The sequence below is a fragment of the Prinia subflava genome (genome assembly GCF_021018805.1).
Source record: "Prinia subflava isolate CZ2003 ecotype Zambia chromosome W unlocalized genomic scaffold, Cam_Psub_1.2 scaffold_22_NEW, whole genome shotgun sequence".
In the NCBI taxonomy this organism is placed as follows: domain Eukaryota; kingdom Metazoa; phylum Chordata; class Aves; order Passeriformes; family Cisticolidae; genus Prinia; species Prinia subflava.
The window spans coordinates 1598687-1742865 of record NW_026960606.1 but is presented as its reverse complement, the minus strand read 5'-3'; the positions used below and the strand labels follow the sequence as shown (position 1 = coordinate 1742865).

The window sequence follows — 144179 nt, the reverse complement described above, 5'->3', positions numbered from 1 at the left end:
CCTGTCTGGTAGGAATTCCTTTGCAGGCTGGAGAATTTCAAGCAAGTTTGGACAAATACAAGTCCAACGAAATTCCAGAGGCACACACCCCACAACCACACAAGGATCATCAAAAGCAAGATGTGTTTGCCATGAACCCCTTAGCGGAATGGGTGCGGGGTTTGCCCAAGGTAGCTCATGAGCCCCAGGAGTTAGAACTATTGGGTTCCTCCCCTGCAACATACTGCATCCATTTCTCTGTCATCCCAAAACCCTCTAGCACTGACGAGTACCACCTTATAAGACAGTTCTGGGGAAAGTTTACTGCAAAGAGGTGGTGTCATAATATAAGCCACATTGCAGCAGACAACCCATCTCACTCTAGCCCCAGAAGCCTCCCTAGAGGATTGTTCTTGGTTTGTGGGGATCGGGCATGGGCAGGAATTCCATCCTGGCTTTTAGGAGGGCCATGTACCGTAGGGCGATTGTCTGTATTGACACCCAACCAAACTTTAATTCGTGAATGGACTCATAAAAACAAATCGGCTGACAAAATTCAAAAAAGGAGTGCTGACAATTTGGACCCAAATTGTAATTCAGACATTTTTCATTGGGCAAAGTCAAAAAGAGTTGCTCTATCCCTGTTTCTTCCGTGGGTAGCAGCAGCCAAAGCTCTAGGTGAATTGGGCCACCTAGAGTGCTGGGTGGTCAAGCAAGCTAATTTAACATCCATCGCCATCAGCTCTCTCCTAGAAGATGAGGAGATTACCAGACAGGCCACCATCCAGAACCGTGCCGCTATCGATTATCTTTTGCTATTGCATGGACATGAATGCCAGGAATTTGAAGGACTCTGTTGCATGAATCTGTCCTCAAAGGCTCCAAACATCCATGCTGCCCTCCGAAGCATGAACAACATGATCGGACAAGTGAAGCAAGAATCTGAAGATTGGATCAAGTAACTGTTCAAGGGCTGGGGATTCACTGGGTGGTGGACTTCTGTAGTTAAAACAATTTTGTTACTTTTTGTTATCCTTTTCCTTGTAACCATAGCATTCGGGATCCTACGCTGTTTGATTTTCAAGGCTATTAACAGCCTCATATCTTCCACCTGAGAAGTCAACCATATAGAGTTGGCAAACCTAAAGAGATCTGGTTTCCCTACTATCACTGTGGAGGCCTAACCAGAAAACAGACTGGGGACACAGATCTGGGTGCCTCAGAGCATGCAGGGCAGAACCCGGTTTATTTACAAAAACCTACTTTTATACTTTTTCTATGAGGCCTGTGGATTGGAGGAAGGAATTCCCACCTCCACATCACATTGGTGAAGGGGACTGTCACACAGTCTTGTTTGTCCCGGCAGGGAATGTAAAAACAATGGCTATGTTTATAGAACATAGCTGATGTTTACATTAAAAGAGCGTGAGAAGGTACGAACTTCTCCTTTAATATGAACGCTCAGCAAAACCGGGAAAAACTCATAGCAACACCCTACCAACCATAAGTGGTGGGAAAACCCACACTCCATGTCAAACTGAATTTGAGAATTTTTCTCGGTATCTTTTTAAACAAAAAAAGGAGGAGATGTTACATTCCCCTGGGGAATGGTTTCTTCCCCCTCAGGGACCCCTGGAGCTCCTGTCATGTAGTCTGACCCTTCCTTCCCTTTCTGACCCCATTGACTGTGTTCCAGCTTGCCCCACCCTCAGATGTCCTGAGAAAAGACCCTGTCCCCCTGGGGACTCTCTCTCTCTCCTCAGACACCACCTGGAAATAAACATCACTGCAGCTAAGGGTGAGAGCCTCTTTTGAATCCTTATCCTGTCTCTTTGATATATTCCTCCAAGGCCTGAGAAGGACTGAGCTAGCTTAGACCCTTAAGGGAAATAAAGGTTTATTTATCAGGTAGTCATGAGTGTCTGGAATGTGGGAGAAAATGGACCAGTTTTGGGGGAAATTCTCTGTACCAATGATTTGAAAGTTCACCCCTGAACAACTACAGGACCCTGTAAAGTGATAAAATATGTGATGGAAAAACGCTGTGGCAGCTCCAGAGAGGCGCAAAATTATGCAACATGCTGGGCCCTAGCTACTATTTATAGGACATGGCTGTATACTAGACAGCACCCTCATGGGGATGAGGAGGAAAAAGACCAACAGGCACCGTGGTCACCTAAACTGCAGCTGAACCAGAGGAACAACCCATGCCAATAGCAGTCGCCCCTATATAGAAGAAAAAATCCAAGAGCAAATCAGTTTGCTTTAGTGTAGGACGAAGTAGGGCCCTCAGAACAGGAGGAAGAGGCAGGACCAGAGATAATCACTTGATCCCTATCACTGGGTGAGCTGCAAGACATGTGACAAGATTTCAACCACCAATCAAGTGAACCGGGATATCGCGACCCACAATATGAAACTAGATGGTTGTGAAGCCAAGCAACTGGGATCCCTGTCTCAGGATGTGGGCATTGACAAGGGGATTGGGAAGAGGACAGAAACTCTCAGCCTCTGGAGAGGACTCCTGTCAAGCAAAAGGTATTCTCTCAAGTATGTGTGCTCAAGCAGGTGGAACACCATAGGGAAAGGTATCCAGTACCTGAAAGAACTAGCTGTCTTGGAAGTAATCTCTAGGCATTCAAATAATGAGCAGTGCCCTGTAGACCCAGAGGAGGTCTAGCATATACAATCCACATGGCAGAAGTTTGTGTGGAGCGCGCCATTGTCGTACACCAAACCATTGGCATTGATGTCAATGAAAGAAGGAAAAAAGTGCTTTGGGTGACTCCCCAACTCCGGCAATATGAAGATCATCCTTTTTCCTCCCTACTGACCTGTTCCTTGGCTGTGGAACGACTGTCCAAGACTGTAGACAGACTCAAAAGATTTGAGCAAGTTAGAGAGGAAATGTCCCATGCCTCCACCAGTATGGACCAGAGTCTCTGCTATTGGGAGCAAGTGCTCCCTGCTTGAGAGAGAGGGTCCACACCACAAGGTAACCTGTGTTTTTACCTGCAATGGCCATGGAGAGGACATGAGGAAGCAGGATGGAAACCCCACCTCTGCCCTGGCAGCACAGGTACGTGAGTTGAGAGGAAGAGCAATCACTGCATGCAATTCTTCAAGGATAAATGCTGCTCCAGTTTCCAGTGGGCAAGTCCTCAGACAGAAGAGGAGGGCTGATGTTACTTTTGATCCTCTTGAAGGCACCTCCAGGCCATATTTACAAAAGTGAGTAATGAGTACTATGACCAGAGCTAGAGGAGACCTACCTCCAGCTAGGTGGAGGAAAGGGACAATCAGATCTATTGGACTGTGTGGTTCCAATGGCCTGGCACATCAGACCCACAAGAGTATAAGGCTTTAGTTGACACTGGTGCACAATGTACCCTGATGCCATTGAGCTATGTAGGGGCAGAATCCATCTCTGTTTCTTGGGTGACAGGGGGATCACAATGCCTGCCTTTACTGGAAGCTCAAGTGAGCTTGCCAGGGAACAAATGGCAAAGACACTCCATCGTGACTGGCCCAGAGGTGCCATGTATTCTGGCATAGATTACGTCAGGAGATGGTATTTCAAGGACCCAAAAGGGCATTGTTGGGCTTTTGGGACAGCTGCTGTGGAGATAGAGGACTTTAAACTACTAAATAACTTTGCCTCGTCTCTCAGAGGTTGCTTTTGCTGTGGGACTGCTGAGGATCAAAGAACAACAGGTACTGATTGCTACCACACCAGTGTTGTTGGCAATAATGCACCAACTCGGACTCCATGACCGCCATCCATAAAATGATTCATGAACTGGAGAGCCAGGGAGTGGTCAGCTATGGGTGCAGACAATTGGTCTGAATTTAGACTTCAGGCTCTGCCAGTGTCTGTGTGAAAAGCAGGCGAGCAACTTTCTCATTCTGGCCTGAGAAAATCTTAAGGAGGAATTCAAACAAACCTTGGGAAGTGAGAAACCATCCGCAGGTGGTGTTTTCCCAACATGTTTACTAGCAAAAGATGTTTACAAAAAGGTGTAGACTCTAATAATCAATCATGTTCTTTGTACCAAACTACTCTATAAAAAGAGAATTTAGAAGAATAAAGTTTGCTCTCATTTTACCATCATATAAAGAGTCATGTTATTTCCTGCTGTCCGAAAATCATAACAACAGTCAGCAAGACTCACCCTTTAACAGTCCTATATAGCCAGTGCATTAGGTCTAATGGAGAGCAGAGACTGACAGTAGACTATCATGGCCTGAACAAAGTCACACTGTCACCGAGTTCTGCTGTGCCAGACATGCTGCAACTTCAATACAAACTGGAGTCCAAGGCAGCAAAGTGGTGCCACCACTGACATTGCTAATGCATTTTTCTCCATTCCTCTGTGTTATGGTTTAGGGCAAATTTGGGAGGAAACTTCCAAATGGGGTCCCTCTGGGAAGCAAACCGAAACAGCCCCTCAACCAACTGGTCCAAAAAAAAAATCTCCTTAGAGAAAAGTGGAAAAGGCTATTTATTTAACAAACAAAGTGTCCACAAGCACAAAAAATAAACAATATGAAACAACAAAACCTCTCCCTGCTCTGAAGAGATGGCAAAATTGAGAAAGTCCTTGCCACAGGTGTAGCTCAGCTTGCTCAGTCTCTTATCAGTCCCTCTGGCACTGGAAAATGCCATCCTGGACCCCGGTGGGCCGCAGGTGTGAGCTCCTGGTGCTCTTCTGGGTTTTCAGTCCAGAGCAGGTTCAAACAGTCCCAAGAAAAAGAAAAACAAATCAGCCCAGGGAACTTCTCTGCCTCAGCTAGCTAAAAACTAACTAAAAGCAAAGGAGATCTCTGTCCTGCTGTCTGTCCGTGCTGCAGACAACACAGCCCAGGAGCAGAATGTGGAGGAGTGCCGTGGTGTGCGCTTCCCAGGACGCTCACGGCAGCATTGGATTGCGACACATTCCCCCCAGGTAGACTCTTCCTCCCCGCTCAGGAACTCCGATGCTCTCAGCAAGTACTTTTGGGGCGCAGAGATGAAGCAGAGGCGAGACGGGGCTTGGGGTAAACTGAGGAGATTTATTAAAGGTACAACTGAAGAATAAAACCTAAAAGCTGAACCCCAAGAACCGGGAACACACTTCCCGCTGTGGGTTTTATAGACAGGGCAATACAAAGCAAACAACCAATAAGAATGCACTCAGGGAGGAGTCTAAGGCGGGAATACAGAACTAAATCCAATGGGAATAGCAAAAGCAGTGTAATGATACAAAATAGCAAATGATATATCGAGCTAGGGAAGATTGGCAAGGAAGATTCTAGCAACAGAGGCAGGCATACAGAGAATTGACACATAACGGTATGTATAATTTAAATCATAACACACAAATTAAATAGAAAGCTAGCCTGAAAACTCAAAGCAAAAACCCACACCACAACAGAGGAGTGAGTGCAGTTTCTGAAAACAAACTTGGCGAGTCTCTTTCTCCCCACTTTGCTCTCAGAACCAGTCTTAAAGGTACAGGACATAGTATTCACCATAAACAGAACAGATGATTGGGGATACAAGCATCATAAAGTCACCCTAAGACACTCTGGCAGCAGAGTGCAGGCCACAAGTTTGCTTTCACCTGGAGAGTTGTGCAATACACATGGAACTGACTGCCTCAGGTGTGGAAACAGCCCCACTATTTGCCATGGACTGATCTAGGCTGCACTGGAAAAAGGCTGAGGCTCCAGAACACTTGCAATACATTGATGACATCATTGTATGGGGCAACACAGCAGAAGAAGTTTTTGAGAAAGAGGAGAAGATAATCCAGATCTTCCTGAAGGCTGGTTTTGCCATAAAGGAAAGTCAAGTCAAAGGACCTACCCAGGAAATTTAGTTTTTAAGAGTAAAGTGGATAGACATCGTCAGACTCCAAAGGAAGTGGTCAACAAGTGTAGTAGTTTCACGTTCGCCAATTTTAACTTCTTCCGGCCAATGGGCCAATGTACCAAATTTGTGATGGTTTTTGTGCCTACTCTTTTTCTGTGAGATAGACTTTTGGGATATGTCCCCACCAACCAGCAAGAAGGAAACATAGGATTTCCTAGGGGGCTGTGGGTTTTTGGATGATCCATATTCCAGATTACAGTCAGAGTCTAAACCCTCTCTATATGACATGGAAGAAGAATGATTTTAAGTGTGGTTCTGAACAACAGCAAGATTTTGAACAAATTAAACAGGAGATAGTTCATGCAGTAGCCCTTGGGCAAGTCACGACAGGATAAGATGTGAAAAATGTACTCTACACTGCATCTGGGGACAATGGTCCTTCCTGGAGTCTCTGGCAAAAATTACCCAGAGAGACTCGAGGATGACCACTGGGGTTCTGAAGTTGGGGATACAAAGGGAATGGGGAAACATGATGTGTACCTGAAGGGGATTTGATTTTTGGGTGAGATCAGTCTGTAATTTTGAGTTGTATAATATTGGTTGCTCAATGACACTGCCACTGTGTGCCATAACTACCATAGACAATGAGAATGGACTGCTCCAGATACACCAGTCATGAGCTCCCAATGCAGCTTGCAATGAGTCAACAGCCCACCAGCCCTCTTGCCCTGGGAGACATCTAGGACAGATAGAACCCATAGTCATAGACTAAATCAACTCAACAGACATCTTGGAGGGATGGCCATTGACAATGGAAATTATGTGTGTGCTTGTGCATATATATTGGCATATATACATATATATGTACGTATATGTATATAGTTGGAAGGTGTAGGATTTGGGCAAGATGTAGATGGCATAGAATAAGGGATGAGTAATGTTCTGGTTCCAGCCAGGACAGGGTTCATTTTTGCAGTAGCCAGGAGGGAGCATGGCTTGGATCCAGAGGGTATTCTATACCACTTCATGTCATTCCTAGGGGTGGGGGAAAGGGACTCTTGCAGGGAGAAGGGGTTCTTTCTGGTTGAGCGAGCATGGCGGATGGAGTGGTGGGGCAACACTGGGTCTGAGCTGGAGGAAGCGGTTTGGATAACACTGGTCATGAGCCAGAGGGAGCAGTGGAATGGCACTGGTCCCAAGATGGAGGGAGCAGTTAGGGCCATGTGGTTGTGGTTGGGTTGACCTTCGAGGTGAGCATTTTGCATGTGAATCATTCTCTCTTTTTACACTTTTGTTATTATTATTGTTGCTGTATTGGTTTGTTTTCTTATCACATTGCTCTTTTCAGTAAATTGTTCTTATCTCGACCCATGATCTTTACCTTTTGTGACTCCAGTTCTACTCTCCAGTCCATTGCGGGGGGGAGGAGGAATGAACAAGCAGCATATGGTTTGGAGAGTCTCAGAGGGAGCACTAAATTTGGGAGTACCATTCCTAAACCATGATAATATCAGGAAAAGTTTATTCACTGAGAGGGTGTTTGAGCATTGGAACATGCTCCCCAGAGAAGTGTTAACAGCACCTCTCGGATTCTTATCCCCGAGATTCGGTGATAAAGTTTCTTTTGCCCTCTGAAACATCTTGTGCCAGAAGTAGAAGAGTCAGGAGTCGCCAGTTCAGGTTTTCCAAGGTTGTTTATTCTTTCTTATCTCATAGTTCTTTCCGTGCTCCGCCAAGGTTCCTGCTGCAGCAGAGAACTTGTGGCGACTCCCCGCTGGTTGGGCGGTTTCAACCCTTTTGTACCATTCCTCTGACCCATTGTCCACAATGTATTCTCTATTTACAATTACTTACCAATACCCATCACCTACACTAAACATGTCACCTCTACTCTGAACCAATCCCTTGTGACCCAGCACTGCAGAAGATGGAGGGCAAGAACAAGAAGGATAAGAACAGGTCCACACCCTGATTTCTCCATCTTGGCTTTTCAGCCTCCATTCTAAGAAAGCCCAAATTCTACTTTTTCACCCTGTAATAAACTACTACTCATTTCACACTCTTGAGACTTGTAATTCCTCCTGGGCTCTGTGCCAAGGTTTCCAACCCCCCTGTACAGATTCCAACCCCCCTGCTCGGGTCCCAGACCCCTCTGTCGGGGCCCCAGACCCTCCAGGGCGATCAGAGAGATGCCCTGGACTCTGACAAGCACCAAGCCTGTCTGAGTTCAAAAAGCATTTGGACAACACTCAGACACATGTTCTGATTTCTGGGGTGTTCCTTTGCAGGGCCAGGAGCTGAACTTGACCTTGATGATCCTTGTAGGTCCCTTTCAACTCAAAATATCCAATGATTCCATGATTCTAAGTAAATAACAGAGTGGTTTAGGTTTTTGATAGTGTCATGCAAACTGCTATGGGCTTGATAATACTAACAGTGCATTCTGGTGGTAAAAATTATTTGCCTGGGTTTGAATAAGATTCGGTCTGATACTTTATTTATACTGCTGTTATTTTCCTCCAAATTTAGACCCATTCAAGTGTCTGCTGTTCACATATCTGACAGTTTGAGATATCAGTTTCTTTATTCATATGTCTTAGATTATATTTCATTTGCCTGCCTATGTCACCATCCTTACTCATACAAATTCCAAGCATTCTTCTAGGAATGCAAGAACCATATTTAAAGTGCACTAACCATGGGAATAAATAAATCAAGTTTATTATGGAAATATCATAAATAATTTGTAAAATATTTGTATATTCTTTTTTCATCTTCCCATTTCCTGACTAGTGTTTATCAATGATTTTTCATGGGGGAGAACAGAAAAACAAACTACAGGACACTAGAAGCATAAAGAGATGGTCCTTTTAGTTTGGGTCGGAGCCTATTTTAATTCTGCTGAAGGAAGAATACTCCCTGCACTATGAATCTATAAAGGTTGTGAACCTGAAATTTGATCCTGATAATTCAGGCAAATTCCAGAGACTTTTTGACCTGTAGCTCTGCTAGAAGCAATGTTCCTGGATAGTTTTTTGTGACTTCTGCGTTAAATCAGTGTGGTTACCCAAAGCTGTAATTAGAAATTAAATACTGTACTAGTAGGGAAAAGCAAGGGACACTACACTGTTCCTTCCCTGAAAGCAGATGTGCTTGCATGTATGCAGGTTGACTCTAGCAATTCAAACTACTGTTAGAGCTTCTCTGACATAGAATGCTGTGTTTGCTGTAGCCAAAGGCAGTAATTTTATTCTCATGGCATATTCACATTTCTCTAATGACACAGACTATATGTAGACAATGAGGTATGATAAACCAAGACTTCAGAAAATCTTTTTCAAACAACTGCCATAGAAACTGCAGTTTTCTCATGTCTCTATACAATATGTAGGGAATAAATTATCCCTGTATTAACCATAAACTGTTGAGCCTTTTAACTGTTTTACATGATCAGTAGTGTTCCAGAAATTATAACTATTGTTTTGTGGGTATACATATAAAATAAATTTACAGGTCCTGTTCTGTTCCTACTGCATATTCTATTCACTTGTTTTTTGTAATTCATAGAATCATAGAATATCCTGAGTTGGAAGGGACCCCATGAGGAGTCCAACTTCTGGTCTCACAGAACACCCCAAGAATCACACCCTGTGCCTGAGAGTGCTTGTACATAGATCATCCGCCCTGCGTGTTATCCTAACCATCAAAAGAAAAATCCCTATATTGTTCAAAACTGTACAGATCAAACATGCAGGAAAAGAATTTTTTTTTAATTCTATGACACTAGGTTAATTCAATAAATATACAAAGCTTCTGAACTACTCAGATATGCAACAGAAGGACAGAAGTGCATTTGTAGAGAACTATGACATTCACCAGGATGGCAGAGCATTGTTAGTAATTTCCAAAATATACAAACATCCCCCAGATAAATAAAACCACCTCCTAAATTACAGATCAATGACTACAGATATTCCAGTGTTTAAACTTGATAGCATGAACTCAGTTTGCCACAATACTACAAAATGACAACTTAAGTGGGCACCATACTCTAATTAATAAGAGTGTAAAATCTAGTTTTAGTTAGGTACAAAATATTCTAACAAATATCAGCCTTCTGTTGTCAAAGGTAAACTCAAATGTCTCTCTCCCTTTAGGGCTGCAAAGCATCAGAGATTTCTGGTTTAAATAATTTTCATGTAACTGAACCTTGAATTTCACTTAGGAGGTTAAAATCTGTACATTCAACTCATGACATTACAAATCAACAATCCCTATATATATAACAATAAATATGTTTTCCCAATGAACAGTTAAACTGTGAGGGGGAGAGAGGAATTTACCTGTCAATTTCAGGTTTTATCCCTAATGTTTCTTTCATAATATATTCTGGTAATGTATGCTATTATGCAATCTTAGAACTTAAATAAAAATTGCAAGGATGATGTCCCTGGTATTCATATCCAAAGGATATCCAAGAGAATTTCTTAAATTCAACTCAAAAGTAATCCATAGTAGAGTTCCTAGATACAACCCTCAAGTTAAATAAAAACGATAATGAAAAAAACAACTTTGATATACAGATGCTAGAGGTGTGATGCCTGATCTCAACAGAAAATTGTGACTTCTGTCTTGAAAGTGTTTAATAACATTCTACCCAAATTTAAGTTTAGTGTTAGCATAGAATTTTAGAGCCCCTATTACACAGAATATTTAAATTTTAACTTCATGATGCAGAGAAAATTTAGAAACAAGTATATTCATTAATATAAACTTCAGCATATGTGAAACTACTACATTTATCCAAATTCAAGATGGATTATAAGAAACTGGTAAAAGAAAAGATACTAATAGGGACTTCATGCTAATAGTACAGTCCTGATCGGGAGATTAAGCAACAGGTTGTCTTTTTTGTAATACTCTTATGCTGTTATAAATACACTGCAGTGAAAAAGAATTAATCTATCAGTCTGTTCACATTTAGAACATGAAGGGGCCTCAGAATTTTGTACTCAGTCTTACTAAAGGTAATACACCTTAAGAGCTGAATTAATTTCATCTACAGTGTGTACTTATATAGGTTGTGAGATGAGGTCCCTTCCTGTTTTAATTTTCTAAAAGAGAGTTTTAGAAAAAGCCCAAGTACTGTGCATAAGACTCATGAGGCAATCCAAGAATATCAAATAGCCTTTAAAGGAGAGAAATATCACTTTATAGAAAGACCTGATTCAGTTTTAGAATATTTTGATAGCATGCACCATTATGGATTGTTCAGTTCCACAGCACCAGTTTAAGCTCTTAGGCCTCCAGTTTAATGAGCTAAAATTAGCTTTGTGAAAGATGAAGATTTCTCACTTTTCTAATTCAAAAGTTTAAAAGCTGTTTTTCCCCCATCTTAAATGAAATCACAGAAATAGCTGAGTAACATTAAAATGAAAGCATGTATCTGTTAAATGCCATTGCCTAAAAAGCTTGATTTTAGAAAATGAAATACTGTATATTTAGATTTTTGGACAACGAGTAAACATTGTGACTGATAAGACTAGAGATTTGCTAACACTGTTAAATACAAATCTATACATCCTAAACACAACAAAAATACCCCTGCATGTAAAAGGGAAGTGTGGCATGAAACTAGTGTTCTAGAGGTCAATGTTTCTTTTCCAACAAAATGACTACCCCAAGACATGAATATTGAAATTAAAAATAGCAAATATATAATATTTTAGATCTGTGATTGAAACCATCGGTTAACTTCCTTAAACTATACACTGCATTGCACATTCTATTACAGAGAATGTTTCTGCACCATAGTAATTTCTCACAGGTAGAGGATAGTCCATGAAAATAGATACAAACAAATGATATAACTTTGTGCAGGCAAATTCTGGACCAAAACACTATTTAAATAAATACAGATAACAGTATTCATGCAAACTTACATGTTTATAACAAAGGACTTATCCTAAAAAAAAACCCCAAGAAAATAATTTATATCTATCCTTGCCACGGTGCCTCTAAAGAACCACTGGGGGTCGCCCCGAGCCAGCCCAAGCACCGGGACAAGGCGCAGTCCAGAGCCAGCCCGCACCCCGCTGCGGCGAAGTGGGCTCCGACAGGTGCACGACCCCATAGGAGCTTATGAGGGGGTGTTGAGGCGGCGAGGCAGAGGAAGGAAAGGAGGATCCAGCAAACAGTGCGGCAGAGAGTTTATTAACTTAACTCTGAGCCGTTTCTGGACCCAGATTTCGAATTAACACAGGGTTTTAAGGGGAGCAGAGAAGGGGGGAGAAGGGGATGGGGTTGGCCGCCTCCAGCCAATGGTTTACAGTCTCTAGGGAGAACAGAGGGGGAAAAGGGTGCTTCGGACCAATTAAAGAGAACTGGGAGGGGAAAACTCAAGGCGGGAAAGATAACTGACAATTAACCGAAGGGAACAGGTGCAGACACCTCGTGATGGAAGAGAGGAACAAAGGAATATTAATTAGGGGGGGGAAGGTAGGGATACATAGAACTGGACTTTTACAGACAAACAATAAATTCAAAAACATGCACTGCCACATATCCTACTTGTATTTATCCTCCAGCAGCTGCTGAAATAGCAAAATCTCAGGGTTGCTGTTTTCTGAGATTCTCCTCGGGGTTGCTGTTCCCCGAGGTAATAAGGTTTTTCGTCTTCTCTTTGCCCTAAGTGTTTCACACCGAAGTTAGAGACGACAAGCTGAATCTGCCAGTGCATGTTTCCAAGGTTGTTTATTCTTCATTATCTCAGTTCTTTCTCAGCTCTGCCAGGCCTCCCTGGCAGAGTACCTTATCTTAGTTCTTTCTCAGCTCTGCGAGGCATCCCCAGCAGAGCAGGACACGCGGTGGACTGGGCGGATCAGAGGGTCCCGGACCTTTTGTACCATTTCCCTGGTCCAACCACGGTCCACAACGTACTTTTTATTTACAGAATCATACCAATACTTACTACCTATGTTAACATGTCATTTCTACTCTAAACCAATCCTTGAGATCCAACTGTGCAGAAAATGGGGGACGAGAGCAAGAACAAGGAGCACAGGGGCCACTCCCCAATTCCTCCATCTTGCCTCTTCAACCCCTTATGCTGAGAATCCTAGATTCTACGTTTACATTTTATGATAAACTAAATACTACTTATTTTGAATTTTCTCAGCTTGTGATTCTTCCTACAATGTGGGCATTCACTCCCATGGCCAGGGATCAGAGGCAGTGTCCTCCTGGGCTCTGTGTGAGGCTGGTTGACCCCCTTGTACAGATCCCAGACCCCCCTGTCCGGTCTCCAAACCCTCCAGAGTGGCCAGAGGGATGTTCTAGACTCCGACAGCAAAAGTGTAGCCAAACAACCTTTTACATCTCTCAGTCTACCCCACTTATAGCAGAAATGGGGAAAACAGTTCTTACAAAGAAAAAAATTGAGCCAAAGACTTTTCCTGAAGTTAAAAAAAAAAACCAACAAGATGAACCACAAAAAACCCTCCAAATTCTTAATATATTTATTTGATCATTATATACCACAATTCATTCTTAAGCCAATTGTTATATTTACTTATCCTCCCTAAAAAAGGAAAGCTTGTTATTCCAAAATGCAGCATTTTAAATAAGCACAGAGAATGGTTTTTAAAAATAAATAAATTTATTATAAAATAAACTAATATTTCCCATTTTACCTATGCACTGCTGCAGAAGAAACAAATATGCTGTGTGTATCCTGATATATGTTTTTAGGCATTATAATAAGTGACTGGAAAATAAAGTACAACGGAAGAGAACTGTCATGTTTTATATTTCTCTACATTCAGTTACCCTTGAAGACATTCTGAGCTGCACTGGTTGCTGCTGTTGATGTAGTGTTGGCTGCAGCAGTTTGTACAGTTTTGTTGGACATCATTCCTGTTGCAAACTCCTGCTGCGCTTTCTCAAAACTAGCGCCAGTAGTGCGGTAGAGACCATGCACCTAGGGAGGTGGAAAAGCAGTAAAAAATCATGCTGAACCTTTCATTTCTTGGTAGAGTAATAGCAGTCTCAAACATGAGGTAGAGCTGTGTGGTGGGAAAATCTGGTTTGTTCATGTTTGAGAGGATCCGAAATTGAATAAACTGATTTTTTTCCCCCCACAAATTCTACAACTTCTGATTGTCCTGCTGTGCATGCAGTTTGACTGTAGGATGTCTGTACCTTTTTCCAAGTTTACGTGTGTGCTGTCTACTGTCTGAAACAACATTTAAATACACAAATAGGCTGTATCCTTAGTATAACACATGCTAAGGGTGCATGTTAAAAGTAACAGCAGGAAAAAAAGAAAAAATCTTTTTTGTGATAAATGCAGTAGAATAATTTGTGTTATGGTGTATATAAAATGTAATGTAAAATATATTTATAAAATAAAATGTACAAGCAGGTTAGGTATGAAGCCGGTGAATTTTAGGATGGGCAACACCCAAGGCCAGGAATCCGGGAGAAACAATACCCCTACTGGGAACTCGGGAAGCATAACATTAACACCAGAAAAAAGGGTGGACCAAGATCAGAACCAGTCCTCAGGGTGGTGAAACTGTGAAGCACCCAACCATTAGGGTTGATATGGATCGGGGAGAACACCTCTCCATTCATGATTTCATCCCCCATTCATGCTCCTGAGGAACAGACTTAATATACATTTTCCCTCAGAAGCCCTATTCAGCAGACTGGACGGCAGAAATTAATATGAATAAGAAGGATCGCAGACAAAGAACTGTGGGGAAATACTCTGCCGCCAGCCAAATAAACTGTATAAAAGAGGACTCCGAAAAGGACAAAATTTGTGAACAGGGGGAGTTATGGTGCGATAGAGGCCGTAGATAAGGTTCACCCAGTGTCGATCCCGGGTCTCGACACTGAACTTCCGATTGCTGGTTTGCTCAAAATTTTTGTTCTGTAATTCTTTAATTAATAAAAAAAAATTAATTGGAATTGGCTGGACATTTATAACATTTTTGAACCTACTGTGCCAATAACATTCTAGTGAACATTTTTATATATTAAAGTTTTAGAAATCCTAATTTTACTGATTGACATGGTTGCAAGTACCTATTAAGTTAAGCTATGACTGAACATTGGTCCTGGTTTCTGCTGGGAGAGTTAATTTTCTTCTCAGTAGCTGCTACAGTGTTGTGTTTAGGATTCAGTATGAGAATAATGCTGATAACACATTGATGTTTTGGTTGTTGCTGAGCAGTGCTTGCCCTGAGTCAAGCACTTTTCAATGTCTCATGCTCTGCCAGGGAGGAGATGCACAAGAAGCTGGGCGGAGAACATAGCCAGGACAGGTGACCTGAACTGGTCAAAGGGATATTCCATACCATGGAACATATGCCCAGTATATAAACTGGGGGGATGTAAGGCCCCATAAAACCTCGCTCAATGAGACTTAAAAGGGCTTGCAGTTGTTCATGTACTCTGAGTTAGAGGAATGGGAGAAATACTAACAAGATGTTCTCAAGAGGTCAAAACAAAAAACAAACAAACAAACAAACAAAACTTTACTGGCAACTGTAGAAAATCAAAGAACTTCGGCAAAAGGTTTAGAGTAGCATTCAATCAATGTGAAACAATTCCCAAAGCACTCACTTTGCCCATTCAACTTAGCCAACTCCAATCCTGTTTGATTTTAAGTTACTCAAAAATTCTGAGAAGAGGGAATTAGAAGAAGAAGAGAGAGAGAGAGAGAGAGAAAAAATATAAAAAAGAACAAACATAGCTCCCAACTCCTGTGTTCCAGCAATGTTCAGACAGAAATTCCAAGAGGAGGTAGGGTCAAGACATGTTAGCCACATGTTCAGTGTTAAATACCCCTTGGCCTTCCTGGGCCTTTCCCCCAGGTGGGACTTCCAGTCATTTGGCCACTTAGGAGCTAGGTTAGGGGCTCTGGAGATGGGGTGTGGAGCATTGCCTCTGGTGTGCCAGCCATTGGCAGCCACTGTGGTGCTGGGATACAGGCTCTAGGGGTGCTGATACCTTTGGGCTGGGTTTTTCTGTTTTGTCTGATAGCACTGAGTGGTGCTAGGATCTTCACGGGGTGATGGGGGTAGGGCAATCTTGTTCAAGGACATTGTCTCCAAGCTCCAGGCCCGAGCACAAACAACCTGGAAGAGAAGGGCAAGTCGAGAGGATGGTGTTCGGTGATTCGGGGTTATTGATTGGACGGTGCATTGCTATATGCAAATGAATGGAAACTTGTAAAAGGGGTAAGATCTGGGGACAAGTCCCTTTTTCGTCTCCATCTTGGAAATATTCGGGCTGGGCCACTTCTGTGGGTCTGGAGACGCAAGGGCATGGGCTTGAATAAACACTCATTTTGTTCCTTTCACTCTGTCTAGCCTCTGTTTCAGCCTCAAGGCATCATCTTTGGCGAGCCAGGCAGGAGAGGGGAGACATCTGGGAAATCTTCTGTGGACCAAAAGAAGGCAACACCCACCCCCCCGCCTTCACCCTGCCAGCAGAGGTCCAGAAGTGCCGGAGCCAAGAACCTTTGAAACAGAGGCACGTGAGTGAATAAAGGGGGGTACTAGAAATATTTGTTTTGTTCTTTGTTGTGAATATCAGAATGGGCTGTGTGTTCTCTGGCGAAGGGGATAATGATATCATCCCGAGAGATAGCCCTCTGGGATTGATAATGAAAAACTGGGTGTATTTGGTCAGGGAGGAATCGGGCCTTTCCATGCCTACGCTTATTAGGCTGTCGGAGAGGATGTGGCCGACGTATCGATTAGATAATGGAAAGACATGGCCTAGATTTGGGAGTGCAGATCCAAAATTGATATCAGATTTGATGTCCTGCCTGCGCTGGGACAGGGCTTTTGAGGAGTTAAAATATGCTCGGCTCTTTATGGTGTTGGCTTGCGAACAGGACTTGGGTGATAAGAAAGAAAATATATTGGTCTTGGAGGGTAAAAAGAAAAAACTGACCATTAACAACATGTATAGGAACCCAGAGGAGGCAGAGACCGATCTGATTGCACCTGCCATGAGGGCAGGGCCGGTCCCAGCCGCGCTTGCAGCAGGCTCGGGCCAAGGGGCGGCCCCTTCCCAGCCGTCTCCTCAGTCACCGTCGCGAGGGGGGGCGGCAGGGGGGCGGGCGGCTCGGGTCAGGCCCCGGTCGGTGAAGAGGGAGGAAGGCGCGGACCGGCAGCGACGGGCACCGTCCCTGTCACCACCTCCTTCGCCGCCCCAAGGGGTGGGGAAGAGGGGAGAGACTGTGGGGCTGTGCAGCCGCCCAGGCAAGGCAGGCAGAGGGCTAGAGCCTTTCACGGAGAGAGCAGGGAGGGAACTTCTCGGAGGGGGAGGGGTGCCTCCCCTGTCCTCAGGCCTGTGAGTTACTATAGCAACCCCAAAGGCCAGGGAGCTGCCTCCGGGGAAGATACCTTCAAGGACAGCAGACACGCAGCACAGAGGGTTTGCCGCAGCAAGTCTTGTGTGACTCTTTCCAGAATTGGGACTAGCCGAGCTGGGCAACTGGCTACAACAGAGTCTGACAGCTCTGAGGGGGAAGAAACTGAGGACGAAACTGATGAGATCAGTGCTGCCCCAAATAGGCAAAGGAGGGGAAAGATAGCAAGAAGAGCGATTAGAGAGCGGAGCCCAATTGCCGGACGTACTAGGAAAAAGGAAAGACAGCCAGTTCTGCAAGCTCCGCTGAGACAAGCTGTCAGTAATCAAGGGCCAGTATATGTGAAGGTCCCATACTCCCTCATAGAGTTAGAACAGTGGAAAACCACTGTGGGGAAGTATAAGGAGAACCCAGATAAAGTAGCACAACTAGTAGAGCGAGCTGTTAACTCCCAAAATCCTGATTGGGTTGATTTGAATTCTATGTTAGACACATTACTTGATCCTACTGAGAGACGAATGGTTAATAAGGCAATTACTACTTTCGTGGAAGGGGGCATAGCTAGTGGACTGCTTCAAGGTACTGTCACTCAGATATTTCCGCTTGAAAACCCAGAGTGGGATCCGAATGTACCAGGACAGATGGAAAGGTTAAAACAATACCAAAACCTTGTGGTATATGGGTTGAAGCATGGTGTCCCTAAGGCTATAAATTGGTCAAAACTTTATGAAGTGAGGCAAAATTATGATGAATCACCTACTGATTTTTTAAACAGGTTAAGAGAAACTGACATCAAATATACTGATCTAGACCCTGAATCAAGTGATGGGAAAGCACATCTGGTTTTGCTGTTTATGGGTCAAGCTACAAATGATATAAGAAGAAAACTGCAAAAGATAGAGGGAGTTCGAGATCTAGATAAACTTCTAGAAGTGGCCTGGAAAGTGTTTCGAGATAGAGGTCCAAATGAGAGAGGCAAATTCCAACCTGGTAAGAAGGCAGCTCAGGAAAAGCCATTTAAGAAAGCTCCCCCTACAGAGAAAGACCAGTGTGCATATTGTAAGAATTTGGGGCACTGGAAAAAGGACTGCCCAGTGTTGAAAGGAAAATCCTCAGTCCCCCAACTCCCAGTAGTACAAACTTCAAGCGGCTCAGGATCTGAATGATGGGGACCGAGGGTTAACCCCCCCGCAGAGCCCTCGGTTATAGCTAAGCTGGGGAATGAGGATGTTGAATTTCTGGTAGATACTGGAGCAGCCTACTCCGCGTTAAATACTTTAAAAGGGAAACTGAGTCACGATACTGCACATGTTATCGGAGCAACCGGGGTAAGCGAAACACGGCCTTTCTTTGAACCTTTAGACTTTAAATTGGAAAAGCATTTGGTAAACCACCAATTCCTCTATATGCCTACCTCCCCTAGACCATTGATGCGGAGGGACTTACTAGAAACATTGGAAGTAGAAATTAAGTTTAAAAAGGGAAAGGGTGTACAAGTTATAATACCTGAATCTAAACTTGTTGAAGTTGCTGCACTTTTTGTGCAGGAAAGACATAATGAAATCCCTGCTGAAGTTGAGAAGGAGGTAAATCCAATAGTGTGGGCTGGCGATATCCCAGGAAGATCCAAACGCGCAGAACCAGTGATCGTTACACTCAAACCAGGAGCTACACCAGTAAGGCAAAAGCAATACCCTTTGAAATTAGAGAGCCGTAAAGGACTAATGCCTATAATTGAAAAATTCTTAGAACATGGTTTATTAGTGCAATGTGAGTCTAAATTTAACACTCCCATTTTAGCTATTAGGAAAGCTGATGGTAAGAGTTACCAATTAGTACAAGATCTAAGAGCGATTAATAAGATTACAGAAGACATACACCCAGTAGTAGCCAATCCCTATACCCTTTTGACTATGCTGACAGACGAGTTAGGGTGGTTTACTGTGGTGGACCTGAAGGATGCCTTTTTTTGCATTCCTGTGCATAAAAACAGCCAAGAGCTTTTTGCTTTTGAGTGGGAAAACCCTCAGACAGGGAGAAAAAGTCAACTTACCTGGTCAGTGCTACCACAGGGTTTTAAGTCCTCGCCGACTCTATTTGGAAATCAGCTAGCAAAGGAATTAGAGGACTGGAAAAGACAGGAGCCAAAAGCAGTTATTCTACAGTACGTAGACGACATCTTGATCGCAGCCGGAACCAGAGAGGACTGTATACGACTTACTGTAAGTTTATTAAATTTCTTGGGACTGAGTGGGTATAGAGTTTCAAAAGACAAAGCAGAGATTGCTAAAGAAACGGTAGTTTATTTGGGACTTGAGATTTTTTGTGGACATCGACAGCTCAGCAAAGAACGGAAAGAAGCTATCCGTCGATTCCCAGAGCCCCACACTACAAGGGAAATGCAAGCCTTCCTGGGAATGGTAGGTTGGTGTCGGTTGTGGATAGCAAACTATGGGCTGCTGGTAAAACCCTTATATGAAGCCTTAAAGGATGCTGAGAGAAGGATTATCATATGGACTGAAAAAAGCAGAGCAGCTTTTAAACAGCTGAAGCACTCTCTGATGTCAGCTCTGGCGCTGGGTCTGCCAGACTTAACTAAACCTTTTGAACTGTTCACATATGAAAGACTGAATATGGCCTTGGGGGTACTAGCACAGCGGCTCGGGAACCAACGGAGGGCTGTGGCCTACTTCTCTAAACAACTAGACCATGTTGCCCAAGGCTGGCCAGGGTGCCTGAAGGCTGTGGCAGCCACTGTCATCCTGATTCAAGAAGCCCAAAAGCTCACCCTTGGGCAACACATTGTGGTGTATGTACCCCATGCTGTAGAAGCTGTACTTGAGCAAAAGGGAGTACATTGGTTATCTGGTAGCCGGATGCTTAAGTATCAAGCACTGCTGCTAGAGCAGGATGACGTTACTTTGAAAACCACTTCTGTCGTTAACCCGGCTATGTTTTTGTCTCCCACTTTAATTGACGGTATGCCTGAACATGACTGCTTACAAACAATTGAAGAAGTCCATTCTAGTCAACCATATCTGAAGGACAGGCCCCTAGAAGATCCAGACTGGTAACTCTTCACAGATGGGAGTAGCTTTGTGAAAAATGGTAAAAGGATGACTGTCTATGCTGTGACCACACAGGACAAGGTGACTGAGGCCAAGGCCCTGCCAGCAGATGTATCATCGCAGAAGGCTGAATTGATTGCGCTGACGAGGACCTTAGACCTGAGTGAAGGAATGAAGGTAAATATCTGGTCTGATTCTAGGTACGCGTTCAGTGTTGTCCATGCTCACGGAGCCATCTGGAAGGAGAGAGGACTTCTGAACGCTCAAGGCAATCCAGTTAAACATGCTCAACAAATACTTGCTCTTTTAGAGAGCATTAAAAAACCCACAGGAGTAGCTATTATGCACTGTAAAGGTCACCAAAAAGGGAAAACTGCTCCAGAATTGGGAAATTGCTTTGCTGATAAAGTGGCAAGAGGAATTGCAGAGAAAGGTATCCTAGCAGTAATTCCACAAAAAGAAATTGATTTATCTGAGTTTACCCCAAAATATGATCAAGCTGATCATAAACTAATTAAGCTCCTTAAGGCTAAGATCACAGAGAGTGGATGGGCTGTTACACCAGCAAATCAGGTTGTAGTATCATCCTTGATCCTTCGGGAACTAGCCCAGAGAGAACATGAAAACACATTTTGGAGTTGAGAATCTTCTAAAACATTTAAAAAAGGTAGTGATAGGGAAGGGAATGGCTGACATTGCACAATCAGTAGTGAGTAAATGTGAAATTTGTTGTAAAAACAATCCTGACACAAGGAAAAGAGTGGTGTTAGGAGTAACAAAGGCAGGGGATCTTCCTGGGGATTACTGGCAAATAGATTTTGCGGAGTTACCACGTAAAGAGGGATACCGATACTTGCTGGTACTAGTGGACACTTTCAGTGGATGGCCGGAAGCTTACCCCTGTCGCACCAATATGGCTAGGGAAGTAACAAAAGTCTTGCTTAACCATATCATTCCGAGGTTCGGGGTTCCCTTGGGAATGTCATCAGATAGGGGACCACACTTTGTTGCAAAGGTGATTAAAGAGATCAGCCAAATCTTGGGAATTACCTGGGACTTGCACACATCATATAGACCCCAAGCGAGCGGTAAAGTTGAACGTATGAATGGGACTCTTAAGACACAAATTAGTAAAATTTGTCTAGAGACATCTATGACGTGGGTCCAAGCGCTGCCTATAGCCTTACTAAGAATTCGCATCCAACCCAGGCGAAGGGATAACATCAGTCCCTATGAAATATTGTATGGGAGACCCTATCAAATCCCACATATCCCAGGTGAGATTCATATGAAAGGGAAACTTGATTTACAAAGATATTTAATAGCTCTAAGTTCTACTTTGCAGAAGCTTCAAACCTATGTCGTGTTATCTAGACCCATAGGATTGGATACACCTGTACATCCTTTCCAACCTGGAGATTGGGTGTATGTTAAGTGGTGGGACAGTGATCCTTTACAAGCAAGATGGAAGGGACCATTTCAAGTCCTGTTGACCACCTTCACCGCAGTAAAAGTCGCTGGCCAAGGACCATGGATCCACTACTCCAGAATTAAGAAGGCTTCTGCCCCTGAGACAATTGCGACAACAAAGACTGATGCAAATGATAATACGTATAAATGAATTCTTTTCTATGTTTAATTACTGTTTCTTTACATTTCTGGCTGGGTAAGACATAATTTTTGTTAGATACTCTTACTGTTAGATATTTATTTTTTGCTAGATACTGGTTGCTATTTAGGTAGAGACTCGACAAGGTAGAGGCCTTGTCAAGCCTCTAAAGGGGGGGAAACTGATGCCTTAGGGCTGGGTTTTTCTGTTTTGTCTGATAGCACTGAGTGGTGCTAGGATCTTCATGGGGTGATGGGGGTAAGGCAGTCTTGTTCAAGGACATTTTCTCCAAGCTTCAGGCCGGAGCACAAACAACCTGGAAGAGAAGGGCAAGTCGAGAGGAGGGTGTTCGGTGATTCGGGGTTATTGATTGGATGGTGCATTGCTATATGCAAATGAATGGAAACTTGTAAAAGGGCCTCTGTTTCAGCCTCAAGCCATCACCACCACTTCAGTGTGGTGCTTTTGTTTTTCCAATTTGAGATTTCCCAGCCAACGCACCAAATAGTGTAGTGGGTTGAGCACTGGCTAAACGCCAATGGACCTACTAGAATTACTTACTCCTTTTCTGCTGCGAGATGGATTAGGAGAAGAGCAAAGCAGGCTCAAAACTTTAAAGGGTATAAAGAACACCTTATTAACAGAACTAAAAGAAAAAAAGTTAGGAATCAGAATAAAACCTTCAGAACACTTCTCCTCCCCCCACAATCTTTTCTTTCCCACTGACAATGTACAGAGACAAAACCTGAAACTTAGGCAAGCTTACCACCTCTAAAATAGTCTTTCATCAGTTCTTTTAGGGAGAGGAGTCTCTTTTGCTCTGTCATGGTGACTTCTCCACAAGAAAACAGTTCTCTTGTGGCTTCAATTCTCACGAATAGCAGCTGCCCATAAATCTGCATTCATGAAGTCCCTCCCATCTCATACAGCCTTTCCACAGCTGCGCTCATGGGCCATGTCCAACTTATGGGGTCCTATTTTAAGGATGAGCCATTCAAAAGCAAAGGTTCTCTTCATCTGTCTCTGAGATCATCTCTAGGAACAGAGGTCTTCTTTTATCCCTGGGGCCAAAGGGTCTTTATCACTCATCTCTCTCTCTGTTCAAGCTTCTCATAAGATCACAGCTACTTCAACATTTACTTGCTTCAACACAAATGCCTTTGCTCATGTCTGCAATTTGAACACTCCATCTCCCTATACTGTTTTCATGAATGAAAGGATATTCTGGTGTATCACAGCCCACTGTCATGGCCTTATGCAAGAGTCGGTCTGAAGATCCCTCATCTGCCTCACGACTGTTGGACAAGGACAGAGGCTGAGACCCCAAGGACCCTAAACCACAACACAGGACTTCTGGCCTGACTAAGGTGGGACCCAGGTTTCTCCCTGCAGGTGCATTTACTGCACCAAGACGTCCCCTCAGAGACCCGTGCAGAAACAATGGGACTGTCACGGTATCTGGGACATGTTTGCGGAGCTGTGTTTGCTCCGGACTGCTGTGCCCAACCACTGGGTCCAGCCTGGCCTGTTTATTCATTGTGAGAGAAAACCCGCAACACTCACGAGGTCTCCCCCCCTTCCTGGCCTGTTGCCTCTCGCCTCGAAAAAGGACTATAATAAGCACCCTGAAAAAGAGAGCCTCTGAGGCCTCCCCGACAGACAAGACAGATCTATTGGCACGCCATGAGGACTGCGAAGGTGGTCTATTGGCTCTGTGTCACGAGGCCTCACGTTGGCCATTGGTAGCTATACTCCCCCTTTTCCTCTCTCTCTTTCTCTCTTTCTTTCCCTTCTCTATCGCATATTGTGTGTATCAATAAAGATACAATTGATTTTACTTGAACTAAGTTCTCTTTGCCTCTTTTTGCACTTTGAAATCAAAACGAACCATCATGACCGTCCATTGGATTGTGACATCTTACAAAAGAGTTTCAGCCTAAGACTAAAGCATCTCCTCATTCTCCTCCCATCTTGGACTTGACTCCTTCTTTACTGACCTTGGTGCCTTTGTTTTGTTTCTCTATGTATCTTCACTCTGTCTTTTTCTCTAACTTGAGAGAGGATCAATGTCCTGCAAATTTCATCTGTGCAATGAAAGAGTTAATACCTCGCCCAGGGCCTGCGGAGGGTTATGATGGTTTCTGCTGAGTGGTGGCCAAAGCAGTCGTGGTGATAGATTCAAGCTGCACTGGGGCTGTGCCAGGATCTCAGGGGGCCCAGCCAGAACGGCAGCGGCCGCTCTGGCCACATGGCTGGTTTCAGGCCCCTACTGCATTTCATTCCAGCCATGGGTCAGCCTGACCATGTTGGGAGTGGAGGGAGGAGAACCAGCTTGGTGGTCAGATGTTAACAGCCGCTGGGGCCTGGTCCAGCCTGGACAGGGGCCAGTGGGCTCCTTGGGAAGGGGTCTGGCTCCCTGGCAGGGCCTGCCTGGCCCAGCTGCACAGAGGAGGCAAGGCCAGCCTGTCACCTGTTCAAGATCCAGAAGTAAGAGAGCTTTCCCGGGGTTTGTTTTCAACATGTGTGTTCACAGAGGCGTGTTCAGCTTTCTAGTGGTTTAACAAGGTGCCAATATTCAAACTAGCCACTGATTGGTTTTGTCAGGCACGGAGAAAACTGTTAGCAGCTTCTCTTAGAAAAATAATTTTCGTGGGTGGCTTCTTCCCTCCTCACTAAACGTCAATTAATACAAAACCAGCATACAGTGCATCTCTGGGTTTTGACTGTATAAAGTTTAGGGGAAAATCCTGCAAAAACATGTGTGTTTGGAATATTTTCCTTGGTACATCCCGGCCAGAAAATAAAGTAATGCCTGACTGTATCACTTCAAATATGGTGCTAGAGAGTTTTATTTTTCTCCCCGATTTTTGGTGACATCCGGAGCTGCAGCGTGGTGGGCTGCCTGGAGCTGGAGCAACACCCCATAGAACCTTTTCTCTGTATGGTAGTGTGACATCACAATAAAGCCCTGCCTCCCTTCCCAGCACATTTTGGCTGCCATTAGCGGTGCCAAAGACCGATCACCACTCATGTGGGTGGCTGCGAGAGTCAACCCTTCTCTCTCTGAGCAGTCATCACCACCAGGGAGGTCCTGATCTTGTATTGGAGTGCCCCTGAAGCTCCAGGTGACTCACCACAGCCTCTCTGCCCCAACACTAGCCAACAGCACCCTCTGCCGGTTGTGGTCATAACTACACCAAAGGGGAAATTGCTTGACTGGTGGTAAAAGGCTGTTGTTAGGTTTTCTGGTTCGTTGTTGTTGTTTGTCTTTGTATACATATGTATATATATTTTCTAGTAAAGAACTGCTCTTCCTTTTCCCATTTCTTTGCCTGAAAGCCCCATAATTTCAAATTTATAATAATTTGGAGGGAGGGGGTAATCTTTTCTATTCCAGGAGGGTTCCAGCTTTCCTTGGTAAACATCTGTCTTTTAAACCAGGACAACCAGGAATGCAGCTCTCCTAGTTTCTTAAGTACTTCATATTTGTAAGTTAGGCCTGTGAGTTACTGTTGTGGTATAGTAAAGTCTATATAAATCCTTTGCTAAGCTGTTTAATTTAAGTGACAGGGTTTAGGAATGGTATTTCCCAATTTAGTACTCCTGCTAAAACCATGTGCTGCTTCCACTCCCCCTCAATCCAGTTGGAGAAAAAAAATATAAAGATCACGGTTGAGATAAAAACATTTTACAGGAAAAAGCAAAGAGATAAGAAAACAAACAGTAAAAGCAACAATAGTAACAACAAAAGTATACAAAACAGAGGGTGATTTACATGGAATATGCTCACCATAGAGTCCCTTTGCCCCCCACCCTTGGCAATGATGTGAGTGGTATAGAATAATGTCTGGGCCTTAGCCACATCCCCTCCCAGCTACTGCAAAAAACTAATCCTGTCCTGGCTAAAACCAGGACACTTAAGTTATCAACTAAGTATTAAGTTCTTTCAAGTTTAAATGTTAAGGATAAGTAGTGCTGTTGGGCCTTTAGGCATAAACTGTTGGTGAAGTCCAGTCTAGGGCTCAGTTTAGCACGGGGGTCTACTCTGAACCTTGTGACTCAACAGGAGGGTCTTCCATATTTCTTTTTATCCTTACCTTTTCCTATCCTTTTCTCCCCCCCCCCATCCCCCGCCTCCACATACATAGTTTTCGGTTTATTTCAATTTGGATTGATTGATTTTGGACTTCTGTTTGCTGTTTCTCTGTGCTTTAACCATCTAGTAAGAAGTGGAGTGAATCTTGCCAAGGAAGTTTGTTGTGCTTTCACTTTTATGATAAACCTGTTTTTGTGAATAACTTTTCTGGTGATTCCTAATGCAACCCTAAAACACTCATTCATGACATCCCCAAAGCCCTCTGACACATATCCAGAAAGGTCTGAAAGAACAGACTATGCATGATAACTAAATTGCATAGAAAATGAGAAACCTATCTTCAGGGTGGGGAAACCTACACATAAAAAGGTACTCCCACCAAGCCTGGGCAGTGCCCCCAGCACCCTAGACATCTGTTGGGGGTTAGATTTGGTTGGTTGTTTTTTTTTTTCACTTACAGAATTTTTTTTCCCATAAGTTTCCAAGAGGCCTTGATGACTACTTAGTCAGAACAAAAGGGAGTACTTGAGGGACATGGCAGCACAAGGCTACACCTATTGTTTTTGAGTCCCTGGGAGTGTCCCTCAGAGGGGAGAGATGATGAGCTTTGGGAAAGGCAAGAAGACAGAGCTGGGGGAGGGGAACTCACTCTAGCTTGCTCTCAGCATCCAGGAAGACAGTCAAGCTGCCCCCCGTTGCAGGAAGAGCTTGTGGCCATCACTCTGCCTCTGCCTCGTCCTGGGAAATCTACCGTCATCTGTTTGTGTACCCGGGAATCCTGAGCTCGCTTTTCTCCAGCCTCCCCCCACCGCCGTTGCTTCTCCGGAGCTTTGAGGTTCCCCTGCTACTCTGTAGCCCTGCACTGCCCAGCCCTGCTGGGACACCCCAGCAGCTCCAGCTACCAGCGCAGAGCTCCTCATCTCATCCACTGGCCCGGGACTTTCCTCCCTTCCAGCTCAGCCTCTCGGAGTCCTGCAGGGGCACCAAGATCAAACTGCCCTGGGCATTTTTGTGAAAGCAAGCCCTCGAGGTTCCTGGTTCTGTTTATTATTAATGCTGTAGTTGTTGTTTGTTTGTTGTTTTGTCATATATACTAGTAAAGAACTGTTATTCCTATCCCCATACCTCTGTCTGAAAGCTCCTTTAATTTTTTAAATTAGAATAATTTGGAGGGAGAGGATTTGAATTCTCCGTCTCTAGGGAGGTCCTGCCCCTTCCTAGCAGATATCTGTCTTTCAAACCAAGACAGATTTATTGGCGCACACTGTGGGGCTTGAGGGCATTGAGAGGAAAAGGAATAACAGTTCTTAAGTGACCTTGTGCACTGGGTATAAAAACCTCCCTAAATAGCATCATGTGGTCTAGCTTACCTTGGTTTGGGTGGCATGTGGTTGTGGCTGTGTTTCTCCCATTTGCAGGCCCTTATTTAAACATGGGCCCTATAACTAAGGCTACTGTGGCTGTTATCCAGTTTGCACTATGGGTTAATAAGGTGAGGAATTCATGGATTTTTAACTTCCTCTGGAAGGCAGGCACATGGATACATGGCTATCACACTCTAAGTGTTTGTTTGTGGGGTTACTTTAACAATGGTACCTACTGTGAGGAAATGACACCAGGGGATATTTTTTATCAACCCTTCACTCAGATGTTTGGGTCTATTCCACCAGTTTTTGAAGGATTTAAATCTTCTCTAAATGCTAATGATATCATACAGTGGCTGGTGCTGCTGGTATGCCTGTTCTGTTTAGCATTCAGAGACAAGGGGAGATTGACCTGGATAACCACCCTGATACCTACCCCAGAGAATAAGGATACTGCCCTAGAGACTGGGGGTGCTGCCATGGAGCCTGACACTGCCCCATAGACTGGAGATGCTGCCCCACCACCTGACCCTGCCATAAAGCCCACCTCAGAAATGAACCACCCAGATGTGGTGGGAGTTCTGGTGAAGGAGATGGGCCAGATGCTGAAGGAGCACACTTCCATAGTGGTGGCCTCATTGGCCTCATTAGCCCCAGCTGGTGGCAAACCCTCCCCCTGCCCTAAAGAGGCAGAGTCTGAAGGTGCAGCAGTGGAACCCACAGACATTACAATCGTCCAGGTTCCAGCTGAACCACAGGGACAGTCACAGCCAGCAGCAGTTGCCCCTGTGGAAAGGAAGAAATATAGGGTGAAATCAGAGCACCCAGGTGATAAGGATAAAAAAGGAAGGCCCTCACAACCCACAGGGGAGACAGAGGTTGAGATCATCCCTGAGTCCCTGTCATATGAAAATCTCCGTAGTCTACAAAAAGATGTTGCACGACGGGGACGTGAGCCTTATACAACCTGGTTACTTAGGGTTTGGGACCTTATGAGTAGAGGTGTGCAACTGGATGGTGGTGAGGCAAGGAATATGGGACCCTTGACCCAAGACTCAGGTGTGAATCAGGTATTTGTAAAAGAGCAAGGATCCCTTCACCTTTGGGAGTGGCTTTTAATGAGTGTAAGGGAGAGGTTTGTCCACAGAGACAGAATGCAGGACCACCACCTTAGCATGCGCCAGAAAACTGTTGAGGAAGGGATCCAACAGCTGAGAGAAGTGGCAATACTGGAAGTAGTTTTTGGGAGGGATGGACAGCATAACAATGACCCCGACAAAGTCAGGTGCACAGGGCAAATGTTGTGGAATCTAGCAACTAAAAGGCCATCTGAATACAAAACATTCATGTCAATGATTAATGCTGATACCAACCAAGTGACTGTAGGTTCTGTAGCCAGCAAGCTTAGAAATTTTGACAGTATGATCAGTGGCCCAATGCAGACTCAGGTCTCTGGCGTGGTTAAAGAACTCCAAGAGGAGATAAGGGAGGTAAGGGAGAAGATGAGGAGGAACAGTTCCCATGTGGCACCGGTGCGAGTCACAGGCCCCAGAGTCAGAGCCCAATGTCCCTCAGCTAGAGAGAGAGGGTACACCCCACGAGCTGACCTGTGGTCCTTCCTGCGCGACCATGGGGAAGACATGGGAAGGTGGGATGGGAAACCCACTTCTGTTCTAGCAGCAAGAGTGAGTGAGCTCAAAGAGAGAAACACTAACCGAGGGGGTTCCACTAGAATGAAGGTAGCCTCAGCCTCCCATGACCAGGCTGTCAGGTATTACAGAAATGAGGATGCTCTGTCAGATCCCCTTGAAGGAACCTCTACTATGTATGCACAGGAAGAGAGTAGTAACCGGTGCTAGAAGGGCCCTGCCTCTAGCCAGGAAGAGGCATGGGAAAACCGAGTCTTTTGGACTGTGTGGGTTCTATGGACTGGCACATCAGAGCCACAGAAGTATAAAGCTTTGGTTGACACCGGTTCTCAGTGTACCCTAATGCCATCAGAACATGTGGGAACAGAACCTATTTCCATTGCCAGTGTGACGGGGGGATCACAAGAATTGACTCTGTTGGAAGCCAAGGTGAGCCTGACTGGGAAGGAGTGGCAGAAACATTTGATTGTGACTGGCCCAGAGGCTCCAAGTATTTTAGGCATGGACTATCTCAGGAATGGCTATTACAAAGGCCCTAAGGGGTTCAGATGGGCTTTTGGAATAGCTGCTGTGGAGGCAGAGGGCATTAAGAAATTGAGCACCTTGCCTGGATTATCAGAGAACCCATCTGCAGTAGGACTCCTGAAGGTAGAAGAGCAACGAGTACCTGTTGCCACCTCGACAGTGCATCGCCGGCAGTATCGAACAAATCGAGATGCTGTGATTCCCATTCACAAGATGATCCGAGAGTTAGAGAGCCAAGGGGTGGTTAGTAAAACCCACTCACCCTTCAACAGCCCCATTTGGCCTGTGTGCAAGTCTGATGGAGAATGGAGACTGACTGTGGACTATCATAGCTTGAATGAAGTGACTCCACTGCTGAGCACCGCTGTGCCGGACATGCTGGAACTCCAGTACGAGCTGGAGTCCAAGGCAGCAAAGTGGTATGCCACAACTGACATCGCTAATGCATTTTTCTCCATTCCTCTGGCTGCAGAATGTAGGCCTCAGTTTGCTTTCACCTGGAGGGGCGTGCAGTACACCTGGAACTGACTGCCCCAGGGGTGGAAGCACAGTCCCACCATCTGCCATGGACTGATCCAGGCTGCAGTGGAAAAGGGTGAGGCTCCGGAACACCTACAGTACATTGATGACATCATTGTGTGGGAGAACACAGCAAGGGAAGTATTCAAGAAAGGAGAGAAGATCATCCAGATTCTCCTGGAAGCTGGTTTTGCCATCAAAAAGAGCAAAGTCAAGGGACCTGCCTAGGAGATCCAGTTCCTGAGAGTAAAGTGGGAAGATGGGCGGCATCAGATTCCCACTGAGGTAATCAACAAGATCACTGCAATGTCTCCACCGACCAGCAAGAAGGAAGTGCAAGCTTTCTTAGGTGCCATAGGCTTTTGGAGAATGCACATTCCTGAGTACAGCCAGATTGTGAGCCCTCTCTACCTGGTTACCCGCAAGGAGAACAATTTCCATTGGGGCCCTGAGCAGCAACAAGCCTTTGCCCAGATCAAGCAGGAGATCACTCATGCGGTAGCCCTTGGCCCAGTCAGGACAGGACCAGAGGTGAAGAATGTGCTCTACTCTGCAGCCGGGAACCATGGTCTGTCCTGGAGCCTTTGGCAGAAGGTGCCTGGGGAGACTCGGGGTCGACCACTGGGATTCTGGAGTCAGAGCTACAGAGGGTCTGAAGTGAACTACACCCCAACAGAGAAAGAAATCTTGGCTGCCTATGAAGGAGTCCAGGCTGCCTCTGAAGTGATTGGCACAGAAGCCCAACTCCTCCTGGCACCCTGACTACCAGTGTTAGGTTGGATGTTCAAAGGAAAGGTTCCCTGTACCCACCACGCCACCTATCCCACATGGAGCAAATGGACTGCCCTCATCACTCAGCGCGCCCGTATCAGAAACCCAAATCGCCCTGGAATTTTGGAGATAATCACAAACTGGCCAGAAGGTGAAAACTTGGGTCTCACTGATGAAGAGGAACAAGAGCAAGTGACACGTACCAAAGAAGCTCCACCGTATAATCAGCTGCCAGCAGAAGAAACGTGCTATGCTCTTTTCACTGATGGTTCCTGTCGCATCATAGGGATGAACCGGAAGTGGAAAGCAGCTGTATGGAGCCCCACACGACAGGTTGCACAAGCCACTGAAGGAGAAGGTGGATCGAGTCAACTTGCAGAACTCAAGGCTGTTCAATTGGCCTTAGACATTGCTGAGAGAGAGAAGTGGCCAAAGCTCTACCTCTACACTGATTCATGGATGGTAGCCAATGCTCTTTGGGGTTGGCTGGAAAGGTGGAAAAAAGCCAACTGGCAGCATGGGGGAAAACCAGTCTCGGCTGCTGATGAGTGGAAAGACATTGCTGCTCGGGTAGTCAAGCTACCTGTAAAAGTCCGCCATGTAGATGCCCATGTCCCCAAGAGTCAGGCTTATGAGGAGCACCAAAACAACAAGCAAGTAGATCAAGCTGCCAAGATAGAAGTGTCAAAGATAGACCTAGATTGGCAACACAAGGGAGAGTTGTTCCTAGCTCGATGGGCCCATGACGCCTCAGGTCATCAAGGCAGAGATGCCACCTATAAGTGGGCACGAGACCAAGGGGTGGATCTAACCATGGACAGCATTTCTCAGGTTATCAATGACTGCGATACGTGTGCTGCAATCAAGCAGGCCAAGAGAGTGAAGCCCCTATGGTATGGCGGGCGGTGGTCCAAATACAGGTATGGGGAAGTCTGGCAAATTGACTACATCACCCTTCCCCAAACCTGCCAAGGCAAGCGCTACGTGCTGACTATGGTGGAAGCCACCACTGGATGGCTAGAAACCTACCCTGTGCCTCACGCTACTGCCTGGAACACCGTCCTGGGCCTGGAAAAGCAAGTCCTGTAGAGACATGGCACCCCTGAGAGAATCGAGTCAGACAATGGAACCCATTTCAAGAACAGCCTTATAACAGCCTGGGCTAGGGAACATGGCGTTGAGTGGGTGTACCATATTCCTTATCATGTGCCAGTAGCTGGGAAAGTTGAACAGTGCAATGGCCTGCTTAAAACCACCTTGAAGGCACTGGGTGGGGAGACTTTCAAGAACTGGGAGATTAATTTAGCAAAGGCCACATGGTTAGTGAACACTCGAGGTTCCACCAACCGAGCAGGCCCTGCCCAATCTGAGCCCCTGAGAACAACAGATAGAGATAATGTTCCAGTAGTACGCATGAAAGGTATGCTGGGAAAAACCGTTTGGATTAATTCTGCCTCCAGCAAAGACAATCCCATCCGTGGGGTTGTCTTCTCTCAGGGACCAGGATGCACCCGGTGGGTGATGCAAAGGGATGGAGAGGCCCGATGCATACCTCAAGGAGACCTTGTTTTAGGATGAACTACCTACATCATGTGTCTGTACCCATATCTGTATGTATAGATGTATATAATTTAGGTAGTGCATGTGTGTATATATTTTTAAAGGTTTAAATTCAATGTAATAGGTTGGTATGAGAAAAAAAAATTTGGGGTGGATAATGTCGGACGTTAGATTTGGTTTTGGTTTTTTTTCACTTACAGAATTTTTTTTCCCATAAGTTTCCAAGAGGCCTTGATGACTACTTAGAACAAAAGGGAGTACTTGAGGGACATGGCAGCACAAGGCTACACCTATTGTTTTTGAGTCCCTGGGAGTGTCCCTCAGAGGGGAGAGATGATGAGCTTTGGGAAAGGCAAGAAGACAGAGCTGGGGGAGGGGAACTCACTCTAGCTTGCTCTCAGCGCCAAAGAGGACAGTCAAGCTGCCCCCCGTTGCAGGAAGAGCTTGTGGCCATCACTCTGCCTCTGCCTCGTCCTGGGAAATCTACCGTCATCTGTTTGTGTACCCGGGAATCCTGAGCTCGCTTTTCTCCAGCCTCCCCCCACCGCCGTTGCTCCTCCGGAGCTTTGAGGTTCCCCTGCTACTCTGTAGCCCTGCACTGCCCAGCCCTGCCGGGACACCCCAGCAGCTCCAGCTACCAGCGCAGAGCTCCTCATCTCATCCACTGGCCCGGGACTTTCCTCCCTTCCAGCTCAGCCTCTCGGAGTCCTGCAGGGGCACCAAGATCAAACTGCCCTGGGCATTTTTGTGAAAGCAAGCCCTCGAGGTTCCTGGTTCTGTTTATTATTAATGCTGTAGTTGTTGTTTGTTGTTTTGTCATATATACTAGTAAAGAACTGTTATTCCTATCCCCATACCTCTGTCTGAAAGCTCCTTTAATTTTTTAAATTAGAATAATTTGGAGGGAGAGGATTTGAATTCTCCGTCTCTAGGGAGGTCCTGCCCCCTTCCTAGCAGATATCTGTCTTTCAAACCAAGACACAAGAGTAAAGCCAGTTTTTATTTTAACAGTACAGTGGTTTGGTATATACTATATATGCAATCATTATGTCAGGATTAAATCAATGGAGCTGTACTCTGTCCCCTGGAAAAGAGTACAAGCCCGATGGAATGGATGTGCCTGTATGATAACCCCTTGTGATTTTTGTACTTGTAGACAACTTTATTGTAGATACAAGTAATCACTCTAATATTTGTGTCTGTAATATTGTTAACATTATGGGATGCAATTTTATTTACTCAGCTCCTGTTATATCTTATCAATTTTTATGATTTAATTATACACTGATTTAAAACATGCAGCCTATCCCTACTGTAATGAATCTCACCTTGATACAGACAAAAGACTTTGATTATCATTCATAATGATGTGGAATAAATCCAACAAGTAATACAACAAGTGAAGAAAAACAGGGAACACCATTGGTAGGACATTTTATTTGGATAGTCACCAAGAGCAATGGGGATTCTTAACAAGATGTTACACCCTGTGGTTGTTCTTTTAATGTTAACCTCTCTGCTTTTCATTTTGGTAATCGAATTACACCTAAAGATGTGAGGGATTAAAATGAGATTATCTCCAAAATTTAGACACCACTTATAGAATTCATTTGCCCTTTTCTTTCTCTACCTCTTTCTTCTTTTCTCTTTTCAATGGATCACCAAGTCTATATTGGTGTTTGAACCATGGAGTGGTGTAGAACCCCAGAAGATAAAGGGCTAATGTGTGTCTCAAACACTGATAGCCAGATAGCTGTGGAGACAAGCAAGGATTGCTGGTAATAACAGCCAAGGATTGTTGGTAATAACACACTGAGAGAAAGAACAGGATGTGGCTGGACAAGGGGGCCATGTGGAGGTAAGGCAGCACTTTTCTGGGACAAATGTCCTTGTTCTAATTTCTGGAAATAAGCACAACACAATGCACCACAAATGCAGGAATAAAGTCAAGAAGCAGGCATGGACTGTGGGATGGGGGAAATCAAGACCACCAAACACCCCTGAAGCCCTCCAACCCACTTCCATAAAGGTCCAGAACAGACTGCACATGAGAACTAACTTGCATAGAAAGCAAGAAACTTATCTCCAGGGTGGGGAAAACCTATATATAAAAAGGTACCCCCACAAAGCCCAGATGGCACACCCAGGACCCTGGATACCCCAGCTGTATCAATGCTGGGACCAGGACTGGCAATCTCTTTTTCTTTCTCTCTCCCCCTCTTTAATTCATCTCTCACTTTCTCTCTTCCCTTTTGCCCTACCCCTTTATCCAAAACCCACTGCCATGTACTTATATAGTAGGTCAGGGACTAGCATACCAATTCCCATGCTAAGCGTGTAGTTTACTATTAAAATTGTAAAGTGTTGGGAAGGATGAAGTAGACAGTCCTTGTAAACATGATGGTTTAGATTCTGGGAGTATGAGACCAACAAGCGAGATAGAAATGAAGGCAAGCTTTGAGATGTAAAATACCAAGCCATCAACTAGTGAACAATAGTGTGCCTAGCTGGGGGCAATCTCCCTTGATTAAACAATACCCTCCTGCTTGCCAAAGGTAATGGGACAGTTCTATTGGCTGTATGTAAATGTTGTGAGATTGGTATCTTGTACTAGATTGGTTAGTCCAACACAGACTATTCAACTTGGAAAGACATTTATTGTACGGTTACCAGAACCTCCTACTCTTTCCCCGCTCTTTCCTGGCCTGCTTTAGCTGTGCCTAGCAGCTACAAGCAAGGTCCCCACAATAAACCACATGCTCTCTCAGCTGTTTTGCTTATAGAGATACTTTGTCGCTGTCCCTGCCATCACCAAGAAGCTCCTACAGTAAAGTTTGGTGGACCGTCTGACTTTTGTCATTCCTTTCAACCACGACCATCTACAAATCTTGGGTGCTCCGTTCCCCTTAAGGGTAGGACATCATAAGCACTGATGTTTTGATTGTTGCTAAGCATTGCTTACTCTAAATCAAGGACTTTTCAGTCCACCATGCTCTGCCAGCGAGCAGGTGCACAAGGGGAGGGGAAGGGGGGAAGCATAGCCAGGAGTTGGAGCCTGTGCTGAAATCACTTCTGGAGTTTGTCCCTGGCCTGGGGAGGATAATAAAAATGTTCCTGTACCTCTGCACCTAAGACCTGATACAGGGCAGAGAAGGAACAAGACAATCTCAATGACAAAAATGAAACATGCAGGGAGGTAATTTTTAGGCTACTGCTATAAACGACACAGCAGCACATCAAAACAAGCTGTATAACTAAAAGTAGCACTTTCTGAATTATTTTAATTTCAGAACCCATAGTGCTGTAGGCATTTACAAAACATATAGCTGTATAACCTCTGGGATACATTAAAATTAATATACATAGAGATGACATTTTCCTTTTAGAAACTTTTTCCACCTAGAAAGAAGGAGTTTCTTGTGTATCTACACTAGACCAAATGTTATATAAACATACTCTTTCTAAGCCCTACAGGTATAGCCTTTCTTTTCTTCTTCATTACTCTTACTTTCTCATTTCAGGTTTTCTCCTATTTTAGATATGCATCAGATAAAACAAAAAGGTCTTAACACATAGCACAACTTCCCTAGGATAAAACAGTCAATATTTTCCAAAAATAATGAATGTGGATTTGATAAGCATGCTGAACACTCATACTGTCCACTGACTAAAATGATAGTTTAGTTTTTAAAAGGTAAACATACAGTAGATAGTGTATTTTTTTTTTCTTTTCTAATGTTCAAAGAAAGCTGTATAGAAAAGCACTTTCTGTATCCTCCAAAGTTTCAGAAAATTTTACACCCCCGGGAGCAGCATATATTTGGCATCCCAGCTAGAAAACCAACAGCCTCACTGTAGGATGCAGCTAAGCAAAATCCTTGGATCAGCTGCAGTCATCACAACTAGAGCTACCAGCCCAAAGTTTCACAGCCTGGCAAACATCTGCAAGAAACCAGCGTGGCCACAATACTTCTGAACGAGATCTAAGAACCATCAACCAAATTTCTCCAGAAAGAGCTCCCACTTCTCATGTGGGCAGAGAATTGGGAAACTAAAATGCTGTGTTACACATGCCACTTTCAGAAAGCAAGCCAAAGTCTCTTAAGTTTCTAGTAAAGCTCCTCTGAAGCTGCTGCACTTTAACAGGGGCTTTTTCTTCAGAAAAGTCATACTGGTGCTGTGTGGGCAAGAGCATGTTTACTTCCATTTCTGTGCTAAGAACAGAAACTGTCTGTATCAGTGTAAGGGAGCAACATGTGATCCAACACCATCATCTGTTAATTTGCCATCATATACCACTGAGTGCTTGGTGTATGCTAGAGATACAGACTCAGGAGGATTTCAGACAGTTGATCAATAGTGCCAGTATGAATGGGATGTTTGGAGGCTGAAGGGCTCAGAAAAGCTTCAGACTACTTTATAAGAATGGCTTCCCTTCAGCATTTAACAGCATACCTATTGCTTCATTTTGAACATTAGCAGATCAGCAGGCCTGCTTGTCACATTGTTTCTAGGCAGATCTCTGACAGTTATCCTGGAGTTCAGCATGAAGACACCAAAAGGTAAGATGACACTTTACCTACACAGATGAACAGACATTAAAAAGTATGCATGCTGGTCAAGAACACAAATTTTTAAGGATTTCGAGAAAAGCCTAGCTTTACAAATCTCACTTCAGGACCCTTCTCACACTGCCAGGTACTGGCCAGACTCAGAGGAAACAGTGCTCTCCTAGGATACCCTCTAGCCTAAACAGGATGAAAAAATATTTCTTATAGTGTATACACTTCAGACTGGGCAAGGGACCTTCCGTTCTCTATTTGCTTTCAGCAAGGGACCATGTTTCAAAACAGTTTTTGATAGCTTTAGTAGTAGTTATAATAGCTCTCAGATTTTGCCTGAAAAACAAACTTCTACCTCAGCCCTTGATCCTTATGGCTGATGAATGGTCGAGATATGGATGATAGTGCCTGATGATCTGTGAAGGTGTCAGCCGAGGTGCGGATCGCTGGGCCACCTTATCTTGATGAGTCTCCTCCTGGTACTCGAGAAGGCTGCAGGTTTTCCAGTAAACCTTTTGTTTCTTTCTGAATGGTGGCGCCTGCTTTTTCAGCATTTTTAGTTTCACCATCTGCTACAAGGTCTCCTAAAACATACTTTATACAATACACATTTATACAATTGTATAGTTTTGCAATTAACCATAAGAACATGAATTAATCATTTCATATTTTTCACAATGGGGATGCAGAAATCCACCTGCAGCTGATGGAGAAGCCCCAAGTCGGAGTGGCTGGATGCTCAAAAGAAGGTTCTGACCCCATGGGAAGCCTGTGCTGGAACAGGTTCCTGGCAGGGACCCTTAGAGAGAGGAGCTGATGCTAAAGCAAGTTTCCTGGTAGGACTTTTGACAGTGGGGGACCCATGCTGGAGCAGCCTGTTCCTGAAGACTGCAGTCTCTGGAAAAAGAGACCCATATTGGAGAAGTTTGTGGAGAACTTTCTCCTGTGGGAGGGACCCAAAGCTGGAGCAGGGGAAGGACTTCTCACTGAGAAGGGGCAGAAACAACCTTTTATGAACTGACTGTAAACCCCTTTCCCTGTCTTCCTGCACTTCTGGGGGTGTTACCAAAAATTGGGTAAAATAAAAAATACTCTTTAACACCAATGTAGCATTAAGAAGCAGCCATTCTTTATTTGGCCAGATGCACGGGGGGATAGCTCCTCCCAAAGCCATGCATGCTGAGTTCAGTTCCAGGTCCTGGATGGGATCTCTCTTGAGATCCAATCTGCCAGAACACACTTGTTCCATGATGTCTTGGTTTGAAAAGACAGGTATCTGTCAAGGAAAACTGAAGTTTCCCTTGGAATGGAGAATGTAAAAACCCCCTCCCTCCAAATTATTACAATTTTTCAATTAGGAGCTTTCAGGCAAAAATATGGGAATAGGAATAACAGTTCTTTACTAGGAATATTAAAAATACAAATGCAGTAGTACAAAAAAACAAACAAGCAAACAAACAAAAGTCCTTGAAAACCCTGACAGAGTCAGAGATATGACCTGACACCCTGTTGTCAGGGTGTTGGAAGTCCAAATAAGTCTTCCTGGAGTAACAGATGTTGTTCTGTGGAGTAGAGACGATCCTGTAGAACAAAGGGTCCAGTGTTGACGAGATGGGTCCGGTCTTCCTCCGAGAATTCAGTGGAAAACCGGCTGCATTAGCATTTGGGATTGCAGGTTTTTATGCTGGTGGAAAGGCTTTGGCTCATCACACTGAGTGGAACATCTCACAATGGGATGAAGTAAGGTTGTCAGTCATGTGAGAGGCCTTGAATGGCCCATTCACAGGTGATGTCTCTTGAAGGAGGATGGATGGAGGAGTAGGATGGGTGGAGGAGTAGGATGGGTGCAGGAAGAGAGAAGAACAATATCTCCCAACAGGTTTCAACAGATGAAAATAGAATACACATTTTTGGTTTCATTTTCCAACCCAAGACACATGGTTACCAGACAGTCATGGCAAAAATGTCTCTGGGTTTCTTTTGAAGCCTGGAGAAAACATGACTGGGGTTTAAAGCAGTGGTTACCTTAAGTTCAACATTGTCCTGCTCCAATTGCGTAACCTGGTCCAATGTTTTCTTTTTTGTTACAAAACCATCTATTACCACGTGGGTTATATATTGGCTTTTGTGCTTCTCTGCAGCTACCACTGCTCTCAGGTATTCAGGTCATTCTTCGATTGTATTGTCCAATTGTTTGGACAGGATGGTATCATGACCCCAAATGCTGGTCAGTACCCCCAGTGCCAGGTGCCTCCTTTCATGCACAGATGGCTCAAATGGTTTGGTTAAGTGTGAGAGTCCCAATGTAGGGATTGTTATTAAGTTTCTTTTAGGGCTTCAAAGGCCCTCCGACTCTCAGGACTCCATACTAAGTAATTTCAGTGCAAGGGTTTTGCTAGTACTCCATAATTTGCAATCCATAACTGATACCACCCAGCCATACCTAAGGCAGCTTGTAGTCTGGGTCTGGAGTCCGGAAACAGCTGCTTCTCAGCTGCTTCCCAAGCTTCTTTTTTTCCTGTGAGACCTCAAAACTAGAATACATTATTGCTTCTTTGCCCATTTGTGTAATTTCTTTGACACTTTGTATCTAGATTATCCTAAGAAATGTAACAGACTTACTGGAGCATTGAGGCATTTTCTTTCAGTCCTGATTGCTGGCAGAATACTTTCCAGGGGGGTTTTCTGGTTTTGTTTTGTTTTGGGTTTTTTTCACAATTCATGTTAGCTGTGCATTTCACCGTGTTTGGATTCCTCCACTGAAAAGCAAACAATCTTTTTAATTATCTGAGTCAAGAGGTATTATAGAAAAAGGCATCCTTAAGATCAAGCACCATGAGCCATTTGTATTCTCTTTTGTGTGCTGTCAAGAGTGTGTACAGATTAGCTACTACTGGATGAATATCAGGTATTTTTATTAACGTCCCTTAAATCTTGTAGTAATCTATAACTGGTAATATCGATGTGTGTCCTGGTTTGAGACAAATTTAGGAGGAAACATCCCAAAAGGGGTCTCCTCTAAAAAGGCAGATTCCAGCAGCCCCTTCTTCAACCAGTTTGGGAAAGATTTCCTTGGAGGAAGTGGAAAAAATAGCTGTTTATTTTAGAAGAGAAAAAGAAATTAATAGTGTTAAATAATAAACCTCTTGCTGCTCTGAAGAGATGGTGGATTCAGAGATTCAGAGTCCAAAGTCTTTGCTGTAGGTATGGCTCAGTCTTTCCGAGGTAGGAGCTGGCCACTGGCCATTGTCACTGGGATGTGGTGTGGGCCCTCCAGGCTAGGAGCTGGCAAGGGCCTCTCCGTGCCAGGCCACTCTGTGGGTGGGGGCCCCCGATGGTGTTCTGGGCCAGTGCAAAGCTAAACGGTTCCAGAGGAAGAAGCTACAGTCCCTGGAAAAACTTTCTGTCTTAGCTAACAAACAGAAAAGCTAGCTAAAAGAAAAAAAAAAAAAAAAAAAAAAAAGCAGACAACACACCGAGAGAAGAATCTGGGGGAGGAAGTGAAGCTTTTGCATACACAAACTGTGCACTACCTCTTCACCCAGGCTTCGATCTCGGATCTGGTCTTAAAGGCACAGGGTTCATATTTGGCAGTAAAGCAAAGCAGATGATTTGGGATACAAGGATACAGCACCATAAAGTCACCCTAGGACAGTGTGTTATACTGTGATTCACATTCTTTCAATAATCCATATGCTAAAATTTTTTTCATATGTTTTAATGAGTTTTTCCAACTTTTTCCTTGCCTCACACTTAATAGGATATTGTTTTTGCTTTACCAGTCTGACTTCAGGTTTGAGACTAATTCTCACTGGTCTGGCCACTTTTGATCATCCAGGCTTCTCAGCTGCCCATACCAACAGGGTTACAGCATTCTCTGTCTCCTCTGGGATTTCTTACCACTTTTCTGATTCCTGTAACACAAAGTCTTTGCCTTGATGGCTTTTGATTCTGGTGTTTCAATTTCTATTTCCCCATCCTAGAAAGCTATTTGAACAAATTTTCCTAATAAATCTCTCCCCAACAAAGGGATTGGGTATTCAGGTATGTACCAATTGGCGTTTCCTCCACCGTTTTCTTAATTTAAATAGTAGTAGTTGTAAAAAAAAGGCCTGTTCTCTTTCCTCTTTGTCGCACCCACAGTGCTTACAGGTTCCAAGCTTTTTCCTCTGCACATTTTCAGTACAGTTGTTCCTGTATTAATTTAAAAATTTACCTTTTCATTCCCAGCAATAATGTAAGCAAGGCTCAGCTGAGGGCAATTCCCCTGGTTGCTTCAGGGGGGTTTTTAATTTTTACTTAAGATCTTGAGCTTTCTGGCTTGAAGACCCTAGTTTATGTTCTTTGTTCAATTTCTCCTGGCTTGGGGACACTCCCTTTTCCAGTGTCCCCTTTCTTTACAAATTGCCAAACACATTTCAGCTACAGGCTATCACAGCACAAACTGCCAAATACCCTTTAGCCACTAAATATCACAATACAAATTGCTAGATATACTTCAGCCACTAATTTATACAGATTACTAAAGTATACTTTCGTCACCAATTATTATAACAGTTAACCAATTGTTTCTAAGTGAGGGAGGTCCTGAGTCCTAATTATGGTTTCAAATACTTTAGTATCTCTGTCTGGATTTTCCCTATAAACTCCTGACACCTTTCTCCATGACATTAAATCCACTATTAAAAATGGGGTTACTGGACCATGATTCCTGACTGCTTGCCAGAGGGAAGCCATAACTTCCCTGGCATCTCCCCCAACATGTCCTTCTGGTGCATCTTGCAATCAGACTAAAATCCTCCAATCCCCTAAAATGTTCTTTCTGTTCCAATCCACTTTCCCCCAACTTACTCATGCATCTGACTGTATTCCCTAGTGATTCATCATTCATTCCCCCCTGCCCCTCCCCCCCCCCCCCATTCCCCCATTTCTTGCTGCAGAACAACCATCAGCTCTAAATCCTCCTCTTCTTGCCTGCACTTTAGGCACCTCTGTCCTATGCTGCAAACAGAACACCTCTTTAAACCCTTTGCCTTTCTTTTCCTTTTCAAGTGTATAAGGAACTTCATGGCACTTATTTTCCCTTCTACAAAACAACATTAACTTCAATATGATGTTATACTGTAAGGTTACATCCTTGGGCCAATTCTCTTTATCTTCCAGCATTAAACTGACCACAACTCTTTACAAACTTCTATAAGTTTTTCATGCATGAGGGGATCACCCCCAATTTGTTTCCAGTGTTTCAAGATACATCCCAGCAGTGACACCTATGATACCCCTTTCAAGGTTTTGTTTCCCATTATAACCAGCTACTGTTTAGGAGCTCCTTTGAAGGGACTCTAACCCTTCCCTTTTCCCACTTTAGGTACCTTTAAACCCAACCCTGCAAAGCTTTTGCTGCACCTTACAGGCAGGTTAACAGTTAACACCTTTAAAGTAAAGAATGCCTTTGTCTTATCAGGGGGTCTTGCCATGATTTCCTTCAGACCAGGGATTGAAGGTTCTCCCCAAGAATCCCTCAGTGCTGACTGGATGTCCTGCGACCCCTCGGATTTGTTGTAATTCAGGAGTCTGTTCCACATGGGACACCAAAACTGTTACCAAAGATTTGGAAGAATAAAAAACTCCCTAACACCAATGTAGCATTAAGAAGCAAGCATTCTTTATTTGACGGGATGCACAAAGAGGATAGCTCCTCCCAAAGTTATGCATGCTGAGTACAGGAAGGTTTCTGTTTATATACTGTATTTTGCATACATATTCATTGATTGTCCTATACTAAACATACATACAATAATAATTTATCCCCCAAATCATTAAAATATTTCCTCTCCCCTTTACGCATGCATTCTTCTGTCCTGGGAGTCTCCTTTGTGGTTGTAGACCCTAATGTTTCAGGTGACCTGGCTGAGGTGGCAGGACACTAAGTCTGGTGAACTTCCAGTTCTCCTTCTTATACAATGGGCATTGTGCAGTTTCCATAGGCCAGTGGTTTGGCCACCAGCAACTCAGGATTCATAGCATCCAAGAGGAAGCTGAACTGTTAATTCATGCTTAAGATATTCAGCTGGGGACACTGGTATGGATGCTCCTACTGCACTTACATTGCTTTAGGAATGTTTACTCCAAGCCACCAAATAAGCAAAAGAAGGGGGTTTTAAAAGAAATCTCATATTGTTCAGATCCACAGATTGCAATAGCCCTCAGTAAGAGCATGGAAATAGACATGGGGAGATCTATTGGAGGAAAAAGGCAATTAACAAAAGTCCAGATTCATTGAATGAGTAATCTGAGTTAGAGAAGAGCATTAGTGCTTGTACCGAGCATTCAATAGAAAGTGAAGTGTGATGGTCCATTTAAAAGGCTTCATCAGGCCGTAAATGTCTTGGAAGAAAATAAAACCTGTAACCATTTTTCTGAGTCAAGTGCCTTTTGTGAATTATACAGCCTCCTGAAGCATTGGAAGCTTGTCTCAGTACTGTGTATTTGTGGTCAGTGTGAGAAATTACTTTGTTTCTCATGCCAGAGAGTTATTAGTCCGATCCTTTTCTTGCCAAGTTCAATGAGCATTTATTTAACTCAGCCATTTGGAGCAGGAGAGGTGGGCAATATTTGTAGGAGTATGTAGTCTTCTTTCCAGGTTCCTCAGTCATGCTCATCACCACAATTTTTTGGCATCTCTGATGTTTATATAAGCCTCAAAAAGGTGGCTTTGGACATGTGTCCCCCTGCTTTTACCTGTGTGGAAAGGACAGAGTTGGCCCATCTTGCACTTATACATCCCAGTAGGCATGCCACTTTCCCAAGACAAGTTAGAAAAGGTGCTTTTCTCTCCAAAGGAAATTAAATCCACAAGAGAAAAAACCCCTATATCAGCACATTTCACACACCACAGGGAAGCAGAAGCAAATCAAATTAAATATTCAGGTTCCTCAGTGTCTTGGTTTTGAGACAAATTTCAGGAGAAAACACCCTGGAATGAGTATTTCCTCTCAGGAGAAAGGGCTTCAATAACTCCCTTTTCTTCTGCCAATGAGAGAAAGGCATACCAGGGGGTGAAAGTGAAAAAAAACCCTGTTTATTACAAAAAAAAAAAAAAAAAAAAAAAAAAAAAAAAAGGAAAGAAAAGAAAAGAAAAAAAAAAAGATGCTTGAAAGAAAAAAATAGAATAAGTGTTAGTTATTGAAATTGTGGACTCTTACCCCCCTGTGATGGTTCTGGCTTCTTTTTTCTGCCAAGACTGGGATTAATACACGGGAGCCACAGTTCGTGTTTGGACTCAATGTTTATTAATTCTAATCTATATTACAGCCTCACGAGTCGTGACCTCTAACTAGCAAGTTAGAGAATGGAGGTAAAATGGAGTACCTCTCTATCTCTACAAGGTCTTTTCAAGGACAATCCATCCAATTATAAAATGACACCTAAATTATTTTTACTTTAAACCAAATAAATAACTACTTGAAGTCTGCAATGCAGACTCTATCAACCAACTACAGAAAACCACCCAAACCCATGAAGAAGAAGGCAAAGAAGAAGGACCCAGACTGAAGCTGAGCTCTGGTAAGACCGGGGACTAGAGTAACGTGAGACCAACCAGTATGGTTTCCAGCACGAACTCCGCTTTATTCTTTGAGATGGCGGGTTAAATACAAACAGAATAGTTTACAAGAACAGGTGCATTCTGATAGGCAGTGAGAATACAGAAGTATGTAAGCTATTGCAGTTTAAGGTAGCCACCGTGTCTTTCCAGTAACTATCCCATGCTAGCAGCACCACTACCTTAACACATTTCCAGTAACAGATAAGGTTATTTGTGCTGTGTATGTGGAACGTACTGAGGCCTGCTAGACCCTGGCCTGAGGCCTGGTCTGAGGTCTGGTTTGAGGCCCAGTTTTGCGGATAGCTCTACCTTATGATATAAGCTATCCTCCTACACATCCCCCCTTTTTTTCTTTAGAGCTATCTAAACTGGGTCTGTGACACGGTTGGCTGCTTCTACATATACTGTTATAATCAAAGCACTACTTGAGTTACCCAAGAAAAACCCAAAGATCTTAGCTGCTAAAAGCAAAAAGATGAAAGCACACTATATTCAGTCCTTGCTCTTCATTCATACGCAGGTTCTAAATTAAACTCTCAAAAATATTCGCTGTTTCTTCTTCTTCTGCGCTGCCTGATGATGTATCACAGCTGAAGACTTCTCTGTTGTCACTGGGCAGCCAGGGTTACTTCTGTCAACGCAGCTGCAATGATGCATCTCTGTTGCTGTCTTCTGTCTGGTTCAGCTTTCGTTAGTATCTCATTGAGTCTACAGCTTGCAGAAAAGAAACTAAAACAGACCTGGTATGTGAATTAGCATTTTCAAAGGCAAGGAATAGAATAGAAGGTTTTGCATACTAATGAAAGTGATAAGCGATTATCAAACTATTTCTGCTATCACCCCAGAGACTGCAAACTGCTGAAATGCTTTTCTTTAGTGAACCTTGACATCTTTCCCCAGGTAAAGATGACAATCTTCACTCCAAGCTGATTCAGCTGTCATTCTGATCGGATCAAATTGTCAAGTTAAGATAACTTGCATATTATTTTTTGGAGCAGAAACCTCTGGGCTTTGTTAACAAACACCATCCGTCCAAGTTAGAGTTAGAGTTTGGCCAGAACTCAAACCTTAAATTGGAGTGATGTTTTTAGCATATCTTTTAAAGACAATCTCTAACAACAATAAACATAAAATGCCTAAAATACAACCAACTGTCGTAATATCTTTGCACAAAAAAGACATTTAAAAGTTAAGATAAAAAATTGTTCCGATCACTCGGGAACTCGTCTTTTCTGGAACTCTTCTTGAAGACAGTTGAGTACCAATTGGAGCAATCACAGGATCAACACCTGATGGAAAAATTATCAATGCTGCTTCAGGTATCTCTCTCCAAGACCTTCTGAAAAACACTTAAAGATTTAACAAACTGAAATGCAATGTCTCGACTCACACAAGAGGTACCAAAACAAGCCCAAAATCTCATTTCAAGCGAAATGCGTAACACAGTTAAAAGAATCAAATGAAGCTTCAAAAGGACATGCTAAAACATTACATAAAACATACAAGATTGATTACAAAAGAGACATACTATATACTTAACATGACACTTAAGAAAAAATTCTGACTTGCACTTAACAATACAACCATATCTGTTAACAACATTTATGAAATATTTAGATGGCTAAAAAGATAAATAGAATCATTTAAAATGACAAATACTTGTTAGAAAACCCTATAGACAAATAACACAACATAAAAACTAGAACATCAACTTACAAATGCTACTAATTTATATGCTTAACATGTCATCGAATTATATTTTAAAACTCTTATCTTTTAAAACTCTCATACACTAGGACAACTCACAACTAACAGTACAATCAAGGATCTAGCAATTTGCACCGTTTTAAATCTTCTTTATCAATGTTCTGTTATTATCATTTCAGTTAAACCCGTTTCTTCCCTCTTTCTCGCCTTTTTTTTTTTTTTTTTTTTCCAGCACGATTATATTGTCAAACTTGTTTTCACTGGGCAAAACTGTTTATTTACTCATTGCCCTAAGAGCTTTCTCAAAAATTTCTTGGCTCCACTGCTACTGCTGGCAGGATTATCAGTGAATTTCTGCTGCCCTGGCATCTTCCTGCCCAGGAAGTTTGCTGGCTCTGCTAACTGCTTCTTGAATGTCGGGTAGTTTAAAATGCTGTGAATCATGTTTCCAAAAGCTCTTATGTGTGCTGACAAACGACAAACATGGACTTTACAAGTACAATTTCAGCCTGTAGATTACTTAGCTGTTTCAGGAAACATTATTCTCAACTCACTAGCTGTGGTCAAAGCTGGGAAGATTTGCTATTTGGAGAACCTGGGAGAAGGTCACTCAGCTTGAGAGAACTTGTGCCACATGACTTTGCTCAGCAGAAGGCTGGGCCGTCATGGCTCTGAATTCAAGTTACCTCTATTATAACTTATCTTGACCCCCTCAAAATTCACACTGACTGAAGAGTCCCACTGGCTAAAGCCCCTTACCCTTGTCCCATTCTGTCAGGCATGGGGACATCACGGCTCTCAACTCTCTCCCTAGTGCCATCACTGAACAAACATACCACCACAGTCCTCAGGCTCTGAAACTCATCCCCTGAGGCACACTACTGTGCGTCCCCATAGCTGCAGCACAGGACATGTTCTCCTGGGACTAAGCCAGCACAAACTCCCTGAAAAATGACCCACTGGTCACCGCCCCAACCCGCCAAGGAGGGGTCATAAAAACAGATTCTCTCAGGCCATTCACTCCCCAACCTCAGGAGTGACAAAGCAGTAAAACCTAATGTGCAAGACAGCCTTCCCTCATCTCTCTCCCCCAGCACAGAAGACCAAACCCAAGAGCAGTAGCAAAGCTTCTCTGCACAAACAGATGTGCCAGGGGCTGGCTTCAGCCAGCTGCACCTACCTCTCTAGGCAGGACAACAACGCTGAGAGTTCTGAGATGAGGCTTTGTTCAGCTCTGAGAATCATTCTCAAAACCAACTACTAGAAGACCTAGCAGTAAAGCAAGGGACCACTCCAGCTGGAGATGTCAGCTAGAGCCCTCTCAGCACCACTTACTCAAGTGTAGCTAGCAGGGCACTAATAACTATTTTCCATGTAATTTTAAATCTAGTTTCCTTTTTCTCTCTCTCTTTCCTTTTTTTTTTTCTTTTTTTTTTTTTTAATAACTAAACTTTACAAGTTAAACAACCATACCTTTTACAAATTATAAAGCACTTTTTAAATCAACTAACTCTTAAATCAAACATAAGTAAGTCTCAACAAAAATCTACAACTCTCATTAACCTTATAAACTCTATATGTGTGGTAACTCAATAAAAATTCATTACTAATTAAACTCCTTAACATTTAAATATAGACTTAACCTTACCTTAAACTTATCAGGGCCCAAATCCTAAAAACAAGCTTTAAAATTACATGTTTAACAATAATTAACTCAAACTCAAATTAATTCACACATAAATCAATTTTAACAACATCAAAATGTAGAAACAACTCATCCTTACACAGAGTTAATAACTCTAGCTAAAAACTCATTTCTATTCCATTTTTTGCTTTATCTTTTTCATGATAGGATGTATCTTTTTCACATTGTATTTCTCACACAGTGATGGATTCTTTCACAATAGAGGGACAGATGACTATTTTTCCTTCTTTTTCTGGTGTTTTCTTGCAATGTCCACTTGTTGCATGTTTTCACTATCTCTGTTTAACAATCCTGAAGGCTTCCTGGGTAATAGCACGACATAGGGTCGAGTTACGATGCTTGCTTTTCTTCAAAGACGATACTGACAGCCTCTGCACTCAGCGAAGGGGGGGGCTGTAAGGGCTTGTGTCAGCTCCTTTTCCTGTTAGGAGGAATCTAACACCGCTTCCAGCACCGCCCTGAGATCCGCCTCCTTGCTGCATCACTTGTGCCCTCCTTGTTCTGCCTTCGGCCCCGCCTGCCTTCTCATCTTTCACACCGCCTCCCGGGTCTGGCAGCTGAGCCACTTCCTGGTTGTTTTCATTCCGCCTGAGAGTTGCAGGGAGAACTTTCTGCCCTCTCCCTGCACAGCCGGCCAGAGACGAACAAAGGGAGGGGCAAAGCGGAGCTGCATTCTCACTCTCAGAATGCGTGGAATGCATGGAATCTCCACTGAAGCGTCTGGCTACCTTAGATTTTTCCTGTTGTTCCTTTATCTTGGGGAGGGAAGCAGAGGGACAGGGAATCTGTTTTTCTCCAGCTAAAATTACGGCTTTGCTCTTTACTGCGAATGTTTGCAAGGTATTTATTGCTTTTTCCCAAATTACGCTTAACTCTGAACGTCTCTTTGCTCTTTTTGCTGGTAAAACTACAACATCCCATAGCAATCTGCCTTTCTCTTTCTGTCCTGCTTCTCTGCAAAGAAATGATGGCCGCTTTCGCTTTCGTTCTTCCCGAACCCATAGGGTTACCCAATTTATATCAGAGTCTTTGGTATTTTCGCCTCTTTTCGAGACAATGGACTCTAAAAGATGCATGGCAGCCATAAAACCGCGCTCCATTAATGAATCCATCCGCGTGGCTGCTTACCTTCTCTCCGCTGACAGCAGGTGGCACTGTAGCCTTTCTAAGCAATCCAATCAGCTGACGCTCCCCGATCTGCCCCGCAAATTCAGACTTGTAGTCCGCAAGCGGCACACACACGTTCTAAATCAAATCAAGCAGGGTCTTTTCCGCATTTAAGCCTTATAATCCAGCATCAAAGCCTTATATTTCACAGCATCTAAGCCTTATATTTCACTATTCATCCAGGGCTCAGTCTCTGTATTCGGGCACCAATTGAAGCTGAGCTCTGGTAAGACCGGGGACTAGAGTAACGTGAGACCAACCAGTATGGTTTCCAGCACGAACTCCGCTTTATTCTTTGAGATGGCGGGTTAAATACAAACAGAATAGTTTACAAGAACAGGTGCATTCTGATAGGCAGTGAGAATACAGAAGTATGTAAGCTATTGCAGTTTAAGGTAGCCACCGTGTCTTTCCAGTAACTATCCCATGCTAGCAGCACCACTACCTTAACACATTTCCAGTAACAGATAAGGTTATTTGTGCTGCGTATGTGGAACGTACTGAGGCCTGCTAGACCCTGGCCTGAGGCCTGGTCTGAGGCCTGGTTTAAGGCCCAGTTTTGCAGATAGCTCTACCTTATGATATAAGCTATCCTCCTACACCAGACAACACCCCAAACCCTCAGTGCCCCTCAGCACAGAAAGCCTGAAATTTTCAGCCTCCAGGGTTCCAACACCCCCCCCCCCAGAAACCCCATAACAGCCTTCTCTTGGCCGCAAGCACTTTCCCCCTTGGTGTAGTTATGGTTGCAGATGGCAGGGGCGCTGGTGGCTCTCCAGCTGGGCAGGGCAGCTTCGATGATTCTCCCTCAGCTGCAGGGGGTTGTCTCCCTCTCACGTGGACCATGGCAGATGCAGCTAGGGGGATGGGATGGAGAAGGGGCTTCCTTTATGAACCCCCAGGGGCAGCCAATCCCAGTGTCCCCTCTGGATAGCAAAAGGAGCTGTATTAGGCACCTCAGGAGAAGCAAGCTGGAATGGCAGGACCTCCTGGCAGACAGAGAGTGAAAAGCTCCAGTGTAGCACAAACCCAGAACAGTGGCAGAGGTATGATGGGGGTTGGGCAGTACCAGTCTGGCTCCCAAACACAGTAGGGAAAAGGCTCTTAGGGATTTGTCACCAGTGCTGGTTGGTCCCTAGGTCCGGGCTGTGCGGAGGGTGGGGGGCAGCCCTCCAGCAGGAAAAAGAGGGTATTCCTGTGTCTTGCTGGGGCATGCACTGGCTTGGGGCTTCCTGACAGCAGAGCAGCAAAAGAAGCCTAACAGGCAAGCTCAGTCACACTGCTGAAGCAAAAAAAAAATCAAAAAGAAGCAGGCAAAACTCTCAAAAAAAGCAGGATCCCTGGTCAGAGATGCCAGCTGCATGTGTCCAGTCGAACAGCCCATGCTAAAAGAGGAAGGACAGCCTTTCGTCCCGCCCCCAACTCCCTCCAGAAACCCAGGCTTGACTCCCAAACGTAGGCCCAGAGCCAGAGGGCATGGGGGTTGGGGTGGGGACAGCAGCCACTCCAGGCACAAACAAAACAAAATAGATCAAAAACCCCAAAAAATTGTATGGGATTATAAACCATCCCCAAGACACTCAGCCAGCAGTCTGGTAAACCCCTATTATTCAGGCATGGCACAGAAATAGTTCCCCAAATTTTCTCACACCCCGGAGAATGTTTTTAACTAGGCCCTTTCCTGCCTTACTGGCCCCATGCTTGGCTTTTCCCTACAAGCCTTGTCTAGCACTGCAGAATGAGATTGGAACAGTTAGCTCAATTTTTGTGGCTAATTGGTAGCTCAACCCAACTGATTTCCCACAAGAAATAAGGAAGGACTTTGTCACAGCTAGTCCTTAGCTAAGACAAAATAATTCTGGTCATGGCAACTCCAGTTCGGCTGATCTGGCTTGTTCTAGAAGTCCCTAGGTGAATAAGAGAGCTCGTGCAAGGACCTCAGCCAATCATAGCCAGTCCAGAGAGCAGACATGTCACTGGTCAAGGAGCTGGGCAGGGCTAAGACTCAGACCAATCAGTGTCTAGATCTGGGAGTTTTGAACTCCCTATATAAGAAAGTTTTGAACAATAAAACAGGCTGTTTGTCTCATGATCAAGAGGACTTGAGTCATGATTTCTGTCTCCCAACCTATGACTGTCGCATAATGCATGGTGCCCCTGTGTGAAGATGACAGCCATCCCACCAGAGTGAAGGGAGACAGAACAGCCCATCAGGCTGTATAAAAATACAGAGACATGAGAGCCGGAAAAGTTGAAAGCTGAAAAACGAGTCGGCATGAGAGCCAGAAAAACAAGAGAAAAGCTGAAAAAATAGAAAAAATCCCTGCTGGAAACATGGCAAGATAGATATCACTGGAAGAAAACCTCATCGTCAAGGTATTGATTCTCCTTTCACCTAAATGGGGAGTAGCTTATGAAACCAGGGCCTCTATTAATTACATGGAAGCTGGACAGAGCAACGCAGAGCACAACCAATATGGTGAAATCATAGGTTCTCCCCTATATTCCCCGAAATGGCTGGTTAAATACAGTTTCAGATAATTTACAGTTACAGGTGTTTTCTAATTGGTATTCAGCGTGAAAAAGAATGCAAACAATCTCAGTTTAAGGTAGCTACCATAATTTCACTATAACTATCCTATCTAATACATACACACAACTTAATCTAAATTTTAACTGTGCCACAGGCTTATCTACTTCTACACAGGCCCGAACCCGAGGCCCAGTTTGGGATAGCTCAAATCTCATTCCAAAATACCTCATGTCTATGTTCTCTAAGAAATTCTGTAACAAGTGTATATGCAGCAGGCATTGCTAGCCCTGCTGGTGTGGTCTGAGAACCACAGACTAAACATTATAAAGCCCTGGAAAATTGTTTTGGACTTGCTGGGTTGGTTAGAAGCCGAGCAGGAGGCAGAGACAGCAGTAAAGATACCGCGGACACCACTCACCAAAAAGGTCTCTAAGGAAGTGGAGCAGGGCAGACCGGTGGGTTAAAAACCAAGGGGAAAGCAGCCATTATTCGTCAGAGCTCCCCTGCTGCCGCCCTCACCGGGTCCATCTTCAGAATATCCACCTCTGCCCATCCCCCAGCTACAGCGACCATATTTGGGCTCTGCACCCCATAACGTGCCAGAGACACCCTGCTGAAACACCCCAAGATGGTGGAGAGCACATGGCACGAGAGGCACTCACCCAAGATGGCACTCGTCACATGGTGTGGGAGGTACCCGCTCAAGATGGCGGAGCACACAGTCCAGAAGCCGGAAGAGAAGCCAGCAGCCCTGCCGCTGGAGCCGACCCAGTGCCGCCTGAGGCATGAGCATGGCCACCCGTCGCCACCAATAAACCGTGTTGCCTAGTGTCCTGGTTTGAGGGAGAAGTGAGTTTTCCAGGAAGTTGTGGGCAAACCAATCAGTGGTCAGGTTTGAATGTTGTCACCTGGAGTGGCCACTGAGAGGTTGGACACGCCTCTGAGAACACAAGGGGTTAAAAGCAAGGACTTCCAGAGGGATTTCCTCTTTGGTTCCAGTTTCAGGAGAGCAGCATCTTCTCCTCCTCCCCTGCACAGCTTACAAGGCTGGGTGGGGGAGGGGGAGGGAAACCATGCGGCCAGGCTGAGGTAGGCCGGTGCCCTGGGGGGAGAAGAGAGTGAAAGGGACTGGAGCTGAGCCAGCTCCATCCAGGATGGAAGGGTGGAGAACTGTGGAGGTGCCTTCCATCCCTGTTCCCCTCTCCCTCCCCCCCCAGAGAGAAATTGCCACTTCAAAATTGATATTGGCAGCGGCCGGCAGCGAAGAAGGAGCGAGGGGGGAGAAAGGTGCCCGGCTGAGTGGGGGAGTGCTGAGCCTGCGGCCCTTCCGGGAGCCAGAGACTTGTAACTCTTTCTTGGCAGAAGAAAACTTTTTCCAGACATTGATTCTCTTGGCTTGTGGTTTGAGAGAAGAGAGAGAGACAGCCTAGGACTGAGATGATAAAGGAAGATGAAAGGAATCCCAGATGGGCAGAGACAAAGAGGAGTGGCTTTTTGGGCTGGACTTTTCTTGCATAATGTTAGCCATAGACGGACCCTGAATCCTCCTGAACACAAATAAGACTGTATTTGGGTGGATGCATTTGGCTCCATACCAAAGACTTTGTGGCAGTGATTTGCCACTGTAGGAGTGGAGAGAACAGAGAAGAGAGGAAGAGGGTGTGGTGGCACCCTCTGTCTTGAGGGATGAAGATCTCTGTTCTTGGAACCCTCGGCCCCAGGGGTAAATGTGGGGGGGACTGCTTGTCCCAATATGAGAAGATGGCTGGTTTTTGGTACTTAGTCAAGCATCCTTAAAAGAGCCCTATATGCGGTTTTGGTCCATGGACGGTGGTGAGAGCACTGGACATGGAAAGGAGGGTGTCACCCTGGCAGACTTCTCCAGGTGGTGCCATGGGTGACATGGGAACACGGGAGGGTGGACCTGTGTTTCCTGTGGGGGGTCTATGGTGCGAGAGAGACTCCTCTCTCCCTGGATGAATTGAAGATTGGTTCTTTCTGAGTGATGATGACTTTGATTGGGAACCCAGGGTTTTGGTTTAAGCAAGTAAGATGGAAGGCAATGTGTAAGTGTTAAAAGTTGGAGTGTGGAAGAGTGGAAAGTGTTGGAGGAGAAGAAATGTTCTGGTAGGTTTTCATTTCTGTTTTTTGTGTGTTTAGGGGTTTTTTTTTCTTTTCTATTTTCTGTTCTTATGTAGTTTAATAAAGTTTCCTTTCTCTTTCCAAGTTTGGAGCCTGATCTGCTCTGTTCTTGATCACATCCCACAGTAGTTGTTAGGAAAAACATATATTCATGGGTGCATTGGCATCTGGCCAGCGCCAACCCATGACACCTAGCAACAACCGTAGCAACCATGTTGACTCCTCCTGCACCTCCAGCAGACAACTGTAAGTCTACCAGGTCTGTGGGAAGAAGACCAAAAGATAGCCCCTTGACCCCTGATTGGTTTAATCCTAGGGGGGACCTTGACACTATCATAAAGAAGCTCTTGGCACCTCGCACCATGCGGCATCAACTAGAGTCGTCTCACTGCAGGTGACTGGGGCTGGGAGGGCAGGGGATGTGCCTCCCAGCCCATGCAACAACCACAGCCTGCCACGCCTACCACAATCCATTCACCCATGGCGATACAAAAGATCAGCATACAGAACAAACCCCAGAAAAGACTAACCACAGAATTCAAAAGCCTCCTTTGGTTATGTTTCCAATAATTGGACACGACAAATAGTTACCATAGAAACGGATATCCATTCAAATATTTTTTAAAAATACTCTCAACAGTTTAGTCCTAACAATACTAAACTCCTTTCTTTTCAGGTATGCATTGAAGTGGCAATATAGTGCTGTGTGATATTTACGGATTTTGGTTTAATTTGGTAATTTCTTCTGTATAAACCTCATGATAATTTACAGACTGTTTTTACCCTCCAAAGAAAAAAGGAATCACCAAGATATTTATTTTCCTCTTCCAAAAATCCTACAATTTCAGTTATAGGATTTCAACAAAGCATTTTCATGTTAAAAATTACTAACAACCACCTTTCATATTTCACTCATGCCAACTCCTGTTAAAGTCAATATCAGATTTCTAAATATAGCAGGTCTGTCACTACTATCCCTAAAATATGAATGACATGTTTTCATATTTTCAAACCAAAATATAACCATAACTTTTAATGTTGAGTTTTTTGCAATTAAGTATGCAGATATTAATTACAGAAGTAAAGTAATTTGAGATTACAGAAAGGTTAAAAACTATATATATGAGAAAGTAATAACAGAAATATCTAATTAACAAAAATATTTTGCCTTGCAGCCTAGAGGTCATGTCTTTATACCTTTCCTAAAGAAAACATACACATGATAATCCCATATTGTTACATGCAATATATTCATACAATATTTGTGGTAATATTCACATATACTTTCTCATCTTACAGTTTTAAAAGAGATTTTCTTGCTAAGAAATAAAGGTGATACCTCTATTCCAACCATATTACTAATATTTCACAGTTATATCTTCTATAAACAGTTATCCCGTGTTACAGAGATATTGCCTCTTATTATAAATTTAGTCTACCCTGTCAGTATGGAAACTTAGCAGCTTTTAAGAAGTGAAATCCCAGGGCTATAAGGAAAAAGCACATATGCCTTTCACTACTTTGTGGAGTTTTCTTTGACGTCTTGTTAACTTTATTTCAAAGGTATTTTGGACAGCAGGATTAGCAGTAACATTTTGTATTTCACTTCAGTGATACAGAGGACAGAGAAATCTTTTCTCTAATGGTTTTGAATTAGTTTGTGATAAAAAAGGTGAATGGTGCTTTGAAAAGAGTTGTATATATGTGTGCATAGTTGTAGTTATTTGTAAGGTCTTTGTAATATCATTGATTATTTAGTTGGGGATGGATGTCAAATTTTCCTAGAGTGACTTTATGATGCTTGAATCCCCAATGGTCTGTTCTGTCTGTGCTGTATATTGAGTTCTGTGCCTTTAAGACTGGCTCTGAAAGCAAAGCAGTTTTTTCCACTTTTCTCACAGGAAGTTCTTTTCCCAGACCAGCTGAGGGGAGGGGCCTTTTGAGTTTGCTTTCCAGAGAGACCCTATTAGGAGGTTTCCTCACAAATTTGCCCTAAACCAAAATAATACATTTTTTATTGGCATCCAACGTGGGGCTCGAGAGAGTAGAAAAAACTTGTATTGATTATTGATTGCATTTTGGTTGTACTTTGTGTGGGGACAAAACAGTCAGCAGCCATGTTTCTGCTTGAATTCATAATGTCTCTAAGAATAGAATCCTTCTTGTGTTTCTGTTCCCTAGGCTTTTTTGAAGTTTTAATATCTTTCTGGTCCCTAGGTTTGTTTTCTTATCCCAAAATAGCTTCAATGTTGTCTCTAACACATAGCTTTTGCACCAGAGGTGCACAAATTAGGATTGCTATTTTGTTAGGCTCAGTGTTCATGATGTATAGAAAGTTTATAAAAGTACCAGAGTTTGTGCCAGGTATGTTTGGTTTGTATTTTCTTCGTCCTACCCTGCATCCTAGGTCCAGCAGCATGTTTTGGGAATTTATTAGTAATTGTGCCCAGCTTGTTGGAGGAGGAGTAGGAGATGAAGCTTTGCAGCCTTTCCTTTCCTTCTTCTCTTTTTAATTGGTTACATCACTTTTAGAAAATGTTCAGTGTCCCCTGAATGTTAAAGATACCACCTTACTGGTATTTAATCTGGTGAGCTTCCTGTATATAGCTTTTAGCTTGTCTAGAGTGAAGTCTGAGATTTCCAGAGGGGCTAATGAGACCCCTGACTCAGAAATAGACCCAGAAGTAGACCCAAGTGTAGAAAATCCTGAGTGGTGTACAGAATGGGAGAAAATGAGCCGAACCTTGATGGAATTTTCTGATCCCCCAGCTTGGGAATTTTCACGTGAACAAATTCAGAACCCAGATGAGGTGGGGAAATATCTGGAAGAGAACTGCCATGATGACTAAAGAGAAGAAGCTCATTGCAATAAGCTGGGCCCTGGCATATACTTATCACATGCTGCTAGATACTGTAAAGCAGCAGATAGAGGCAGGGGGGCAGGGAGATAAATTAGTTACTATCCCAGTCACTCAGGCTGCAGCCAACACCCCAACTACTCAGACAGCAGCTAAACCAGACAGTGAGCCGAAGACACTGGCAGTCGCTGCAGGAAAGAAGAGAAAGAAGCACACATGCAAAACCGATTGACCAGTGAACACTGATCCAGGTGAAGGACCCTCACCACTTCCCAACACACAATCAAAAGCTGAACCAACTGGCACCCAATCAGAAGCCAAAGCAACTGACAGACAATCAGAAGCCACACCAACTGACATAAAATCAGAAGCTGAACCAGCTGACACAAAATCAGAAGCTAAACAAGCTAACACAAAATCAAAAGCTGAACCACCTGGCACAAGATCTGGAGCCCAACCAACTGGTACAGATCAGGTGTCCAACCAACTAGCACAAGATCAGAAGCCCCACCAACTGATACAAGATCAGAAGCCACTATTGAGTCCTTTTCCCTGAAGGACCTTTGTAGCCTAAAAAAAGATTACACTTGATGACTTGAATTTATAATTAGTTGATTAGTCCATCTTTGAGATGCTGCAGGTGAGGCTACAATTCTAGATGCCACTTAAACGAGGCATTTGGGATCCCTGTCACATGATCTGGATATCGACCAAGAAATTACGAGGGAGGCTCACCCTTGCAGTCTCTAAGAACAAGTTCTGAAAAGAGTAGCACAAAGATATCTGTGTGCAGATGATCTCTATATGCAACAAACCCAGTAGAAAACCATAGAACAAGAAATTCAGCACTTAAGAGAAATAACAGTGGCAGAGATTGCCTTCTCAGATGATCTAAACATTAAGAACCCAGACTTGGTACCATTTACATCCGTGATGTGGCGAAAACTTGTACGACTTGGGCCACAAGAATACTCTTCTGCTTTAGCAATAATGCAGTGAGATGACACAGAAGAGACAGCACAGAATATGGCAAAGAAGCTCTGAGCATATGCAGATGCTATGCATGGCCCAACATATGCCAGAATTGCAGCTGTAGAAACACATCTGCAGAAACTAGAAGATAAGATAGAGGAGAACCACAAGAAACTCAGAGAAGAGATCAGAGAAGAGATAAAAGAGGGCTTTCTCCAAATATCGGCAGTACAGATCAGAGGTTCTAATACTGTCTTTGTTTGGAAAGACAGGTATCTGTCAGGGAAAACTGGAGTTTCCCTTGGAATGGAGAATGTAAAAACCCCTCCCTCCAAATTATTACAATTTTTTGCAATTAGGAGCTTTCAGGAAAAAAAATGGGAATAGGAAAAACAGTTGTTTACTAGGAATATTAAAAAAAAACCCACAAATGCAGTCGTACAAAAAACAAACAAGCAAATAAACAAAAGTCCTAGAAAACCCTGACAGAGTCAGAGATACGACCTGACACCATGTTGTCCGGGTGTTGGAAGCAGTCTGTCATGGGTTGGCGCTGGCCAAATGCCAGTGCACCCATGTGTGTATGTTTTTCCTAATGAGCTACTGTGAGATGTGGTCAAGAACAGAGCAGAGCAGGACTAAAACTTGAAATAGAAAAAAAACTTTATTGAACTACATAAAAAAAAAAAAAAAGAAAAGAAAACCCAAACACCCAAAAGCAGAAATGAAAACCTCCCAGAACATTTCTTCTCCTCCCCCCAATTTCCATTCCTTACATGCTCAAATGGTTAACACTTGCACATTACCCTCATCTGACTTGCTTAAACCTTCCACAACCCTGGGTTCCCAATCAAAGTCATCATCCCTTAAAAAAAACCAATCTTCAATTCATCCAGGGAGAGAGGAGTCTCTCTCGCACCACAGACCCCCCACAGGAAACACAGGTCCACCCTCCCGTGTTCCCATGTCACCCATGGCACCACCTGGAGAAGTCTGCCAGGGTGACACCCTCCTTTCCATGTCCAGTGCTCTCACCACTGTCCATGGACCAAAACCGCATATAGGGCTCTTTTAAGGATGCTTGACTAAGTACCAAAAACCAGCCATCTTCTCATATTGGGACAAGCAGTCCCCCCCACATTTACCCCTGGGGCCGAGGGTTCCAAGAACAGGCCACAAAGTCTTTGGTTTTGAGCCAAAATGCATCCACCCAAATACAGTCTTATTTATGTTCAGGAGAATTCAGGGTCCGTCTATGGCAAACATTACGCAAGAAAAGTCCAGCCCAAAAAGCCACTCCTCTTCATCTCTGTCGATCTGGGGGTCTTTTTCCATCGTCCTTTATCATCTCAGTCCCAGGCTGTCCGTCTCTCTTTTGAAACCACCAGCCATGAGAATCAATGTCTGGGAATAGTTTTCTTCTGCCTCAGAATGAGTTAAAAGTTTCTGTCTCCCGGCAAGGCCACAGGCTCAGGCACTGGCAGGCTCCGGAAACTCCCACATGCAGCAGCTCGGCACCTTCTCCCTGGGGGGAAAGACGCCAGGAGGGGGGGGGACGACAACACACATCGGGACGGGGGGACGGAAGGCACCTCCAAAGTTCTCCACCCCTCCATCCTGGATGGGGCTGGCTCAGGTCCAGTCTCGTTCTTTCTCTCTTCCCCCCCCCCTGGGGCCCGGGCCTACCTCAGCCTGGCCACCTGGCCCCCCTCCCCCACCCAGCCTGGTCAGCTGGGCAGGGGAGGAGGGAAAAGATGCTCCTCTCCTGAAAGCGGAGCCAAAAAGAGAAAGTCTCTCTGGGAGTCCTTGCTTTTAGCCCCTTGTGTTCTCAGAGGCATGTCCAACCCCTCAGTGGCCACTGAAGGTGCCAACATTCAAACCTGACCACTGATTGGTTTGACCTCAGCTTCCTGAAAAACTCACTTTTCCTCAAACTAGGACACAGTCCAAATAAGTCCTCCTGGAGTAACAGATGTTGTTCTGTGAAGTAGAGATGATCCTGTAGAAAAAAAGGGTCCAGTGCTGGTGAGATGAGTCCAGTCTTCCTGAATCTGAATCAGTGTTTGGGATGGCTGGTTTTATGCCGGTGGAAAGGCTTTGGCTTCTCCCACTGGATGGAGCATCTCACAATGGAATGAAGTAATGTTGTCAGTCATGTGATAGGCCTTAAATGGCCCATTCGCAGAGGATGTCCCTCCGAGGAGGATGGGTGGAGGAAGAGATAAGGAAGCACTGCCTGTCACGAGCCAAAGGATGGTTGTGATGGTTCATTTTGATTTCAGAGTGCAAAAAGAGGCAATGAGAACTTAGTTCAAGTAAAATCAATTGTATCTTTATTGATACACACAATTATGAGATAGAAGAGAAGGGAAAGAAAAAGAGAGAGGGAGAAAAGAGGAAAAGGGGGGTCATAGCTACCGACAAACAGACTAGAGTCATTGTGATGCTGGAACCAAGACCACCTTCACAGTCCTCGTAGCCTGCGCCAATAGATCCGTCTTGTCCGTTGGGGAGGCCTCAAGGAGTCTCCTTTTTGGGGTGAATATTATAGTTCTTTTTCGAGGCGAAGGGCAACATGCCACGAAGGGGGACAGATCTCGTGGGCACTGCAGGTGTTCTCTCACAATGGAGGAGTGGTGTTCCTGAGCCTTTACAGCAGGTGCGGTCGGTACAGGACAGCAAACACGGCCTCCACAAACACAGCTCAGGAACCGTAACAGCATCCATTGTTCATGCACGGGTCTCTGAGGAGGGCGTCTCGGTCTAATAGATGCACCTGCAGGGAGAAGGCCTGGATCCCACCTCAATCAGGCCAGAACTCCTGTGCTGCGGCCCAGGGTCCCTGGGGTCTCGGCTTCTGGCAGTCGTGAGGCAGATGAGGGATTTTCAGACTGTTACACTGCCTTATCTGGTGTAATCAGTTGTCCCATTAAGAGAAGGCATCCGCCCTCTTCCCCGCCTAGAGTTACAAGAGATAAAGAACAATATCTCCCAACTGGTTTCAACAGATGAAAATAGAATACACATTCTTGGTTACATTTTTCAACCCAAGACAAATACTAAATGCAGACATCCCCCAAATAAAGAGAGAAGGGTCATCCCACAAGCTAAGCTGTGGTCCCTCCTGGGTGACTGTAGAGAAAATATGAGGAGATGAGATGGAAAATCTACTGATTATCTGGCACGACATATGCTTGAATTAGAGGAAGGCAAGACTCATAAAAGAAGTTCCACCAAAAAAGAAGCAGCTCCAGTTACCCAAGAAAAGAAAGATAACCAGGCTTAGAGGGGCCCTGCCTCTAGCCAGGTAGAGACTAGGGAAAACTGTGTTTATTAGACTGTGTAAATTTGTTGGCCTGGCACACTAAAATCACAAAAATATGAGGCCTTGGTCAACACTAGTGCGCAGTGCACATTAATCCCATCAAGATATGTAGGAAAAGTATCTGTTTCTATTGCTGGCTTGACAGGGGGATCACAAGATTTTACTTTAGTAGAAGCTGATGTGAGCCTGACAAGAAATGAGTAGAACAAACACCCTATTGTAACCAGCCCAGAAGCCCCATGCATTTTAGGCATAGATTTCCTCCGAAATAGGTATTTCAAAGACCCAAAGGGACTCAAGTGAGCATTCAAAATAATGGCTGTAGAGACAGAAGGTGTTAAGCAATTGAACACCTTGCCTGAATTATCAGAAAACCTATCTGCAGTTTGACTTCTGAAGGGCGAAGAGCAACAGGTGCCAATTGCCACTTCTACAGTGCATCACTGACAGTACAGAACAACTTGAGATGGTATGATTCTCATCCCCAAGATGATCCGTCAGCTAGAGAGCCAAGAGGTGGTCAGCAAAACCCACTCACCCTTCAACAACCCCATGTGGCCTGTATGCAGATCTGAAGGAGACTGGAGATTGACTGTAGACTATCGTGCCTTGAATGAAGTGACTCCACCACTAAGTGCTGCTGTGCCAGACATGTTAGAGCTCCAGTATGAGCTGGAGTCCAAGGCAGCAAACTGGTATGCCACTATTGACATTGCTAACGCATTTTTTTCCATTCCTCTGGAAGCATAGACCGGAGGCTGTGACACAGATCTTTTTTGCTTTTTAGTTAGTTTTAGCTAGCTAGGGCAGAAAAGTTCCCTGGACTGTTTTTTTATCCTTTTCCTTGAGACTCTTTAAATCTGCTCTAAACTGAAAACCCCAGAGGAGCACTGAAACCTCACACCTGCGGCCCACTAGGCCTAGATCTCCAGAAGGACTGGGACTGATAAAAGAGTGAGCTGAGCTACCCATGACAAAGATTTTCCCAAATTTGCCATCTCTCTTTGGAGCAGCGAAAAGTTTTATTGTTTCATATTATTCATTCTTTATTCTTGTGGGTATTTTGTTTATTAAATAAATAGTTTTTTCCACTTTTCTCACAGGAAATTCATTTCCCAGACTGACTGGGGGGACGGGCCTTTTGAGTTTGCTTTCCAGAGAGACCCTATTCAGAGGTTTCCTCCCAAATTTGCCCTAAACCAAAGCAACAAGCCAGCTGTTTGTTGAGTTATTGCTAAAAGATTTCTTTTAAAGATATGATAGGAAACCCCACTCAATCTAAGTCTCAGCTATGGCCAAGCTGTGGCTTTGACTGGTGGGAAAAGTGTGACATCAATGAAACATGGGGTTAGAAACTAGAGGATATTAATCACAGAAATTAGAAGGTATTGAATAAGAATAGACATTCAGATGATGCGTATTGCTTAATATTTGCTGCGTCTTTTACTGTATTCGTTGCTTGAGAAGGAAAAGGACAGGACTACATGCAGGAACAGCAAGAAGGAATGCAAGGATGCCTGATAAGGGGAAAGATCCTTACCAGAATAGGATACAAGTATGCAAAGCTACCAAGGATGCTGAGATAATGAGGCTCCTGGAGTCCCTGGAACCAGATGAAACTGGCCTCGTGGCTTGGACTGTGGCCAAAGGATCAGTAAGCATGTGCAAGGGAACAGGGTGAGAAGGTCAACTCTGATGAAGACCACTTTACTTTATCCTCTGCAACCCCCAAGACCCCCAAGACGGCCACCAGAGACAACTGCCCAGGCGCAAAGGACTGATAAGATGATGAGCATACAAAGCAGGGAGGGGTGGAGCCAGGGAATGAATATGTATAGGTGTATTGCTAAACTTGATGCATATGTAACATTCTAAAGGATAAAAGAAAAAGTGAGTGGGCAAGTGGGCAAGTGGGCAAGTGGGCAAGTGGGCTCACACACCTTTGGAGGAGATATCCCTTGTGTGCCCAGCTGCTGAATAAACTGCATACCTGCTTTAAAACTCACTTTGTCTTTGAGTTCTACAGTCTTCCATGTATCATCAAGCCTTCCCAGTCTAGGTTTTAGTTCTGGGCAAACTATGGCCTTGACTGGCAGGAAAAGTATCAAACCCAGGTGATTCTGTGCTAAAAATGAAAGCAAGTCACTTTGACTAGCTGATTTGGCTTTGCAGAAGTTGAACCTTTTTTCCTCTGAGATAAACATGAAAAGCCTCATCCAAAAGAGGCTCTTCAAGTCCTCATAGTGAAAAGGAGGCCCTGCAGCAATAGCAGACCCTGAGTAATAGTAAAGCATGTAGGCAGTTATAAGTTTCACCTTATTAATTTTGTTCAAAAATACATATTTTGTTCTTATCATAGTTGCTAAAATAAGAAAAGGGGAGAAGATGGGGGGATGTACACCCCTCCCAAGAGTCTTCGGTGTTCTCATGTTCTCATGTTTTTCTCATGCTTTTAAATCCATTCACAACATAACCTAGCAAGCCAACAGCTAGTCAGAAGCAGAAGATTGTCAATGGTAAGACAATTTACCCACCACCCTACTTGAACTCCAAGACTCAAACATTTGGGTGACATCAGAGGCAGAAAGATGTGTGTTTTAATTGAAATGGTTTTAAGTTGAATTGTTGACTGTTCTTAGTGTTAAGTTGTAACTTGTAATTTCTAAGCAATTAACCTGTGACATGCTAGCCTGAAAGACTGTGATATTAGTGAATTTCCCTTAACTCCTAGACGTGAGTGCTACAGCTCCAGTGAAACAAGGGACACATCGCTGGCTTGGGGAATTAAGTTTATCAAATTGAGTAAAAAGCCTCATTCAAATTAAATTCATACCATCTTTGTCATCCTACCTGCAAGATGCCTGCAGGAAGTATAACAAAGAACACTTTTGCATTTTTTTAATAATAACCGAAAAGGGTGATTTGTCACAGCTAGTCCTTAGCTAAAACAAAATAAATCTGGTCATGGCAAGTCCAGTTCAGCTGACCTGGCTTGTTCTAGAAGTCCCTAGGTGAATAAGAGAGCTCGTGCAAAGACCTCAGCTGATCATAGCCAGTCCAGAGAGCAGACATGTCACTGGTCAAGGAGCTGGGCAGGGCTAAGACTCAGACCAATCAGTCTAGATCCAGAAGTTTTGAACTCCCTATAGAAGAAAGTTTTGAACAATGAAACAGTCTATTTGTCTCATGATCAAGAGGACTCGAGTCATGGTTTCTGCCTCCCTACCAACAACTGTTGCATAACAGGACTTTGAACCAGAAAACTGAATATCAGTTTATATGAAAACCCATCCTACATGGGCTCCTATCCCTACTGGAGGCAGGAACGTATTAATACAGCACAAACACTGCATACCTGCAGAAGGCTTAACTTTTGGACCTGAATTTTAGTTGTGAATCTGTGATGAGAAGTTATTATGTCCTGGGTTGAAAAATGTAACCAAAATGTGTATTCTATTTTCATCTGTTGAAGTCAGTTAGAAGATATTGTTCTTTATCTCTTCTAACTCTAAGGGGGGAAGAGGGCGGATGCCTTCTCTTAATGGGACACCTGATAACACCAGATAAGGCAGTGCCTCCTTATCTCTTCCTCCACCCATCCTCCTCAGAGGGATATCACCTGTGAATGGGCCATTTAAGGCGTCTCACATGACTGATAATATTACCTCATTCCATTGTGAGATGCTCCACCCAGCGGGAGGAGCCAAAGCCTTTCCACCGGGATAAAACCAGCAATCCCAAACCCCAAGGGAGCCTGTTCCCACTGGATTCCCAGAGGAAGACTGGACCCTTTTCTTGAGGATCATCTCTACTTCAACAGAGCCACATCTGTCACTCAGGGAGGACTTACTTTGGGCTGCTTCCAGCACCCTGACCAACAGGGTGTCAGGTTTGCATTTTGACTGTCAGTGGTCCTTTGTACTATTGCATTTGCCTTGTTTTTTTTTTTTTTTTTTTTTTTTTTTTAATCTTTCTTGTTGTTTGTTCTCTCTCTATTAAATTGTATTTCTGACCTGGAGTCTCACTGGTTTTGTTTTCAAACCAGTACATATTAAGAAAAATAGTCTCTCCTAAATGAGAAGTTAATTTAAATACCTCTTGCACCGAATAGACAAAGAAAGCTTGATGTACTGTCCAAGTTTTAAGGTACTGTTGGAGTACAAATCCCCCTGGGCCAAATCCACACAGACATGAGGTAGAAACGCAAGTTTGGTTTTAAATAAGTAGAGGTTTTTAAAAATGCCTTAGCAAATAAGAGACTGAATTAGTAAGAAAGGGACCTAAACCCCTGTTTAAAGTTCAGTGGCATTGCCTTTTGCAAAGATAGTTAAGTTCTAGACATAATGAAAATGATGTAACGTTGCCAAACATTCCTGGATGGAACAGATAGAATTATATATGTAGAATTTGTATAAGAATTTGCATTTGCCTTCACACATCAATCTTAGCTTAGGATAGGTCCAGCAAGGATGTAGAAAATTCGTGTTTTAACCTGATTGACCAAAAATAGAATAAAATGCACTGCTTTGAGAATGCTAGTAGGCTCACGAAAAACACTGATCAAATGCCACTGTTGCTGCTGCTGCGGCTGCTACGTATAAGACGCTTACGGAATACCGAATACGGTTGCTGTGGCTGCTGTTTCTGCTTGGGACTTAAGGACTCTATGTTAGAAGCCTTTCTACATTCTGGCTAGGACTGTAATAACTTTGCCTTCATGAGACTGATTTAATAATGCAATAAAGGACTTCGTTTTTACAACTACCCAGCTTCAGTCTTCAGTGAGGATGTGAAGAAATCTTGACGACAGGTACATTTCAGCAGCAAGTAGAACAAGCTCAGAAAATTTAAGAAAATAATATACTATTTAAAAATACAGCTGCAAAATGTTTCACTCCCCAGAATCAATGTGAGATAAAAAAGAAAGACACACAGGAGAGATCACAGGTTGCCAGGAATAGAAGTAGGGTCAACATTTTCTGTTGTGAGATGTGTTAGTCTGTAGAGTTGCCATAAAGGGAAACAGTAATAACTCATGTCTGGTGTCAAGCTAGGCTGGGCTAACACTAAATGGTGATGATGCTTTGATGGACACTTCTATCCCCACTGGGCCCCTCTGTGGCAGCCTCAGTAGGAGAAGAACAATGATAAATACCCTTTAGCAGGTTTTAAAGCACAGTTTTAGAATCCATGCAGCAACCACGTGCAGATAGAGGCAAGGTCTCTACCCTAGCTGGTTCTTATCCAGAAGTTTTATGACCATCTTAGTGGGTGTTGTCAACAAGCTGCTGTGAGTTGAGGCATAATGAGTTTACCTTGGCTGGCTGCCAGGTGTTCACTAAGTCGCTCTATCACTCCCGTTCCCATTGGGACAGGGGAGACAATAAGATGGAGAACAACCAGCCGGTGAGATAAGGCAGTTTTATTATAGTGAAAGAAAGAAATAAGCAAGAATCTGTGCATGCATAAGCTAAAGAAAATAAGGCCAATCTCTACTTCCCATCAGTGGCAATGTTTGGAAACTTCCTGGGAAGCAGGGCTTCAGCATGCTTAATGGTTCCTCCAGGAGACAAACACTGAAGCATCATGAATGCCCCCCTTTCTTCCTCTCTCCCTTAGCTTTATATATCTGAGCTGATATCATATGGTATGGAATATCCCTTTGGCTAATTTGGGTCAGCTGGCCTGGTTGTGCCCCCTCCCAAGATTTTGCCCACTCCCATCCCTTTGATGGAGGAAGGAATGTCAGAGGGACAGCACTACTCAGCAGTAGCCAAAACACTGGTCTGTTATCAACACCTGTCCAGCTAGTAATGCAAAGCACAGCACTGTGAGGGCTGTGAACTTTACCTCAGTCAGACCCAATACAGAGGGTATGTTAGCTTTAGCCTTTGATGACCTTGGAGATGATGGGACACAGCTCATCCAGCTGTTCTTTCCTGAGAGATGGAGAGGTCATGTCTGTTGCTATTAATTCTGCTATGCCTTTTGCTGCTATCAAATCTGGGTTTCTGCAGCTGTATGGTGGCCAACCAGGCTGTTGCCCTAATTTTGCTTTCCCCCTTTGTATCCCATATGCAGAGAAGCAGAGGCAGCTGGCTCAGAAGGGGTCCCTGAAGAACAGCAACATGGGAAGCCCAGTTAATCAGCAGCCCAAGAAGGTGATGGCACGAACAAGGTAAAGGACTGGAAAAGCACTCCTCTGTGCTCTAAGCTGCAATCCCTAATGACCTTAAGATGGGCAAGGATGATATTCATTGCTATTTGCGTACTGCCAAACACTGCGAGAGCAGTGATAACCCTTCTCAGAGCTGACACGCCCAAATGCTGTGTTGCATCCTATCCCCTGGGGAGATGCAGGGACAGCTGGGCTGAGGATTGATGACAATGCAGCCTGAAGGAGGCAGAGGCAGCCCAGACTGGTTGAAATTAGGGGTTTGACATGACTGTTTTGCATGTTCTGGGTAGTCTCACATAACACCTAGTCCTGACAGCAGAAGAATGTATGATGATGCTTCATGTAACACAAACTGGTTTAGAGCTTAGTTCTGCTTTGGCTGCTTTTATCACAGTAGTTCCCCTGTTCCTTTTTTGATGATGACCATACTTATTGACTTAAAAAAGGCTTGTGAACAATCCATCTCTGTACTTTGCTATATACCTCCTCCTCACTTGAAACAGCATGGTCATACTTTGCTGGAGCTGCTTTGTCATATCTCTGTATGACAGTATCAGTGCCACAAATTGCTGTAAAAAGGGATGTTATTGGATGAATACTTTCATCTAGAATGTTTCTATTGTTTTCATGCAAGCTTTAGTACACCAATGTATCATTTACCTACATTCAGGAGGAAGGAACCCCCCCTGAGTCCACAGGATTATACACTTTGCAGTTTTTAGAGGAGGACCTTAGAACAACAGCAGAATATGATAAAATTGCTTGAATTACCATATATTACGTACAACAGGAACTGCAGATCAGTCTTTCTGTTAATTAGTTCCCAAACCCCACAATAGTAGTCATAAATCATGCCAGGACTTTGTCTAGTTTTATTTGTAAGCCTCTGTGATGTTGGAACACACTGCATTGCTCACTGCTCTGTTTGGTTGTTGAGATCATACAAAGGAGCCAGACCCTTAGTGGCAGCAAGGAACTGGGCAGATGGTCCCACTGGCTTTTCCATGCTTTTAGTCTTCCAAATACAAGCTGAAGAAAATTAGTTTCTTTTGGCAATAGGCTGAATGCTAGTTTCCCAAGAGGAATGGTAGAAGATTTGCTGCTTGAGAATTTTAGAAACACTGAAATTAGTGAAGGAAGATGGTAAGGGAGGGAAGATGGGATAAGTACTGGTCCCTACTTGTAAAATTAGTGACTTCTGCTTGGAGAGGTTGCCCGTTCTGAGCTGCCAATGAAAAGAAGAGTGATTTGGGTGGGGAAGGATTGAGCAATGACACCCATCAACAAAAGCTTTAAACAGCTAGTTCAGTCCATTTGTGTATACCTGAGCACTGTTCAGAGGACATGTGGATGCCTCCACTGCCAAGCAGAGCCTGCTGGCAGTAGACTTGCTTTTCTTAGTTACTTTTCACACAGCTTTTAGAAGCATCCCTTCAGATTTGCAAAACAGAGGTTTGCAGCCATTGCTTTAGCACCAGATGTAGCCAAGCTCCATTGTTCCCACATGACTGGGAGGTGTATGGCACAGGGTCTCACTGGCCTGTGTCTCTTCATCTCCCAGCTCCCTTAGCTTTCTGAGAGCCAAGCAGCACCACAAGAATAGCCCTAGTAATACTTCAGAATGGTTTTCTCTGTTTTGCCACAAACAGGGAACCCCAGGAAGGCAAAAATACCACAAGCTTGTTCAAATAACTTTTCACAAGATAATGACTGCAGTACAATGGGAGATATTCTAGCGGGATACTCTGCAAACTGTTGAGGTTATGGTAGTTCTTAAAAGTCTAAACTGTTGGCTCCCTCTGGTCTCTGCAGGAGGAGAATAAGCTCAAGCCATTTCCACATTTTTAACAGTTCTGCTCTTCTCCTCATCAAATGTTTTCATTCATTCAAGAAAACCTCATTACCTCTCCTCATCTCTACTTCACCTTCTCCTCCTTTCCCAAGGCTTTTGTTCTGTATTTTCTGTGTGAAATTCTTACATCCAGCTTCTAGTACCAGGTAGCCTTCACTATTCGGTCTTCTGGGTCAGGGGCACAGCCAGCCTTAGAGGTAAAAGGTTCTGAATCCATAAGACAATCAGTCTCCCTAAGAGAAAATAATATGTGAACAAGGTTGGGGTGTTGTTGTCATACTCACTATGAGCACAGGTGTTACCAAAAATTCGGTAAAGTAAAAAAAACTCCTTAACATCCATGCAGCATTAAGAAGCAGGCAATCTTTATTTGGCTGGATGTATAGGGAGATAGCTCCTCCCAAAGCTATGCATGCTGAGTACAGGAAAGTTTCTGTTTATATACTGTATTTTGCATACATATTCATTGATTGTCCTATACTAAACATACATACAATAATAATTTCCCCCAAAATCATTAAAATATTTCTCTTCCCCTTTACGCATGCATTCTTCTGTCATGGGGGTCTCTCTGGTGGTCCCTGGTGGTAGTAAACCCCAATGATTCAGGTGACCTGGCTGAGGTGGCAGGACACTAAGGCTGGTGAACTTCCAGTTCTCCTTCTTACACAATGGGCATTGTGCAGTTTCTATAGGCCAGTAGTTTTGGAGAACAAGCACTGTATTAGCTCACCAGGTGTAGGCCATTTATCATCTGGTAGCATTCCCCCCCTTTGAGGCTTGTGAAGCTTGTCTTCTTTGCAAGCCTTCATAAGCCTCACTTTGCCTTTTTACTAACATCATATAAGTTCCTCATGTTGCATTAGAAATCATGTTTTTTATGTAATTTAAAGCAGGCATGATGATCACAATTACCGTTTGCAAAAGTGAGACCAACAACCAGAGAAAATCAAAATCCTTTAAATATTTTGTTTAACCAGTTACTTTCTAATCCTGCCCTTAATTCTCTGCTGGATGCAGCAACTGATTTTATCCTCTTTATTTGATCATCCAACTTAGCAGTCACATTTGGAACATGAACACAAGTATTGTTGTTTAAATTCAAGTATTCACATACTCCATGTTCATGTAACAGCAATAAATCTAAGGCAAATCTGTTTTGTACGGTCATTTTAGTTATGGCTTACAATTGTTCTTTTATTTCAGTGAACCCAAATTGAGTCGCATTTGCTAAAGTTTCCATTTTCAGAGTCAAACTGTATATGGTTAGTCTACTCCAGAAGGTAGATATCTGTGGAGTGAAGATGGATTCTAAAATGCATCCCACTATGGTTCCTGTACTGAGATATTTCCAAATTTCATCACGCTTAACTTTTCCCCATAGTCGGGTTCCTAATGGTGACTCCTTCCACAAGGGACATAACGTTAATACTCCCAGTGTCCATTGTACTCTTGATTCTCCTAAGGGCAAATGTGCGATCTAAATTCCTTTACTTCCCACCCATACTGTGGGTCCTAATGATTTTACTGTGTCCTGTTGACAGTCTATACCTCTCCAAGTCTTGTTTGTTAGGTGAGACCAGGTGTCATTAAGAAAGGTAGAATAATTTCTACAGAAACATCCTAACCTTAGAGCTTGAACCACAGTCATGAGTCACTGTATGTCAGGATTATTACTAGTACAAGTGTATACTTGAGTGCAATTCCACTTTTCTCTTTGGATTCTTTTGCCTTGACCTTATTAAATCAGAATATTTTATACCTACCTGTAAGGGGTCTTCTGGGAGGCCTGGATTCCCTTCCCAGTCTAGACACCACTGAACTGGATGGATATATTCCCACTGTCCTGTTTGAGGGCTGTTCCATATTTCTGGTATTTGACATCCCCAAGGGGTACTAGTGCTGTCTGCCGGCCAATAAATATTTCCTGAGGTTATTTTCAGGTCTGTTTTTGAGATATTACAAGTCTGAACAGTATAATTCTTACCTGTCCATTGTAAGGAATATTCTCCTTCCATCCCTGTCCAATTGGCATGGGTGCTATTTCCTTTCCACGTGTTCCCAAATTTTTGTCAAATTGCTGACTGAAGCTCCCCATGGAACTGGATTTTCTGCAGAAGCTGATGTTGGCAAACAAGCTGTTATAGAGGTTACATTCTATAATCTGCCAAAATCTTGCACTAGCTTTAAGATCACATTTCCCTTCCCAGAGATTACAACATAGTTTCTAATATTATTATAATTATGCAATTATTTACCATCTTAATTTAGATCCAGTAAAAAATATGACCCTAGAAAATCATATCCTATACCTAAAACAATAGGATTTATATACCAAAAAAAACCCTCCATGATGTTAATTTATCTTGTTTCTGCTGTGTTTAATGTGTGTTTGCTGGTTTTACCTATGTGTGATGGACCCAGAGTTCGATTCCTTCTACCTTAAGTGCTGTGCAGGTTACTGGGAGGACTTGAAAGGATCCTTTCCTCTTTTCTTTCAAGGCTTCAGAGTTCCAGGTCTTTACATATATGAAGTCCCCAAGTTGATATGGGTGAACAGGTGCACTCAAAGCAACTGGTCCCGATAGGGTTATAAACCAACTGAGTCCAGCTAGAGCTTTTCCTAAAGAAATTAAGTATAGATTTAATTCTGTTTCTCCCTTTGAATGTATTTCTCTGGGAATGGATGGTGTTATGGCTATCTGTACAGCAATTCATAGGCACTGGTTTTTGACCTCAGCTGAATTCTGACTCACAAAAGAGCCAGAAGGAGGGTCTGTAGCCATTTTAAGGAAACTTCTTGACACATTTTGCTAATTTGTCGTTTCAAAGTCTGATTCATCCTCTCCAGTTTCCCACTTGATTGTGGTCACCAAGGTATGTGTAAGTCCCATTTTATATCTAGAGTTTTGCTCAGCTGTTGCACCACATCTGCTATGAAATGTGGGCCTCTATTTGAGGACATCTCAAGTGGCACCCCAAATCTCAGTATGATTTCTTTAAGCATGATTTTTACCACTTCCCTAGTATTATTGATGTGACAGGGAAAGGCTTCTGACCATCCAGAAAATGTATCTACCAATACTAAACGATACCTATATCTGCTTTGCCTGAGTAATTCAGAGGAATCTATTTGCCAATAATCTCCAGGTGAATTTCCCTGTTTAATGTTCCAGGAGGTGGCCTCTTCCTATATATGGGATTGTTTATTAAACAAATTGGATATTTCACTAGGATTGATTTTGCTATTTCAGTCATTCCTATGCTGAGTACAGAGCCTTGGAAACTAGATATCAAGGACTCAGTTCCCCAATTGGTTTTGTTGTGTTCCTTTTCCATTATTTTTCTCCTTACAGAAGTTGGAACTATAACCTGTTGGCTGTCTGTTAGCCACCATCTCTTCTGATTCTTAGTGTCTTTTAATGTGTTTGCTAAGCACTGATCCTCACTGTCATAAGTAGGCATAAATTCAGAGATGTCAATTTGTCTGTGGTACTGACACTAGGATCCCTCTTTTCAGCGACTCCTTGAGCTGCTTTGTCTGCCTATTGGTTTCCCACTATAACATTAGTTTGTCCAGGTTGATGTGCTTTGCAACTCACCACTGCCACCTCCTTTGGTTTTGGAATTTCTTCCAAAAGTCGTAAAATTTCTTCTTTGTGTTTAATAGCTGATCCTTGAGCTGATAGCAGTCCTCTTTCCTTCCATATAGCTCCATGGACATGAATTGCAATAAATGCATACCTAGAATCAGTCCAAATATTCACCCTTTTGCCTGCTTCCACATTCAATGCTTGTTTTAGTGCTATTATTTCTGCCTTTTGAGCAGATGTGTTAACTGGAAAAGACTGAGCTTACAATACTTCATTAATGGTCACCACTGAATATCGTGCCATCTGTTTTCCATCCTTCACGAAACTGCTTTCATCTGTGAATAATTCTAAATCAGGATTCTCTATTGGCTCATCTCTCAAATCAGTTCTGCTGGAATAATCCTGTTTGATAGTTTGGAGACAATATTGTGGTAGGGCTCCTTCATCTACTGCATTTAGATTGAGAAATGTGGCTGGATTTGTGGCTGCTGTCATCTTCAATTCCACATCATCCTGTTCCAAAAGCACAACTTGGTATTTGAGCATCCTGCTGGGAGATAGCCAATGCCCTTCCTTTTGCTCTAATACTGATATTACCACGTGAGGGACAAAAACAGTTATGTACTATCCAGTCATGAGCTTCCTGGCCTCTTGGATCAGAAGAAAGGTTGCAGCAACTGCTCACAAACATCCTGGCCATCCTTTGCTCACATTGTCCAGGTGTTTGAAGAAATAGCCGACAGGTCTCCTCCATGTTCCTGGCTTTTGCGTCAGGACTCCCAGGGCTAAATGTTGCCTCTCATGTACAAACAGTTCAAAGGGCTTGGTTTAGTCAGGAAACCCTAATGCAGGTGCTGTCATTAATGCCTTTTTCAGTTCTCAGAAGGCAGTTTGGCACTCAGGAGTCCACACCAATTGTCCTTCCTTTGTTTCTTTTAGGGCTTCATAGAGGGGCTTCACTAAAAGTCCGTAGTTTAATATCCACAACTGGCACCACCCGACCACTCCCAGAAAGCCTCGTAATTCTCGGATGTTCCATGGTTCTGGAGTTTGACAGATTGCTTCCTTTCTGTCAAGGTCAAGAATTCTCTGCCCTTGAGTGATCTCAAAGCCCAGATAGTTCACACCTGTTTTTCCTATTTGAGCTTTTCTTTTAGTTACTCTATAACCATTCTGTCCCAGAAAGTTCAACAGACTCATAGTCATTTGTAGGCATTGGTTTTGGGTCTCCTCTGCCAGCAGAATGTCATCCACATACTGTAAAACTGCTCCTTCAGTGTTATTTTTCCTCCATTGTTCTAATTCTTTTGCTAGTTGATTTCCAAATCTTGTTGGGCTATTTTAAAATCCCTACGGTTGGACGATACAGATTAACTGAACTTTGCATCCAGAGGTGGGACTTTCCTATTCAAAAGCAAATACTGCATGACTGTTTTCCTCCAAGGGTATGCAGAAAAAGGTATCCTTAAGATCAATCACTGTAAACTATTTATATTCCCCTTTTAGTGCTGTCAAAAGTGTGTATGGATTAGCTACTACTGGATGAATATCTGGTACTATTTTATTATTGGGCCTTAAATCTTGCACTAACCTATATTCCCCATTTTGCTTTTTAACTAATAATATCAGTGTGTTATATTCTGATTCCCACTCTTTCCATAACCCATATTCAAACTTTTTTTTCTCTAAGCTTTTCCAGCTCCTTTCTTGTATCCCAATTAATAGGATATTGTTTGTGCCTTACTGGTTTAGCTTCAGGTTTGAGAATAAATCTCACCAGTTTGGCTGCTTTTGATCATCCAGGCCTTTTAGTTGCCCATACCCATGGGTTCACAATGTTCTCTACCTCCTCTGGGATTTCTTCCAATTCATTTGACTCCAGTAACAAAAAAATTCTTGCTTTGACGTCTTTTGATTCTGGTATTTGAATTTGTATTTCCCCATCCTGAAAAATTATTTGACCATCCCAATAAATCTCTCTCCAGTAAGGGGACTGGACATTCAGGCATATATAGAAACTGGTGAGTAATCCAATTCTTTCATGATTTAAATTTCATAGACTGTAAAAAGGAGTGAATTTTGCTTTTCCCTGTAGCACAAATTACATTTACCACATCCCTACTAAGTTTCCCTTTACATGTATTCAGTATGGAATAAGTTGTTCCTGTGTCCACCAAAAATTCCACTTCTTCTTTCCCCAGCCTCAATGTAACCAGGGGTTCAGCTGGTTTAGAATCCCTTGGTCCCCTTCAATCTCCATTTTCTAACATAACAGCCTGTAAGGCTGGGTCTAGCTTTACAGCTTGTGGGCATTCTCACTTCCAGTGCCCCTTTTCCTCACAGATTGCACACTGGTCTTACCCTAACTATTGCTGGGGAAATGGTGGGAGCCTCCCACCTCCCCTTCCCCTTAACCCCCCACCTGACCTTCCCTGTTGGCCACCCCCTTAGTACCCTCCACAGGTCCCTTAGCTATGTCCAAAGTCGCAAGCAGTTTGTCATGTCTCTTGTTTTCCCTTCTAGCCTGCCCATAGTTCTTTTTCCCTGTCCCTGTTGTGATATGCTTTCCACGCTTCATCTAACAATTTTACTAAGTCATGTGACTCCTTCCAGTTTCTGGAGTTTCTTTCTAATATCCCTGGCAGACTGCTCTATAAAGATAGTTGCTAACTGTACAGCCTCCTTTGGATTCTTGGGATCCAGATTAATATATTTTCTGGCAGTCATCTTCAATTGTTCCATGAAAGCAATGGGGGATTCAGTACTGTCCTGCTTTAACACATATAGTTTTGACCAGTTCATGGCTTTCAGCATAGCATGCTTTACACCAAACAATATCCATCTCTGATATCTTGTTAAACGATCTCGGGGCCCCAGTAAATTAGAGTCCCACCTTGGATCTGTTGAAGGAAAATTCTGATCTACTGTTCCTTCTAAGTCTCCATTAGAATGTGCTCCCTCCACCTGCTTTCTGGCCGTGGTCAACACCATCCTTTTTTCTGTGCTATCCAACAACATATCTAACATCACTTGTATATCATTCCAGTCAGGGTTTGGAGTCCTAATTATAGTTTCAAATACTTTAAGAACTCTATCTGGATCCTCTCTATAAACTCCTGCTGCCTTTCTCCATGACATTAAATCCACAATTAAAAATGGAGTCTTTACTGTTACTGGACCATCATTCCCGACCACCTGCTGGAGGGGAGCCATCAGAATATCCCCAGAATCCCCCCCAACATTTTGCCGCCTTCTAGTGCATTCCGCAATTGGGCAAAAATCCTCTGATCCCCTAAAGCTTTCTCTCTGTTCCAGTCCACTCTCCCATGACCTACATATGCACTGAGCCATGTTCCCCAGAAATCCATCATTCATCCCACCCGCTCTTTGCTGCAGAGCAACCATCAGCTCTAAATCATCCTTATCCTCTCTTCCACACTTTAAGCACCTCTGCCCTATGCTGCATGCAGAACAACACCTTTTCAACCCTTTGCCTTTCTTTTCCTTTTCAAGTGCTAAAATTAATAGAACTTGTGGGGTCTTGCAGCATTCCTATTGCCACTCTGGATGATTTCCTAGGGTGAAAAACTGTCTTGGTTTAGAAAGACAGGTATCTGCCAGGGAAAGTTGGAGCTCTCCTTGGAATGGAGAATGTAAACCCCCCTCCCTCCAAATTATTACAATTTTGAAAATAGGGGCTTTCAGGCTAAAATATGGGAATAGGCATAACAGTTTTCTACTAGGAATATTAAAAATACAAATGCAGTAGTACAAAAAACAAACAAGCAAACAAACAAAATTCCTAGAAAACCCTGACAGAGTCAGAGATATGACCTGATACCCTGTTGGTCAGGGTGTTGGAAGCAGTCCAAATAAATCCTCCTGGAGTAACAGATGTTGTTCTGTGGAGTAGAGATGATCCTGTAGAACAAAGGGTCCAGTGATGGCAAGATGGGTCCGGTCTTCCTCTGGGAATCCAGTGTAAAACAGGCTGCCTGGTGTTCCTACCTCTCAGTTTTTATCTTTTATCTAGGTAGGCTCTCCCCCCCACTGGGTGGTGCATCTCACAATGGGATGATGTAACATGTCATTTCATTGATAAGCCTTAAGGGCCCATTACCAGAAGATATCCCCCTGCAGAGTGGAAGGGTGGAGAAAGAGATAAGAAACACTGCCCCACCTGGTTTTAACAGCTGGCCTATTATCAGAAGGCATCTGCCCCTCTCCCCCCTGGAGTTACAAGAGAGAAAGAAAAACCTCTCCCCAACTGCTTTCAACAGATGAATTAGAATACACATTTTGGTTACATAACCCAAGACAAAAACAAGCCAACATAACAAACTTTATCCCACTTATTTTCCCCTCTACAAAATAACATTAATTTCAATATGGTGTTATACTGTAAGATTCCATCCTTAGGCCACTTCTTTAGATCTTCCAGAGTGTAAGTGGCTGCCATTGATTACAAACTTCTATAAGTTTTTCATGCATGAGAGGATCACCCCCAATTTGTTTCCAGTGTTTCAAGATACATCCCAGCAGTGACACCTGTGATACCCCTTTCAAGGTTTTGTTTCCCATTATAACCAATTACTGTTTAAGAGCTCCTTTGAAGGGACTCTAACCCTTCCATTTTTGAAAGAGACTCTAAACCTTCCCTTTTCCCACTTTAGGTACCTTTAAACCCAACCCTGCAAAGCTTTTGCTGCACCTTACAGGCAGGTTAACAGTTAACACCTTTAAAGTAAAGAATGCCTTTGTCTTATCAGGGGGTCTTGCCATGATTTCCTTCAGACCAGGGATTGAAGGTTCTCCCCAAGAATCCCTCAGTGCTGACTGGATGTCCTGCGACCCCTCGGATTTGTTGTAATTCAGGAGTCTGTTCCACATGGGACACCAAAACTGTTACCAAAGATTTGGAAGAATAAAAAACTCCCTAACACCAATGTAGCATTAAGAAGCAAGCATTCTTTATTTGACGGGATGCACAAAGAGGATAGCTCCTCCCAAAGTTATGCATGCTGAGTACAGGAAAGTTTCTGTTTATATACTGTATTTTGCATACATATTCATTGATTGTCCTATACTAAACATACATACAATAATAATTTATCCCCCAAATCATTAAAATATTTCCTCTCCCCTTTACGCATGCATTCTTCTGTCATGGGGGTCTCTCTGGTGGTCCCTGGTGGTAGTAAACCCCAATGATTCAGGTGACCTGGCTGAGGTGGCAGGACACTAAGGCTGGTGAACTTCCACTTCTTCTTACACAATGGGCATTGTGCAGTTTCCATAGGCCAGTAGTTTTGGAGAACAAGCATTATATCTCACTAGGTGTAGGCCGTTTATCATCTGGTAACACAGGCAGAGTCCACACCACCATCTGTACCACTTCTGCACAGACAGATATTGTAGGCTGCTCTGAGGATAACCTAAACTCAGATTTTGTCATAATGCATTTCATGATAAGTGATTAACGCCACCAAGACAAGAATCTCATACTAGGACACATACAGATGAAAGCAGCTCTGACTGCAGTCTGGCTTTGTTCTAAGGACAGTGGAAATCAAGCATAAAAACAATCAGGATGCAAAGGAAAGATTTAGATTGAGGGCAAAGACACGATAATTTTTGTCTGTTGCAGCAAAATTGAAGTTGCGTTAATATGAAAAAAGACATTTCTCAAGAAAAAGATGTAGTGTGGAAGATCAATGTTCTTCAGTCACTGCAATGTAGTGATTTTTTAAAATTGATTAAATAGCACCACAAAGGGCTCTTCTCCTAGATCCCCTAATGTTTTGTTCACTCATGTTCAGTTTTGTGGATGAAAGAACTGTTGTGAAGTGGATACCATTGAATTAATGTATTTTCCTTATTGTAAAAGCTCTGAAGCCTGTATTTCAATGCAAAAACTATCAAGTAATTAAAGGTGCAGAGTCACTATCAGCCTTTGTTATACTTCTGGTGAAGTAAAAGTCTATAAAAAAATAGAATTTTAAAAGAGCTAGTCTGACTGGACTTTTGTACTGCACCCACCAGCTCATATTCCTCATATTACTACATTTAGGAGTGAGACCTCAAAAGTGTTGTATTATGGAGGACTTTGAAAGAGCTCATGCAGAAAGACCAAATCTCTTATTTTCAATAGAATAGAAGGAGCACCAAGCCTCTGCCTTTCCCTAGCTTTCTTCTCACATTTATTTATTGCTGGTGTCATGTACTCATTGCTAGAGGAAAAAAAGAATTGCAAGAGGAAAAAAGAGCAATCTGATACAACAATCAGTGCTAGTGATTAGGTTCACCAGAATGAAGAGTGGAGTGTCCCAATTGTTTTTTCTTCCTGGGAGGACTGTATTCTCAATGCATGTTCAGTGTTCATCCCTGTGAAACTGCTCTGAACTACCCAGACACACAGTCTGCTTCCTCTGAATTGCACCCATTTAAATGTCTTCAATGATAAGGAAGGACTTGCAAGGAAGTTTTCTTCCTTTAAAAGAACCAGATGTCTTCCAAGGAAGGTGGGAGCCTTCCTGGAATGGAAACATGACCCTCTCCCTCCAAATTATTATAACTTTGAAATGATGGGGCTTCCAGGCAAAAATATGGAAAAATGAATAATAGCTCTTTACCAGTAAATATATATGTATATAAAACAGAACGAAACAAAGAACAACAACAACAACAAAAAAAAAAAAAACAACAAAATTTTTCCCACCCATTAAGCACCACTTTCCCCTTTGGTGTATTTATGACCAAAACCGGCAGGGGACGCTGGTGGCTCTGGTGAGGTGATAGCTGCAGTGACTCTCTTGCAGCCAGCAGAGGATGCTAGCAGACTCTGGTGAGGCAGGGAAGGTGTGATTATTCCCCCGTGGCTTCAGGGGCCACTCCAATGTGAGCTCAGCAACCTCCTCAGGTGGTGATGGAGGTTGGGGCAAAGGGGAAGAGAGGAAATTTCTCCTTTTGTAAACTCACAGGCAACAATCACGTTAGGTACCACCACCAGCAGCTGGCAGCAATGGTGAAGGCGGGCAGATCCAATCCTAGTGCCAAGTACCCCTGGCCAGATACACACACTCCCTCACCCAAGCAGCTACTTTCCTTGATGCCCGAACTGGAAGGGAAGAGTCAACCTAGCCCCACCCCCATCCCCCCACAGGGTCCTGGCCAAGCTTACAGCTCTCGTGACATCCCCCAAACTGCGAAGGGGGGGACAATGAGGGGGGACTGTGACAATTTATGGTACAAAGGATTCTGGGAACACCTTATGAGCCCTCCCCAAAACATAAGTGAAACAGAGAAAGCCAAATATCATATGGCTTTGCTCTAGACTATGTGTGGTACTGAGCTTTACTGTGTAGTTAACGGACAACATTTAATTATTTCAGGTTCGTCATTCCCAATAAAGGCTATTCATCATTAGATCAGAGTCCAGATGAAAAGCCACTGGTAGCCCTGGATACTGACAGGTATGGAAAGGGTTAATAAGATTTTATGTATATATATTACAGTGCAAGCAAGTTTTCATGCTATAGTGCAGCACTGAAGCTAATTCCTGCAGAAACTGCTCTTGTGGGATGCTTGCACTCTTCCTTGCTGTGCCCTTCAGCATATGCTGTAACAAGTCTGTATGTGTAAACAAGTGGGAAGAGATGTGAGTTGTTGGGAAAGATGAAAGTTTGACAAGAAAGTTTCACGGATATGTAGGTTTGGCAGAAGGCTCTCTGAATGTGGAACCTGAGAGCAGAATAGAAATGGAAGCAAGTTTTGATATAGAAAGAATAAAGGATGTCTAAAGTTAGAATTGCTGAGCCAGTTGTTACTGGACAACTAAGAAAGCAAAGGTTAAGTCGAGTTGGAAGATTTTATGGCTGGAGCAAAGGATATGTTAACCACATACAAAGATGTTTTTACAAAGCAGAAATAGGTCTTAGGAAAAGCAAAAGATACCATAGGTAAACAAAAAACATGTTTTTTACCAAGTAGATAAAAGGTCTAAGAATTTTCCACTGCAAGAAAACAGAAAAACAATATTAAGCTTAAACTGTAACATAATATGGTAATGATAGTAGTTATGATAGGCTAGAGGTAATGGTAAAGGTATTGTGTATGATGCTGATTGGGTTTTATGTATTAAGATGCTCAGCAAAGAAAACTATATAATGCATTGTAACCAGAACTAACTTGGTTTCCGGCTTGCCTATAAGCTGGAACCGGCAGCTTTAGGTGTGGCTCTGTCACTCACGACCCATGACTGCTGTAACATCTTGTATACAATAAACAGCATTTTGAAGAGCTGCCTGTTGTCCCACATCTCTCATTCAGGCTCCTATAGTGAGTAAAGAATACTTTGATGGAAAGGCCTCACAGTTACAGATGAAAGTTGGTCTTCAGACTCCCTTGATGTAATTTCTCTGTGGATGAAGTACAGCTTCCTGACACAAGAAAAAGGGTTAACCAGGGAATACAGGTGTCTAACTATTGTTTCCTTCTTTGCTGCATCTTGTGATTCCCTGCAGTGATGATGACTTTGACATGTCCAGATATTCCTCCTCAGGATACTCATCAGCTGAGGTGAGTTATATTCTTTCCTGCCATCCTTGCCACAAATGCTAATAGTTGAACATCCAGAAACAACTTAGAATGGCTTTGTGCTGCCAGAAACAGCTCCACAAGAAATTTACCAGTGGTGTAGACTCTATGAACCTGGAAGGGGCCATGGCAGAAATTGTGTCATATTTCTGTCTTTCCTGGTGATCCAGTTGGCTCCATCCCTACACTTCCATGGCACAGACACAGATCTGCCCATTGGCTGTTATCACAGATACCTTTGGATTTACTCAAGCTTTACCCAGTTCTGCTCAGTTGTGCAGTGCTGGTCCATGTCGTGAAAATGCATCAACTTTTTTGTCACAGCAGATCAGAAACTGTATGCATGCCAAGGACACAAATAAAGGATCTGAGGGTGTGTTGTGATTTCCAGTTCTTGTGGGAGTCAGGGTCACCCAGTGCATGTTTATTTGGAGCACCAGAAATTCTAGGGAGGACTTGCAGATATGAACTTCTGCCCTTTCAAAGAAAAAAAGGGAAGTTCTGGCTTGTTAATCCCTTTGCATTGTTTCTGAGTATATTCCCAAAGTCTCTTGTGAATTAGTTGTTCAGACTCCAGGTACTGATTCTGCAGGATCTGATTTTACATCCAAGGTGCTGAACAGCCATTATGCACACAAGCCACTGGGAACTCTTCCCTTTTGTATCCCTTCCTTGGCAAAATACCTCTGAAATGCAGAGAAATGTCCAAGAGCAGGGACCAGATCAGCTGATTTGGGCCATTTCTGGAGCCTGATGAAGTGTTGCTCACCCAGATCTGGCTAAACAGCACTTAAATTTGAGATTACAAAAAGCCAAGAAGCTTTACCAACTGCTACAGTGCCCTAGACTGAAATGAGGGACTGCCTAGCTGCCAGTTAGTTTATTATCATTATTATTACATTACTTTAAATGAGGAATAATCTTTATGGAAAGATTATTCCAGAATAAAAGATTGTATCAGTTTGCTACTCTGGAATATCTCACTCTAGATATTCCTATTACAGAAGAAGCTTAAAAAACAGAAGGCAACTGTCTTGGTTTGAAAGACAGGTGTCTGCTAAGGAAGGCAGGAACCTCCCTTGGAATGGAAAAAGTAACTCCCTTCCCTCTGAATTATTATAATTTTGGAATTAAGGGGCTCTCAGGCAAAGATATGAGAATAGGAAAAAATAGTTCTTTACTAGTATGTATAACAAGGCAAACGAACAACAACAACTATGGCAGTTACGACAAACAGAACCAGAAACCCAGTATCGGCCTTCTCGGCCGCAGGCTTTTTCCCCTTTGGTGTAGTGATGGTCACAGCCAGCAGGGGTGCTGGTGGCTCCCAGTGGGCAGGACAGGTGCGATAATTCCCCTGCGGCTGCAGGGGGCACTGTGGCGCGAGTTCGGGGAGCAAGCAGTAATAGCCAACTTGACCGAGACAGGAAGAGATGGAAGAAAGGCTTGCTTTACAAACACCCCAGGGGCAGCTGATCCTGGTGCCCCAGCAGGACTCCGGGAAGCAGCAGGCTGGAACGGCAGGAATGAGCAAAAATTCCTGGGTGGTGGACGAGAGGTATCAGAAGCTCTGCGGCAGGCAGGGGATGCAGGGCTACAGTGTAGCAAAAGCTCGGAGTAGTGCTGAAGAAGCGATGGGGGCCGGGCGGCGGCAGCCCGGCTCCGAGCAGGGCAGGGAAAAGCAAGCTCGAGATCCCAGGCATTTTCCCCTGAGGCACCTGAGCAGATGGTGAAAAGTCCCAGTGCAACAGCTGCTCTTACAAGCAGAGCTCCACTCACAGTAGAAGAAAGGCAGCAGGAGACTGAACCCCGCAGTGGTGACAAATTCTCCCCACATTGACCGCAGCCTCTCTCCCTTCCGAATGCTGAGAGCCGAAAAGAGAGAGAGGCTGCACCCAACCCCATTTTCCCAGTCCAAATCTCCTAGTATCTCTGCTGTTCAGGAAAAACCCCATGAAAAGAGAGAGTATCCAGCTGCACCCCTCCCCTGAGCTGTGACACCTTCTTTTGTCTCTTAAGTAGCCAGTAGTTATTGTGTCCTAGCAACATGTATGGGGGGAAATTCCTTAAGAGGGAAAAAAACCCAAAAAAACCAAAAGGAGAACTCCTAAAACCCCAACAGCAGCCCTCACCTGAGATCAAAAACTGTCACTCTTTCATTGATGGGACAGATGCCAATGATAGGGAAATATATTCCAGAATAAAGGGTTTCTTTCCTCTTCCAGCCATCAGAAGGAAGAAATCTCAAGTGTTTGTCTGTTTGTTTGTTTGTCTGTCTGTAGCAGATCAACCAAGACTTGAACATCCAGCTCCTAAAGGATGGGTACCGGTTAGATGAGATCCCAGATGATGAGGACCTTGACCTAATTCCCCCTAAATCCATCAACCCTACGTGCATGTGTTGCCAAGTCACCTCCTCCACCGCCTGTCACATCCAGTGACGTGCGGAGAGGACTCTAAAACTCGGAGGCAGAGTGAGTTTTAAAGTAGGTATGCAGTTTATTCAGCGCTGGGCCCGATGCGAGATAATTCTCAAAGGCATGCGCGCCCCTCACTTTTTACGTTTTTCTTTTATCCTCTAGAATGTTACATATGTATTGAGTTTCACAATACCCCCACGCATATTCATCCTTTGGGTCCCCCCCTCTCCGCTCCGTATGCTAATCAGCTCATCGGTGTTTTGCACCTGCGCATTTGTCTCTGGGGGTCCCAGGGATGAAGGAAGAAGTCTTCCTCTCGACTCCTCTCGAGATGAACTTTTGACCCTGCCGCCTTGCACGTGCTCACTGGTGCTCCGGTCACAGTTCAAGCTGTAGGGTCAGTTTTATCTGTCCCCGGGGGTGCAAGGTGCCTGTTATCTTAGCATCTTTGGTTCACTTGCATTCTTGTCTCCTGCTTTGGGTAAACATTCTCCTTCTTATCAAGCATCCTTGCATTCCTACATATTTCTGTTTTTTTCTAAGGGCAGCAATACATCATCTGAATGCCTACTCTTTTAATGAACTTTTTCTTATTTCTATGATTAATATCCTCTAATTTCCAATATCATGTTTCACCAGTAGTGAGGCCGGCAGGCTGTGATCAGTGTTTTCCACTATAACTGTAAAACTTAATAGTCATCGCTTCCTCCCATGGTAGGACATGCACCTCTTTGTGTTCATGGAGTGACGCGGTGCAACTTTATGTAAACTTAAATCCACACTGCCACATCAGAGCCAGAAGAAACCAAAAAAATTATGATTGGTTAATAAGTTATTTTAAACTGTGGTAAAACAAAAGACAAGTTGATCCAAGTGCCAGACACTGCCTGGCAGAACTGACTGGTCTGGAGAGCAAATGCAGAGGGGTCCAGAGACACCTCCTTGGTTTGTTTAGGCACTGGAGATGTTTTCTAAGGTGTCTATTTCAGAATGAGAATGGTCACATGGAGCTGCAGTTGCTGCTGCCCACTGAAACCAATCCATCTACAAGATCAGGAGTGAGTTTGAGGTGTCAGAGGGTTTTACCTGTGGGAGAAAGTCAGTTCTTAATTGATTCACTAAACCTGATACATTTGCATAACTATAACTAATGAAGTAAAGGAACTTGGGAGTGCAAAAAGGACTTAAAATACAGATGCCAGCCCCTATGAGAAACCTGCACCTGGTCAGTCTGGCATTAATCTTGTGTAGGTAATCCCAAATCACAACCTCTTCCTCTGTGCTGAGTTGCTGACCCTTCTGCTACAGGGCTTGTGCAGCTCTGTAACAGATGTGGGCTTTTCTGATGAGATGTGGTTCAAGGTTTGGAACAATCCCTTACACAGGAAAGCCTTGAAAGGAAGTGACAAGGATGCCACATTCCAAAGGTGAAAAGCACCTTAAAATGAGCACTTTTCCATGCCTTCCCCTTAGGCACAACCTAGCCAAGTTTTCCCTGTGGCACTGCCCATTTATGCAGATAGTTCTTTCAAAATTTGAGAAGTAGAAATAGGGTCCTGAAGAGTCATCTCTGAAGAGTGGTAGAGGTCAAAGCCAGGGTATGTTTACATTGGCACATTGTTGGGGGTTAGATTTGGGTTTTTTTCCCTTCTCACAGAATTTTTTCCCATAAGTTTCCAAGAGGCCTTGATGTCTACTTAGAACAAAAGGGAGTACTTGAGGGACATGGCAGCACAAGGCTACACCTATTGTTTTTGAGTCCCTGGGAGTGTCCCTCAGAGGGGAGAGATGATGAGCTTTGGGAAAGGCAAGAAGACAGAGCTGGGGGAGGGGAACTCACTCTTGCTCTCAGCGCCGAAGAGGACGGTCAAGCTGCCGCCCTCCCCCCCCCCCCCCCCCCCCCCCCGCTACAGCAAGAGTTCGTGGCCCTCACTCTGCCTCTGTCTCGTCCTGGGAAATCTACCGTCATCTGCTCCTGTACCCGGGAATCCTGAGCTCGCTTTCTCCAGCCTCCCCCCCACCGCCGCTGTTTCTTTGGAGCTTTGAGGTTCCCCTGCTACTCTGTAGCCCTGCACTGCCCAGCCCTGCCGGGACACCCCTGCTGCTCCAGCTACCAGCGCAGAGCTCCTCATCTCATCCACTGGCCCGGGACTTTCCTCCCTTCCAGCTCAGCCTCTCGGAGTCCTGCAGGGGCACCAAGATCAAACTGCCCCGGGCTTTCTGTGAAAGCCCTCAAGGTTCTTGGTTCTGTTTATTATTAATGCTGTAGTTGTTGTTTGTTTGTTGTTTTGTCATATATACTAGTAAAGAACTGTTATTCCTATCCCCATACCTCTGTCTGAAAGCTCCTTTAATTTTTTAAATTCGAATAATTTGGAGGGAGAGGATTTGAATTCTCCGTCTCTAGGGAGGTCCTGCCCCCTTCCTAGCAGATATCTGTCTTTCAAACCAAGACACACATGCAGCCTATGCTTGCTGAGGCAAGCAGGAGCCAGGTGACAAAGCCTACTTCATTCTAGGTAGTAGTGGCCATACCCTGTGTGAGCTTTAAGGGAGAATGGTAAAGAAAGAGCCCTCCCATCAGCATTCACTATCCCAGTTGCACTCTTTCTGAGTGTTGTAGAGTAACATGGGCTCTAGCAAGATAAGTTACATCTTTCCCTGGTACCTGTGGAGAACAGCTCTTCCCATTGCTTCCCAGACTCAGTTGCCAGCAGAAACTGGTGGTGACTGAGCCTTTCTCTTTCTGTAAAAAGCTGCTCCAGTAAAAGATGGATTTGCTTCTGGAAGGAACCCATCTCACCAGTTGTGCCTGGACTATGGAGTCATTCCAAGTAACAAATGGTGATACAGGCGGTAGGATTGCATCAGGGAGTGGAAGGTGCAAAAGAAGTCTCATTAAAATGTGACTGTCTCAAATGTGTCACTGGAAACCAGCAGAGTAGGCACCAGGAAAAGAAAAGGCCATGCTGAGATAAGTGCTATTATCTGCTGAGATGTTTGTCCTCCCAGAGCAGCATTCCATAGTTGCCCATCCAGCTGCCCTGGATGAGCTCACTAGGAAGAACTACTCTCTACCTGGGCTGCATTCTCCCTTCTGCACTGGTCCCAAAAGAGCTGCAACTCCACATTCTCCATGTTACACACCTTCCTCAAGCTCACATGATCTAGGAGATGTGAAGCTTTTTGGGAGATGTAATATAGACCCACCAAGACTGCTGGAAAACTTTGACAAGCTCTCTTCACAAAAGCCCTTCTGGTTTTTATCACCTTCATCTCCATCCCCAGTTCACTGATTTCTGGGCTCAGTTTTTTTTGCATGGAAAATCTGGGATAGCAGTTGTGTTTGGCTTGTAGCTGCCTCTGTCCTGAGACAAATATAAGGCAACCATCAAACCAGCAGGACATCCAACATTTGTGATGGTGGTTGAGACAGAGAGCAGACTGGGGTTTCTCTTCACCCACCTGAAGGCAGTGGGGCTGAGGGTTAGCTAGGCTAATGTAAAACCTTGGTGTGAGCCAGCTGCTTTCATTCTCCCAGGCTCGGCATTGTGGGAGATCTGGGACCCAAGCACCAGGTCCCAGGCCTATAAGCCCATGTGAAATGGACTGGAAACCCACAGCAGAGGCACAGTTGCAAAGCCAGTCAGCTATGTCCCCACCATGTTGTGGCAGAGTGCACTGGTAGGGCTGTAGTTGTGCCGAGAATAAGATGAAGGATGAAGTCTGCAGGGAAGAAAATTCAGAAAAAAAATTATTCTCTTCCTTTCTGCACATTTTAAAACATTTTTACTCCTTCCACAAGGGTTGTTGAACCTTCAGTTTAATAAAGAAGTAAATGAGCCAACATTAAATAGCTTTCTGAAGGGTTCTGAAAGCAGATACCACTTGCATGCAGTTGGTCTGTGCCTAAGCTGTGGCTTCCAGACCATTGTACATCCTGTAGTTGAGTCACCATGTGTTGTGGGAACTGGGATGGGAGAATCAGTGCTGACCATCATGTCAAACAGCCCCAGCTTTCCAAATTGAAGAAGCAGCAGACCATGAAGGAGGGGAAAGTAGCAGCGACAATAGAAGGATAGCTAGTTGTCACAGGTAAACTTCGGTATCCATGTCCAGTGGCTAGTTCTAGAGTCGCAAGCTTTGTTATATTGCACACATCCTCTTTCCATTCCTCTTTTCTCAAAGCAGCTATCATCTTCTCCCTCCCTCATGCACTAGTGATGAACATCAGAGGCAGTTGCACCAAAAGTGACTCTCGACCCAGTTCTGCACTCCCCTCTCCCACACAATCCCAAGGCAGCCCAGTTAGCCATCACAAGTCTAAATTTTTAGTAACTCTGCTTGGGTTTCTTTCTTCATGTACTGTTGGAGTCCATGTTTCCATGGATCCTCCGCAGAGAGTGAGAAGTACAGAGATAGAATTAAAACCTTTAGAAAAATTAGAATATATAAAGCTTTAGATGCATAAAGTAGAAATCTAACCCTCAGCTTTAAGTTTTACATGCCCTAAGTCCTAGTTGTTAGTGTACAAGGACAGAGCTTCAGGCCTTGCAATAGAGTATAGACATAACAAAAATAGAGTAGAGTGCTGTTTGTAATTTGTAGGAACTTTATGTAGGGAAGACAGAGTTTTTCATATATGCTAAGATAGAAGTTTTCTACACAACAAGATAGAACTTTATGCTAGTAAGATAGAGTTTTGCGTTAATAGATATGCTATGTGCCTAGGTTTTGATACTGTTTTTCATAATTTTTACGAACTTTGAAATTGTACTTAGATTGGCTAGTGCGTAGATAAAAAATACGAATATGCATTTTACAATTTGGGATAAAAAGCCTCTGGGTTGGAGGTGGAGGCATCGGTCGATTGATCAATCCAATCTATCGATCCCTCCTCCACCTCCTGCAGCCTGAGGAAGGAGCCCTGCCAGGAAGCCGAATGGGATTCTAAAGGTACCATCTATTGTTGCCTGGGATCTGGGCCCTGGGGTCCCGTCCCTTCCCCCTGCGAGGGTTCGGGACCCCTGGACCCCTCCTTGTCCCTGCGGCCCTGCGTTCGGGAACTCTGCCGGGTTCGGGACCCCCCCATTGCCACTGTGATCCCCGCGGCCGGGACCCCTGTCTGGGATCTGTGATCTTGTGATCCCTTTCTGTTATTGTGACCCCACGGTTGGAAAATCCTGCTTGGGGTCAGATGGGAGGCTGATTTACCTAGAGGCTGTAATGTCAGATTTATGCTTGCTTATAGTCTTACTAGAGTTTTGCTTGTTAGGAATTCTATGCTTTGCTTGCTGTTTCATTAGAACTTTGTGTGTTAAGATTTCTATGCTTTGGTTATTGTTTTATTTAGACTTTGCTTGTTTATGTTTATAATTGGTTGTATTGTAAGACCGCTCTTAGAACTCTCGCACCTTCAGATACATGCTTTGTAAATAAACAACTTTGTTTAGATCCTAAAATGCTGTAAGACCTTATAGAGACTCTATACCCATACAACGACCTCGGCAATGTACCATAGCTTCCTCCTCACACTAGCAGGGCAGTACAGGAGGCTCCAACCATGTTCCAAGTAGCTTCTTTGCCTCCTGGCAGCACCTTACAGACATGAACCTTACTGTGAATGTACTCTGTCAATGCTGGTGAGATCTGGTGCTGCCGATCTTGCATAGGTGGCAGCTGATTGGAATCCATTGGGAGAAATCAGAAGGAAGTAGCTACTGTCCCTTTTCTTTTCCTTTTTGAGAGAGTGGGATTTTTTGGTATTATGATTATTGTCTACCTTCCAGTGGCCAAGTTCTGGGCTGCATTAATAGCAGGCTAATTGACTGTCCAGACAGGTATGGAACTTCACACAACCTTAATGGCAAACACCATGTCTCTATCCAGAGCCTGGATACAGGCTGGGTTTCTCCCATGCTGGCTTTCAGCAGGCTCCAGATGGCCATTTCTGGCAGACAGGGAAATAGCACTTCTTAGAGTTCAGATCAAATCTGCACTTGCATTTCATGCCCTAAGCTTGGATAAAAATCAACCCAAATAATTCCCAGGTCTCCTTTCCCCATGTGGTGTCCGGTGCCTCAGGGGAGGCAATGGTGGAAGGCATTTGGGGGTCACCAAAAGCAGGATCCTTTTTGGATGTTTTTAATGGAAATTTCTTTCTGGAGGAGAGAAGACCTCACAACCTTTGTGTAAATCTCAGAGCAGGAGACTAATTTCCAGCTGTCCTTGCATATAGTGAAACATAGTTGAAACATCCAAATGCAAAGTATAGGTAAATACAGAGTTTGACCTGAATAACCCTTTAATTAGGAAGATAAATTTGTTGTAGCTTGACCTTAGCTCATTTAAGGAACCTGTTAATCATTTGTCATGTAGAGTATATTAATGCTGCACTTAACTTGGCCATTTGCTTTATTATCTAGGTTTGGGAGATTTTTTACTCTTGAAACATCAATCTACACCTTGTATAGGGCAGGGGGGTGTTTCTTTTTTCATGTTCAGAACATGTAGCACACTGTTGTACTTCTGTTCCCATCCATGTAGAGTATTGCCTTAAACAGATCAATTGTGTTGTGGTTTGTTTTGGGCTTTCTTTTTTCTACCATCCATTTTATGCATTAATTTATTTTAAACAGTGAGTAGCTTCAAAAACATGAAATATGTATAATTTTTTTTAACATTTCCATTGCAGTATTTATCACTGTTACTGGTTGTGTATAGTGTAACAGAATTCATATTAAAAAGCATACATATGAAAACCAGCCTGCCAGACTGTCATCGGAGTGAACTGTGGTGAGAGGGTATGAATAACACCCTCTCGTCTGAAACCCCAGCAATCACAGATACTGAAATCAGGGGGTACTAGCCTTCATGCCATGGCAAATTCTAGTTGCTTGGGTCCAGTAGAAGCAGCTGGTGTGGAGCTGTGTTGTATGGCACAGTTAAACCTGCCGGGGCCAGTCAGTCTCCAGCCAGCATTTAGGAAGGCTTCTCCTCATGGCAGCAGGACTCATCCCCTGCATCTAGGCTATGTGTCTCCTCCCAACAGTGACAGAAGCAGAAGGAGGTGCTGGATCTATACAACATCAGTAGGTTAAATAACCTTTTCTCCAGTCTTGCAGCCATTTCTGCTCCTTAAAGCTATTGGCATGAGACCCAAGCACTAATTTTAACTGATTCCAACATCAGCAGCTGGAAACACTAGGGACTGCTAGGAACAGGGAATAGTCACTGGGAGCCACTGGCTCATAGAATCATAGAATCATCAAAGCTGGAAGAGACCTTTAAGATCATTCAGTCCAACTGTCAACCCAACACTATCACTGTAACCCCTAAACCACATAACCCAGTGCCAGATCCAGATGCCTCTTAAACACCTCCAGGGATGGTGACTACACCACCTCTATGGGCAACCTATTCCAATGTCTGACCACCCTAACAGTGAAAAAAATGTTCTAATATCTAATTTGAATCTTCCCTCTCTCAGCTTAAGGCCATTTCCTCTTGTCATCTCATTGTAGGCACAGCAAAAGAGACCAGCCCCCACCTCACTAAAGCCTCCTTTCAGGTAGTTGTAGAGAGCCATGAGGTCTCTCCTGAGCCTTCTCTTCTTGACAACCCCAGGTGCAGGGGTGCTGTTATGGTTTTCGGATGGCACAGAAATACCAACATGATTCTCCATGATGGTAAATATGAGAGCACCCTTTATTCTTCTAAATTCTACTTTCGTAGAGTAGTTTGGTACAAAGAACATTATTGGTTATTCAGCTTCTACACCCTTTAGTAAACATTTCTTTCCAGTAAACATGTTGGAAAAACACCACCTGCGGATGGTTTCTCACTTCTCAAGGTTTGTTTGAATTCCTCCTTTAGATTTCTCAGGCTAACATGAGAAAGTTGCTCACCTGCCTTTCACACAGACACTGGCAGATCCTGAAGCCTAAGTTCAGACCAATGTCAGGCCCACACAGGATGATAAGGACAACTGAATAGATGAACCAATATGATTTCACCAGAAGCCGTTTATTGTTTACAATACAATTCCAATTATAGATTCTAAGTCTCCCGTCCATGTGGGCACACCTCTGGGTTGGCTAAATTGCTTGTTCAAGAGGCAGGTACATCTCCTTCAGGACATCTAATTGGTCAGGGTTCATCAACACGTTGTGCCTCCTTTATCTAGGTTTAGCATTCTTGGTCATCAGATTCTCAGGCTCTTCTTATTTTTAGCCCTGTTTTTCTCAGTAACCTTGACGAATTCCTGAGGGTTCTAATAACAAAACTGCAGGTGGCTTGATAAGATTACTTACAAACCGTTTGGCTGGTGCATCAAAATGGCCTGTAATACAGATGAATTGCTACAATTCTCCTTTCTTTTTTCTTGCTCCAGACAAACTCTCTTTACTGTATTTTTCATAAAGCGAGTCACCAACTCCACAATGCATGGAATAATACAAAGCAACAAAACAATGACTACCAGTAACAACATAGCTCCCTTTGTAATATCCTTCAACCATCCAGTGATTCCCCATCCCTCAAACCATTCATCCAACCCCCAGTCACCAGCAGTCAACCTCTTCATATTATCCTGTACTTGTCTGAGTTTTCCCACGGATGGATGCAGAATGGTCAGAGAGGTTCATACAACACATTCCTTCAAAATCCTCACATCCATGCCCATGTGATAATAGCAAAACTCTATAACAGCTCTATTTTACAGTGTGTTGTGTCTAATACTATCTACATAAGTGAGCATCTGATATGAAATAATTAAAGTTCTATTTAACTACTTGGCTGCCTAGCATCCCAACTTATTAAGCGTAGCTAAAGCTTGAGCAGCAACAACACCTGGAGTAAGGAAGGATGCTATGTAAAAACCTAATTACAATCAACAAAAACTTGTTAAATCCAATCATGTCACTGACACAGGGTCTCACAGGGTGAGAAAAATAATGTCCAATGTCACTAGGGGAAATTGAGACAAATGTTCACTATTTCAAAGTCCAAATAGCTCAGGAGAAAGTCCATTAGCTGGAAACCTTGATCTTGACATCATTGAATGTCTTTTTTGGGAACCTGGAACAGGAAATAGCTGAAGAAGGTTAGTAGGAACACTATACCATGATGATGACAAAAGGCTTTTGTTGACAAGTTTCCTCTGTCAGTCTCCAGACACATCCATCTTCTGGCAGTCCTACTTCTGCTCCTGTTCTGATCACAAAGGCTGGGTGGTGATGAAGTCACCTCTCCTCTCACTGAACCTCATTTTCTCAGAGGCGATTGTTGTCTGATCAACTGAATAGATGACTATTTTTAACCTGTTGATAAAAACACACATTTCTTCTCTTTAAGGTAATGAATCAGTTGAAAAAATTATTTTGAAAAAAATTTCTACCTTGATAAAGTGTATTTTCCTTTAGAAGCCTGGAAACTCTTTTGGAAAACTTCATACAGCTAGTTTACAGTGTGTTTTTTCACTTACTTGTTTTCTAACTGCATATAGATTACAACCAAAAACTTGGTAGATCTGAATACATAGAGCCTCTGGCAGATATGATCTGAGCTCAAAATTAAAGTTTAGGTTTGATAACTCTTTTTCCAAACTTCTAATCTAAATATTACATTACTCAAAATTATCTGTTGTCTAATGTTCTAATGTATATCTTGCGTTATTCAACCTTAAGGCCCTAAATTCTCCTTTTTTAATTTTTTTTTGTTTTTTGTTTTAAAAAGCAGCATGCATGACTCTTGCTAAGAACATAAAGGGAATAACAAAACAAAACTACATATGTAGTGAAACAAGAAACTGACAGTAATCAGGAATAAGTCAGGTACAATAATTAGGAATATTTCCGATAATATACATAATCATCAACACATGTGAAATTAGGTAATTAGCAATCTCTGAAATACTGTACCATCATCCCAGAGTCTGCAAACAGCTGATAGACTGCAAATCAGTGAGGATTTGGACAATCATTCTCCGGATAATGATTCTCCAAGCTCTTGTCAAAGATAGGTCTGTGGACATGGGACAGAGTAAAACAGACTTAATTAGCATAGCTGGTTTGATAGCTAAGATGCCATGGCAGGAAGAAATGGAGATTTGAAGATTACAGAAGATGGGATTAGACCTGCTTATGGGAAGAGAGAAGATTCAATCAAGACTTCTGCAAGCAAAAGATGTGAAATGTATGAGTTGTCTGTATGATCTTTAACCTGATTATTGTAGTGGAAAATTATTAACATTCCTGAAATGGTATATAAGCCTTTGGAAAATCTGAGTAAAATCGAATTCTGATCACCGAATCAGTCTTCTAGTCTCTCTATCAATCACCAATAATTGGTGCCCTGTGTGAGGAGAGAACCAGCTACCTGATGGCAAATGGTGACACCCCTGGAACTGATTGTGACAGTGAGAGAACTGCGTTTGGGCCCGTAATCGCCTGTATACTGCAACGTGTCAGGTGAGCCAGGAAAACTCAAAGTATGGGACAGGTCGTGTCCGACAAGAGAGACATTAATGAAACCATGCTAGCCTTTCTGAGCAAGCATGAATCCTCTATCCTAAAGCACAACTTTAAGTCACTTCCACACGTGTTACCCAATATTTTTACTCTCCACTACTGAGACAAGGTCGGTGTCAAACTCTACAACCTGGCTATGCTGCCTGGCCATGAGCCAGAGCTATGCTTGCTTGCTGCTTGGAAGGCAGTCATGGATGTGATTAAAAAAGAGAGGAGGAGCAAGGTAGCCTGCCAAGTTACTGTGGAGACGGCCCCGACAGCCATGCTAGACCGAAATCTGCCCAAGTCCCGCTCCCTGTCTGCACACTCTCTGACGAAAGCCAGAGGTAGAGCCCAGCCACCACCTACAGCCCCACCAGTATCCCACCAGCAACCCCAGAGCCGCCGAACGCTTATCGCTTATGTAGACATTGACTCTAACAGTGATACAGTCTTCCAACCCCAGCCCCGAAAAAGATCCAGACTTATTCCCTTCAAATATGCATAACAATTGGTTACAGATAAAAAAGAAAGCCCTTAAAGACAGAGACTTTGCCTTTATTTCACTAATCAATGCTGCTTCAAGTTTCACCAAATGGCCAGCTTTTACAGCAAATCATCTCACAGCACAGCACAGCAACGAGTGCAGACACAAATCCTACAGCCAATGTAGCAGCTGCTGCAGCAACCAAAAGCAACCTTCAGCTTCCAACCAGCCCAGCCCCCATCCACCAGACCGTCTCCGACCTTCGTGCACCCACCCAGGAAGTGCAAGATTGGACATTTCATCCTGTGATGCAGTAATGTTGTCTAACTGCTCAGTTTTTGTCTCCCTACAAGAAATCTATAGACTCTTAGTACCCAGTTCTCATGCCTTGCCTGTAGGTAGATCATCTACCTCAGTAACAGGACTGTTTTGCCAGGAGTCATTGACTCTGACACAGTTGGAGCGATAAAGATCATGGCTTAGACCCCCCAGATGCCCTGTGTAGTACCAGCAGAGAGCAAAATCGCCCAGCTCATACCTTTCTCAGCAGTATCCCTATCCGCACCCACGATAGCTGAACAGAGAGGAAGCTGATTTGCTTCCACAGGGGCCCCACAAATTTTCTGAACACAAGGTATTACACCCCACATGCTAATGCAAAGTGGCTCTAAAATGCAAAGACTTAATTTTAACCAGACTTATTGATACTGGTGCAGATATTAGTCTTATCTCCCAAAACCAATGGCCTAATGATTGGCCATTAATGCCTGTCCCCCAGGTCCTTTCAGGAGTGAGTAGAAGCAGTCAAAGTTACTAGAGCCAACACCTAGTGCAAATTACAGGGCCTGAAGAGAAGATAGCTACTGTCAAGCCTTTTGTGCTGTCTGCATCACTGGTTTTGTGGGAGAGAGATGTTCTATCTCAGTAGAGAATTTTTATGCAGTCAGATTTTGTATAAAGGTCATTGAAGTGCACAACTTTAAAACTAACCTAGAAAGAAAAAAAAACAACAAAAACCCACAACAACAACAAAAAAAGTTTAGTATATTAATATCTCTTAACAGGAAAGGGGGAGCCAAGGATAGCACCCCTGCTGAGAAGACTGCAGAAAGCTCTTTTACGTTTTCAGTCTTTTAAATTGTTCTTGATGGACTCTAAACAAATGGTTACAGCCTTTGAGTGAGAACTTAATGCAGAACTGCTTCTCTCCTTCTCTTGTCTAGTTTGTCATCAAACCTAGGTTGAATGCAAATGTGTTAAATGTGAAATACTGTAGTACTGTGCATCTCATAAAAGACGAGGTATTTGCTGTCAATGTGATCCATCAAGATGCATCAGAAATAATGCACAAATTCAACAATTAATGTGTGTATATGTTTGATGTACCTGAACAATTAGAGCACAGTGGCTTACTGCCACTGAGAATAAGGATATATGATGATTTCCTGACTATCATGATATTTACTGAGAATTGTTTCTAGTGCTCAGACATAGCCCATTAAACTTACATGCTTTTGACAATGATTGTGTTAACCAGTTTGATTTTTAGTTCAGAGGAGATCCCCATAGAAATATCTAGGCTGCTGCATAAGAATGCATTCTATTTAAACACAACCTTTGCAAATTTTACCTGAAATCAAAACTTTGCATGATGTGCAAAAAAATTTCTGGGAGCAAACTCCCTATTGGAAATCCCAAATGCAGAACTAAGTCCTTTGTTTGAACTGCTAAAGAAAGATTCAAACTTTTTATTACCTAAACTACTTAATTTACAAGTTCAACATGCAGTGCAGAGCTTTGTAAACCAGCAAGCTGCACGCTAGGCACCTGAACTGCCTTTCCCTTTAATAATTTTGCATCTAGCAAAACAGCCCCACACTTTGATATTTCTGAGACTCCAAAGCACCAGACCCTTTGCTTATCATTGATTTTTCTACCTCACCAAGCAACCAAAACCATCAGTACCCAACATTAAATGATAGCCCAACTAATTGTTAAAGCCTGACAGAGACTAACTTCTCTGGCAAGAGTAAAATTTTCCATTGTTTTCCTGCCTCTTATCACCTTTATTTGAATTAGATATTTCAAGAATCTAAAGCTATTCAAATGGCCTTTGCTGAATTCAGCAGACAAATCTCAATACATCCTCCAAAACATAAGCTTTTAACACCTTTATTTCAATTAATAGAAAAATGTAAGAGAAGTTCCACTTCAAGCCTTAACAGTATTTACAGATAGTTCTAGTCGCTCTCATAAATCAGTAACAGTATAAAGAGACTCTTTTTCTAGTGCCTAAAGATCAGATGTATTCACCTTTGAGAGATCCCCTCAAATTATTGAACTTGCTACTGTTGTCAGAGCTTTTCAAAATTTTTCTGTTTCATTTTAATCTAATAACAGATTCAGCTTATGTTGCAGGAATTGTGATGAGAGCTGAAGCCTCAGCCCTGAGAGTATAAAAAACAAAAACAAAACCAAAAAAAAATGCAAACAGGTGATAGATTTGAATAGTTATTGTAGTGGAAAATTATTAACCTTCCTGAAATGGTATATAAGCTTTTGGAAAATCTGAGTAAAATCAAATTCTGATCACCAAATCAGTCTTCCAGTCTCTCTATCAATTGCCAATATAGGTCCAGCTGTCATTCATAGGGTCAAATTGCCAAGTCAAAGCAACCTGCCTGGGGAGGTGGTGGAGTCACCATCTCTAGATGTGTTTAAAAAAAGACTGGATGTGGCACTCAGTGCCATGGTTCAGATGAGATGTTAGGACATGGGTTGGACTCAATGATCTTGAAGGTCTCTTCCAACCTAGTAATTCTGTGATTCTGTGAATACTGTTTTGATACAAAAAACACCTGGGACTGTTGGCAAATTTCCCATCCCCATAGAGCTAAGGCCTGGCCACTGCCCAAGCTCTAAGCTGGAGGAGAATTCCCTAGACCTCTTTCAAAACAAGACTCTTAAAAATCTTAGGGTGAACGACTAGTTGAACCATTTAATACCTGGTCTCCTCCCTCCCTGAAATTCCCTCAGGATAGGGATGCTTTAAACACAGCAAACTGTTGGACTGCTTCTGTAACAAGAACTAAAGGTCACAATATCATCAGTTCAGAGGAGGTCTTCAATGAAGCTCAGATATTGTTTCTTGGAACTCTGAAAAATACTTAAAAATCATGAAACAGCACTGGTTCAAACCACAGAGCTAGTGCAGAAACTAGCATAACCAGCTAGAGAACAATTTAATCCATATTTAAAACAAGGTCCTTAACAACAGCAGTTATGAAATACTTCAAGCAGTTAAAAATAAATAAATAAGTAAATAAAATCTTGAAACAACACGTTTTCTAAGAAGCCAGCTATAACACAGTAATATCAATGAATAATGCCTATTATCATATCAGTAAGTTCATACCATACAATTAGTATTCAGACCTCATGTTTGAGATAGAAACAGTCAAGCCACAGACTCTTGTTTAAAAATGTGAAAAGGTCCTGGTTTGCTCTTCTTTATAATTCAGCTATCCTGATCCTAACTATTCACTGACCTTTGACTGCAGTAAACTCCTGCTGTAGGGTTCCTTTGGCAGACGCTGACTACTGGTTATTTCTTACTAGAATATGACTGTATTCTAGTAGGAATGGGACAGTAGAATACGACAAGTATTCCCTTGCCACCTCTGACTGTAGGCCTTCACCCAGCTTGACTATGACTGCAACAGACTCTCACTGCAGGGTCCACCTGCAGACCCAGACTGACCTCATAGCAGATTCCTCACAGCAGTGTCTCTCCCATTTGCTCAGTCTTCCCAAACTGTTCTTGCAATACCTTCAATTCCTTCTTCCTCAGGATCTCCTCCTGACTAGCTATCCTATTCTTTTATCACACTCAAAACACAGCTATGATTTATCAGGTGTAAAGTCCACGGTTCTTCAGACCGTGCCCCATGTCTCCTCGGATGCAATATATTTCCTGGCTCTCGGCCATTCCCCACGTCTCAAAGCTGTGCTCTCTCCCATGATTCAAGATAGTGTCCACCTGTAACCTTGTCTCTTAAAAATATATCGGTTTTCACTACCCGAAAAAGTTCAGATAATATATTCCAAACATTCATGTATTTATAACAGTAAAATGAAACAAAAAGGGAGCTAAAACTATGAGCTCTTTCACCAAATGAGTTGGAATCTGAAAAACAAAATAGAGTCAAAATGAGACTGCACTGACAACCCAATCCAAAGCTGAGAAGAAACACAGCATCCCACAGCAAGGATGGACAACAGCATCCCATGAAGAAAAAACTAGAGAGCTTATCTGTTGCCCGGAACGCAATAATCAACCACACGGAGGCAGAGGTCTTCAGTGAAAGCTGCTCCCCACTGAAAAAAGGGGGCCAGCCTGTTTATTTCTTTCCTTTTATAATTTTGTGGGTCTGGAAGCACACTGGCTCCTGGGGTTACTACCCCTTCACCCCACTGGCCAGACCAGCTGTCAACCAACATTGTTTTCAGGCTGGAAATATGTTAGCAAAGGACAGTGAACAAAAACAAGAAAGGTTGTTTATGTTCCAAAGCGTGAGAAAGTGAAAAACTGACCCTTAATATCGCAACAGTAGCTAAAGAACTGACTCCATCTTATAAGCAAGCTTTAAAAAATCTCAGAAAAACCAGGGCAACACTTATCTACCATTTAGAAGGTGGTCCTCAAGAGCTTCCACCCTCTCCTCAAGTTCAAAAACATCAACAGACCCAGAGAACCCCTAGAAAATGCAGAAAAGCCCAAACAGCTTTGCCTCCTGCACAGCCTGCACTGCCATAACCCATGGGTATTAGGAAGCATGAAAAAGAAAGCACTGAACAATTCACCAGTAATATCTATAATAACTTGGACTGAATAACACTCAAACTTGGTGTAAACAGATTTTGACAGCAATAAAGCTGAACAAAATGAACTCAATAAAACTATGCCCTAAAAGGACTTCAAATTAATAGCTCAATTATTACCTCAGTAAAACAGAAGGTACCTTTAAGAAAACTCAAAGTCAACCATTATACTGAATACAACTGTGATCCATATAAAACTGGAATAAAACCTTGTCTAGACTTACTAATCTTGAAACTTAGCAGACATGAAATCCACTAAACCAACCCATTAATACTTAGCCTTGCTCAATTTAACAGAAGCATTATACCCTTGGACCTTATGTAAACACAACTGCAAATTAATATCTCCAAAAGTTATAGATACAACAAGATGTGACTTATTGTACTGTTATAACACCAAAAGAAATGGCAAAGTGAACAACCCGTAAAAGAAATAAAGCATGATGATGTACTGGAGGGATAAATGTCCTAACAAGCATATTAAACCCATAAGTAATTTGGTTATGAGAAAATCCCTGACAACTGTAAATTTCTTGGAAACAGAAATTTTGTAAGATTTTTTGGTGCAGGGTTACTGAAAAAATAAATATAACAATGAGTAATTTGGCAAACTGCTGAACAGCCGAGTAGCTTCTTGCAATTGTATTTTGTGTAATTTCATCTGGCAAATTCATCAGTGTTCTTGTTAAAGAAATCAGACTATGTTGCAATCTTTGATAGGTAATAAGGCACTGCATTTACTGCTTTCTATCTCTCCAGCAACCATAAAACTGTAAAAAATCAAAAATCAGTTAGAAAGCAAAGCCAACCTAGGGAAAAAAACCCTATCTCAACACCTTTTCAAGGCACACAAAATACGTAAAGCCTCATTAAACAGAGGTAATCAAAACCCACTCTGTGCTGGAGCGGTGGGGGGGGCCGGGGGTGGGGGGGGGGGGGGAGAGAAAAACTTCCAGCTGTTGCCGGGGCCGGGAAAGGAAAATCAAACAAATGCCTCCATGTTGTGCTCACCTCTGTAGGGATTAGATCCTTAACTCTGGAATGCCTGGGCAACAGTGGAGGTGGGAGCCATGCAGAACCAACGTGGCCTGCTAGGCTTGGCCCGCTACAGCTCCCCTGGGGCTGCTGCATCCCCGCCCCCTCCCCAAACACCAGTGATAGAAAAGCAGAGGGGAAAAACAACACAAAGAAAACCTCTAAAGACTGCATGTAGCAAAAAAGGGAAAAACACCAAAACCAAATATGGAAAAGGTTAAAAAGACACAAAGCGTTTGTGTCTCCTGTTGGATTCCAGGGCATCCCTCTGGTTGCCCTGGAGGCTTCGGGACTGTTAGAAATGAGACACTTGACAGGGCCAATATATCAAGCAGCAATTCAATTTAATAATTAATTAATTAGCATGGTAAAGTGTGAACAGAGCACGCTGGGTACAGTAGAAGGATTTTCCCTTCCGACTGCACACCGATTGCTGGACTTGCTGGGATTTTATTGGCTACATTCATAGATATACATAAGCTTTTCTCAGCAGTTTCTATTTCCAATTTTTAACGTCATTATTCAGTACCTATTGTGGTCCATTTTAGATTTCAATATTCCAGGATGTACATCCAGGATATTTATCCCAGGTGGTGGGGTCCAGCTTCCAGATGTGAGGTCCAGCTTCTATTTTCCAGGTCTATCAGTCTTTGATAGTGATGTTCAGTTTCCCCTTTTTCAGGAACCATAAATCAGTGAGCTGAAGTCTTTCTTCTGTATCCAGGATGGTTTTTTTTATCAGTCTGTGAGAAAGCCTTTTTACATTCTAAAACTACAGTTTAAAATTCTTTAATACAAAATAAGCTTTTGAAGTTATAATTCAAAGACACTTATTACAGAATAGCTTGAGATTTATAATAGGTAATTGCAAGCAAAGTTTGTTTAAAAACCTTCTTCCATGCTTTCCTCAGTTGTTTATTAGTACTCATTTTTATAACTGTCCCATGGCCGTGTTCTACAATTACACAGATTCTTTTTATTTCCCTGACACGAAACACAACTTTGTGTTTCAGAGTCCCCACTCTGCTTGTATAAATTTTCATTTATCTTACTTATTCGTGTCTAGGTTGGGCACAGAGCCCAGGAGGAATTACAAGTCTCAAGAGTGTGAAATGAGTAGTAGTTAGTTTATCACATGGTGAAAAAGTAGAATTTGGGATTTTTTAGAATGGAGGTTGAAGAGCCAAGATGGAGGAATCAGGGTGTAGACCTGTTCTTCTTCCTTCTTGTTTTTGCCCTCCATCTTCTGCAGTGTTGGGTCACAAGAGATTGGTTTAGAGTAGATATGACATATGACCTGTCTAGCATAGGTAGTAGGCATTGGTAATTAGTTGTAAATAATAGACAAGTAACCTGTAATATAAGAAGTCAAGACCCTCCCAGTTGGGGGGAGTCGCCATGAGTTCTCTGCCACAGTAGGAACTTCGGCAGAGCACAGAAAGAATTATAAGATAAGAAAGAATAAACAACCTTGGAAAACCCGAGATGGCGACTCCTGACTCTTCTTCTGCTTCTGGCATGAGATGTTTCAGAGGGCAAAAGACACTTTACCACCAAATCTCAGGGATAAGAACCCGAGAACTGGAGTCCCTGGGTGGGCACGGCCCAGCGGGCCTGGCCCAGTGGGCACACAGCCAGCCCTCTGATGGCGATGAGCCAGAAACTGAACTCCTGAAAAAATCATAGGAAGATCTCTGCAGAGACGCTGCCCTTAATTCAGTCTCAGACAGATCTCCAGGGCGCCTGGACTCTGTCACCCTGACAGCTACTGGCCAGTGATTGACAAAGGATCGGACCGGATTTCAAAGGACAGCGGTGGCCTGGTTTAGGCCTGGGTAAGAGCCAGTCAAATTTAAGAACATGAGAGGTGTTATCTCCCAGGATAAGAATCATGTGTTCTCTGTTTTGCAGAGCACCGTGGCTGCCCATCAGTTATCTGTTTCAACACAGGAGTTGATAGTGGAGGGTTAAAAATAATTTCTGCATGGTTAACTGAGGGTGGTGGGGAGCTAGAAGACGCATGGCCTGAAACGTGACACAGCCCGGCCTTGGAACAAACGTCAGCTTACTGCAACTAGTATCATACTATTGTTTTAACTGAATCGAGTGTGACTCTAGCCCGGGAGATAATTGGGAAGCATTGTCTTAACCAAATCAAGTATAACTCAGGGTAAAGTATAGGTATGATTTAAGACAGTAACTAAGGATTAGAGAGACAGTAGCTAAGGGGGGGTGCTAGTTGATGTATGTGTAATTTGAAGGTATAAAATCACAAAGCAACTTTGTATCCTGGGGCACAAGATTTGGGCGTCCCACCACACTCTAATAAAGAACTGCATATGATTGCCTTTGTGCGGTTATATGTTTTCCTACACTAACAGAGTCAGAAACTCTGCTCCTTTGGGTTTGCGAACTGTATCCACATCTCAAGACCTCTGATTTGCTTGAACCAGCCTTTTGGCAGGATTTGATCAATGATGTAAATAATAGAGCTGTGCAGGGTGAGGCAGTATCTGGCCTCTTGGCACTAGCTCGCATTCTTTCTGAGATTCCTTTTTATAATACGGCAATGATTGATTCTTTTATGCCACAGAGCCCAGAAGAAGTGATTCCTCTTTCGCATTCTGGTCATCAGCCAGATCATTTGATTGGGGTTCAAACTCCTCAAATAGGAGGTTTTATCCCAAGTGAGGATGTTATGAACGAATTCCCAGTGGGTATGAGGGCTCAAAAAGCTGCCCTGTGGCATTCTCCTACCTCATTAAAATGTGAAAAGGAGTGGGTCCTGTCTAGATAGCCCTGTCATTGTTGGCTGTAGCTACCTTTTTCAGCAGGGATACCCTCTGCTGCAACCAGGACAAGTGCATATGCATTTGTATATGCAAATAAAATCGACTCTGTGAATCTTGGGAGGATTTTTTGAGAGGAACTGCACCCCAAGATGGGAAGCTAGATGCATCAGAGGAGAATTGGATGGTGCCCTGGCCGAGGAAGGAGTGGACACACCCCCTGGCCTGGTTTGAAGACTCACCATGACCTATGAGGAGTCTGAATGGAATGGGAGCCAGGCAGCTCAAGTGACTGAGACAGAGAATGGGAAACTCTAGAGGTTTTTCCCTGAGGGTAAAGAGCTGACTCTGCACTCCAGTGACAGACCCCTCACTGCTCTGCCTTCTGATGGTTGACCAGAGAGAGCTTCTAGCTGTTCCTATGGGAACAAGGACTCGGTACCCACTGTTTGCAGTGGAGTGATGAACTGGGACAGCACCTGCTCCTTCAGATGGCTGCAGCAGTGTGGAAAACTCCTGCCAGACCCTACCATCCAGCTGATGACCTTAATAAAGACCTGATCACTTTAATAAAGAGCTGAATATTAATAAAGGCATATGCCCTGTTCTTTTCAAGGAGAAAGGGGGGCCCACCGGGGTCCAGATAGTCCAAACAGATTTGCAATTATCCTCGTCTCCAAAATCGGGAAACGTACAACTACCCACTCACCCACAGGGCCAAAGAAAGGGGGAAAAGATGTTTTTTAAAGCTTGCTTCTGTGCTTCAATGCACGGTCCCCGGGAAGGGGAGACGAAGGAACAGGGAGCAAGCGGGGCCGATCTGCTGATCCTGCTGCACTTGCCTTCCCCCCCTCCACTCCACAAATGCACCCCTTCAGTGGTGCTCGGGACCCATGGGTTTTAGCAAGGACAGAGCAGCCAGTGCCAAGTGAAATCTTTGTGTCCTCCCCCAGAGTTGTCACAGCATCCTGAATCTCCACAAACATGCGAGCCCCAGGAGGGAGAGCTGGGTGTTCCGGAACAGGGACCCTTCTGCCCCTCCAGTCTGTCCCAAATTCCAGCAGTGGCTGGTGGGCGAACACTGTGCCGCAGCTTTGCACTGTTCCACCCCCCCCCCCCCCCAGGGGAAAGCCGCAGGGGTGGAGGGAGTGGATGGGACGCTTGCACCGGGGCGTGGAGAAAACCTGCAGTGTTGGGATCAATCGTGAGAACACACACAGCACGGGCAGGGGTTCCTCAAAAGCGCAACACACACAGACCATGGGGAGGCAGCAGGACAGGGAGATGAATGCTTGTAGCCATTGTGGGGAAGAACAGTAGCTCTTCTGCTGGCCATCAGCCAGCACACTTGACTCCTACAGGAGGTGTAGGAGGGAAATCTGAGCAGGCACAGCTTTCCCCAGGTTCCCCAGAGCCTCCACACACACCACCACACAGTCCCAGGAAAACTGAGACTCCTGGTTTTCCCCAGTGACCAGGAGGACATGAATATGATCTTCGAGGTTTATCCTCTGGCCAGGATGCTTTCACCCCAGGAGGGGACTGGAAGCCCAAGACAGAGCCCACCTCCAAGCCCTTTCACTCCCCCACCCCAAATCCAGCAGGGGTGGGCGAACAAACGTCACGCAGAAATTCTGCACCACTTTTGTTCGCTTTCGTCCCCGGTCAGGAGTGGCGGGAGGGGGAGGGTGCAGTGCGGGCAGGGGGAGTGCTGTCTGCTCTGGTCCCAGCCATGCTGGGCATGGCCTGCGGGACCGCGGGGCAAACACGTTTGGGAGTGGGGGCACAAAGCCAGGGCAGTCAGCGCAAGATCAGGCAGGGCAAACACAGACGACATCTGCGTCAGACATCACAGCAATTTTCAGCGCAGGTGTGGAGCAGGGAAAGGGGGCCCTCGGTCACGATCTTGCCTTAGGAGGGGTGAACCCCAAGAGCCAGCAGGGAGAGGGCCTTTCCTCGACCGCTGCCACGCCAGGGCAGGTGAAGGAGGGGCGTGGCCACACTGGAGAGGTTTCTTTCCATGTCCCCATGCCAGTGCAGATGAGGGAGGGGATGTTTTATATCTCAAAAAATTGAAATAACCTTCATGGTTCAAAGAGGAAGGGGATGAATGTTGAGTGGAAGTTTAAGCAGAATTCTGAATGTTGAGGAAAATTTAGTATGTTTTAAACTTTTGACAAGTTCTTTTGTAGAGTCCACTTCACCGAGCATCAAGTGGAACTGGAAGAGAAATTTGAAGAGAAACCTTCAGTCTTGAGCAAAAACCCAGAGATAGGATGGATTGAGAGATCATTCAAATTGAAGGCTTGTGCCAGGGGTTGTGCTTCTGTTTTCACAGGAGCTGAAAAATGAGTGTGAGCAAGGCACAAGAAACTCTGCCAAAGTCAACGGCATGCAGACGCTGACCCCAGAAGCAGAGAAATGAGCCCCCGAACATGAGCTGGTGTTGATGCCAAGACTGCCCGCAAAGGACTCTGGGACTTGGATTTCTTTTGGGACTTGAGTGGTGTTGTATTTCAGAGATTCCCAGAGAGAGTGAGGCCTTTGAACATGTAGTTCAATGAAGTGTTATGCCTCGTGTTCTGTTGGGAAGGATGAAGTAGAAAGACCTTGCAAATATGGTGGTTTAGATTCTGGGAGTATGAGATCAACAACCAAGATAGAAATGAAAGCAAGCTTTGAGATTTAGGGTGTGGGTACAGGGCCATCAGCTAGTGAATAATGATGTGCCAAGCTGAGGGCCAGCTCCCTTGATTAAACAATGCCCTCCTGCTTGCCTTAGGAAATGGGACAGTTCTATTGGCTGTATGTAAATGTTGTTATCTTGTATTAGATTGGTTGGTCCAACACAGACTATTCAGCTTGGAAAGATATTTATTGTATGGTATTCAGAACCTCCTCCTCTTTTGCCCTCCTCCCTTTTCCCCTGCTCTTTCCCCCCTCTCTTTTCCCTCTCCTTTCCCCTCTCTCTTCCCTAACTTTTCCTGCTCTCCTGGCCTGCTTTAGCTTTGCCTAGCAGCTACAAGCAAGGCTCTCACAATAAACCACATGCTACTACAGTTGCTTTGCTTATAGAGATACTTTGTTGCCGACTCTGCTGTCACTGAGAAGCTCTTACAGTGTTCTCACCAATTGCCTTAGGCAGTGGAGTGATTTTGTCCATGAGTCAATCAAGGGAGAATGGTTGGGAAACTGTGGCCAATGCATCAGTTGAACATATTTTGTTTAATACACTCAAGATCAGGGAAATTCTTTTCAACATGTTTTATGAGTTTGTGTCATGGGTTAGCACTGGCCAGATGTTAATGCACTTATGAGTGTATGTTTTTCTTAATGAGCTACTGTGAGATGTGGTCAAGAACAGAGCAGAGCAGGCCTAAAACTTGAAAACAGAGAACAAAACTTTATTACATTACATAGGAACAGAAATAAAAAATAAAAAAACAGAAATGAAAACTTCTTGGAACATTTCTTCTTCTCTCCTAATTTCTACTCTCTACACGTTACTTTCTATAGACCAAAACTTTGGGTTTTAAATTAAACAATCACTACTTAAAAAAACTAATCTTCAATTCAGCAAAGGAGAGAGGAGCCTCTCTCGCACCACAGACTGCTCTTTAGAAAACACAAGTCTACCCCTTATGTGTTTCTATGTTACCCGTGGCACTGCTGGGAGAAGTCTGCCAGGGTGACACTCTCTTTTCAATGTCCAGTGCTCTCACCACTGTCTATGGGCCAAAGCTGCTATAGGGCTCTTTTAAGGATGCTTGCATGCCGAGCTCTCCCCATCTTTCCCCTGGGGCCAAGGGCTTTTTTTCTCTGCAGGCAGAGGGCGCCACCACACCCTCTCCCTTCTCTTCTCTGTTCACTCCACTCTTAAAGTGCCAGTCACTGTAGCAAAAGCAGAGGCAGCTGCACCCACCCAAATGCAGTTTATGTTCAAAGGAGACTCAAGTTCAGTCTATGGCTAACATGCAGGAAAAGTCTAGCTCAAAAGCCACTCCTCTTCAATCTCTGCCCATCTGGGGTTCTTTCATCTTCCTTTATCATCTCAGTCCTAGGCTGTTTCTTTTTCTCTTCTAAAACTACTAGCCATGAGAATCAATGTCTGGAAAAAAGTTTCCTTCTGCCAAGAAAGAGTTAACAGTTCCTGGTTCCATGCAGGGCTGCAGGCTCAGGCACTCCTAGGCTCGGCAACTCCCACACGAAGCTGGGCACCTTCTCCCGGAGGGGGGGGGGGGAAACAGGACGGAAGGCACCTCCACAGTTTTCCACCCCTCCATCCTGGATGGGGGCTAGCTCCCAGTCTTGTTCACTCTCTTCCCTGCCCCCTGGGGCTCCGGCTTACCTGAGCCTGACCACGTGTTTCCCCTCCCCCACCCAGCCTCGTGGCTGGGCGGGGGGAGGAGGCCTGAGATGTCTGTCTGCTTAAACCGGAATCCAAAAGAGGCCGAACCCCCCTGGAGTCCTGCTTTTAACCCCTTGTGTCCTCAGAGGCGTGTCCAAACCTCCGAGTGGCCAATCCAAGTGCCAGCACAAAACCTGATCACTGATTGGCCTGCCCACATCCCCCTGGAAAAATTCACCTCCCCCCCCAACCACGACAGAGGGGCATCTTGACTGTCCTCCTCGATGCTGAGAGCAACAGAGCACAACTGCCCCTCTAGCTTTTACCTTTCCCAAAGCTTGCATTATCTCCCCTCTGAGGGAAGCTCCCAGAGACTCAGAACAATAGGTGTAGTCTTGTGCTGCCATGTCCTTTGACTACTCCCTTTTTTAGCCCTTTTGAAATATTATATGGAAGGCCATATGCAGTTCAAGAGGGAACAACACCCATTCAAGTAGGGGAAGAAACCCTACATAGATATATGATGGCCCTATATAAACAACTCAGAGAAATTGCAAAATATGTGGCTGGAGCTCGAAACAGAGAACTAGATGGGCCAGTACATGATGTACAACCTGGGGATTATGTGTACATTACGTCTTTTGCAGAAAAGACCTTGGAACTGCAGTGGGAAGGACCATTCCAGGTGCTCCTCACTACCTTCAATGCAATCAAGATCAAAGAACAGAAGGCCTGGATCCATCACTCCCGAGTGAAGAAAGCCCCAGGAAGGTCACACCAGGCAATAATGAACTGAAGCTGAAGCTCACTCGGAAACACAAATAAATTAACTAATAGTTATGGACATTATGTGGAAAGTTGTAACTATTGTAGTAATTACCTTAGCCATAACAAGAGTCAGCGCAATACCACGTAGGTATAATGTGACTAGGATATACTGGTGCCAAGGAAGAGCTTATGACCCTTACTCTCGTAAGGCTTTAAACAAGATGCTAAAAGTCACGAATGCAAGCTTGTGGGAAGGAAGAAATGTTTGGGGTTGTAAATATGCGTTCGTACAGGATGGATTCCATGAGGCTTACCACCCACCCATGAGACCCATCTGGATTAGTCCTGAATGCTGTGACAAATGCTTGAGTAAGTGTCCTCAGTTTAGACTCAAAATAGAGGGGTGTGCAATAAGAGGGTATGATATTGACTTTAACATCACCCAGATATGTGCTGAGCTCCATAAGGACCAGAACAAGATTACTCCACCAGTGCCAAGAAAGGCTGTGATCACCCAGATGCCAGCTATTCCAGAAGTAGAGGAACAAATAACTCCTGTAGTTACCAGAATTGGGCCATATGCTATTAAGAAGACAGGAGTTCAGAAGCTGATAGTTAACCCAAAGTGGTCTTTGAAACGAGTAGAAATGGGAGTACAGGTAAATGCTTATCACGTTCAGCCAGAATGTGCCCCATTTCTCAGGAACTCCTTTATGGACTGGACCACTTGGCTTCAAAAAAGTACACCTCCTAATTTTAGGAGTAAGAGGGATCTCACTGGGTTGCTAGGGACAGGACTGGGAGTGCTGAACACAATAGATTCAGAAGTGCTGATGAATACATTAACCTCAGTAGGGAGCGATTTAGTCAAACTACAACCACCTTTGCAATCGTCTCTACTAGCACTGGGTAACAATCATTGGAAATTGACCCAAATATTACCAGAATGGGAAAATACAGAGGAGCGAGATCATGAGGTAATAATTAATGTGCTAGGCACAGCTAGTGAAAACATCTTGCTGGCTCTAGGGTGTACTCAAGCACAACTGTAGATGCGATCAGTGGCTGCTGCAGTCATCAGGGAAGGTAGAGAGGGAACATTCCCTGCTGAAATTCCCAAGATTGTTTGGGACAATGCCTCTGATATGGAGAGGGAACTTCAGTCTTGGTGGATGTTGGTCCATTTCACCTATAACCCTGTGACCAGTATGGTGACAGCCTTTGTTTTAACTATACACAATGCCTCAGTGGACCTAATACATCCAATAGTCTCCTTAGGATTAAACCATGAGAGAACAGTATTGTACCCTTCTGAGCACAGGATGTGGGCAGGAGAAATTGAAGGAAAATGGCAAACCATTAATCTAGAGCCCTGTACTATGAGGAGACAACTAGGATACATATGTGAAGGGACATTAGAAGGTGACAAAGACACTTGTTTGGATACAGATCAAACTATTTGTCACTTTGAAACACATCCAGGCAAACGGACAACTTCACTTGTGTATATGGGACAAGGTTGTGTCTGTCTTAGGACTGAATGCCCCATCATAAGGATACACAACCAAATTATAGATGAGACTCAATTCAATTTGTGTGTTTGCAATTTTGTTAGAATTAAGGGATATGATTTTTCCTATCGGGCACCTGTAATATCACATCAATATATAAAGGCCAACTTAGCCACTGTGCAGGAGATACTGCCTGTGCCCATAGGAATGAATTTGACTTTAGTTGCTCAATTGATGAAAGATCACAAATTGAGAGAAATCTTAAAAGAAATTGGAGATGCGGCCGAGTCGAGGACATCCCTCTGGCCACCCTGGAGGGTTTGGAGACTGGACAGGGAGGTCTGGGATCTGTACAAGGGGGTCAGCCAGCCTCACACAGAGCCCAGGAGGACACTGCCTCTGATCCCTGTCCATGGGAGTGAATGCCCACATTGTATGAAGAATCACAAGCTGAGAGATTTCAAAATAAGTAGTAGCTAGTTTATCACAGAGTGTAAATGTAGAATCTAGGATTTTTAGTATATGGGGTTGAAGAGGCAAGATGGAGGAAATGGGGAGTGGTCCTGTCCTCCTTGTTCTTGCTCTCGTCCCCCATTTTCTGCTGAGTTGAATTACAAGGATTGGTTTAGAGTAGAAATGACGTTAGCATAGGTAGTGAGTATTGGTAACATTCTGTAAATAACAAGTACGTTGTGGATGGTGGTTGGATCAGGGAAATGATACAAAAGGTCCATGACCCTCTGATCCGCCCCAGTCCTGCTCTGCTGGGGACGCCTTGCAGAGCTGAGAAAGAACTGAGAGATAATAAAGAATAAACAACCTTAGAAACATGCACTGGTGGACTCAGCTTGTCTTCTCTGGCTCCGGCGTGAGACCTTTTGGGCAAGAGAAGCTCGAGAGCCTTATTACCTCGGGGAACAGCATCCCTGAGAGAGTGGTGCTCAATGTGGGGCTTGAACTCACAACCCTGAAGAGTAAGAGTCTCATGCTCTACCGACTGAGCTATCCGGGGCAACGTAGACCCAGGGTCCCAGGGCTGTGTCATCCCACAGCTGCCAGACAGCAAGGGACAACACCAGTTCCAGTTCCACAGGGAGGAAGAACTTGCACCTAGGTGAGACCGGTCAAAAACCCAGAGCACGGGGGGAATGTATCCCAGAAATAGCTACGTATCTTAACTCGGCAAAGCATCACTGCTGCATAACTTGCAGCTTTATTTAACAAAGAGCCAGCAGCTCTTTAACATTGGATTCGCCTCGGAATTCCACACTGTAGAACGGAACTACTCTTCCAAACGGAATTTTGGAAAGAGGTGAACAGAAAACTATATCAAAAAGCCACAATGAGAGATAAAGCAGCTCTCAAATTGTTAGCACCAGCAAGAGCATTGCTGGAAATAATATCACAGAATACTGGGGAAGAATTAAAATTCCCACGGCAGCAGAGAGGCAAAGAGGAATCAGATTCCCAGCCCTCTGAGCAACACCGAGCCCACATCTCGAGCACAACCCCAGAAAAGGGAGGGGACGCTCAAAATCAGTCTCTAGCAGTTTCCCCAACTCCACCACAATCTATAAGCCTGCCACAAACGTCCTCACCAACTCCAGGAAAATTACAGCTCCTCATTCATCCTTGATATGATATTTTATGAAATTGAGTCCTCTACACGCAAGTATAAACTTAGGCAGAGACATTCAAGTGCCCCAGAGTTCCAAATCCATCGCCCATCCCACACCTCGGCAAGGACAGTGAAGCGGGCGGCCCGCGGCCATTTCGAGCTGCCCTCCCCATCCCCCATTGCAAAACAAGGGAGGGAGGGGGAAGGGCGGGGGAAGGAACACCAGCCGTGCCGCCAGGGCCGGGGGGGGGAACACACAGCATGGGGGAGGGTAGTCCACAGACGCCCTGCACTGGGAAGAAAACATTAGCAGGGAAGAGGGGTTGGAAACAGAGGGTGAAGAAATAAAATAGGGAGAAGGCGAGCTTTCACAGTCGCCTTTGAATCGGTCAGAGCAAGAAAGTGAGGAGAACGAATCGTTTCTGGGTGATTTTTATGAAATGCCATTTACACCAAGAATACAGGGCAGGTTCAGTGGCCATGAGTGCTCGCACAGCTCAGAGCTGATGCGAAAGCGGAGGCGGGCGGTGCCGCCGTGCCAGGGGAAGACGGGACAGGTGGCGAGCAGAGCAATCTCCTCCGTGCATCGCGGGGCTGGGGAAGGCTGGATTGGGTCGCCCACGAGAACGTTCACAGAGCCCGCTGCACTCGCCGTGCGGCCAGTGACAGAGGCTGCTGCCTCCTCGAGCAGGGAGGTGGAAACGGGGCCACACCACACCAGCAAGCAAAAGGAGGCAGGACAGGAGGCGTGGTCGCGATGGGTGAATGAGGGAAAAAAGTGGTTTTTACCTAATTTCCCCAGGGTCCCCACAAGCACCCTATCACTGGTCCCAAGAAGGCGGAAACTACTGATCCATCCTACCAAGCAGGAGGATATGGATCTTCCTGTTTATTTTTTTTTTTTTTTGAGGCTTGCCCCCCCGCCACGATACGCGTTCCCCGGGAAGGAGGCGTGGGGAGCCCAACACAGACCCTGCCTCCATGTCCCCACAGCTCCCTCCCTCCAAACAGCGAACACAGAGGGACAAAGCGCTGCGCCCCCCCCCACCCCCTCATTCCCCCCCCCCCCCACGCCTGCCACAGCTGGACAGGGACAGACAAAGGGGAAAGGAGTGGAGGGATCGCAGGCAGCAGTCACTGAGCGAAGGGCAGATCAGGCGCTCCAAACCAAGCCGTGCGGGGCAGTTGGGGGACGCCCTGCGTTGGGGGGACGCGGACCATGGGGACACCCTGCCTGCGGACACCGCGCTTGTCTGTGGCACGGGCAGGACACACGGTGATGACGCAGACCGTGGAAAGCGAGGCAGGGACCGGGGGCACCAGTCCAGCACAAGCGGCGGGGATGCAGGAAACACAGGCGCCGGCGGGATTTGTAAGGAGCACCAGCGCAGATCAGGTCGAGGCGGACCCCGGGAGAGAGCAGAGAGAGTGCGTCTTTTCAGGCTTTGCCACGTCAGAGAAGGCGGAGGAGGGGCATGGCCACGCCGGAGGCGTTTCGTTCCAAGCCCCCATGCAGGTGCAGACAGGGGCGAGGCGGGGCCAGGGTGGGATTTCCCTCTGGGCACCGCCCCCCTCCCCACCCCCTCCCAGCAAACGCAAGCAGCGTTCCGCCCATTCCCTCTCACCACAGCAGTGCTCAGATAGCGGGACCCTCCCGCAGCAACCTCAGTGCACGACCGAAATTAAAAGCAAATATGCAGCAATGCCAAGGCATTGAAATAATTAAAGCAAAACAGCAAATATGCTCGCAGCACCCAGCCGGCGCTACGCGAGTGACAAAATTGCAAAATTGCAGCTTTTTAAAGCATGCATCACAAGGATTGTAGTTCTCCCATCCTCAGAAAGGAGAGGGGAACGATGTTGCATGACGGCAATGCACAGCATTTAAGATTTACAAGAAACACGCAGCAACACCCAAAAGCTGCAGTGATCAGGGCAAAGAATTTCTCACAAACATGCCCATTGTACCACAACATTGGCACAGAGTCAGCCTTGCCAGGTACCCCCTCAATGTTATTATCAACCCCGAATCCCTCAGTTCAGTCAGAACGGCCTGGCCAGCCAGGCGAGTAAACGCTGAACCCAGCTGGCTCAGAGACAGCGCCACACGTGGTGGAACAGCAACATTGCAACGGATTTCCAGGCTGATTGCACAGCTCCAACAACAAAAACAAAAACAACGAAGAAAGCTTTCATCAGCTCTCTATAACAAGAAAGTTCAGGATATTCTAGCTCAGTGTCCTGGTTTGAGGGAGAAGTGAGTTTTCCAGGAAGTTGTGGTCAAACCAATCAGTGGTCAGGTTTGAATGTTGTCACCTGGAGTGGCCACTGAAAGGTTAGACATGCCTCTGAGAACACAAGGAGTTAAAAGCAAGGACTTCCAGAGGGATTTCGTCTTTGGTTCCGGTTTCAGAAGAGCACGCATCCTCTCCTCCTCCCCTGCACAGCTTACAAGGCTGGGTGGAGGAAGGAAACCATGCGGCCAGGCTGAGGTAGGCTGGTGCCCTGGGGGGAGAACAGAGTGAAAGGGACTGGAGCCGAGCCAGCCCCCATCCAGGATGGAAGGGTGGAGAACTGTGGAGGTGCCTTCCATCCCCGTTCCCCTCTCCCTCCCCCCCAGAGAGAAACTGCCGCTTCAAAATTGATATTGGCAGCGGCCGGCAGCAGAGAAGGAGCGAGGGGGGAGAAAGGTGCCCGGCTGAGTGGGGGAGTGCTGAGCCTGCGGCCCTGCCGGGAGCCAGAGACTTTTAACTCTTTCTTGGCAGAAGAAAACTTTTTCCAGACATTGATTCTCTTGGCTGGTAGTTTGAGAGAAGAGAGAGAGAGAGACAGCCTGGGAGTGAGATGTCAAAGGAAGATGAAAAGAATCCCAGATGGGCAGAGACAAAGAGGAGTGGCTTTTTGGGCTGGACTTTTCTTGCATAATGTTAGCCATAGACGGACCCTGAATCCTCCTGAACATAAATAAGACTGTATTTGGGTGGATGCAGTTGGCTCGAAACCAAAGACTGTGGCAGTGATTTGCTACTGTAGGAGTGGAGCAAACAGAGAAGAGAAGAAGAGGGTGTGGTGGCGCCTGCCGCAGCTGATCCTGATGATAAGAGAGGAACTCAGGAGACATTTTCTGGGTTGTGAGCAGATCAGAGCAGGAGGCAGGAACTCCTGAAGTTTATTTACAAAGTAACTTATATACATCTCCTATAATGTCCATCCATTGGAGGATGAAATTCCCACCTCCTAATCAACACTGGTCAAACTAACCTTCCATCACCTTTTCTCCTCCCAACTAGAAGTATGTAAACAATGAAAGACAGTTAGCAAAACATGGCCAGTGTTTACATTACCAGGCATGAGAGAAGCTGCATATTCTCTTTCAACATGAGCACTTGACACACAGGAAAAACCTCATGGCAACATGGCGCCCTCTGTCTTGAGGGATGAAGATCTCTGTTCTTGGAACCCTCGGCCCCAGGGGTAAATGTAGGGGGGACTGCTGTCCCAGTATGAGAAGATGGCTGGTTTTTGGTACTTGGCCAAGCATCCTTAAAAGAGCCCTATATGCGGTTTTGGTCCATGGACAGTGGTGAGAGCACTGGACATGGAAAGGAGGGTGTCACCCTGGCAGACTTCTCCGGGTGGTGCCACGGGTGACATGGGAACACGGGAGGGTGGACCTGTGTTTCCTGTGGGGGGTCTATGGTGCGAGAGAGACTCCTCTCTCCCTGGATGAATTGAAGATTGGTTCTTTCTGAGTGATGATGACTTTGATTGGGAACCCAGGGTTTTGGTTTAAGCAAGTAAGATGGGAGGCAATATGTAAGTGTTAAATGTTGGAGTGTGGAAGGGTGGAAATTGGGGGAGGAGAAGAAATGTTCTGGGAGGTTTTCATTTCTGGTTTTTGTGTGTTTAGGGTTTTTGTTTTCTTTTCTATTTTCTGTTCTTATGTAGTTTAATAAAGTTTCCTTTTTCTTTCCAAGTTTGGAGCCTGATCTGCTCTGTTCTTGATCACATCCCACAGTAGTTGTTAGGAAAAACATATTCATGGGTGCATTGGCATCTGGCTAGCACCAACCCATGACAGCAAATATTCGCCGTTGGTGACAGCACATCAGTTCAAACTCAACATGATGTTTGGGCTGCAGCACAAACTTCTTTTTCCACTCAATCACAATCATCTTTTTTTTTCAAAAGATTTTTTAAAACCAATTATTTCTTCAGTTGAAAGACTGTGCTCTGGAATTTTTTCCGAATTTAGCAATGTATTTCCCTCAATTACCCCTTCTAGCACAAGGTAGCCACACCCTTTCTGAATCCTCTGCAAATAATCCCTACACATTTATACCAAGGCTACCTGCTGGGTCAGCAGAAATTCCAGCCCTGATTTCCCTTCACTGTGCCACATAGGTATTATGTGCAGCACAGAGAAAGCCATTCCCCAGTCCTCATACAGGAAAAATGATTTACAATATCCACTCCTCAAGCAGGAGAGAAAGAAAAGTCAGAAATTCCAGAAAAACCAGAAATGTCAGCAAGCTCCAAAATGGAAGAAACAGCATCCTGGCAACAGCAATTGAATCACATTCCTGCAAATTCACAGAATGAAAGAATTATAACAAACTGCAAAGAAATCAGAAAGAAAGCATTGAAAGAAAAGAGCTTTGATATAGTGAAGCATGGAAAGTATTGTGTTACCAATGACTTATGATTTACAGGATGCAAATCCAAGATGGGAGCAATCGGATCACAATGTGCTCAGAGACTGGAGAAAAGTGATGCGAGAAAATGGTTTGAAATCTCTGTACTTCAAACAGTTTTTGAAGGAATGCTAAATGAAGGAAAGCCCTTGATGAACTGAGGAACAGATACCAAGAAGGATTTAATGCAACTCTCACCATGTTGCAGGTGGCAGGGGACATGCCACATGACAGACCCAAAATTCAAGCCAGGGTCTTGCCATGACAGGTGCTGGCAGACATCAGAAATACAGCACAAAAAACAATTTTGCCAATTCCATTGACTGAAACACCTGAAAACATTTATACAATAATCCAGCAAGGACCTTCAGAGTCTTTCATGTCATTCCCCAGTTGTCCCAAAAGTGCAATGAACAGGCAAGTGAACAGTGAAATAGCAAAGCTACACCTGCTTCAATTCCTGGCATTTGGGAATGCCAATGCAGAATGCAGATGCATCATCAGTGCAATGCCTGGTCAACCATCTCTGGCAGAGATGGTGAAGGCAGAAATGGCAGAGGCATGCAGTGAAGTGGACACACCTCAGCGTGGCACATCAGTGCAGGTAGACATCTGAAGAAACCAGCTTGAAAGGATCCTCCAAGCCGGGGATGAAGGAATTCTCACAGCACTTCAACAAGTGCTTCAACAGAACAGCATGTGAACATTGTAAGAAAAAGACCAGAAGAAGAAAATACAATCATTTGTCCTTTGTTGTGGAGCAATCCATCATTGTGTGGGAAACACAATGTGAGAAAGGGACATCCTACCATAAAAAAGATAAAATAGAAAATGAAATGGAAATGAGCTTTTAGCCAGAGTTATTCATTGTGTGTAAATTTGAGTTATGTTTCCACATTTTACTGTTGTTGAGATTGATTTTTGTGTGGTTTGGTTCGAGTTTGAGTTACATATTGTTAATTATATAATTTTAAAGTTTATTTCAAGTTTGGGCCCTCATGAGTTTAAGTTTATATTTGAGCTTCATGAAGTTTAATTAGTAATGAATCTATATTTTATTGATTTGCTGTACATGGATTTTATAAGGTTACTGCAAGTTGTAGATTTTTTATCAAGATTTATTTATGTTGAATTTAAGTGTTGGTTGATTTAAAAGGTGATTTACAATTTATAAAAGGTATATTTGTTTAATTTGCAAAGTTTAGTTATTTCTCTCCAGAAATAAAACAGTTTCAATTTAAATGATGATGATGGAACACTGAAAAATAAGATTTGAGGAGAAGATACAATTTGTTAGATCCTTGATTTTATTGTTGGTTGTGAATTGTTTCAGTCTTTTGTGTTTCATTTTGAATTCATAAGTGTATGAGAGTCTTGAAAGATAATTTGTTGACATGTTAAGCATTGATCTATTGATTATATAGTGTGAAAATATATATAAAAATTGATAGTACTTGTAAGTTGATATTACAGTTTTTATGCTTTGTCATTTGTTTATAGGGTTTTTCAGACAGCATTTGTCATTTTAAATTTTTCTATTTGTTTTTTAGCCATTTAAGCATTTCGTAAATGCTGTCGTTGAAAAATGTAGTTGTATTGTTAAGTGCAAGTCAGAATTTTTTCTTAAGTTTCATTTTAAGTATATAGTTTGTTTCTTTTGTAATCAATCTTGTATGTTTTATGCAATGTTTTTGCATGTCCTTTTGAAGTTTCATTTGATTTTTTAACTGTGTTATGCATTTCTCTTGGAATGAGATTTTGGGCTTGTTTTAGTACCTCTTGTGTGAGTAGAGACACTGCACTTCAGTTTGTTAAATCTTTAAGTGTTTTTCAGAAAGTCTTGGAGAGAAATATCTGCAGCGTCACTGATGATTTTTCCATCAGCTTTTGATCCTGTGATTGTTCCAATTGGTGTTTTCAAGAAAAGTTCCAGAAAAGATGAGTTCCTGAGTGATCTGATCAATTTTTCATCTTAAATGTTTAAAAATGTTATAACAGTTTGTTGTATTTTGGGCATTTTATGTTCTTTGTTGTTAGAGGTTTTATTTAAAGAATATACTAAAGAGCATCACTCCAAGTTGAAGTTTGAGTCCTGGCCAGACTCTGATTTTAACTTGGACGGATGTTGCTTGCCAACAAAGCCCAGAGGTTTACGCTCCAAAAAATAATATGCAAGTTATCTTGACTTGGCAATTTGATTGTACTAATATAAGAGCTGAATCAACTTTGAGGTGAAACCTGGTATCCTTGCCCGGGAAAGGGTATCAGGATCTTCACTGAAGGAAAGTGTTTCAACAGTTTGCAGTCTCTGAGGTGATGGCAAAAATGTTTTGATAATTACGTTTCATTTTCATTGGTATGCTGAATTTTTTCTTTGTGTTGAGCATTTTTTTCATTGAAGTCTTTTGTCATGTTTTATAGTACTCATGTCATGTTTTATATCTCCAAAAAATTGAAATAACCTTCATGGTTCAAAAGGATAGGGGAGGAATGTTGAGTGGAAATTTAAGCACAATTCTGAATGTTGAGGAAAATTTAGTATGTTTTAAACTTTTGACAAGTTCTTTCGTAGAGTCCACTTCACCGAGCATCAAGTGGAACTGGAAGAGAAATGTGAAGAGAATCCTTTAGTCTTGAGCAGAAACCCAGAGACAGGATGGATTGGAAAATCATTCAAATTGAAGGTTTGGGGCAGGGATTGTGCTTGTGTTTTCACAGGAGCTGAAAATGAGCATCAGCAAGGCACGAGAACCTCTGCCACAGTCAACGGCATCAGGCGCTGGTCCAGAAACGGAGAAGTGAGCTGGTGTCAAGACTGCAGACATCTCTTTGTTTGGCATGCAGAAGATACTGGGACTTGGGATTTCTCTTGGGACTTGAGTGGTGTTGCATTTCAGAGATTCCCACAGAGAGTGAGGCCTTTGAACAAGCAGTTTAATCAAGTGTTATACTTGTGCCTTCTGTTTTCACCGCTTGCCTTAGGCAGTGGGGTGGTTTCGCCCATGATTCAGTCAAGAGAGAATGGTTGGGAAACTGGCCAATGTATCAGAGTTGAGCATCTTTCGTTTGATATACTCAAGATCAGGGAAATTCTTTTCAACATGTTTTATGAGTTTGTTAGCAAGCAGGTGATCGAGCAGGTAGGCGATCCCAGAAGACATCTCTCCAGCTATTTCACAGTTCATTTTCAAACTAGTAGACAAATGGGATGTTTGAATGAAATTCTTTTCTGTGGCTCTTTATGAACCTTGGGAATGAGAAATTTTTGGTTCGGCAAAAAAGAATTTTTGCAGAAAATTTGGTCTTTTCTGGAGTGACACAAAAAAGATAATATCATAGACGTCACTCCAAACCATGATTTGTAAAAGTGCATCATCTTGGTGTAACTATACCAAGATGTCAGATAAACTATCAAGCCAGGTTTCAATGCAATTCCCAAAAGGAATCTTTTTCATTTGTAAAGACAGGATGTAGTCTGTGATCCCTGCAGAACTCAAGGGTGGTCCATGCAGCAATAGGACACTTTCTTTGTTAAAACCCAGCATGACACCGATAAAAAAGCAAGAGAGGAAAGATCTCTTGAACAATATGATCCAAGTTGTGATGGCAATGCAGACAGTATAAGGGATGATTTTAATACTATTGGAGCAAAGGGGCTGTTGTCAGAACAAGTATGCCCATGCCACTTCTCTTGCACTGAATGATTTGTTAACTGATATTGACAGTGTGAGACGAAAACAGAACAGCAATTGATTATTCATTGCTGATGCTGAGACATGAGTAGATAAGTTTGAGGAGATATCATGAGAACATAAGACAATTGGAAAAAGGCTGTGAACCAACTTAATATGAAAAGTGAGCCTTGGATGTATGGAGTGTTCAATGTGTTTAACCTTTTATCATGGTAGAGGGAACTTTTGAGAGTATGTGTGTATTTCCTTTTGAGGCTTGTGATTCTTCTGATGTTTGTGCCGTGTTTGCTTCAATGCATATGGCGGGCCATGAACAGAATTGTCAGAGAAGCATTTTTAATGCAAACAGGAGGGGGAGATGTCAGAGTCTAGAACATCCCTCTGGCCACCCTGGAGGGTTTGGAGACCAGACAGGGGGGTCTGGGATCTGTACAAGGGGGTCAGCCAGCCTCACACAGAGCCCAGGAGGACACTGCTTCTAATTCCTGTCCATGGGAGTGAATGCCCACCTAACATGAAGAATCACAAGCCAAGAGAATTCAAAATAAGTAGTAGTTAGTTTATCACAGAGTGCAAATGTAGAATCTAGGATTTTTTGTATATGGGCTTGAAGAGGCAAGATGGAGGAATTGGGGAGTGGTCCTGTCCTCCTTGTTCTTGTTCTTTTCCCCCATTTTCTGCTGAATTGAATTAAAAGGATTGATTTAGAGTAGAAATGACATGTTAGCATAGGTAGTAAGTATTGGTAACATTCTGTAAATAACAAGTATGTTGTGGATGGTGGTTGGACCAGAGAAATGGTACAAAGGGTCTGGGACCCTCTGATCCGGCCAGTCTGCCACATGTCCTGCTCTGCTGGGGATGCCTTGCAGAGCTGAGAAAGAACTGAGAGATAATAAAGAATAAACAACCTTGGAAACATGCACTGGCAGACTCAGTTTGTCTTCTCTGGCTCCGGAGTGAGACCTTTTGGGCAAGAGAAGCTTGAAAGCCTTATTACCTCGGGGAACAGCAACCCCGAGGAGAATCTCAGGGAACAGCAACCCTGAGGGAGATGGAGAGAAAAAGACAATAATTTTGATACACCATGACACAAAGACCATAAAAGGAGTTTTTAAAAGGCTTGAGGAACATTTGTCTCATCATTGGTGGGATGTGCTTTTTGGGTGGTTGCCGACAGCAACCGGTATACTGAATGCCTTAGTCCACGCTATAATTGTGTTATTTATTTTGGTTAGCATGAATTTATTATTATCTGTTGTAATACTTGTTTAAAATTGGAGGATGCTACGACCAGTGGCAGCTTTAACATCACTATCAAAGGCATATGGCTTGGTCTGTAGTCGTGCATTTCTGTACCTGAGCAGGTGTTTCTATATAAGGAAGTTAAACTAGAATTTTCTATAGCTTGCTCGCTGCAATTGGCTCAGTACCAGGACAGACACAGTGACAGGGCTTTGGAAGTGCACCTCAAAGCCTAGTGTCAATCTCATTGGGCAAAGATCCAAATAATCCCACCTAGACCATCGAGTACTAAAGAGCCTGCACAGGGGGTGCACGAGGCTTTTTGGGAATGCCTTAGCCAGTGTAACTGTGCTTGGTACACTGTGCTCGGCTTATCTCTTTTCATTTTGTAATGTTTGTTATTTTTGCCGTTATTAAAACCTTTATTTTAGAAAGCATATCCTGGGAAGCCGTCTCGCTATTTTATTAAGCCATTTCTCCGCTGGTTGGACCCTCGGAGGTATTGAGAGAAAACTCAGTATTGGTCTTGAAAGACACTAGCCGTACGGCTTGGATAGATGAAGAAGAATCTGTGTACTGAGTAAAAGAATTTACTAATTTCAAAGAAGTGGGGAAATGAGACACTGATTTTGAAGCTTTGAGAAAAGCTAAGGTTATAGTTAACAACAGATGTTGCTGATTTAGCTGAAATGAATAGATAAGCTTTGCTGAAATCAGTTAAAAGTCAGAGGATGGTTAAAAGAAACCAGATTTAAGATAAGCTACCCCGGATCTAATAACTCATTGCTTGTCAACTTTATGAAAAACAGAGAAACTGATCAAGACAATTGCAAACAATCTGTTTCCAGAAACCCACTGAAATAGTCCTGGAAAACAGGAAACAGGGAGTTCTACCATCCATTAATCACATCTGCACTGAAAAGGTGGAAAGTTGAGAACGAGGAAGACTCGTTTTACTTCCTCTTTTTGGTGACCACTCCTCACAAAAGGACCACCGACCCATTTCAGGGAACAAACTGCGCACGCTTAATAGCCTTTGTGTCAATTAGCATAGGAAGTGGAGAAGAGGAAGTGACAGGGGTATGAATATGCATTTGTATTTTGTGTATTCAACACTTTTGTAAATTAAAGGCTTTGTAATTACCTGTGATCTTTGCAGTGCTCATTAGGGAGATACCCCACGCGCTGCCCAGCGTGGCAATAAACATACACTTTCTAACTTGAACTGTTAGAGAGGCTTTTGTCGGTCACAGTTGGATATTGATATTAGATCGATATTCATATTTTAATAAATCAAAAATCTCTCTTTAATTGTTTTTCTTCTCACCTCAGTCCAATTAATTGATTTTAAACATTTTTTTTTTTCTGAAAAATCTTCTGATTTAAAATTTGAGGGGTCTCTTTCCGGATTCAGTGAGCCTGCATCTTGCAAATCTGTCCCCTTTGCTAAGATAAAATCATTTCCTAGCTGTTGTATCCCTTCTATCCGTGTCTAACTTTCTGCTCATTCCTCTCTCCCTCCCACTCCTTGCAATAATAGAAGTGGCCAGAAATGGCACTGTACTTGGAGGCTGTGAGACTCGGTTACCACAAAATGGCGTCGGCAGTAATGCGCATGCTCCAGATAGGGCATTGTCATTTTGTTGTACGGAAAAGAACAAGAAGCAGCCCTTCTGTTGTAAGAAAGGTCTTTGAAGGGCACCGCCATTTTGTTGTACGGACGGCTGTGCTGCACATGCGCAGTGCTGCTGAGGGACACCGCCCGATTCCAAGCCATGTTCAAAATGTGTTGGCTCGGGTAGGGGGAGGGGGTGCTGCCCCAGCTCGGGGGGGCTGCCTGTATGGCCGCAGGAGACATCTGCAAGACTGGGTCAGCCATGCGCGGAGTCAAGGGAGCCAGCAAAGGTTTGGTGGGACAGGGCGCGGGGTCAGGCACGGCTCAGTGGAGCCAAGCGCGGCTCCAAGTTCGGTGGGGCTGCCTGCGGTTTCTGAGGGGGAGGGGTCTGTGATGCAACTACCCTCTGAGACCTCTAACTTGCTCATAACTTCATTAAATACACTGCACGCAGGGAGCAAAGAAGCTGTAATGCAATCTCATCAAAGTCTTTAAATTCTAATAAACAACCCGTTGTTATTTCAAGGATTTTTGACTCGATCTCCCTTCCCCCGGAGCCCGCAGTTTCCCAGGGAGCTGTGTTTGTTCCTGTGTTTGTTTTTGTGCATCCCCCGCCGTCCACGGCCCTGTGTGCTCACCGTTCGGGCCCTGCTCTGCCAGCTGATTCTTGCCTTTGCATATTTTGTGCTGTCCCCTGTCCCATGGAGGGCTGTAGCAACAGCCTTTCGCTACTTTGTAAATTCTCTGGCTGAATTTCATTTCCCTGCAGGCTGTTCCTCCTGCATTCTCCTGACCCCATTTTGGGTCATATTTCACTTCTCTCTCAGAGAGAATAAGTTAGGGGACATTTGATGTGGCCTGTGTTTCATTGGACAGTGCCTTTCCCATCCCCTAGCCCTGGCCCCTCACCTGTTTATAGGTGAATGCTGCAGCGTTAAGAATTTTTCTTTCTTCTTTCTTCCAGAGTTTCTCGGGAGGTTTCATTCCCTCTGTAAGAGACAGTCTGAACATTTCTCGTCTGCTTCATGACTGTCTAACAAGGAAGGAGGCTGAAACCCCAAAGACCACAACACAGGAGTTCTGGCCTGGCTGAGGTGGGATGTCTGCCAAGTGTTGCCTGCAGGTGTGTAAGCGGGACCAAGAACTGGTATGCGTTCCCATGGAAACCTGTACTAGGACAATGGAATGGACCAGGTCACGGTTGGACAGCCTGTGCTCTCTGCCTGAACTAGCAACCAGGCCCAGACCTCCCTGATCTGAAAAGTTGCACCTGGTTCCCAGAGCAACGGGCCTCATCACAATGATTCCCAGGTTTCTCCACCTCTTTGGCCAATGGCTCCTCACTTCTGAAAATACTATAAAAAGGGACTTTCTAACTTAATACTTCTGAGATCTCCCCACAGAAGACGACGGATCTATTGGCTGACGACCACAAGGACTTCATCTCTTCTGTTGGAAGCTATTCCCCCCCTCTCTTTTTCTCTTTGTTTCTTTTTTGCTCTCCATCTATAGCATACTAGTGTTGTTAACATTCAGTAAAAGTGCACTGCTGTTGTGATTAATTTGAAGTCCCTTTGTGTGTCTTTTCCGCTCTGAGATTAAAATTAACCATCATGATATCTGCCTATATTGGTGGATCGTGACATAAATTGGCGTCACGGACAGGATCCTGACAGACAGAGGGGTTTACAGGTTGTGTATAGTCTGTACTAGGGGAAGGACTTTTCGCTTCAGCCTCACCTAGCCTGACACCCCGAAAAGGGTGAGCGGTTTTCTAGAAATGCCAGGGGGGTGACTCGAATTTCCTACAAACTGTACACGCCTAGGTGAAAAGCATCCCATAGTCAAGTTTAGGGCTCTGTCTTCAGGATTTCACAAAAGATCTCTCGGTGCAAATGGCGGGACTGTTTTGTTGTGTGTGTGAATATGGACTGTCTGGTGTTGCGAAGAGACAACCATAAGGAAACTTAAGGTATCACCTCCCAGGCAGATTTGGTCTCTTCATCCACTCAGGGAAGTGAAGGGAGACAGCTGAGCTGTATGTGAGTGTAGTTAAGTGTTTACCTCCCTGTAGTGGTTTCTGATCCCTTCACAAAATGACTGTGAACCCTAGTGCAAAGGATTGAGCTGCATTTTATGCTCTGCTAGCTAAACATAATGCCAGATCCTCTTCGGAGGGGCAACTTTGGGCTAATAATAACTGGTTTAATTTGGAGAGTGTGGTAGATAGAATATCTTCTTTACAACATGAGACAAAATTTAAACTGGACAGAAATAAAACCATACTGTGCTCAGTTTTGGGAGCTTGCTTTATGGCAGCTATAGAAACTCAGTTTAAGCAAGGAAGTAGAGAAAAAGCAATAATAGACTCCCTTCAAAACCTAGTTGAAATTTTGCAAAAACAATTAGATGAAGAAAGGAATGAAAACCACTTACTGCTAGCTGCCCTAAGAGAGGAACGTGCTAAAAAATCAAAGCATGCTGACTCACCAAAAGAAACAGAGGAAAAGGGGATTCCTCACATTAATCAAATTTACCCCCAGAAGGCTTTGGTGTTAGTAAAAAACTGTGGGAAACACTGCTGCCCTAGCATGAGACCTCTAGTTAAAACAGAATACAATTTTATCAATGATGAGGATTTTGACCCACACATAACCACTAAAGAAATCCCATACACCGCTACTGAATTAGCTAAGTTAAAAAAGGAGTACTCGCATGTCCCTCACGAGTCAGAGACAGAATATGTCTTCCGAGTATCTCTCAGCGGTGGAGATAAAATTAAATTGACAGAACAAGAAGCCACTGGGTATTGGGGACATGGGGTTTTCTTGACAACAGGAGAAAAATGTAACCCATGGTCCCTGACTCAACGCGCAGCTTACTGGGCAGGGGGATTTAGCCCCTTGGAAAGGGGAGACCCTCTAGCATTAGTCAGTACTTCCGATCAGCTCCTGGAAAACATTCACAAAGCTGCCTGCTTGCAAATGATACATGAGAGAAAATTAACTTATGGCTATGAATCACCAATGCAATTGCCTATAAAGCCTGAAATTATGACTCCTTTAATTCGAGGCCTTCCAGAGTCACTCAAACCAACAGCAATCCTCCTTCAGAAAACCATAGCACCTTTAACTCCTGTAGAAAGACTAGACAGATTTCTTGGGAATCTGAGTGAACAAACTGGTTTTACTGATCCTAGCTTCACTCCCTTTCCAAGCCCCTCTCAGCCACCAAACTCACAATCATGTCCTTCTGCCAGTGACCGTAAACTTGTGAAGTGAAGTGGAGAAGAAGTTGCAGAAGAACTAATTAATTACAGTAGAAAATTTGGTCCTGGAAAAACCCCGGAGGAAAAATCAGAAAAAACAAAAGGTGTTAGGTATATTGGGACTCCTCACAGTGAAAAACTAGAGAAGGGAAAACAGATCTCTTAACTGTCAACACTGGTGGTTATTTGGTATAAAAAACGGGGTCCCTGGAGATGTGATTAAATGGACTTTCCACGCCCCTTATTACCCTCAAGCTAACGGAATTGTAGAAAAGACCCATGGTCTCTTGAAACGACTTTTGAAATCACAGGAGGGAAATTGGGATGCTCGGTTATGGGAAGCTGTGAAAGGTGTGAATGATGGATGAGGGGTAAATAGGTATCCCAAAATCACTGCTTTTGCCTGACAGCTCCAAGCATAAATGCACACTGGATAATTCCATCATTCTAATTTTCTGCCTCTTGGTGGCAGACTCTGTTGTGTTTACTTTTCACAGGAGAACTCCAAGGGACATAAAGATCACATAAACCATGACAAAACTAGTGATACTTTAGACAATATTGGTGCTGTGGGAACAGGATTGGGAATTCTAAATAGTATTGATCTAGAAGTACTAATGAATAAATTGGTTGCCACAACTAGAGATTTGACCAAATTACAACAACCACTGCAGTCATCCTTATTGGCCTTGGGAACCCATCAGTGGCTGTTATCAAACATATTACCAAATTGGGAAAAGATAAATGTGAATGACCACAAATTGATAATTGACACACTTGGCGTTATGCAAAACATCTCCTTGGCTCTCAGCTGAATCCCGGCTCAGTTGTGGATGCAGTCAGTTGCTGCCTCAATTACAAGAGAAGGAGAAGGCGGCATTTATTGGTACTGAAATCTGGAAAATAATTTGGGACAGTGCCACTGATTTTGAAAGAGATTTCCAATCCTGGTGTAACTTAGTGAATTTTACTTACAACCCCAGCAGAAACACAGCCACAGCCTTTGTATTGACCATACATAATACTTCAGTACATTTGATATTCCCTATCATTGCATTGGGGCTGCCTCAGGGTTGATCTTCCCTTAGATGTGTGAGTTTTGAGTTTTTCTTCCTGAAAGCCCCACGCCAGAACCAGAAAAGAAGGATGAAGTCAGCAAGCTCAGGTTTCCAAGGTTGTTTATTTTTCTTTATCTCTCTGTTCTTTCTCTGTCCTGCTAAGCGTCCTTCTGCAGAGGCGAGCAAGGGCTGATTCCCCCAGGTCAGGAGGTCCCAGACCTTTTTCTACCAGTTCTCTGACCCAACCACCTTCTACAATGTATTTTTATTTACAGTTCTATACCAATTAATTCACACCTATTCTAAACACGTAAGTGCTATCTAAACCAATCTTGTGTGCCCTGGCACAGCAGAAGATGGAGTCTGAAGAAGAAGAGGAAGAATAGGATAATGCCCTGATTCCTCTATCTTGACTTCCCAAACTCCATTCTAAAAATCCCAAATTCTACATTTTCACCCTGTGACAAACTTAATTACTATTTATTTCACACTCTTGTGGTTTGTAATTCTTCATGCAATGTTGGTAATTTCTTCCATGGGCTGAGATCAAAGACAGTGTCATTTTGGGCTCTGTGCCAGGGTCCTAGACCCCCCTGCCAGGGTCCCAGACCCCTCAGGGCAGCCAGAAGAATGCCCTGGACTCCAACAGGGCTGAACCATGATGGAGCTTTTCTCTACCCTTTCAAGCATAGGGAATGGGCCTGTCACACTGGTGAGAAATGGCAAACTTAATTTAGAATCTTGTATTGTTTGGGAACAACAAGGGTTTATCTGTGAAAGTAATGCAATTACAGCTCAAGACATTTGTTTGGACACAACAAAATATCTGTAATTTTGAAGTTCATCCTTATCACAATCCCGGACTCTTAAACCCCGGCAAGCTTGGTGGAGTGGATTGTGACAAGGTCCATCCAAAAGAAGTGGGGTGGCGACACAGGGCTGATAAAGGACCACGTGGGGTCTTAAGCCTTGGCAATTCCGGAGCACCTTTATTGTCGGAAGAGGGCCGGCGCCAGAAGACAGAGAACAAAGAAATGCTAGCCTTTTTAAAGAGGGGTGGTACAAAAATCAGGAACCAATCAGTAACTTTCAGGGGTGGGGTATGGGATCACCATCATCATCATTTCCTATGAGGCCTGTGGATTGGAGGATGGAATTCCCACCTCCCCACCACATTGGTTAAGGGGACTGTCACACAGTCTTGTTTGTCCCAGCATGGAATGTAAAAACAATGGCTATGTTTGTGGAACACAGCTGGTGTTTACATGAAAAGAGCGTGAGAAGGTACAGTCTTCTCCTTTAATATGAACGCTCAGGCAGCTAGGAAAAAACCTCATGGCAACAATAGTTGTCTCCGGCTTAGCTGAAAAGAGTTCCTCCTCTCCTGCGAGGTGTCAATTTTTAGTTTCCCTTGTGTGTATAGACGCCCAGGTTGATGAATGGTAAAAGTTCATCTCCGGAGATGTGGATGATGATGGTCCTCTGATGGTGGTGTTCCGATGCTTAGATGAGGGTGTAGGCTGAAGATAATGATCTGACGACTCTGCCATCCAGGGAGGAGAAGACTGATAGCTTATCTTAATGGGTCTTCTCCTGATGCTGAGGAGAGGGCCGGTTTTCCCTTAAATCCTTTGTCTCCTTTCTGAATGTTAAACTCCAGGGTGGTGCCTGCTTTTTGTCTTAGCAAATTTTCAAGGCAGACTGAAACTTATATTCTCATATAACATATATACAGTGATTTTCATAGTTTTAATGTGTCATAACCCATAAGAATATGAATTAACATCCCATATTTTTCACACTGCCAAGTGTTGCCTGCAGGTGTGTACGCTGGACCAAGAACTGGTATGTGTTCCCATGGAAACCTGTACTAGGACAATAGAATGGACCAGATCATGGTTGGACAGCTTGTGCTTACTGCCTGAACCAGCGACCAGGCTCAGACCTGCCTGGTCTGGAGGGTTGCTCCTGGTTCCCAGAGCAATGGGCCTCATCACAATGATTCCCCTGTTTTCCCAATCTCTTTGGCCAATGGCTCCTCGCTTCTGAAGATACTATAAAAAGGGACTTTCTAACTTAATACTTCTGAGATCTCCCCACGGAAGACGACGGATCTATTGGCTGATGACCACAAGGACTTCATCTCTTCTGTTGGAAGCTATTCCCCCCCTCTCTTTTTCTCTTTGTTTCTTTTTTGCTCTCCATCTATAGCATACTAGTGTTGTTAGCACTCAGTAAAAGTGCACTGCTGTTGTGATTAATTTGAAGTCCCTTTGTGTGTCTTTTGCGCTCTGAGATTAAAAGAAATCATCACAATATCTGCCTATATTGGTGGATCGTGACACCCCTGTACCCCAAGCGAAGTCTTGTGACCTCCACCCCTGCAGCCCAACGCGGATGCTGCCAGTATGGCCCCCTGCCTTCTTCACCGAAGATCGCCTTTGCATCCGAACAGAGTTCAGAGTTTTGGTCCGCAGCAATCTCATGTGTCCTTCTAACATCGTGGGTCACCGTTATGCAGGAGGATAAGGACAACTGAATAGATGAACCAATATGATTTCACCAGAAGCTGTTTATTGTTTACAATACAATTCCAATTATAGGTTCTAAGTCTCTGGTCCACATGGGCACACCTCTCTGGGTTGGCTAAGTTGCTTGTTCTAGAGGCAGGTGCATCTTCAGGACATCTAATTGGTCAGGGTTCATCAACATGTTGCGTCTCCTTTATCTAGGTTTAACATTTTTGGTCATCAGATTCTCAGGCTCTTCTCTTCTTATTTTTAGCCCTGTTTTTCTCAGTAACCTTGATGAATTCCTGAGGGTTCTAATAACAGAACGGCAGGTGGCTTGATAAGATTACTCACAAACAGTTTGGCTGGTGCATCAAAATGGCCTGTTATACAGATGCATTGCTACACCCAGCTCCCTCAGCCATTCCTCATAAGACATGTTTTCTAGGCCCTTCACAAGTGCTGCCCTTGTCTGGACACGCTTCAGCTCCTCAGTGTCCTTTTTAATGGCACTGAAGGCAGTACTCAAGGTGTGGACTCAACAGTGCTGAGTACAGAGGGATGATCACTTCCCTAGTCCTGCTGGTTCCACTATTCTTGATACAGGCCAAGATACCATTGGACTTCTTGGCCATCTGGGCACACTGCTGGCTCATACTGCGCCAGCTGTCAACCAGCACCCCCAAGTCCCTTTCTGCCAAACAGCTCTCAAACCACTCTTCTCTGTGATGGCTGATTGCATGGACTCAGATTGGTGGAGATACTGAGATGTTTATTGTGAAAAGTAAGATGGTTTTATACACTTCTTCAAGACACCATATTTCTTTCCTTATATGGTATTTCTTCACTAAATGAGGTATCCCACATTGCCATGTCAGCAACATACTTTCCTAATGTCCTTATATGGGGGTGATTACATGCTGTTCACTTGTCTGGCAAGGCTTCTCCCTGAACGGCATCTGCCACTTTGCATTTCTTCCCCCCAAGGTCAGGCAGAGAGAAGCTTCGCTGTGCTGACATGGCATTCTGTAGGCACATCCCATGGCCTGTAGCTCAATTCCATCTTACCTCCCTCTACACTTCCCCATACCGGTATTGTTGCATGCGATTGCTGTGACCCAAGTGCAGGACCCCACACTTCACCTTATGGAACCTCATGCAGCTGTCTCATGCTGGAAGCTGACCTAGTGCAGGGTGAATCCCCCCCCCCCAGCTAAGAGATTCAAACCCTATCCCTCTGCAGAGTGATGCTCCCCAGATCTGTGCCCCAGCTGGCTCTGAGGTACTGGAATCAATCAGTGCTGGTCACTTTTTAAGCACCACCTCTGATGATGAGAAAACAAGAAGGATGACACTTCACAACCTGAAGCTGTAATTGGACAGTTAACCCCAATATGCAAATGGACCAAAACTTATAAAAGTGTAAGACCTCGTGACCGGTCATGCATTTTTTGTGACCATTTTAAGTCCACCTTAAGTGTAGCCCTGGTCAGGCTCTTGTCCTGCCCAAGGTGTACCCTAAAGGCCTTTCAATAAATATCTGCTTTATTCTCTAGCTCTGTCCAGTCTCTGTTTCAAGTCAGCCTTCCCAAGACATCATCTCCTAAGACCAGAGGAGCAGGCAATTCCAAAATGTTGAAAGTCAAGCAGGCAAGGAGGAAGGCCGGCTTGGCTAAGCAGGGATATTCCTCTGGATTTAAGGCAAATAAAGGAAGGTGTATGCCCAGTGGAAGCAAGGTCAGGTGACATGGGAAAAACACAGAGATGCTGCTCGCCACTGTAGGGAGAAAATTCTTATGGACAAATGTGGAATTGCATTTTATGGAAATGGTTTGCTCTGGCTCACCCCTGAAAAGTGTATGGTTTATCCTAAGTCTGTACCCTCCCTGCAGTATCATGTATCTGTAACTCTATTGGCTAAAGAATCTTACCGCGCCCACTTTGAACTTCTGTGTTAAGAGTGCAAACGCAGAGAGCCCGCCCTCTTTGCTCCTCTTTTGCCCTGGTGGTCTCTAGACACTGCTCTCTCCCCATCCCTCTTTCCTTCTCCCTCCCCCCCCCTTCCCTTCCCCTCTCCCTGAGTGAATAAACCCTCATCTCATCAGCATCTCAGTAGCCGTCTGAAGTCTCTTTGCCTGCCAGCACGGGAACACCCACGAACCTAGGACCCAGGGGGCTCCCGGGGAACCCTCCCCGGGGACCCCCCCCAAAATTTAAACTACAACAGACAAAGCTCAATAAGAGTTGAAGTTGGGCAGAACTGTGGGGGACAGAAAAAAGAGGTTTTGAAAATAGGTCATTAGCAAAAGACAGTCCAGAAATAGCATGTCTGTTACTTGATGAGGATGGCCATTTCAAAAACAGGGACATAGACAAGGCAGAGATGTTTAATGCTTTCTTTACTTCAGTCTTCAACACTGATGATGGGCTCTGGCAGTCCCAGTGCCCTGAGCTGGAGGACCATGACTGTGAGAATGGTAAACTCCCAGTCGACCCTGAACTTGCTGTAGCAGGACTTTGCCACAAAGAGCTTATCTGTTCTATCAGTTGGTGCTCAGGGCATCTTTCCCTGAAAGGAGTTGATCAATAGTTAACTCATGTAAGCATGAGTTAACTATTAAGAGTCAGCAAATATTAATCACAACCCTAAGAAGCAGGATGCACCTTAGCCTTGCCAAGATAAGAGAAACAAAACCTATTGTCAGCAGAAAACGCTGAGCCAGCCAGCGAAGGACTGTGCATGCTTTGTAAAGAAAGGTGAAAAGGGCAGAGTGAAGAAGACTGCTGACCTTCATTGGAACGACCCCCGAGGAAGACTCAGAGCCTTCCTCAGCACGGCCACCAGAGTACACTCACATATGCTAATGATATTAATGATTTCCGAGAAGTAATTTGTATAACCACTCCTATCCCAAGGAATGTAATGAATATGCATGAAATTTAACCGTAAATTGTGCTGTGTAAAAGTGCTGGGTGTATGTGTTAGGAGGAGCGATCCACCATGTACCTGGCACCAAATAAAGCAAATGCCTACCTCACTGAGTCAGTGTCTGAGATGACTTTTAGCTCAGCGTTGGAGCGAATCATCCCCTCACATGAATTGGCGAGATAACCCAGGCCAGACATCTGTCCAGACATGAATTATTTCTGGCTCCAGAGAGGTGGGATTACTAGCTGACAATAAACATCTCGCCTTGAGAGCAAGATGTAGGAAGATAATCTGGAGTTTCTGACTGACACTTCACTTTGCAAACTGTAAAAGCTACACAATCTTTCAAAGAATCAAAAGTCTCCTGCACACACCCTGGAAATGTATAGGGCTTCTCCCCAAAGTTTGGATGCAAACTCTGTGGTTACTTTCCCAGGAACTGAATGAAAAGACTCTATGTGTACTCCATCATCAATTTGGTGGTAAGTTACATTGACTCCTTAACTATACTATTTCTTCTCTAGCTCTAGTATAGACACCTTTTATCATGCACTGTATTTATATCTACTAGTAGTTCTTTTTGTTTATCCTGTGTAATAAGTCTGTTTAAAGTCTTCTGTCTCTTAATCCTGTGTCTATGTTGGTGATTAGGTTCTTTCCCTTTGTTTCTTCTTACTTAGGGAAATTTGTCCCATAAGTTGCTGGGAAACTGCTTAGATTTCGGTGCATCTTCATTGAAGACTGGAAGCTGAATAGTTATAAAAGCAAGTCCTTTATTGCATTGTTAGATCAGTCCCATGAAGGCAAAGTTATTAGAGTCTGTAGCAGTACGCAGAAGCCTTGTAACATAAAGTCTCTAAGTCCCAAGCAAAAGCAGCAGACATTGTAGCAGCAAAGGCCTCAGTCTGTGTCCTGTTGTTATGAACGAATTTTCAATGAGTGTGTGTTGCAGACGTGAGGCCTGGTAGGCCTCTCTGGCGGTCAGTCGCCTAAAGGCACAGAAATGCCTAGTCATGGTGACTAGGCTAAAATAACCTTTCTCTCGAGCTCGGACTTTCTGTTATCTCCTTGTAAGACAATAGGTCACTTTCTACCCCGAACCATACTATTAGACACCTTTTCAAAACCTCAGTACCCTATAAAAACCCCACTTTCCCCCCAGCTCAGTAGAAGTGCTGTCCCTAGAACCCTTCACAGAAGAAGCTAATAAAGATTCATCTGTAGAACTCCATACAGCGCTTCTCCTCTCTCTCCCTGTGTCTGCCAAGGCACCTTAGCAAGCTTATGAGCTGAGAATCACTGCAAAAGAGCTGATCACTGCTAAGAGCTGAATATCACTATAACTAAGCTTGCTAAGTATTGCCTGTGCCTGGGAGCTTTGCCAGAGTTGCTTAGGCAAGGAGGTACGTAGGTGCACCCCTAGCCAAGAACAACCAAGGCAGCCGAGACTGACCGAAGCTACCGGGAGAAAAACAAAAAGTGTGGATGCTCCAAAGGCTGCCCCTGTATAGCTGCTGTAGCCTGAGATGTGGCGGGGTTGTGTCTCCAGAACTCCTGAGACTGATGTTGCAACCCATCTCCCCGGGGAAGCAGTGGCCCCGCCGGCCAGCTGAGAGCTGTGGCTGATATCATAGTCCCTGCACCCGAGAAGCGGGGGAGTGCTGAGCATGGTTCTGTGGAGCTCTGGAGGGGGCAATGGGAGGCACCGCGTCCCTGGCGGGGCTGGGGGCTGGGCAGTCATCCTGCCAGTCCTGCATTCCTACATTAGCATATTAAAAGCAAGCTGATTGTCCTGGCTGTGCCTACCGTAATCAGAGCTTACCTAGTCCCCCCCCTATGCTGCCTACTTGAAGAGGGCATATGCAAATAAGACCAACACACAGGATGCTGGGAGAAAGTTCTTTGGGGATGAAAGGCACCCCAAAATGGAAGACTGGACACAGTGAAAAGATCCAGGTGGTGCCCTGGCCGAGGAAGGAGTGGATGCACCCCCCTGGCCTAGTTCAAAGACTCGCCATAATCTATTAAGAGTCTGAATGGAATGGAAGCGAGCCAGCTCGAGTGACTGAGATAGAGAGCAGGAAACAAGGTTTTTCCCTGAGGGCAGAGAGCTGACATCTGCTACTCTGCACTCCAGTGACAGACCTCCACTGCTCTGCCTTCCGATGGTTGACCAGAGAGAGCTTCTAGCTGTTCCCATGGGGACAAGGACTCGGCATCTACTGCTGGCAGCTGAGTGAAGAACTGCAACAGCACGTGCTCCTTCGGATTGCTACAGCAGTGTGTAAAACTCCTGTTGGACCCTACCACCCAGCTGATGACTTTAATAGAGTTGATCACTTTAATAAAGAGCTGAATATTAGTAAAGGCATATGCCCTGTTTTTTTCACCGTGAGCGTCTTATCAGTAGCAGTCCATGCAGTAGCAACAACAGCTGTATCAGTGTTTTCGTGAGTCCTGTGTGTGTGTTCTCAAAGTAGGGAATTTTTTCTATTTTTAGCCAATTAGGTAAATACACGAATTTTCTATATCCTTGCTGGACCAATCCTAAGTTATGATTGATGTCCCAAGACAAATGCAAATTCTTACACAAATTCTATGCATACAGCTCTATTTATTCTATCTAAGAATGCATAGCAAGGTTACATTTTTTTCATTATGTCTAGAGTTTATCTATCTTTGCAAAAGGCAATGCCACTAAACTTTAAACTAGATCTTAGGGCTTCTCTTACTATCTAACACAGGCACTTGAAATCCTCTATTTAAAACTAAACTTGCATTTCTACTTCATGTCTGTATGAATTTATGTATTTTAGATTTTCTGAAGGCTCTAATTCAGTTCTCACATCTCTGGGCACTCCTGGGCCTGTATGGATTTGGCCCAGGGGGGATTCATACTCCCACAGGAAACAGAAACCATTGGGTACTTAAAGAAAACAAAAGAAGTGGCCAAGCTCGGGGGAGGAGAGCATCTGACTGCGCTTCTCTTATCTCAGGGTTTGTCTCAGAGGGGCAGAGATACCATGAGAACTGGGCTGGTAAAAGACGGGGCTAAGGCAGCTGCTAGCTCTCTCTGCTCTTGGCTCCAGAGGAGGACAGCTGGAGCTGCTGCTTGGGGGAGGGAATTCACTGCCACCACCATAGCTCAACCTGGAGCTGCTTCTTCTGCCATGGGGTGAGCCTCTGCTTGTGAGAGAAGCAACTGAACCTTATTAACACCTACCTCACAAAAAGAGGGACTTTTGACCATCTGCTTGGGTGCCCGGGATCCTGAGCTCACCTCTCCCTGCCCTGGTGGGAACCGGGCTGCCACCACTTCTTTGGCACTGCTATGAGCTTTTGCTACACTGTAGCCCCGCACCCCCTGCCTGCCAAGACGTCCTGGGATTCCACCTACAGCCATGGAGCTTCCGATAAATCTCGTCCACTATCACCGCGGGGCCTGACCAGTAAGAGTGAGACTCGGGACACAGTTCTGGGTTCAGCAGAGCAGGGCAGGAAGACCACGTTTATTTACAAAAACCCGGTTTTATACATTTCCTATGAGGCCCATGGATTGGAGGATGGAATTCCCACCTCCTCACCACATTGGTCAAGCCAACTGTAAATCACCTTTCTCCTCCCACCTAGAAATATGTAAACAATGAAAGACAGTTAGCAAAACATGGCCAGTGTTTACATTCACAAGCGTGAGAGACTGCACGTCTCTCCTTCAACATGAATGCTCGGCAAACCAGGAAAAAACCTCATGGCAACAGTCCACCACCCTGGGATTTTTGTTCATTCCTACTGTTCCAGCCTGCTGCTTCCGAGAGTCCTGCTGGGGTACGGGGATTGACTGCCCCTGGGGGTTTTTGAAGCAAGCCTTTTCTTCCATTCCTTCCTGTCTCGGTCAAGCCGCCATTACCATGTGCTCCCCAAGGTTGCACCAGAGCACCCCCTGCAGCCACGGGGGAATCATCACACCTGCCCTGTCCACTGGGAACCACCAGCGCCCCTGTCGGCTGTGACCATCACTATACCAAAGGGGAAAGAGCCTGTGGCTGACAAAGCTGTTACTAGGTTTCTGGTTCTGTTTGTTGCTAATGCCATAGTTGTTGTTTGTTTGCCTGGTTATACATACTAGTAAAGAACTGTTATTTTCATATCTTTGCCTGAGAGCCCGTTAATTTCAAAATTAGAATAATTTGGAGGAAAGAGGTTTATATTTTCCATTCCAAGGGAGGCTTCTTCCTTCCTTAGCAGACACCTGTCTATCAAACCAAGACAGTCTATTCAATAAATAATTCATTTTATAATAGACCAAATAGGACATTTTTAAGAACTTGTTAGTGAGATCAATTTGGGGTGCAGGTTGCTTCAAATAAAAAAGCTCTTGTCTCCATTTGTAACACTTGCACAGGATTTGCTGCTGCAGCTGAATCCCCATAAGTCTATGGGGCCTGATGGGATTCATCGAAGAGCACTCAAAGAGCTTGCTGATGTCATCATAAGACCTCTCAATGATTTTTCAACAGTCTTGGTGTCCTGGGGTGACAGGACATTTTCATGCTTTGTATCCCAAATTGTGTTGTTTTTTTTTTTTTTTTCCCTGTTCCCGTGTTCTCAGTTTGTTTTGTCTGTGGCTGAGCCCCTCCCCCGGCTGCTTGCTTCTGGCTTGCTGCTAGCTTTAGGCTGCTTTGCTGGCTTTGCTCTCTTGCTTTCTGCTTTTTGCTTGCTTTTTTGCCATTTTTTCTGCTTTTGTGTTTCCCCTTCTTTCCTTCCTCCCTTCCCTGAAGACATCGGACCTGCTTCGGGCCCTGATTTCGGGAACATCAAGGGAACACCCCCCGGAGTCTGCACCTGAAAGAAGCTTTGGCACCCTCCCCAGCAGAGACTGCTCACCCTCTCTTGGACTGGTGAAAACATTTCTTGTCATCTCGGACTGTTTTCCTTGTGTTGGGGAGTGTTTTTTTTCATTGTTTCTCAATAAACAAGTTTTTTCCACTTTCTCCTCTGAGGAAATTCCTCCCGAACCCGGTGGTGGGGGAGGGAGTTGTGGATTTTTGTCTTAAACTAGGACAAACAAATTTTGGTGGCCCGTACGGGGGGACAATCATACAAAGTGGAAAAAACTTTATTCTAATAATATTTTGGTTTCTGTGGTTTTGTGGGCATATTGGTATGTCTCTTTTTGAATGTATAATGTCATTTGGAGTGAAAGCCTGCCTTTATTTCTGGTTATTAGGGTTCTTTGAAGTTTTAATACCTTTTTGGTCGTTAGGTTTATTCTCTTATCCAGCAATAGCTCCGATATTGTCCCTGATGCATAGCTTTTGTAACCGTGGGGCGCTAACCAGAATATTTATCGGGCTGGGGTTGGTTGTGATGATTTGTAAGAGGTTTATAAAAATGTTGTCATCGGTTCCAGGAATGTATGGTTCATGGTTATGGTTGTGTACTCAGTTTGTTAGGGGAGAAGCAGGGGAGGAGGCTTTTCAGCCTTTGCTTTCCTTCTTCTCCTCCGAATTGTTTACATCTCTATTAGAAAATGTTTGGTTCTCCCTGACCGCCAAGGACACCACCTTTCTGGCATTCAATTTAGTAAGTTTTCTTTATACTGTCTGCAGTTTATATAAGATGAAGGCTGAGATTTCTAGAGGGGCTGGTGAGACTCGTGATTTAGGACTAAAACCAAGGGTGAAGAATTCTGAGTGGCGTGGGAAATGGGAGGATATGGGCCAAATTTTAAAGGAGTTTTCTGATCCTGTAGTCTGGGACTTTCCATCTGAACAAATTCAGAACCCAGCTGAGGTGGTAAAGTATCTGAAAGAGAGGTGCCATGGTAACACTAAGGAGGAAAGGATCATTGCAGTGAGCTGGGCCCTGGCACATGCTTATCGCACCCTGCTAGATACTGTGGGGCAGCAGATAGAGGAAAGGGAACAGGGAGATAAATTAGTTACTGTCCCAGTCACTCAAGCTGCAGCAAACATCCCAGGCTCCAGGCCAATAGTTAAACCAGACAGTAAGCCCCAACCAATGGCTGTTGCTGCAAATACAAAAGGTGGAAAGTGTAAAAGCAAGACTGACCGAAGGGTGGAGGATGATGATGATCCAAGAGAAGGACCATCACCAACATCAGAGACCATACCAAGTGGCATAGATTCCGGCGCCAATATTGATTCCTTCTCCCTGAAGGACCTTCGAGGCCTAAGGAAGGATTATAGGCGACAGCCCAATGAGTCTATAATTAGTTGGCTAGTCCACCTTTGGGATGCGGCAGGGGAGGCTACCATTCTGGATGGCACTGAAGCGAGGCATTTAGGATCCCTGTCACATGATCCTGTCATCGACCAAGGCATGATGAGGAGGGCTAGCCCTCACAGCCTCTGGGAACGGGTCCTGGACAGCGTAGCACAAAGATACCTGTGTGCAGATGACCTTTATATTCAGCAGACACGGTGGAAGACCATAGAACAGGGGATCCAACGCCTGAGGGAGATGGCAGTGGTAGAGATCATTTTTTCAGATGATATAACAACTAGGAATCCAGACTTCGTACTGTGCACACCTGTAATGTGGAGGAAACTTGTGCGCCTTGGGCCACCTGAATACACTTCTGCTCTAGCAATAATAAAGCGGGATGAGGTATATAAGACTGTGCTCGATATGGCAAAGAAGCTTCGGGCATATGCAGATGCTGTACATGGCCCAACTCATGCCAGAATTGCAGCTGTGGAAACACGACTGCAGAAATTAGAAGATAAAATAGAGGAAAGTCGTAAGAAACTCAGGGAAGAGATTAAGGAGGACCTCCTCCAAATCTCAGCTGTACAAATTAGAGGCCCTAGTATCCAACTCAGACGTTCCTCTGTTGGGGAGAGAAGGTACACCCCACGAGCTGAGTTGTGGTTCTTCCTACGTGAGTCTGGAGAAAACATGAGGAGATGGGATGGGAAGCCTACTGCTGCTCTGGCACAACGGGTGCGTGAATTGAAGGAAGGTAAGAAAAGGGAAGCAGCTCCAGTTGCCCGTAGCCAAACTGTCAGGCATAATGATGACTTGTCCGATCCCCTTGAAGGAACCTCCAAGACATATGTCTCAGGAAAGAAGGATAACCAGGCTTAGAGGGGCCCTGCCTCTAGCCAGGTAGAGGTTAGGGAAAACTGAGTTTTTTGGACAGTATGGGTTCTATGGCCTGGCACATCAGAGCCACAGAAATATAAAGCTTTGGTTGACACCGGTTCTCAGTGTACCCTAATGCCATCAGAACATGAGGGAACAGAACCTATTTCTATTGCCGGGGTGACAGGGGGATCACAAGAACTGACCCTGTTGGAAGCCAAGGTGAGCCTGACTGGGAAGGAGTGGCAGGAACATCCGATTGTGACTGGCCCAGAGGCTCCGAGTATTCTGGGCATAGACTATCTCAGGAATGGCTATTACAAAGACCATAAGGGGTTCAGATGGGCTTTTGGAATAGCTGCCATGGAGGCAGAGGGCATTAAGAAATTGAACACCTTGCCTGGACTGTCAGAGAACCCATCTGCAGTAGGACTCCTGAAGGTAGAAGAGCAACGAGTACCTGTTGCCACCTCGACAGTGCATCGCCGGCAGTATCGAACAAATCGAGATGCTGTGATTCCCATTCACAAGATGATCCGAGAGCTGGAGAGCCAAGGGGTGGTCAGCAAAACCCACTCACCCTTAAACAGTCCCATCTGGCCTGTGCGTAAATCTGAAGGAGAATGGAGATTGACCGTGGATTACTGTGCTTTGAATGAAGTGACACCACCACTGAGCGCTGCTGTGCCGGACATGCTGGAACTCCAGTACGAGCTGGAGTCCAAGGCAGCAAAGTGGTATGCCACAATCGACATCGCCAATGCATTTTTCTCCATTCCTCTGGCTGCAGAATGCAGGCCTCAGTTTGCTTTCACCTGGAGGGGCGTGCAGTACACCTGGAACCGACTGCCCCAGGGGTGGAAGCACAGTCCTACCATCTGTCATGGACTGATCCAGGCTGCAGTGGAAAAGGGTGAGGCTCCAGAACATTTACAATACATTGATGATATCATTGTGTGGGGAAACACAGCAGCAGAAGTGTTTGAGAAAGGAGAGAAAATCATCCAAATTCTCCTGGAAGCTGGCTTTGCCATTAAGAAAAGTAAAGTTAAGGGACCTGCTCGGAAGATCCAGTTCCTGGGAGTGAAGTGGCAAGATGGACAGCGCCAGATTCCTACTGATGTCATCAACAAAATCACAGCTATGTCCCCATCAACCAACAAGAAGGAAACACAAGCTTTCTTAGGTGCTATAGGTTTCTGGAGGATGCACATTCCTGAATATAGTCAGATTGTGAGCCCTCTTTACTTGGTTACCCGTAAGAAGAATGATTTCTATTGGGGCCCTGAACAGCAGCAAGCCTTTGACCAGATCAAGCAAGAGATCACTCATGCAGTAGCCCTTGGCCCAGTCAGGACAGGACCAGAGGTGAAGAATGTGCTCTACTCTGCAGCCGGGAACCATGGTCTGTCCTGGAGCCTTTGGCAGAAGGTGCCTGGTGAGACCCGAGGCCGACCACTGGGATTCTGGAGTCGGAGCTACAGAGGGTCTGAAGCCAACTACACCCCAACAGAGAAAGAAATCCTGGCCGCGTATGAAGGAGTCCAAGCTGCTTCAGAAGGGATTAGTACCGAGGCACAACTCTTCCTGGCACCTCGACTACCTGTGCTGGGGTGGATGTTTAGAGGAAAGGTTCCCTCCACCCACCATGCCACCAATGCTACATGGAGCAAGTGGATTGCCCTCATTACACAGCGCGCCCAAATTGGGAAACTAAATCGTCCTGGGATTCTGGAGGTAATTACCAATTGGCCTGAAGGTAAAAGCTTCAGTCTTACTGGTGAAGAGGGAGAAGAGCAAGTGACCCGTGCTGAAGAAGCTCCACCATATAACCAACTGCCGGCAGAAGACACACGCTATGCTCTTTTTACTGATGGTTCCTGTCGTTTTGTGGGGATGAACCGGAAGTGGAAAGCAGCCGTATGGAGCCCCACACGACAAGTTGCACAAGCTATCGAAGGAGAAGGTGGATCGAGTCAACTTGCGGAGCTCAAAGCCGTTCAGTTGGCCCTGGACATTGCTGAAGCAGAGAAGTGGCCAAAACTTTACCTTTATACTGATTCCTGGATGGTAGCCAATGCTCTGTGGGGATGGCTGAAGAGATGGAAGGAGGCGAACTGGCAGCGCAGAGGAAAAACAATTTGGGCTGCTGAAGAATGGAAAGACATCGCTACCCAGTTAGAGAAACTACCTGTGACGGTTCGCCATGTAGATGCCCATGTCCCTAGAAGCAGAGCTAATGAGGAGCAGCAGAATAATCAGCAGGTAGATCAGGCTGCAAAGATAGGGGAGTTGAAGATAGATCTTGACTGGGAGCACAAAGGAGAGCTGTTCCTAGCACGATGGGCCCATGATGCCTCAGGCCACCAGGGTAGAGATGCCACCTATAAGTGGGCACGAGACCGAGGGGTGGATCTAACCATGGATAGCATTTCTCAGGTTATTCATGACTGTGAGACATGTGCTGCCATTAAACAGGCTAAGCGGGTGAAGCCCCTCTGGTATGGGGGGCGGTGGTCCAAGTACAAGTATGGGGAGGCTTGGCAGATTGATTACATCACGCTGCCTCAAACCCGCCAAGGCAAGCGCCATGTGCTAACCATGGTAGAAGCCACTACAGGATGGTTGGAAACCTACCCCATGTCTCATGCTACAGCCCGCAACACCATCCTGGGCCTTGAAAAGCAGGTCCTTTGGAGGCATGGTACTCCTGAGAGGATTGAGTCAGACAATGGGACTCATTTTAAAAATAATCTTATTAACACCTGGGCTAGGGAACATGGCATCGAGTGGGTGTACCACATCCCCTACCATGCACCAGCTGCAGGTAAAGTGGAGAGGTACAATGGATTGTTAAAAACCACTTTGACAGCACTGGGTGGGGGGTCTTTCAAGAACTGGGAGCAGCATTTAGCAAGAGCCACCTGGTTAGTTAACACTCGAGGTTCCACCAACCGAGCAGGTCCTGCCCAGTCTGAGCCCCTTAATACAGTAGATGGAGATAAAGTCCCAGTGGCCCATGTCAGAGGTTTGTTGGGGAAGACAGTATGGATTAATCCTGCCTTGAGTACAGGCAAACCCATTTGTGGGATTGTCTTTGCTCAAGGACCAGGTTATACCTGGTGGGTAATGCAGAAAGATGGAACAACCCGTTGTGTACCTCAGGGAGATCTGATTGTGGGATGAGATCATTGTTTGCTGAGCGTTACCACCATTATCTGTACGTTAGATCATACAGATATGAGACAGAAGGAAACGTGAAAGTGTCAAAGGTCTGAGCAAGTACGATGGAAGGAAATGTGTAAGTGTGGAAGGTTTGAGCAAGTGAGAAGAAAGTTTGTGTCATGGGTTGGCACTGGCCAGATGTTAATGCACCCATGAATATATGTTTTTTCCCTAACAGCTACTGTGGGATGTGATCAGGAACAGAGCAGAGCAGGCTTAAATCTTGAAAACAAAAAAAAACCACCAAAACTTTATTACATTACATAAGAACAGGGACAGAAATACTCTTAAACACACACAGAGACAGAAATAAAAACTTCTTAGAACATTTCTTCTCCCAGTTTCTACCTCCCCACACATCACTCTTCACAGACCAACCTTTGGGTTTTAGATCAAACAATCACCACTCAAAAACAAACTAATCTTCAATTCAGCAAGGGAGAGAGGAGTCTCTCTCGCACCACAGACTGTTCTCCAGAAAACACGGGTCTACCCCTTATGTGTTCCCATGTCACCCATGGCACCGCCCGGAGAAGTGTGCCAGGGTGACACTCTCTTTTTCCTATGTCCAGCGCTCTCACCGCTGTCCACAGGCTGAAAACTGCATACAGGGCTCTTTTAAGGATGCTTGCATGCCGAGCTCTCCCCTTTTTACCCAGGGGCTGGGGTTCCAGGAGCAGGTCTCCCCTGAGGGCAGAGGGCACCACCTCACCCTCCCCCTCTCTTCTCTGCTCGCTCCACTCTTCAAGTGCCAGTCACTGTAGCAAAAGCAAGGGCAGCTGTATCCACCCAAAATGCAGTTTATGTTCAAAAGAGACTCAAGTTCAGTCCATGGCTGACATTATGCAAGAAAAGTCCAGCTCAGAAGGCTACTCCTCTCATTCTTTGCCCATCAGGTTCCTTCCAATCGTGCTTTATCACCTTGGTCCCAGGCCGCTTCCTTCTCCTTTTTCCGAAATCACCAGTCATGAGAATCAATGTCTAAGAAAAGTTTCTTTCTGCCAAGCAAGAGTTAACAGCTTCTATCTCCCAGCAGGGTGCAGGCTCAGGCACTCCCAGGCTCAGCAACCCCCACGTGGCTGGGCACCTTCTCCCGGAGTTTGGGGGTGCAGGGGGGTGAGCACACACAGAAGGCACTTCCACAGTTTTCCACCCCTCCATCCTGGACGGGGCAGCTCAGTTCCAGTCCTGTCCACTCTCTTCTCCCCCCCGGGGCTCCGGCTTACCTGAGCCCGACCACGTGTTTTCCCCTCTCTCACCCAGCCTCGTGGCTGGGCAGGGGAAGGAGGCCTG

At 44.2% G+C, this 144179-nt stretch overlaps 1 protein-coding gene and 2 long non-coding RNA genes across 3 annotated transcripts; 2 read left to right on the top strand and 1 right to left on the bottom strand.

The window, feature by feature from the left end:
* Window positions 1–52291: 52291 nt before the first annotated feature.
* On the top strand, window positions 52292–83619 carry LOC134564839 (protein FAM219A-like). Its single transcript, XM_063424059.1, has 5 exons — window positions 52292–52481; window positions 67042–67138; window positions 79975–80055; window positions 81106–81160; window positions 83461–83619. The coding sequence occupies exons 1-5, from the start codon at window positions 52292–52294 to the stop codon at window positions 83617–83619; spliced, it is 582 nt and encodes a 193-aa protein (XP_063280129.1).
* Window positions 83620–91344: 7725 nt separating this feature from the next.
* On the bottom strand, window positions 91345–123839 carry LOC134564887 (uncharacterized). Its single transcript, XR_010083692.1, has 3 exons — window positions 123699–123839; window positions 93519–93621; window positions 91345–92918 (listed from the first exon to the last, which is right to left on the bottom strand). It is a non-coding gene; the product is annotated as an uncharacterized LOC134564887 (long non-coding RNA).
* Window positions 122839–124351, top strand: LOC134564886 (uncharacterized). Its single transcript, XR_010083691.1, has 2 exons — window positions 122839–123079; window positions 123754–124351. It is a non-coding gene; the product is annotated as an uncharacterized LOC134564886 (long non-coding RNA).
* The last annotated feature ends 19828 nt before the right edge of the window (window positions 124352–144179 follow it).

What these genes read in the sequence shown, in the direction of transcription:
- LOC134564839 (XM_063424059.1), top strand. Translation starts at nt 52,292, where the DNA reads ATGGTGGAGAGCACATGGCACGAGAGGCACTCACCCAAGATGGCACTC. An exon ending in CCCGTCGCCACCAATAAACC is followed by an intron (nt 52,482 to 67,041) that starts GTGTTGCCTAGT and finishes TCCCATATGCAG; the next exon opens with AGAAGCAGAGGCAGCTGGCT. An exon ending in CAGGATACTCATCAGCTGAG is followed by an intron (nt 81,161 to 83,460) that starts GTGAGTTATATT and finishes GTCTGTCTGTAG; the next exon opens with CAGATCAACCAAGACTTGAA.